The 144,179-nt window shown below is 37.6% G+C and overlaps 5 protein-coding genes and 1 long non-coding RNA gene across 10 annotated transcripts; 1 reads left to right on the forward strand and 5 right to left on the reverse strand.

The window, feature by feature from the left end:
- Positions 1-23,156: 23,156 nt before the first annotated feature.
- Positions 23,157-26,594, reverse strand: LOC107797511 (uncharacterized). 2 transcript variants are annotated; one of them, XR_012708062.1, is made up of 3 exons: positions 26,316-26,479; positions 25,185-25,445; positions 23,157-23,414 (listed from the first exon to the last, which is right to left on the reverse strand). It is a non-coding gene; the product is annotated as an uncharacterized LOC107797511 (long non-coding RNA). The 2 variants fall into 2 exon arrangements; XR_001650701.2 differs by having other exon boundaries at positions 23,157-25,445; positions 26,316-26,594.
- A 31,554-nt stretch (positions 26,595-58,148) lies between these two features.
- Positions 58,149-64,188, forward strand: LOC107761369 (uncharacterized). Of its 2 annotated transcripts, none has more exons than XM_016579596.2 (11): positions 58,149-58,377; positions 58,619-58,756; positions 58,824-58,978; positions 59,070-59,163; positions 60,157-60,227; positions 60,316-60,422; positions 61,264-61,385; positions 61,623-61,711; positions 62,412-62,471; positions 63,456-63,560; positions 63,656-64,188. In XM_016579596.2, exons 1-11 carry the CDS (start codon positions 58,218-58,220, stop codon positions 63,773-63,775), a joined length of 1,221 nt encoding a protein of 406 aa, XP_016435082.1. In that variant the 5' UTR covers positions 58,149-58,217; the 3' UTR covers positions 63,776-64,188. The 2 variants fall into 2 exon arrangements, 1 of the variants encoding a protein (XP_016435082.1); XR_012708063.1 differs by having other exon boundaries at positions 58,154-58,377; positions 62,412-62,970; positions 63,029-63,560; positions 63,656-64,161.
- Positions 64,189-64,744: 556 nt separating this feature from the next.
- On the reverse strand, positions 64,745-66,593 carry LOC107761368 (E3 ubiquitin-protein ligase ATL31-like). Its single transcript, XM_016579595.2, has one exon. The coding sequence runs from the start codon at positions 66,396-66,398 to the stop codon at positions 65,172-65,174; it is 1,227 nt and encodes a 408-aa protein (XP_016435081.2). The 5' UTR covers positions 66,399-66,593; the 3' UTR covers positions 64,745-65,171.
- Positions 66,594-68,233: 1,640 nt separating this feature from the next.
- On the reverse strand, positions 68,234-73,411 carry LOC107761366 (pre-rRNA-processing protein ESF2). The gene is made up of 8 exons (XM_016579594.2): positions 73,059-73,411; positions 70,392-70,641; positions 70,210-70,273; positions 69,997-70,064; positions 69,572-69,661; positions 69,352-69,482; positions 68,688-68,840; positions 68,234-68,561 (listed from the first exon to the last, which is right to left on the reverse strand). Exons 2-8 carry the CDS (start codon positions 70,636-70,638, stop codon positions 68,544-68,546), a joined length of 771 nt encoding a protein of 256 aa, XP_016435080.2. The 5' UTR covers positions 70,639-70,641; positions 73,059-73,411; the 3' UTR covers positions 68,234-68,543.
- Positions 73,412-80,538: 7,127 nt separating this feature from the next.
- Positions 80,539-81,458, reverse strand: LOC142178426 (putative disease resistance protein At1g59620). The gene is made up of 3 exons (XM_075247831.1): positions 81,347-81,458; positions 81,234-81,244; positions 80,539-81,147 (listed from the first exon to the last, which is right to left on the reverse strand). Exons 1-3 carry the CDS (start codon positions 81,456-81,458, stop codon positions 80,539-80,541), a joined length of 732 nt encoding a protein of 243 aa, XP_075103932.1.
- Positions 81,459-82,645: 1,187 nt separating this feature from the next.
- On the reverse strand, positions 82,646-103,393 carry LOC107761365 (mediator of RNA polymerase II transcription subunit 16). Of its 3 annotated transcripts, none has more exons than XM_075250291.1 (16): positions 102,730-103,393; positions 96,179-96,247; positions 95,864-95,952; positions 94,698-94,810; positions 94,361-94,462; positions 94,184-94,268; positions 92,281-92,877; positions 91,517-92,135; positions 91,245-91,324; positions 90,248-90,330; positions 87,942-88,178; positions 87,671-87,842; positions 87,085-87,566; positions 86,703-86,879; positions 84,551-84,928; positions 82,646-83,424 (listed from the first exon to the last, which is right to left on the reverse strand). In XM_075250291.1, exons 1-16 carry the CDS (start codon positions 103,041-103,043, stop codon positions 83,278-83,280), a joined length of 3,744 nt encoding a protein of 1,247 aa, XP_075106392.1. In that variant the 5' UTR covers positions 103,044-103,393; the 3' UTR covers positions 82,646-83,277. The 3 variants fall into 3 exon arrangements, with proteins under 3 accessions (XP_075106392.1, XP_075106393.1, XP_075106394.1); XM_075250292.1 differs by having other exon boundaries at positions 94,184-94,263; positions 102,730-103,195; XM_075250293.1 differs by having other exon boundaries at positions 94,184-94,263; positions 96,155-96,247; positions 102,730-103,110.
- Between the last annotated feature and the right edge of the window lie 40,786 nt (positions 103,394-144,179).

Genomic DNA, 144,179 nt, shown 5'->3' on the forward strand with positions numbered 1-144,179 from the left:
AATCGATGATGTGAAAAGACGTCAAATATATAGAGGTAAAATATCTATAGGTAGATCGTCGTAGCTCCAGCTCTTAGTACTCATCTAAAGGGGGGAATATGGAGTGATGTGGCATGAAGTCAGAATTTAGTGGTTATACTAATCATGGAGTAGTAGAAGAATAATGCGGTAATGTGAAAAAGGGATGAGATTGTACTTATTCAAAGCCTACAGATATGCTACGATATCAGTGCACTATACAAACACGACGTTAAGGAAAGGAAGTAAGGGTTCCTGCCCGAAATGTCATTGATAGATCAGAGGCTAGTGCATGAGGTAAGTTAAAACAAAGGAAATAACCCAAGAAAGATTACGCGGAAAATTGATGTGAGGATAGGCCAACGAGTATTTGGGATTTGGTTAAGGAAGAGCCCAGTTATGGCTAAACAGGAGGTTATAGACGAGTCAACAGATCATGCAAGATAAATGTAGTGAATCCTAATATAGTGAATTCCGTCTCGCAAATATGACGTCATAAACCTTGAGAAATGCTCAGATAAGAGTTGGGGTATTTAAAGGTATTGTATAAGTATTACGGGAATAATGGAGGGTGCCACTAAGGAGATAATCAAAATCTGATTTTACAATTAATCCTACGAGCACAACGGCATGGAGGTATGTAAGTAAGGATGTTTGTAGACGAGTAAGAATATCAAAAAATTCCTTCGAGTATACAGTATAACAAGATCACAACTTTACAAGATCCAAAAGGTCTCCTAAGTACTACCACGAAAGACTAGCTGGGGAAATAAGGAAGAAGGTTTCCACCTAAGCATAGTGACCTAAAAAGGAAATGATCTTTGATCTTGTAACAGCAGTCTCACTATAATATTGCATGCACTCCATAAGAAAGTGGCACCTATCATGGCTAATGAATAGAAAAAAAAAGGAAAGAAAAAACATCAAAGGTGATACTTGAGAGCATACGAGTTACAGGGAATTCCAGTGTTCGTGGGCACTATGATAAGCCAAGTATCCTTATAGCAAGTGGCAAAACGACCAGAAAAAGTAATTATTTACATTTAAAGAAAGCTGAGAATGCGCAAAAGGGAATCTAAGGTGCTAGCAAGTTAAAGGAAGGTTCTGAGTAGAATAAATAAATATGTTTAGGTCGCAAGCGAAAGTATAGTAGAGTGAAAAGATTTTTGGTAGATGTGAGTAAGGGTGAGAAAAGGTGAGTTAGAAGCTGATAAGAATAGGTAAGACCTCGGTATTAAGCCCATCAAACAAGAGAACTGATGATTTATATATGTTATAAAAGGCTCAGTATAGCTTGAATTAACACGGATGAGTCTAAGACTAGGAGCATTTGGAAGAGATGGAATGCTCCTCTGGTCGTAATATAAGGGTGTAATAGTGGTAAATTATAAAAGGATGATATATAGGCCTTCATTTGAGTAATGATTCAAAGAGAAGAGATTTCATGGATGGCACGAGACTAGGATACCCCCATAAGATGAATCACATTGGGATACTATGAAATACGGTTATTAAAGTATAGTATTGTCCCTATGTGGATTAGGAAAACCACTTCAAGTGTTCCCCGATGAGACGTGAGACTTGTGGCAATGTATTACGTAAGAGGTTTCAAGTTATCAGTGGTGGATTATAGATTAACATTAAGGTAAATCAATAATAGATGGATAAAGATTCCAAAGTATGAGAGGAGATTATGATGTCATTCTTTAGATGAACAGTAATAAGGATTATACATATAGGATAAGCGTGAGAGAGTAACCTGGAGTTGGGTGGCAGACCTCGGTAATAGTAAACCGAAGTAAGAGTTATTGTATAATATGACCTACCTAGTTGTACTAAAGCCATAAGCATAGATAAATGAGTCTATGAAACAAGATATAGCAAAAGTCGTAAGTTTAACAAAGTACCGAGTGAAGAACTTCACCCATAGATGCCCAGACGGACAACATATCAAGCTTTGTATATGTTTACAACGTGCTACCTAGAGATTGGTTAAAAGCTGGAGAAAAAAAAAGAGTCGCATAGGCGCACATGTAAGCACGTGATTTTTGCCCTATATGAGAATTACTCCCAAAAAATCCAAAAATAAAATGATTTTTCTTTGGTGTGCAATTTTGTGATATTTTGTGATATTTTGAATAATTATTTGTATTTGTCTGTGCGTGTTTATTTGATAAATTAATAAAAAATACAAAAATATGTCAGATTTTGCATGTAGGATTTAATTCTATAGTTGTTAGTAATTAAATTTGTTTTACAATAATTAAAAAATTACAAAAATAAGCATCGTTTGCATTTTTAGCATTTAATGTCCAAATATACAATTTTATGCTTAATTAATACTTAATTGTGCGTTAATTGTTATTGGGAGTTAATTTGCGCTTTTATAACTTAATTTAATTCTTAATAATAGTTTAAGTATTTTTATAATTTAGTTTTAGAGAAATAAAAGAAGAAAAGAAAGCAAAAATATAAAGAAAGTCGGAATTAGGCCTCTTCTTCAATTTCAAGCCACAGGCCCAAAAATTGGCCCAATCTTCCCTACGACCCAGTCCATTTCGAACTGGGTCGACCCAGTCCATAACCCAAAAGACTCAAACCCCATTTGTCTTTCATTTTTACAAAACAAAAACAAAACAAAACAAAAAAAAAATAAGAGAAGAAAACCCCTAAGTCATCCGCCCCCCCCCCCCCCACCTTTGCTTCTTCTTCTCCAAGTTTCTCCCTAGCATCAATGGCTTCCCTTCCATCCTCCTCACTGCACACACACACACACGTCGTCTCCAAGCTTCCCTCCCATGAACAACCTCAGAAACCATGAACGACCTCAAAAACCACCAACGCGACTTCATCCTTCTCGCCGTGTCGCGTCGTTTTCTTTACTGTTGCTGCACCCTTTTCTCGACACATCTGCTGCTTCAGTGATTTCCATGGCCGTGCTTCAGTTCCTGGACAACTACGCAGCCGATGCCGTGTCGCCGCTACAGCTCCGCTCGTTGCCATGGCTGCTGTCGCGACTGCGTCTTCTCTTCGTCGCCGGCTGTCGCAGCTACTTCCTCCATCGTGCTGCTGCTGGTGCTGCTGCTTCACGTTGCTTTTTCTTCAGCCATATCACCGCTGCTTCTCTTCCTCCTTCCAGCTGCATCGACCAGCTGTTGCGGCTTCATTTCTGCTTCTAATGGTGCATCATCTCCTTCCTTTCATCAAGGATTCGTTTGGTTTTTCATTTGAGTCCGTGGTGTTTGTTTCGGGTTCAAGAGGAAGGGGAGTTTATTGTTGATTCATCTCCGGTTAGTTGGTTTTGAGTTTTATTTTGTCCATATTTCGTTTTATATTTCTCGAAATAAAAATCGATAAATGTTCGATCCTTGTTTTGTTCATGTTTATCGTTTGAATTAATTTTTAGTTTGCTTCATGTGTCTTGATAATTTAATTTTCAGATTTAAATGGGAAATTAATTAGTTGTTTTTCATGTTTATTTCATTCTAATTTTATTCATTTTTTGTAAAAAAAAAAAGGAATTGTTAGTTTAATGTTTGTTATTCAAATTGAAGTTTTAAATTAATTGTTTCTTCAATTTGTTTCATGTGTTAAACGTATTTTCAGAAATTGTTAACATTGTTTAATTCATGTTCATCTTTGTTTGAAGTTTCGTTTTTTTTATTTAGTAATTTAATGTGAAGTTATGTTTTGCTTCTTAATTTTGGATCATATATCTTTGTTATAATTTTGGTTGGATTTAATTGATTAGTTGAAGATTAGTAATTTGAATGTGTTTATTTGTTCTGTTTAAGTTTAATTCGAAGTTTGAACAAAGTTTGTTTGTTATGGTTATTGAATATTTTCATTCATGTTCATACTTTGTTTGGATGATCTTGAATCCGAATTTTGTATAGTGTGATTTCTTGTTTACCATTTATGATTATTTCTTGAATTGTTCTCATAATCTTGTTTAAAGTTTAATATAAGAATTGTTTGTTGTAATGTTGTTAGAGTTGATTTTAAGTTCAATATGATTGAATTTAGAAATCTTCATACTTTGTTTGTTGTTGGTGTTGAATCCGAAAATAGGATTGTTTGTTGCTAAAATATTGTTCAATCAAATTTTAGTTGTTCTTGGTTGTTCAATTTATGTTCATGTGATTTATTGTTGAAATGTTGTTAAAATCATGTTCATGTGATATTGTTGTTATGATGTTCATCCATGTTCATATTGTTGTTTGAACATTGTTAGAAATTGATCATATTGTCTATATTTTGGTTAAGTTTGATTAATTGATGTGTTATAGCTGATGGGTAGTTTGGTAAATTTGTAATACGTTCAGGGGTAGTTTGGTAATTTCAGTAAGGTCGGAAGGGGTAGTTTAGGAATTGTACATTTTGTAATTGTTTATTTGAAGCATGGGGGACAAAATGAAATGGGGTGGGTTGTGATATTATTATTTAATATAAAGGGGGGACAAGATTTAATTTAAAGGGGAATCTTGCATTATTTTAAAAGAAGCATGGGGGACAAAATGAAATGGGGTGGTGTGATATATTTATTTAATGTAATGGGGATGAGTGGGAAGATAATGGGTTTGGTAGAGAAAAGGATTGATTTTAATTGATTAAAGGGTGGGGATTATATATATAGAGGTCTTGAAATCAGAGGACAGGAGAAATACACAGACAGGAAAAAAACGGGAGAGAGAAACAAATCTGAAAATAAGAGAGAGAAAAGGGCTGAACATTTAAGAGATAGAAAATTCCGAAAAATATTTAAGCTTTCAAATATAAAAAAAAACTAAAAAAAATATTCTGTTTTCTTTTGTTGTTTGAAATCAGAATTAATTGTTGTTTCATAAAAGCTGGAAGCTTTTGTTTTTTTTTTGGATTACTACTCCACCGGTCTGTTACTGGGTTGTTACTGTTGCTGGGCTATTGTTGCTGTGTTGTACTGATTTTACTGCTGCTGCTGATTCTCATATTCATTTTCTTTTGCTTCCAATATCAGGTACACAACTGAAAAGCTGTTTATTGTAATCCGAAATATGAAGCGTGAATACATATGAAGAATGAAAATTTGAAGTTTTAATTTCGTTTTTATTTCTTTGTTCCTTTTGTTGATTGTATTTAAGCTATCTCATGAATTACTAAATAATAACTGGAATAAGAAAATAATATCATAAGTTAGTCTGTAATAAATCAGTTCGGCAAAATAGGTTAATTCACTAGTTATGAAGGCTTCAAGATTATAGGTTGATCATGAACAAGTAGCTAAATTTAGCTAAGACACGAATTTAAATTAAGCATCGTAAATTAGGCATTAAGGCATGACTTGAGCTTAAGCAAGATTAAGAGAACGTTTAAGTCTAATAAACTTTCTAATAAGCTTTAGTAATTATGGTTAAATCTAGTTTCAAATGATTGTGAATAATTAATCTCAATAATATTTTTTTAAAAAAAATAACAATGCTGAGTTTTAATCTAGCTATATTTGTTTATTTTGAATATTAGTTGTTGAATTTTTATTTTATTTATAATTTCGAAATTAAGAGTGAAATTCCTTTTTCATCAATATTTGTATTAATCAAGCAATTAGCATGTCATGTCTTCTTAAAATAATAAAAAGCTAGTAATAAATTAGGCTTTTCTTTCTTTATTTTAGAGACTCATTTTTATAGAAAAATGTAGTTGTTTTAAGATTTGTCCAAATAAATGAGATGAGCCTCGCTTAATGAAATGTATAGATTGCGGGGCCCTCAATAAATGTACATTTAATCGCTTAGAATTAGGGAGGAGCCGTTTTAGCAAATTTCACGGCCCTACCCAAAATAATGATACGCTAGACTCTTTAGGCGCGATTTAATTAATTTTACCTTCTTAAACTCGGATGCGCATTTCATGCGACCCAAATCTAAATCCTAAAACATTGAATAAAAATGTGTTCCGGATTGCGGGTGCATTTCATGTGACGTAATCCAAAGACATGTTTTAAACGATGTTCACAATTTTTTTTTTTAAAATAATAATAATAATAATAATAATAAAGTGGTAAAGAGTTAAAATTGGCACATCGGTTCATAATTGTATTAAAATCAGATAAATAAGCCAAATATGACAGTTGAGCGACCGTGCTAGAACCACGGAACTCGGGAATGCCTAACACCTTCTCCCGGGTTAACAGAATTCCTTATCCGGATTTCTGGTACGCAGACTGTAATATGGAGTCATTCTTTTCTTCGATTCGGGATTAAATTGGTGACTTGGGACACCCTAAATCTCCCAAGTGGCGACTCTGAAATAAATAAATAAATCCCGTTTCGATTGTCCTTTAATTGGAAAAAACTCCTTGTACCCTCGCGGGGGCGGAAAAAGGAGGTGTGACAGCTCTGGCGACTCTGCTGGGGAGTTAACCCAGAACCAGTGGTTCAGGGTTAGAAATTCGAGCTCATATAAATTGTTATATTTGGTTTTATCTGATTTTTACATGTATTGAGCCTAATGTGCTAAATGCTGCTTTTACCGCTTTGATATTACGTGAACTGTGTATAAACTGTGCCGAAACCCATCTCCTCTCTGAGTCTTCTAAATCATAAAGAAGGGTGTACTTCGTACGACTTCTTTTCTGTATAGTGTCAAATCCCAATTTAGAACGAGGTTCGGACAAGTTGCTAAGCCGGTGAAGCTTCTGTATTCCCGGTACGCTACCCCCTCGGCTCGAGCTGTCCGCTCGGGTAAGCCAGGTCTAGAACAAACACCCAGGTTCTGAACCTAGTATAACAAAGCCACATGCCGGATCCCTAGTAGGAACGTTTGTTTGCATCACGTGCATCTGACTTTGGAGGCTCAACACAGGGGTTGAGTCTGTCTAGGACAGGTGCACCAAAAATGAAAATGACCATCCTGATGCATCTTACTTGTTACTACTTGCGCATTAATTTGATTCGGACTTGTGTGTTGACTGACTTGTGAATATCAAGAATAATATTTTGAAATTGAAAAAAAAAATAGCGGTTAGGGAATTGATTGTTTATTTTGAAAAGAAAACAAATACCCAAATACTGTCAAAACTCTGCCGAAATTTTGAGAAAATGAAAAAAAAAATGTCTTATTAGTTTGTTTTATTAAAAGCTAAGAAAAGAAAAAAAGAGTCGTTGTTTTGTTTTGTTTTTCAAAAAAAAAAATAGAAAAAATATATAGTTTGTCTTGCCATGAAAATGAAAATGAAAAAGAGTCTTATTTTTAAAATGGTTTTTTTTATTATTTATTTGCTTATGAAAATGCAAAAAATAAAAAATAAAAAAAAAGTCTTTCATTATATGCAAAAAAAAAAAAGGTCTTTCATTATTTGTCGCAAATATATATAAATCCGAAAAGTTTTTTTTATTTCCAAAAAATATATATATCTTTATTTGTTGCAAAGAGTATTTGTCTTGCCAAGAAAATTCAAAATAAAATTCCAAAAAAGATATGTCTTGCAAAAAATAATATAAATATCTTTATTTTCCATTGTTGATAAAACAAAAATAATAAAAATGTTTTTTTTTTAAAAAAAAAATCCGAAAATATTTTGATACTTCTTTCAAAATTGAAAAGAAAATTCAAAATTCAAAAAATATTTTTTAGAAGCATTTCTTTTATCAAAAGTAAAATTCCAAAAATATTTTTTTTCTTTAGAATAAAAAAAAAAACAAATGGAAATTCAAAAAAAAAAAAAAACTTCCTTTTACTTTCGAAATTCTCAAAGTTCAAATCAAAAGAAAAGGAATTTTTACAAGTCTTTCTTTCAAAAAGAAATCAATCAAAAAAAATATATATATACTTCCTTTCTTCTTTTGAAGCAGTTCTTTCACAGTTCCAATTAAAAAAAATATTAGTCCATTTACTTATTCGCGAGGCTCGAACTACGCGGGTTTGATTCTCACCGGATGTGAGATACGTAGGCAACCCTCATCGGGTCCAACCTCACCTTTTGCTAAAATAGCCAAAAATCAAAAATTTTAATCTTGTCATGAATAAGTCGGGTGGTGTCCAACCTCCCCTTTTGCTAAAATAGCCAAAAAAAAAACATGTCAAAATTTTAATAGAGAAGTCGGGTGACGCTGTTTTATGAAGACATAGCCGAATGTTCCCGAAAGGGACGCCGGGAGGCTGACTTTGCATAAATAGCCACCTTCGGGTCATTTTTAAGATTTTGTCCAGTTGACCCACACAGCCTTAAAAATCTTCGTCCCCGAGGCATTGAAAGGCCGTGCTTGCAATATTGACTTTTCTAATTCGAAAAATGATAAAAAGAGTCATAAATAAGTCGGGTGATGATGTTTTGTCAAAAATAGCCGAATGTTCCCGAGAGGGACGCCGGAAGGCTGACTTTGCATAAACAACCACCTTTTTGGGTCATGTTTAGGATTTTGGTCTAGTTGACCCACACAGCCCTATAAATCTTCGTCCCCGAGGCGCTGAAGGGCCGTGTTTGCAACATCAGGTTTTTAGTATAATTTGAAAAGAAAAAAAAAAGAGTCAGCGGTCAGGTGAATACCGTTTGGATTTTTTTTAGTCAAAATAACCCGAGCCAACTTCGGCCGCGTCTTGAACCGTTCTTGCCGAAATAACCTTAGAGTATCTGTCAGTTGTCGAAAGGTTATTTTCGTAAAAGAATGGACAAGTGTGTAAAGTGTCATAAAATAATCCTTCCCGGCCTCGAATTCATGTGAAATTTGGAAGGGGCCACATTTGCAAAAATAACCGTTTGGTTGCATTTGTCAAATGGGGAAAGAAACTGGCCGTTTGTAAATCTTTTAATTAGAATATGTGAGTTGTTTGATTTTCCAGCTTGTAGGTCATCTCCAAACCTTTGAAACCCAGTTTGTTTTAACATGAAAATTGAAAAAAAAATGATTAGCATTGTTTATCTTTTATTGGGTCCGAACTACGCTCGGTCTGATTCATGCGGGGTCATGATACGTAGGCAATCTCCATAAGATTCGACCACCACTAAAATAAAAAAAATATATATATAAAAAAATATAATAATAAATAAATAAAAGAGAGTGTGGAAGATTTTCAGGGGGGCACAATTGTCTAACTGCTTAGGTACATTGTATCTCTGATACATGATTGTCTGTCCAATGCCCTAACACTAACGTGATGGCTTCCCTTTGATGTGTCCATATATAGAAAGTGGTTGGTTGTGGTAACTCCTCCCTGCAAAGCAAAATCAAAGGACAATGGCTCAGAACCGCAGAACCGAGTGGATCGGTACTGATGACCGACAACAATTGGTCGAACAGAACAACAGGTTGGTAGAAGAAGTGAAAATGCTGAGACAACATGTGGCAGACATGTATCAGGCATGGATAACAAGAAAAGCACCACCCCCTCCACCGCCAAACCTCTTGAACTCGGTCATTTCCCAAGCACCCAACACCATAATGGAAGATTCTCCATACTCTCCATCCCAACCCATTTATGGCAGCTTTCCCAGCTATTCGAGTAGCTCCATCACTCTTCAATGTTTCTCCGCTCCCCAACACCACTTCTTTCCCCGTGACCTCAAAAGTCATACCTCACTTCCCAGGTACCCGACTCCACGAAATGCTTACCCACCCATACAAGCCTAGCAAAAGCCATCTGGATCAGGTTTCCGGCCCTGTCAACATGCAAGAATGAAGAGGTTGCTGAAACGAGAAAAGGCTCTCACCCCTATCGGGGTATCTTATGCCAGTCTGTTTGAAAGGCTAAGGCATGCTGGCTCGATTGAACCACTCCCCGCATGTACTCCAAATCCACTTGCAAGGAGCTTTGATCCGGCAGCACGATGCGCCTACCACTCCAATGTCATAGGGCACAACATTGAGAGCTGTCATAGTTGGAGAAGGGAAGTAGAGAAAATGATCCGAGAAGGGCGGGTTGTGATTAATAACAGTGACATGGAGCACTCGAACCCCCTCGAGAATTTGCCGACGGAGGTTGATGAGATTGAAGCTGGTAATGGTCTCGGCAGTATTGATGCAAAGCTCAGTGGCTAAAATGCCAATTTTGATAAAGTGGGAGGACGTTTCGTTCCTTGGTCAGCAAGAGAGAAGCTTGTGGTGGCTCATTTTGTTGTCATTTCTGTTGTTCGGATTATTAGGGTTATAAGTCGGATGTTGTCTTGTCCAGTTTGTTTTAGGATTTTGTTCTAGATTGTTTTGTTTGTTTTGTTATTTAAACCATTTCACCGGTAGTCTAATACAAAATCCGGTCTTTTATTATTTCCAGTCATCTTTTTGTTTAGTCCTTTTATCATTTTTGTTCAATGCCGATTCTAGGGACATGACATGCGCACCCAGTTTGGGCCTAGTCTTAAAAGTTAATCATAAAACCCTGAGAAGGTGATCAAAGCATTTAAAGGAAATAAGAACGGTTTGAGATTATTTGGAGCCCGAGTCATGTGGAACTGGGGCAAAAACAAAGAAAACAGTTAAAATCAAGATTCGGCAAATTGGCGTGAGGGTCATTCATGATAATGAGAGTGTCGCCCAATGATGTTTTAGAAATAACAAAGGGAAAAACAAATGTTTAACATAATTGTCAAGCCCAGCACCGTCGGAAGAGACTATAAATCTACTGTTTGTTGTGTTGTTTGCATTTGGCATGTTTTGAAGACTGGAATGACGAAGGCATTTTGTTCTGCTACCTAAACACTTTATCCTTCGTTACCCCTTTTTTAGCCTTACTTATTTTTCTTTCATACCCCTCGTTCGGAATCAGTAAAAACGACTAGAAAACGCGAGCATGGCATGAAAACATGAAGAAGAAAAAAAGAAAGAAAACATGAAAAAAAAAAGAAGAAAAGAAAACAACAAAACGAAAAAGAAAAGAAAAGAAAAATGGTAACAAAAAAAAACAAAAGAAAGTCAAATGAAAAAAGAGGAATTGGGAACTACGTTTGACCTGATTCCTCAAAGAGGATACGTAGGCGCTTCACGGCTCGGTCATAGTTTTGAAAAAATATAAATCAATCAAGTAAAATATCCCCAAGCAAGAAACTGGGGCAAAAGTTGCGTTTGTGGTAAATAAATCTAGTTCCGAAAGTTGTAACTAATAACCCAGAATTAATGCATTTTTGAGCCTTTAATACCCTTTTTTTTTTTCTAGCCCTATCCAAAACCCACATTACGGTCCAAAGAAAGACCTTCTGACCAGTCTTCAAAAGATGCCAAGTCAGACAAATGAGAGTCTTACCGGCGAACATAACATTCAGTTCCACAGCAGAAAGGACTCTAATCTCCAGCAGAGAGAGTCATACCGGCAACACTCCAAATCCCCAGCTGGAAAGTGATACAAATGAGAGAGTCATATCGGTGAAAACCTTCACAGGCACCATAAGGCGATGAAAGCTGAGAGAAGAACAAAAAATGAGAGAGACTTGATAGTGAAAACCCTTTGGGCACTACAAGTCGAATAAGATTAAGAATCCAATGGGGAATCGCCAATTGAAGATCTTGAAAGATGATTGACGGTAGAGGATAGGCCACATACGCATGTCATGGCCATTAGAGTCGGTATCTGCGTTTGATAGGTTTTTATTTATAGTTTCTTTTGTAAAAGAGTCATCATTTCCTTTGTCTTTTGTTTTGTATCTTTTATCTTTCTCCTTTCATAAAAAATTTTCCCCAATAGAGTCTGTCCGGTCAGAACAAGTATGAAATGACTTCAAAATATGTCATCAACTTCCCAATTATACAAAATGAGATCTGACTAGTGCATCCAAATGGTGTAGTCAGCGAGGAACAAGCGCGAGGCCAGTGTCAAGAAAATATCCCCAGCAAAAGGGAATTGACAAAAGGATTGACGAGTGTCAAAAGGGATATCCTTGCCAAAACCAAAGTTATAAACCTCAAGGCCAAAGCCAGTGGGAAAATCAAGGAGAGCAATGAACATGATTTGGGAAATTCATACTAGGACTAAAAGGTCGGGGAAATGCCAGCTTCCGAGTTATGTTACAAAAGAAGACGGATATCCCCAGCAGGAAGGGATTATCCCCAGCACATAATATCATCCCCAACAAGCTGTGGAACGCAGAGCAAGGAAGGAGAAAGGGAAAAGCCATCCCAGTAGGGGTATCACAACCAACCAACATGTTTTAAACTAACAAATTTTGTTTGATTTGAAATAGGTAAAGGAAATGGCATTGATGCCAGAAATGCATGCCGCAAGGGATATTATCAAACTGGGGCAGAAAATTTTCCTTCCGCTTAGAAAATTTTCTGGAAGTCAGATACCCATGCGGGAAAGAATAAAGATAACGCCAGTCTCAAGGGAAGTGGTCTTAGAACCAGTGTTGCCCCCAACATAATAAGTTCTATGGAGGAAGTTGTTCCCCAGCAAAGGGATGAAACTTGAGCTCAGTGAAGCACTAGTTCTGAAAGAATCAGAATCCCCCAACAGTGTTATCCTCGACAGCGTTATCCCCAGCTGATAACATTTTACCCCCCCAACAGGTAAGTAAATAATTCCCCAACAGTGTTATCCCCAGCAAGTATTCGAGGTAAGACATTTTCAAGTCTTAAGGATATTTTGGGTTCATCCGCCCTCAAATAGGATATTTTGGGTTCATCCGCCCTTGAATAGGATATTTTGGGTTCATCCGCCCTCGAATAGGATATTTTGGGTTCATCCGCCCTCGAATAGGATATTTTGGGTTCATCCGCCCTCGAATAGGATATTTTGGGTTCATCCGCCCTCGAATAGGATATTGTGGGTTCATCCGCCCTCGAATAGGATATTTTGGGTTCATCCGCCCTCGAATAGGATATTTTGGGTTCATCCACCCTCGAATAGGATATTTTGGGTTCATCCGCCCTCGAATAGGATATTTTGGGTTCATCCGCCCTCGAATAGGATATTTTGGGTTCATCCGCCCTCGAATAGGATATTTTGGGTTCATCCGCCCTCGAATAGGATATTTTGGGTTCATCCGCCCTCGAACAGGATATTTTGGGTTCATCCGCCCTCGAACAGGATATTTTGGGTTCATCCGCCCTCGAACAGGATATTTTGGGTTCATCCGCCCTCGAACAGGATATTTTGGGTTCATCCGCCCTCGAATAGGATTTTATTTTCAAAGTTGTTGTTGAAGCTAGGCGCCCACCTAAATAACGAGAGGAATACTTTTCTTGTCTGTCCATTGAATATTTTAGGCACCCACCTGTATAACAAGGGAATACATTCCACGCCTTTGCCAATAGGAGACGCACTTCCTAAGTCTAGTTCTGCCAATAGGAGACGCACTTCCTAAGTTAGTTTCACCCATAGGAGATGCATTTCCTCCTAAGTTTAGTTTTACCCATAGGAGACGCATTTCCTCCTAAGTTTAGTTTACCCATAGGAGACGCATTTCCTCCTAAGTTTAGTTTACCCATAGGAGACGCATTTCCTCCTAAGTTTAGTTTACCCATAGGAGACGCATTTCCTCCTAAATTTACTTTTACCCATAGGAAACGCATTTCCTCCTAAGTTTAGTTTACCCATAGGAGACGCATTTCCTCCTAAGTTTAGTTTACCCATAAGAGACGCATTTCCTCCTAAATTTACTTTTACCCACAGGAGACGCATTTCCTCCTAAATTTACTTTTACCCACAGGAGACGCATTTCCTCCTAAGTTTAGTTTTACCCACAGGAGACGCATTTCCTCCTAAGTTTAGTTTTACCCATAGGAGACGCATTTCCTCCTAAGTTTAGTTTACCCATAGGAGACGCATTTCCTCCTAAGTTTAGTTTACCCATAGGAGACGTATTTCCTCCTAAATTTACTTTTACCCATAGGAGACGCATTTCCTCCTAAGTTTAGTTTACCCATAGGAGACGCATTTCCTCCTAAGTTAGCATTGAAGTTGGGAGCCCGCCCATATAATAGAGGCATACATTTCTGTCCTTTTACTTTCAGTTCTAGGTCGCCCACCAGTAAAATGCGGGAATACATTTCAGTTCTAGGTCGCCCACCAGTAGAATGCGGGAATACATTTCAGTTCTAGGTCGCCCACCAGTAAAATGCGGGAATACATTTCAGTTCTAGGTCGCCCACCAGTAGAATGCGGGAATACATTTCAGTTCTAGGTCGCCCACCAGTAAAATGCGGGAATACATTTCAGTTCTAGGTCGCCCACCAGTAGAATGCGGGAATACATTTCAGTTCTAGGTCGCCCACCAGTAAAATGCGGGAATACATTTCAGTTCTAGGTCGCCCACCAGTAAAATGCGGGAATACATTTCAGTTCTAGGTCGCCCACCAGTAGAATGCGGGAATACATTTCAGTTCTAGGTCGCCCACCAGTAAAATGCGGGAATACATTTCAGTTCTAGGTCGCCCACCAGTAGAATGCGGGAATACATTTCAGCTCTAGGTCGCCCACCAGTATAATGCGGGCATACATTTCATAATTTTGCATTGAAGCAACTTTTTAGTCTTGTATTACAGAGTTTGGAATCAGTAACCCCACCAGAAGGCGGAAGGTTACAACAGGAATCCCCAGCAGTAAACAATAAAATCCCCAGCACCGGGAAGCAGAAGGTTGCAACAAGAGGTCCCAGCATAAACTCAAGTCCATGTGTCAAAAGGAAGAAAAGCATCGGAAGAAAAGCACCGGAGGAAACACAAGCCGACAAGAAAGCAAGGCAACAAGAACAAATTTTAGTCTAGCCTAGCTTCTTGTTTTCTTTTAAGCACGGTGTAACAAGGAGATCGGTAAGCAGTGATAACAGCATGCAACAGCAGTAACATCGCAGTCCCATGGTAGTCCCAGCTACCAAAAACTTCCCGAACTATATTGACCTGATTCCTGTTTAGCCCAGGATATGTAGAAAACCTTTGAAGCAAAGGTTCGGTCAAATCTTTTTCAAAAAATGCTTCACACGGAGTACTCGGATGGGCAAAAATCGCTTGCTTTATCTTTGCACGAAAACCCTTCGTGTATCCGGGCAAAGAGGGGCAGCTGTAAGCACGTGATTTTTGCCCTATATGAGAATTACTCCCAAAAAATCCAAAAATAAAATGATTTTTCTTTGGTGTGCAATTTTGTGATATTTTGTGATATTTTGAATAATTATTTGTATTTGTCTGTGCGTGTCTATTTGATAAATTAATAAAAAATACAAAAATATGTCAGATTTTGCATGTAGGATTTAATTCTATAGTTGTTAGTAATTAAATTTGTTTTACAATAATTAAAAAATTACAAAAATAAGCATCGTTTGCATTTTTAGCATTTAATGTCCAAATATACAATTTTATGCTTAATTAATACTTAATTGTGCGTTAATTGTTATTGGGAGCTAATTTGCGCTTTTATAACTTAATTTAATTCTTAATAATAGTTTAAGTATTTTTATAATTTAGTTTTAGAGAAATAAAAGAAGAAAAGAAAGCAAAAATATAAAGAAAGTCGGAATTAGGCCTCTTCTTCAATTTCAAGCCACAGGCCCAAAAATTGGCCCAATCTTCCCTACGACCCAGTCCATTTCGAACTGGGTCGACCCAGTCCATAACCCAAAAGACTCAAACCCCATTTGTCTTTCATTTTTACAAAACAAAAAAAAATAAGAAAGAAAAAACCCTAAAAGACCTAAGTCATCCGCCCCCCCCCCCCACCTTTGCTTCTTCTTCTCCAAGTTTCTCCCTAGCATCAATGGCTTCCCTTCCATCCTCCTCACTGCACACACACACACACGTCGTCTCCAAGCTTCCCTCCCATGAACAACCTCAGAAACCATGAACGACCTCAAAAACCACCAACGCGACTTCATCCTTCTCGCCGTGTCGCGTCGTTTTCTTTACTGTTGCTGCACCCTTTTCTCGACACATCTGCTGCTTCAGTGATTGCCATGGCCGTGCTTCAGTTCCTGGACAACTATGCAGCCGATGCCGTGTCGCCGCTACAGCTCTGCTCGTTGCCATGGCTGCTGTCGCGACTGCGTCTTCTCTTCGTCGCCGGCTGTCGCAGCTACTTCCTCCATCGTGCTGCTGCTGGTGCTGCTGCTTCACGTTGCTTTTTCTTTAGCCATATCACTGCTGCTTCTCTTCCTCCTTCCAGCTGCATCGACCAGCTGTTGCGGCTTCATTTCTGCTTCTAATGGTGCATCATCTCCTTCCTTTCATCAAGGATTCGTTTGGTTTTTCATTTGAGTCCGTGGTGTTTGTTTCGGGTTCAAGAGGAAGGGGAGTTTATTGTTGATTCATCTCCGGTTAGTTGGTTTTGAGTTTTATTTTGTCCATATTTCGTTTTATATTTCTCGAAATAAAAATCGATAAATGTTCGATCCTTGTTTTGTTCATGTTTATCGTTTGAATTAATTTTTAGTTTGCTTCATGTGTCTTGATAATTTAATTTTCAGATTTAAATGGGAAATTAATTAGTTGTTTTTCATGTTTATTTCATTCTAATTTTATTCATTTTTTGTAAAAAAAAAAAAGGAATTGTTAGTTTAATGTTTGTTATTCAAATTGAAGTTTTAAATTAATTGTTTCTTCAATTTGTTTCATGTGTTAAACGTATTTTCAGAAATTGTTAACATTGTTTAATTCATGTTCATCTTTGTTTGAAGTTTCGTTTTTTTTATTTAGTAATTTAATGTGAAGTTATGTTTTGCTTCTTAATTTTGGATCATATATCTTTGTTATAATTTTGGTTGGATTTAATTGATTAGTTGAAGATTAGTAATTTGAATGTGTTTATTTGTTCTGTTTAAGTTTAATTCGAAGTTTGAACAAAGTTTGTTTGTTATGGTTATTGAATATTTTCATTCATGTTCATACTTTGTTTGGATGATCTTGAATCCGAATTTTGTATAGTGTGATTTCTTGTTTACCATTTATGATTATTTCTTGAATTGTTCTCATAATCTTGTTTAAAGTTTAATATAAGAATTGTTTGTTGTAATGTTGTTAGAGTTGATTTTAAGTTCAATATGATTGAATTTAGAAATCTTCATACTTTGTTTGTTGTTGGTGTTGAATCCGAAAATAGGATTGTTTGTTGCTAAAATATTGTTCAATCAAATTTTAGTTGTTCTTGGTTGTTCAATTTATCTTCATGTGATTTATTGTTGAAATGTTGTTAAAATCATGTTCATGTGATAATGTTGTTATGATGTTCATCCATGTTCATATTGTTGTTTGAACATTGTTAGAAATTGATCATATTGTCTATATTTTGGTTAAGTTTGATTAATTGATGTGTTATAGCTGATGGGTAGTTTGGTAAATTTGTAATACGTTCAGGGGTAGTTTGGTAATTTCAGTAAGGTCGGAAGGGGTAGTTTAGGAATTGTACATTTTGTAATTGTTTATTTGAAGCATGGGGGACAAAATGAAATGGGGTGGGTTGTGATATTATTATTTAATATAAAGGGGGGACAAGATTTAATTTAAAGGGGAATCTTGCATTATTTTAAAAGAAGCATGGGGGACAAAATGAAATGGGGTGGTGTGATATATTTATTCAATGTAATGGGGATGAGTGGGAAGATAATGGGTTTGGTAGAGAAAAGGATTGATTTTAATTGATTAAAGGGTGGGGATTATATATATAGAGGTCTTGAAATCAGAGGACAGGAGAAATACACAGACAGAAAAAAAACGGGAGAGAGAAACAAATCTGAAAATAAGAGAGAGAAAAGGGCTGAACATTTAAGAGATAGAAGATTCCGAAAAATATTTAAGCTTTCAAATATAAAAAAAACTAAAAAAAAATATTCTGTTTTCTTTTGTTGTTTGAAATCAGAATTAATTGTTGTTTCATAAAAGCTGGAAGCTTTTGTTTTTTTTTGGATTACTACTCCACCGGTCTGTTACTGGGTTGTTACTGTTGCTGGGCTATTGTTGCTGTGTTGTACTGATTTTACTGCTGCTGCTGATTCTCATATTCATTTTCTTTTGCTTCCAATATCAGGTACACAACTGAAAAGCTGTTTATTGTAATCCGAAATATGAAGCGTGAATACATATGAAGAATGAAAATTTGAAGTTTTAATTTCGTTTTTATTTCTTTGTTCCTTTTGTTGATTGTATTTAAGCTATCTCATGAATTACTAAATAATAACTGGAATAAGAAAATAATATCATAAGTTAGTCTGTAATAAATCAGTTCGGCAAAATAGGTTAATTCACTAGTTATGAAGGCTTCAAGATTATAGGTTGATCATGAACAAGTAGCTAAATTTAGCTAAGACACAAATTTAAATTAAACATCGTAAATTAGGCATTAAGGCATGACTTGAGCTTAAGCAAGATTAAGAGAACGTTTAAGTCTAATAAACTTTCTAATAAGCTTTAGTAATTATGGTTAAATCTAGTTTCAAATGATTGTGAATAATTAATCTCAATAATTTTTTTAAAAAAAATAACAATGCTGAGTTTTAATCTAGCTATATTTGTTTATTTTGAATATTAGTTGTTGAATTTTTATTTTATTTATAATTTCGAAATTAAGAGTGAAATTCCTTTTTCATCAATATTTGTATTAATCAAGCAATTAGCATGTCATGTCTTCTTAAAATAATAAAAAGCTAGTAATAAATTAGGCTTTTCTTTCTTTATTTTAGAGACTCATTTTTATAGAAAAATGTAGTTGTTTTAAGATTTGTCCAAATAAATGAGATGAGCCTCGCTTAATGAAATGTATAGATTGCGGGGCCCTCAATAAATGTACATTTAATCGCTTAGAATTAGGGAGGAGCCGTTTTAGCAAATTTCACGGCCCTACCCAAAATAATGATACGCTAGACTCTTTAGGCGCGATTTAATTAATTTTACCTTCTTAAACTCGGATGCACATTTCATGCGACCCAAATCTAAATCCTAAAACATTGAATAAAAATGTGTTCCGGATTGCGGGTGCATTTCATGTGACGTAATCCAAAGACATGTTTTAAACGATGTTCACAATTTTTTATTTTTTTTAAAATAATAATAATAATAATAAAGTGGTAAAGAGTTAAAATTGGCACATCAGTTCATAATTGTATTAAAATCAGATAAATAAGCCAAATATGACAGTTGAGCGACCGTGCTAGAACCACGGAACTCGGGAATGCCTAACACCTTCTCCCGGGTTAACAGAATTCCTTATCCGGATTTCTGGTACGCAGACTGTAATATGGAGTCATTCTTTTCCTCGATTCGGGATTAAATTGGTGACTTGGGACACCCTAAATCTCCCAAGTGGCGACTCTGAAATAAATAAATAAATCCCGTTTCGATTGTCCTTTAATTGGAAAAAACTCCTTGTACCCTCGCGGGGGCGGAAAAAGGAGGTGTGACAGCACATACAAGGAAAAAGTCGTACATGTTGCATGACAAAAAGGAGCAACAGTTACTAGATTGGAAGGGGTCCGACCACAAGTCGTGGTATGAGAAGGAGGACTAAAGGGGAAATATCCTAGACTTTGGATTTATTCAAAGAATAGTTGCCTACATGGCTAGAAGAATATTAAAGTGTTCACAAGAGCTATGGGTTATGAAAATGATAAGTGGATCAGTCAACATTCGAGGACGAATGTTCCAAAGGGGGAAATGATGTTACACCCTATGTTTTCGTATGTTAGAGTATCCGTAAGTCAATTGATGTAAGCTCAGAAATGAGATCAACTTTGAAAGTAAGTAAAGTAAGTTAATCCTTTTATAATGGAGGCTGCAAATCTTTATGATCATGAATAATGAGTATCAAAAGGGTTGGAAAGCTTAGGCGCTAAATGAATTAAAGAAAATAAGTTTCGTCGAATGTCGACAAGTTTGGAATGTTATAACCTATACTTTTGGGGTGAGACAAGGGTGATTAACATGATGATGAGGTTATATTATGAGTTAGTTTAGTCGTATGATAGTCGTGTGTTATGTTTTTAAGTCAAGCAAGTTGTGGAACAAAAGTTGGAAAAGGTCATCACAAGTTACATTCAAAAATGAGTTGAAACTTAGGTTAAATGTAGCTGAGCTTTTCTCCCAACATGCTTTGAATCAAGGGATTATCTACATATGAAATTGAATATCTATGAGTCTATTTTTCAACTCATTAAAAAGTTTATTAATACGATCTCGGAGTATAGAGATATTCGCATTTTCGCGAGACCGCGCAGCTAGTAAGTGACAAGTAGGTGTGTCACCTACATGCCAAAAAGAGAGGCCTCAACTAAGTCAGCCAAGAGGGAACTTTTAAGGGATTATAAACTCAGTTATTTCACCTATCTTTCAGACCAAGAAAACCTAATTGAACCCCTGCAAATCCTCCCCAAAAATCCCACACAAACCCTAGGGTATTCCGAGTGTTACAACGCGATTCTAGTGCTGAAAAGTCCGGACAACTTGCTAGTTTCTCTTTCTCCTTCTTGTAGCCATGTTGAGGAACTTATTTTTGATGAAAAAGTACCAGGTTTCGTGGGTTATACTCAGTACAAGGTAATTTTATGCTTCTCCTTCCATTATCTATGCGTTTGCGAGTTGTAACTCGATCGTAAAGAATAGACCTAGCTAGTTTCGAAAGAATGGTATATTGTTTGTTCTTGTGTAATGGTTGGCCGGTTGTAAACTTATTTTTAAGTGGAATTCATGGCTGGTTTATTGTATAAGAGGTATAATGATGTACTTTTGGTTGTATTTCCCAATTTGAAAGAAAAGACAAGTCGAAATGTGTTTAAGTAAACTGAAAAATTATTTTTGAGTTGATGAACTTATGGGAATATTTTTGGGTTGTTTCATGTTGGTATTGGGTTGTCTCTTTTACTACTATTTTTATGGAGTTGAGAGGAGGAAGGTTGTGGAGAAACACCACATAATGGCAAGGTTGTTTATTGGTCGTTCGTCGTAACATTTTCGAGTTGGTTGACACTATTATAGTTGTCGTGTTGTGTATGAAGTGATAGGGGTATGTTGGGCTGTTTGTGATTGTTTTGACTAGTGTGAAGTCATATATATAGGGGAGGTTCTGTCCGTTTCATTGTAAAATAGGTTGTGGTCGATACATAATAGTTACGACGCTTAAACGATAACGAGAGTGTCATTTCTCTTATTGTAGACTAAGGAGCCGTGAAATTGCATAGCTTGAGGTTGGGAAGAATATACAAGGTATGTTAAGGCACTTACTTCTTTCTTTTGGCATGATCTAAAGTGACATGAACATAAACGGTACGCTAATTCATAACGGATCTACTCCTAGAAACTAAGGTTGTCCATGTTGTTCTTTCCTTATAAAGTTATTCTAAATAAGTGTGTATGATCCTTAAATCCCACTAAGGTTCATATTGATGGTAGGGATGTCCATAATGTTAATCGAAGGTACAATGACCTTACATCACTCCGAAAGGGTTAGAACATGATTCCATGAGTCGAGCATGCATTATATATATGTATCTATTTTACTCTACCGAGCCACGCTATATTCGGCCGGGTATGGCACCTATTGTGCAACCACTGATCAATTGGGTTTACCGAGCTCCACGTGGCCGGGTACGATTCTACCGAGCCTTATGATGGCCGGGTACGTTTTTACCGAGTCCTCTTTGAGGCCGGGTACGATATGATGATGATGATGCCCACAGAGGCGAATGTTTTTAAAAAGTTCATGTATATATATGTATTATGCATTTCATGTCAGTAGCCGCCAGAGGCACTCAGATGTTACAGGTTGTATCTCCTCTATCTCTCTTTACATTACTGTTCTTGTTTATGCTTTCCTGCTTTACATACTCGGTACTTTATTCGTACTAACATCACTTTTGCCTGGGATGCTACGTGTCATGCCCGCAGGTCCCGATTGATAGGTTGACGGTCCTCCTAGTAGGCTATCAGCTCAGCGAAGGTATTGGTGCACTCCACTTGCTCCGGAGTTGCCTAGTTGGTCAGTATGCTTTGGATATGTATTGATTGGTATGGCGGGGCCCTGTCCCGATCTTTATGATTTTATTTACTCTTAGAGGCTTGTAGACAGATGTCAGGTGTAGGGACACTTGTATGGCCTTGTCGGCCTATGTTTTGAGTTTACAAATGGTCATGTCGGCCTTATAGGCCCGTATGTCACATATATAAGTTTGTATATCATTTTGGGTCTTCATATGTTGAGTATTCCCTTATGTTTTATTCTTGTTATCTCATGACCGGTTTTCTGGCTCATTTACTCATGATAGTATGATAAGAAAGATATGTTACGTTAGTACTCGGTTGAGTAAAGCACCGGGTGCCCGTCGCGGCCCTCTGATTCGGGTCGTGACAATTTACAGGGTAAGTGATAATATTTACACGAACTACAATAATGAACAATTCCATAAGAACCCCCAAAACGTGGTATCACAAGTGCATGAGCATCTATTAATGAGTACAACAATGATACAACATCTATTTGAAATACAAGTTAGACAGGGAATATAAATAACTCTGATGGAGACTCTGCATACTGCAGATTGTATCAAGGAAGTGCAACTCACTGTAAAGTCTCCGCAACAATTGCACCTCTGCACCCAGGGGACAACCAAAAACATATATGTATACCTGCACAATCACTACAACAAAAAAGGGATTTAGCGGCAATAAGAAAGGCCATTAGCGGCAATAACAATTGTCGCTATATCCTTTACTGGCCATTGTTAATTAGCCGCTGATGTCGGGGTCGGTAAAGCCTTTAGCGGCGATTGTTACAAATGCTAGTAAACGGTATAAATTATTGCCGTTAAAAACTATAAGCTTTAACAGCAATTGTTTGCGGCAATTATGATGGCTGCTAAACCCAATCCAAAACGGCTAATTATACTCCTTTAGCATCAATTTATATAGCCGCTAAATTTAAAATAATTACCGCTAAAAGTTCATATGTCTAACGGCATCTGTGTTGTGGCAATTAGAATGGTTGTAGTATCCCTTCTGAAAACATCTTAGTTTTTCCTTTCAGCGTCCATTTTTGTGGCTAATATATTAAACTAAATTGCCACTAAAAGTCATATTTTTAACCATAATTATTTTTCGACAATTATAATGGCTACAATATCCCTTATGGAACTATCCTAATTTTCCCTTTTATCGTCCAATTTTATAGCCAGTATATCCAATTAAATTAGCGCAAAAATTCACAATCTATAATAGCAATAGTTTAGCCACCATTAATAATAGTTACGAAATTCGTCCAAAATATGATCCTAACAACAAAATATATTAATATTAATCCAAAAAATATAATATATCTCATTAAATCTTAACAAATAAAAGTAAGTACTAATCAAAAATATTAATGTCATAATAACTTAAAAAATCAACTAATATTGTCTAAACTATTTAGCTAATGTCATTAAAAGAAATCCTGACGAATGATAGTCTTCAAATAATTTCCACAACTTTTCATTATATTGAAATCTTCCACCCACAAAAATATCGAACATCAGACTGTATGACCTGAAATTATAAATTAACTATATCAAAAGATAAAATATAATGTGAAAAAATATCTTGAAGACTCCATCACTGTCAGATTGTTTTTCACCCAACTCACTCACCTAACATTTATAAGCAAAAACAACTAGATGGATTAGTAGGCGAGCAAAATGGATGTGCAAATAATGAAGAAAGTTTCTTTCTTTGTATGACAGAGAAGAAACAAAAAATATCAAAAGCAGAGTATTAACTTGGAGAATTAAAAAGAACTTTTATATGTTTTCTATATCTTCTTGGTACATTTTTAGTGAAATTTACATTAACTTATCGGAAAAGGATATTTACCAGCATCTAGTCTCAAGAAATGCAAATGTTTTGTGCAATTGTTGGAGGTTCAAACTTACCCAACAAAGACTCAACACACAGAAAGGTTTTATTAAATCAACTCACACATTTCATAACTCACTATGCATCTAGAAAGAAACATAAATCAGATAATCAATATTTAAACATTCTATTTAACTTTCTTAACATCTATGGAACTAAAAGAAAAGTCACAATTATCTTTATATTTATTTGAATAACTAAAATCGCCAAGGAATAGTGGCACAAGATTCAAAATAGAGTATGCAATGTTAATATAAAAATCAGAAGTTAGATACCATCTATTTATAATTCCAAAGACAGAAGATTACCAAGCAATTTACAAACCTTAGCTTGGATAGAAGCAATGGCCAAGCTGTCATAGAAAGTAACAAACCGAACCTATGTTACTGTAATGCAACACAAGACATGGCAAGAGGAAAAAACAAAGATCCTCTTAAATCACTTGAAGAGATGACATCGGCTTGCTTCTTAAAGCCATTCATCCCATCACTAACAACAGAAAGGAAAACTCGTTAGGAATTATCACTTATTAAATTTACAACTCTACGCCAACATATCAGTCATTGCAACTGTAGGTGGCTCTTGTGCAGTCGTTCCCATCTCTAGTGCTAGAGTTATGGGTGCTGCTTGTTGTAAATGGCTGAAGTTGTGATTAACTTTCAGGTTTAAGGCTATAGGTTTGTCAACCATCCGAAGAATTCAAGAAGACAAATATGAATTGATTTAAAGACATAAAATGATGTCAATTTAACAGAATAAATAAATATTTTTTCACTATGTGTACATAAGAAGGATATAATAATATTACACATAATCACAATCTGGAAAAATATTATTTTTAAAATGATTCATTACTATCACAACCTTACGACATCAACAACAGTGAAAAAAGAAAATATATAAAAGCAAGAAGCATCTAAGGTAAGCCGAAATACTAGAACAAATTAATAAAAAAAGAAAACTCAAACAGTAGCACCGAAGGATAAAGATGGGTAGTACCATGAGAAGGTTGGGTATTTTCAACAACACTAGGTATCCTTGATGTTTGTGGTACTCAATCATGTCCGTTGTTGGTGTCAGGGATCTTATAAATAAAATTGAATGATAAGGCTACATACTATTGCATTAGCTAGCTGCTTACTTATAATTGGGATGGTATGGTAAAAGATCATGTAGAACTACTTCTTCGGTGATTGATGGTCTAATTTTTTTACTGAGTAATTTCACATGCGACTTTCAACTAGTTAAAGAGAACTGTACTAAAGCAATTTCACTTGATAAAAAGATATCAGGAGAAATTTAATTTCTGAAAATATGCAATTGATATTAAGTAAACTCTTTTTTTGGGTTGTACTTTAATCTATACTATAAAAGCAACAGATCGCAATACTAAAAAAGTATTACCTAATCGTCATTATGTTGAATCTCAATGCCACCAGCAGAACTATTCGGCTCATTAGATTGATCATTATGTGCTTGGACTTCAGAGTAGTTCTGATCATCCATCAATTGCTCAATATATGGTTGGGCTCTAAAGTAGTTTTGACCATCCATCAATTACTCAATATAAGGTCGCACATCTTCATCATCATTTTGTTTAATTACCAGTCGATTGCGACCTCTAGTTTGCATAGTTCCTTTTTCTAAAATGAAGAAATTATCTAGCTGCATTAAGTTATAATAGTACCAGATTAACTCCAACAGATCAGTAGGTCACATGCAAAACAAGAGGAAGCATCACCCTCATCTCAAGCTGTGAAAAACAAACAAGTAGCAATTTGTACATACAAACAAGGCCTTGCGATATAGATAGTTCTAGAGACAAGAGGTAGTGATGCACCAAAAAAAATAATTGTCCAGTGATAATATCACCTTAGCATATTCCAATGCAAGGCCACAACCAACAAAATATAAGTAAAAAAATCACAAAGAATTCACTCAAACATCTAATGATCAACCAATACAAACATAGAAAATACATAGATGACTAACATGCATCTTCTATAAAATGACTTAAATTGAAAGAAAAATATTTATTTATTAAGATTTATTTATTAAAATTTCTGAACTATTGATCCAGAATATAGGAAAATAAAGTTAAATAACTATAAGAATAATTCCATATGAAAAAATATGTTATAAAAGTTAATAATTTGTTTAATTCAAAATCATCGCCATAGATTCGTCAATACTAAATTAGAAAATATATAAAGATTAACTCATTCGGTGAATTGAACTTTGACAAATCGAAGCCATAGACCTAACCAGTAAACAATTTTCATCAATCCAACACCCACACAATCAAATACTACATATTAGAGAGAGATACTTATTGACAGCTTGCGGTGTTGGTTGCGGATACGACTTGTATACTATGAGTTTTTTCCATTAAGTTTATTCCTAGCTTTTTTGTAGTCTTTAGGTAATTTCTAGACTCAATTAATTAGCAAATTTCAACCCAACTCCCATAAAATAAAATCAAAGATAAATAAAGACCCATACAATGAAACATCAAAGATATAGAAAGAAACTTACTTTTTTGGTTGAGAATGTGGTCGGCAATTTTGCTCTTAAATGTCTTACGAATGAGATTATATAATATGAGGGTTACTTTTTTGGTTGATAAAATGGCCGACGATTTTGCTCTTGAATGGCTTGCTCTTGAATAGCTTGCGGAGAGATTGTGTAAGGATTTTTCAATTAAAGTAAGGCAGAATGTCTAAATGGCACTTCTACTTGTCCGCCTTTGTCATTCCGGTCTCGATACTCTACAAAATTTCATCTAAACACTCGTAATTTTCAAAACACATTACTTTAAACTCCTCTGACCGTTGACCAAGCCTATGTGACAACTTCATGACTGAATTGGACACAATACGTGAATTTCACGCGCATAACGAGAGTAAACATAAAAAAATTATACTAAAAAGGATTAAAATAAGAAGAAGAAAATAAAAATAAAGGTAAAAGCAAGAGACAAAAAATATAAGAAAATTTAAAATATCTCTGTTCTTTCTTCTTCCTTCTTTCCCCCTCGGAAAAAAGGAGGTGTGACAACAACGAGCGTGAACCTAAATGATTGGCCTAATAAATGATTGAACTAAGAAGAAAAAAAATAAAAATGAAAAAAACAGTAAAATTTAAAGGAAAAACACTAACCCCCCTTCCCGTTCTTCCCCAAAACCCATCTCCCATTTCTATTTCTTTTTCTCTTTCTTCCCCTACCCGTTCTCCCCCCCCCCCCTGGGAAGTGGAATAACTGGAATTGTAACAACTATAAACATATCTTGCTTTTTCTTTTTTCATGTTTCTTTTTGTGTGTATATGTCATCAGCAGCACCGTTAGTTCATTAGAACACTACAAGACTCTTAGAATTGAATGGACACTACAAGATTTTTAATGGAGTTCTCCGGTGACCGGAGGAATTTTCCGGCGACAACAATGGAGTTGTTGGTGGTAAGGAGAAGAGATGGTGGAGTAAGGAAAAACTAAGATAAAGTCAATAGTTTAATTTCCTATGTGGCACTAGTAATGATGTGGCATCCTACGTGTAGGAGATTGTATTACACTCACAGTAGCCTCCTGTCATAAGCGTTTATTATACACGATTTGAACGAGTGTAAGTGTTCAATTGGCAAAATGTTAAGTTTGGGGACCGGGATGACAAAGCGGCACAAGTATAAGTACCATTAAGGATATTCTGCCTAAAAGTAATTCATGTCCTTTTTTTAGTCTTTAGGCTAAATTGAGAGATTTAGGCGAGAGATGATTTAACGAAAAATAAAAATTGGAGGCATTATTAAAAGTAAAAACAATAGCTTTACCGTATATTCTCTTGAATGGTCATTAAAAGTATACTAATTATCGGTTAATATTTATTGGCCGCTAATATTTGCCTCCCGTGAATAAATTGGCGGTAATTAGTTTATTGTTGCTAAATAATTGCCGCTAAATCCCTTTTTTATTGTAGTGAATAAGTGCAGCAAGTGCAGCATGAGTACGTAAATCAACGCGTACCCAATAAGTATCTAGCCTAACCTCAGAGAAGTAGTGATGAGGGGTCGACATCGACACTTATTAGTGGTCCTATAAGACAGATACAGTAAGAAATAAATAGATATGGGGGTGAGATAAACAAGTATGAATATGTGGTACAATCTTCCTCTCAATAATAAGCTCAAACTCTCGATCAGTTACCTCATCTACCGGAGTATGTAAATAAATAATGGACCTCACCAGATAGGTCATCATAATCCAAATCAGTAAAACTCCCAGATACACTAGCTTTTTGGACAAATAATAGGCACGATTCCATAGGGGTGAGATGTATCTATGATTATATACCAGTGTTTTACGGACCGAAGTGTTTTATAGACTGAATAACTGATGTATCTATGAATAATAGTATGATGATTCGTAAAATGAATTTATAGACTGAATAATAGATGTATCTATGATTAATATAGACTGAATTTATAGACTGAATGATCATACTTACATGAACTACAATGATGAACAACTTATAGGAACCCCCAAAACCTGGTGTCACAAGTGCATGAGCATTAACTAGGAACTATGATAAAATACAACAACTGTCTAGAATACAAATTAGACAGAAAAATGTAAATAACTCTAATGGAGACTCTGTGATGTGGACTCGTAACACGGGATGCAGCTCACCTAAGTCCCTGTGATAGCCGCGCCTTTGCGCCCATAAGATCACTAGACGTATAGGTACCTGCATAAAATGTGCAACAAGTGTATCATGAGTACGTAAATCAATGCATACCCACTAAGTCTCTAGTCTAAACTCGAAAAAGTAGTGACGAGAGGTCGGATTCGACACTTACTATGGCTAATAATAATGTACCAAAATTTTAGTGAAGCATGGATTATATAAATACAGCTGAAAACTCAATAACAAAAAATAAATAAACAGCTCTTTCACTGAGAGTAAATCCAAAATTTAATTTCCTTTATTTAACAAATTAATCTTTCAAGCCAAATAAACAATATCAGTTATAATTGGACTCCAATAATTTTTACGCACGAATTATGCCGAGGTCGTATGGCCCGATCCAACATACAAATATATAAATTGTTCACTACCGAGGGTCGAGCGGCACGAACCATAGATGCATCTATCTGCTACCGAGGCACTCGGCCCGCTCCACAAGAAAAAAAGATATATTAAAACAACCGATTCAAAATTATTAAGGGATAATATTCAAAGAAATACCAATTCTCATTAACGGTCAAGTGACCCGTCCAAAACTCAAGTAAATAAAGTTTAACCTTTTACAATTCCTTTATCAAGTTCCACTATAATTTAAGCAACTAAATTAACAAGTAGGGTGCAAACAACGCAAGTATAACATGATTTGGGTCCTAGACTACCCATACTTAAGCATAATTAGTAGCTACGTATGGACTCTCGTAACCTTGTGCATATCCAGCCCCCACAAATAGAAGCACGTAATTAATTGATTCGCCTATGGGGTTAATTCCCTCTTACAAGGTTAGAAAAGAGACTTACCTCGCTCTGAAGTTCCATAACCGGCTTCAAAGCTCTTCCAACAACTCAAATCGATGCTCGTCGCTCCAAAACTAGTCAATCAATGTGAAATTCCATAAATATACTCTAATACTCGTTGCAACCCAATTTATAATAATTTCCAACTCTGCCCGAAAAGTCGATAAAGTCACCATAAGGCCCACGTACCCGGATTTCGAAATTTTCCGAAGAAAGTCATTACCCATAACATTACGAACTCAAATATATAATTTATTCTCAATTTCATGCCCAAATTCGTGGTCAAAATTCAAAAATACCAATTTCTAGATTTTCTACTAAAACCCCAAATTTCTACCAATTTTCCATGAATTTCCATATTAAAATCTATATATAATCCAAATATTTAACTTGAAATTGGTGGTTACCTTGACTGTAATGACCTGACCGGTCGTTTTGAGCTCTAGCGCATCGTTCGGTGGTTTGAAGGCATGAGTAGCTTCACTTCGGGTATTCTGACTTGTACGTGTGGTCGGAATTGAATTTCGGGAAGTTCGGAATTGATTCGCTAAGAAAATTCTATTTTCAAAAGCTTTAAGTTAGAGGAATTGACTGATGTTGGACTTTTAAATAAACGATCTCGGAATTAGGATTTGAAGGTTCCAACAGGTTCGTATGATAATTTTGGACTTGGGCGTATGTTCAGATAGAATTTTGGATGACCCGGGAGCATTTCAGCACCTATTGTGGAAAGTTGGCATTTGGAAGGATTTCATAAATTTGGGGTGGAAGTGTATTTTAATGATCATTGATGTCCATTTGGGATTCCGAGTCTCGGAATAGCTCCGTATGGTAATTCTGGTATTGGGAGCGCGTTCGGATGTGGATTTGGAGGTCTATAGGTCATCTGGCGAAAGTTAGAAATTTGAAGGTTCTTGAGAAGTTTGAATGGGAGTTGACTTTTTGATATCAGGGTCGGAATCCAATTTAAGAAGTTGGAGTAGGTCTGTAATGTCGAATGTGAGATATGTGCAAAATTTGAGGTCAATCGAACGTGATTTGGTAGGTTTCAGCATCGAATGTAGAAGTTTGAAGTTTACGATTCATGATTTTGATGTTGTTTGATATGATTTGAGGCCTCAAGCAGGTCTGTGTTATGTTATGGGACTGGTTTGTGCGATTGGACGGGGTCCGCGGGGCCTTGGATATGTTAGCGGGTGGTTTCGGATCAATTGGAGTTGTTTTGGAACTGTTGTTACTAGTGTCTGGTTTCCTTATTCGCAAACGCGAAGGAAGTCCCACGTTTGCGAAGAGGAATTTTGGGGTTACTGAGATTTGGCCATCGCGAAAGTTATGGGAGAGACACGAACACGGTGAAGAACTTGAGAGACCTACGCGAACGCGAGTAGGAAGTCGCGAACGCGTAGAAGGAAGTGAGGACTGGGCTTGAGGCCGTTTGGCCTACGCGAACACGAGGCTAGGTATGCGAATGCGAAGCAGTGAGGGCAGAAGACTTTTCGAACGCGTCATGAGGAACACGAATGCGAAGAAGATTTTCTGGACCTGGGCTTGCTGAGCTTCGCGAACGCGAGGGGATTGCCGCGTTCGCGAAGAAGGGCAGTGCTAGGCAGTGTCATTTTAAAGACGGGATTTGGCCATTTTCCTTAATATTTTATTTTGGCTGGGCCATTTTTGGAGCTTTGAAAGAGTAGATTTCATCATCTATTATGAGGTAAGTGTTTCCCACCTATTGCAAGTTAAATACTTTGATTATATATGGATTTTAACATGGAAGTTCATGGGAAATTTGTAGAAATTGGGATTTTTGATAGAAGACCTAGAAATTGGTATTTTTGGATTTTGACCATGAATTTGGGCATGGAATTATGAATAAATTATATATTTGGGTTCATGAGGTTATGGACAAAGTTTATCTTCAAAAAAATTTGGAATATGGGCACGTGGGCCCGAGGGTGATTTTATCGACTTTTCGAACGGAGTTGGAAATTGTTGTAAATTGGATTATAATGAGTATTAGAGTATATATTTTATGAATTTGTTTGAAAGGCTTGGGAGCCGGTGATCGAGGCCAATCCTGCACTACTATTGAGTAGCGAGAGAGGGTCGAAACAGCTTTTACCCGATTAAGGCCAGGATCGATTTCCACAGGGAGCTAGAAGTTGGAGTCGGGTGTCTATCTAAAGTAGAGTTGTGTATGTGTTCCATATTACACTTCTAAACATTTTTGGGTTTTGATTTACTTCTAATTATATAAACTACAATGCGCAATTAAACTAGAATAAGCTAAGAGTAAACTATTGCGAGTTGTTCAAATGATTAAAAGGCACTAGGGTAGTGACTTTCGCCTAGGTGGTCAATTGACGGGTACTTGAGTCTAAGGCATGATTGATATATTTGGGGAGTATGATATAACCATTACATGATTTTACCCACTCTAAACCTCTCGGTGGTTCGAGTAATTTTGTCCGAATTGACTTTCTCAAGACCAATTGGGTATGCAAATTTGCATAAGCAATCCAGGTTCAAGTCGGGTATTACTATCTCTAGATTTAACCCTTTAATTGGGGCTATCAATCTCTTGAGTACGCCCCAATTCCTTGTTGGACCAATTTCAGAGACTTGGACTCTCTTTCTCAAGAAGAGTCAAAGTCAGCTAAACATAAAGTAGTATTTGCAACCACTAATTCAGCAAATAAACATGAAATTAGTCCAAATATCAAACACCCATAGACAATCAAGCATTAAAACACAAAACCCATCAATTACCCACACTAGGGTTGAGCCACAGCCCTAGCTTATGGGTCTAGCTACTCATAATTAGAGAAGAAAACAAAGAAATAGATGAAGAGAAACTCATATTAATTAATTGCTAAGATAAACTAGAAGATTTATGTTGAAATGAAGCTAAAATTGCCCAAAATAGCTAAAGAAACGGAAGTCACGAGCGCAACTCAGTACAAAAACTATTTGATGACCTAAAAATGGAAAAAGAAGCTATTTATACTAAGCTGAAAAATCTGGACAAAAATATCCCTGCGGGGCTAGTACGGACCGCACAAAATCACGTGCGGCCGCACTAAGGCTCTTGACTTAAAATCCAGCTCTCTGAACTCGGGCAATGCAGACCGCACAGAATCGAGTGCGGTCGCGGTGGCTTCTAGTGCAGTCCGCATGAAATGGAGCGCGGACCACATTGAGCTTTAATCTCCAAACTGGCACTTCTCTGATCCTTGGCTCTGCGGACCGCACTAAATCGAGTGCGGCCCCAATGACTCTAATACGGACTGCAGTAAATCCCATGCGGCCACATTGCCTGTTTTTCCTGAGTTGCATACTCTCTGAACCTCACTTGTGCGGACTGCACAGAATGGTATGTGGCCGCACTGGCCCTATTTTGCTTGAGCTTTGTCTTGTCTTGATACTTGTACAAGTTTCACTCCTTTTTGAGCTGATCTTTGACATCTGTTCACCTTGTTGATCAAACCTGCAATCAAGCACAACTTGTGAGCCTTTGGGACTATTTTATACACATTTCTAATCAAAACTTAAGCAAGAAGGAGTATAAAATGTATCAAAATCCCTAGTTATCAGCCGGCTATAGAACTTCGGAGCGAGGTAAGTCTCCTTTCTAACCTTGTAAGAGGAAATTAACCCCTAGGTGAATTGAATAGATATGTGCTTCTATTTGTGGGGGCTACGTACGCACGGGGTAACGAGAGTTCGTATGTAGCTACTAATTATGCCTGTGTACGGGTAGTTTTAGGTTTACACCATGCCTTGTTGATACTGTTTTTTTATTATGTTTATTATTTGCCTTGAAAAAAATTGAGATTGAGGATTTCGAGACTTGAAACTTATAATTTGAATTTCGTATTTTTGAAAAAACAAATAATTGAAGAATATTATAATAACTTAAGAAATCTATGCAACCGCGTTGCAAATTTATTCCGTGAACGGGGTAAATTTCCACTACTCTTGTGGGAGCGGGCCATTCGCCTCGGCAGGTTAATAGATGCATCTATGGTTCGTGTCGTTCGACCTTCGACAGTGTATAGTTTATATTTATATGTTGGATCGGGCCATACGACATCAGCATGAATTGTGCATGATAACTCTCTGGAACTAATAATAATTGACATTGCTTTATTGGCTTGATATATAAATTGTAAAATGATAAAAATAAATTTGGGAATTTCTATTAGTAAAAAGAAGTGTTGATTATTTCCAGTTATTGAATTTTCCGCTATATTATGTAATCTATGCTTAATTATAATATCCGTATTTTATTGTTAGCCCATAATAAGTGTCGGAGTCGACCCCTAGTCACTACTTCTTCGAGGTTAGACTGGATACTTACTGGGTACGTGTTGATTTACGTACTCATACTACACTTGCTGCACATTTTCTTGTGCATGTGTATTTATGTGTGGTGGCCCTATGGGCGCAGAGAGGCATGGTTAACGCGGGGACTTAGGTGAGTTGCATTCCATATTACGACCTGCATCCAACAAAGTCTCCTTTAGAGTATTTATATTTTTTCTGCCCAAATTTGTATTCCGGACAGATGCTGCATTTTATTTTACATTCCTAGTTGATGCTCATGCACTCGTGACACCGGATTTTGGGGTGATTATGGGTTGTTCAATATTGAAATGGTATTAAAATATTTTTTATTTACTCTGTAAATTCCATCATTTACTATTAAATTGAAGGAAATTATGATTTCAAAATACTAAAATGAGTAATTAAGTTAATCAAGTATTGCTGGCTTGCCTGACAGCGGTGTTAGATGCCATCACAACCTTTAAAGGATTTTGGGTCGTGACAACATGGTATCAGAGTACTAGGTTCACTTAGGTCTCACGAGTCTAGTAGAGTCTTGCGGATCGGTACAGAGACGTCTGTACTTATCTTCGAGAGGCTACAGGACTGTTAGGAGCACTTCCCTTCTTGATTGCTCCTCGTGCGATTTGATTCATTTGAGGCTTATGCCTTCATTTTCTTCCTATTCAATCTCATGGGATGAGAAGCGCCTGTTATAAATTTGGGATCGAGGAATTGTAATAGTACTACAGATGTGGTGCAGGATGTTTCTCCCTGCATATTTGATTGGGCTATTATTGTCGCCTTGTGGAAGGTTGTTCTATCGTTCCAGCTCAGTATCAGTGTTACCTAAGGTTTGATATTTGGCATTGATTGATATGACGATTCGTGCGTTGCTATCGCACAGTGTTTGTGTAATGGTAGGATGCTTGTCTATGCGTCGAGGCAATGAATGACTTGAAAGGAGGTTTTACTCAGTGCTTGACTCAGAGACTCAGTATTTTATTTCCGGCGAAGGAAAGGCAACCGAACTATGAGTGTTCAGGTTGGGTTGATGGAGTAACGAGACTTGGTATTTCGAGCGTAGTGGAATTTTCATCTACGATGTGGTGTCATCATCCTTGTTAAATGCGTTAAGTTCGCCGGTGTTATGGTCTTCTTCAATTCGCCTTTGGGGTAGAGTATTGCTAAATAGTACCAGGGAAGCGGCTGTCAGAGTTCGCGGTGTGCGATAGTTCAGGATTGAATCAAGGAAGATGATCTTCGGGGAGGTTTAGAGTTGGTGGCGATCTATTGGTTCAGGTGCTACAGAGATGGATTTTGATTTAAGGCAACAGCTGGGCAGCGAAGGATGAGGAAGAACATATGGGAGGTGTCTTGCGGTGGTTAAATTTCTAGAAGGCCAAGTGTGGGAAACAAAAGTCGATTAGTTGCTTAAAGGAGAGGGTTTAACCAAATTGGGAGAGTGGCAGAGTATCATATGGCTTAAGTGGTAGGATGACTACACGCATTGAGGAAGGTTTAGACTTTAGAGTGATTTGGGATTCATGGTGAACAGTGACTATGTCTACGAGGTTAATTTGGGATATTGGCCACTATACAGAGGAAGGTTGGATACGACGGAAAGGAGTTTCTTGGTATGAAGAAGGATACAACATGACTTTGGATTGAAATGTATTGCCACACCTTTAGTCGATGTCAATGAGAAGTGAACGGACTTGTACAGCTGGTGAATGAGCATAGGCTCGGGATGGTTTAAGGATTTCATAGTAAATGTACTCAGTGCAGTGAAGTTGGAAGATGTCAGCATGTAATTTCCACATGTGGGTTATCTCCTGTGAGCATGCTAGCGGTCGCATGGTGTTGACGAAGCTTCTATGAAGAATTCTACCAGTTATCCGATAAAAGGTCGAATATATAAATGTGGCTAGTGATTCAGAGTGTTCATGAAATATTAACAAAAAGATTTTGAGGAATTTGGCGGGTTGATTGTGCAAGATCATGTCAATGGGGGATAAGGAGTCTTGGTGGGTTCCAAAGTTATGCAATTGTAGCTTCAAGCTAAGTGGGGGAGCCCCACCGCCTACGATTGGATTGCATGGTTATCTACTTGTGAGGTTTTTGGTTATTGGCATATTGGTGGGTTATTATGACTAAGGAAATAGAACATTAGTGGGAATTTGAGTAAAGGATTTGAGAAATGTGTGCTATAATTGGCCTTATCGATTCATGTTCAGGCTTTGAGGAGACTTAGAGTTTATGCCTCGTGTAGATGCGATGTACAAGGAAAGTGATCCAGATGGGTGCTTCTTTGAGAGGGTGTGCATGTGCTAGTAGGGCCTTGCAGTTTGATTATATTCGGGACCAAACCAGAGTGGGTGACTCTCAACAACGGTCCTAGTGGATTCAAAAGTTAAAGTGCGGTGCCTAAGAATTTCAAGTCCGTAGTATGGTTAAGTATCGGGCTTTTGCATCAGATTAAGAAATGGGCTTGGAGTGTCCTATATTATCTTCGGTCGGAAGTGTAGCATTGGAGGAATGGGAGGAAATAACTTCGGATTCACAAAGGAATTTCCAGAATAGGTGTAATAGTTGAAGATGCGAATATGCGCACAAGGAGGGTATATGATGGTTCTTGGGTTTTGAGACAATATGGTCTTGTGAAATAAGGTCACTCAGGATGAGTGCGGATTTGGGTTCGATATGTTTCAAATGGAGCTATTATTATTCCTAAGGCAAGTCCAGAGTAAAGTAGAAGGAGTCACATCAGTTAGCAATGGTTGAATTGACATGATGGTAGTAGTGATCAATTCCTTCAGCGTGTTAAGTTATACAAGTGCTTTGTGGTGGTACGTGTGAGGCTGGTCAACCGCCGTAATTGATTTTATTTGAAGGCATTCGAGTATTATGGCATGTTATGTGTAGATGGATCCCGGAGAAGTTATGGTGGTTTAGACCACTACTTGAGGTTTGTATTTTCGGCGGTTATAGGAATTCAGTCACGTGTTGCAATAGTTCTTCTGAGATGAGCTAAGTAAAAGGTTTTTATATGATAACACATTTATTCTATTAGTGGTTCAGGAGTTATGGTGAAATTCTTGTACTATCGCGTATTGGCACGTTAGGTGTAGTGTGCGGCATGAGAATTGGAAGTTGAGGATCAAGGTTGTCGTTTGGTGCTGGCAAGAATATCACGAGCTCGGATGAGCAAGAAAGAATTCAAATGGTTAGAGTAAGCTGGTAGTGTATTTAGCGTCACCTCAGATCGGTATTCTGTGTAAGAGGCTTGGCATACTGATTGCGGATTTTTGATTGGCTTTATAACATTAGTGTGGGCGTTTGTATGGATTTGCAGACTTGTTACTTGGTATGGAAGGTTGTGGGAGCGTGTCCCATGGGAAGATTGTATAAGTGTGACATATAGTCACTTGATTGTTTGAAGATTGAAACCAAGTATGGAGATTGTGGTACTATCGCTAATTTGAGAAATTATGCCTGAAGGGCGCTCGGTTCATTTGGTTGAGGACTGTGGAAGTTTGTTTCGAATTTGATGGTTGTTCTTGCGTGTCATGGAAAAGGGGTTATTATGGATCCGTGAAAGGTTATTAGCCCAGTGCGGTACGATCAGAATTGGCTTGAGGTCCGTGGATGGATCTAAATGTGAATGTATGCTCTATGTTAGCCTGGATATGTTCATTTCAGCATAGCGTTGCTTACGGAGGAGTCTTCGGGCCTTAGATGTTATTTCTGTTGTCAGCCATTCCGTATAATCTCTATTGTGCCATGTGGGTTGTGAGACAGTTTGATTAATCGCACTTGTATTGAGATCCAGTGTAGCTTGTGGTGTTGTGAGGGCAGGATGGCTCACAAGATGCAGGTCATTTATTGCACTTTAGTTGTGCTTGAATTTTGAAGTGCATGGCACTATCCGTCTCCCCAGGATTTATATTATGCACTTCGCGTGCTTGTGGTTGACATTCGGGTATTTTGCAGGTATGAGATTCTAGCTCGATAAGTATTTCCTTATAGATTGTTATGTATGGATCGGGTGGCACACTGCCACGGGTATGTTGTGTGGACTAGGTGGTATGCCGCAATGGGTATCATGGTTGGATCAAGTTGCACGCCGCAATGGTATCATGTGTGGATCGGGTTGCATACCGTAACAGTGTGGGGTTGAGTACAATTTCCCTTATCTATTCTTGTGTGTTTGGGTGCCTCATCTCTGAGAAAGGTTCATAACATCTTTTTGGCTGTTAAATTAGTTATGTGGGTTGAGTAGTTCTTTCCAAAGTTCGTTTCCTTATGTATCAACTTCGAATTTGTAGTTGTTGGCATATTGTGGCATCATAGGGGACTTTTCGCAGTGTCTGAGGTGGCTTATTGCCTGAGTAGCTTGTACTGGGGTGAGACGAGATTATTGGATCCGGGATCAGTGCGATCGGATTTATATAAGGCATATTAAAAAGCAAATATCGTTATGTAGTTCAGAATGAGGTAATGGCTTTTGTCAAGAGGAGAGACTCAATGATTTGTTGACTCGATAGTTGATTATGAACTTCTACACACCTCTTCCATTATGGCGGTATTGCAAGAGTTGGAACAAGACTTATATGTGTCATGAGGTGTGTTGTGAGCATCAGATTCGTGAGAATTTTGGCTATTGTTATCAGAGGATGTTATTATGATCATGTGAATTATGCAATGCATAATGTGAGTTCAGCAAAGGTATGCAATCATGTATTGATGCATCGCGTAGTGATTGATACGATGTTCATATGATGGAAACAGGACTGAAAGAGAATTTTCGGATGTTGGAATTGGGCTCTAAGGCTTATTTGACTAAATAAACTGGAGAATATTAAGTTTTCCTTGAGCTAATGTGCTCAATTGGGTTGTGGTAGCACATGTAGGTGCTTAGGGGGTTAAATAGTGATTACAGACGACTCAGCAGTCCTTAGCACGTTCGAGGACGAACGTATGTTTAAGTGGGAGAGAATGTAATGACTCGACCGGTTATTTTGAGCTCTAGAGTGTCGTTCGGCAGTTTGAGGCCATGAGTAGCTTCACTTCGGGTATTTTGACTTGTACGTGTGGTTGAAATTGAATTTCGGGAAGTTCGGAGTTGATTCGGAAGAAAATTCTAATTTTTAAAGCTTTAAATATGAGGAATTGACTAATGTTGGACGTTTGAGTAAATGACCTTGGAATCGGGATTTGAAAGTTTCAACAGGTTCGTATGATGATTTTGGACTTGGGCATATGTCCGGATCGGGTTTTGGATGACCCGGGAGCGTTTCGGCACCTATTGTGGAAAGTTGGCATTTAGAAGGATTTCATAAATTTGGGGTAGAAGTGTATTTTAATGATTATCGATGTTTCTTTGGGATTCTAAGTCTCGAAATAGCTCAGTATGGTGATTCTGGTATTGGGAGCACGCCCAGATGTGGATTTGGAGGTGCATAGGTCATTTCGGGGTCATTTGGCGAAAGTTAGAAATTTGAAGGTTTTTCAAAAATTTGACCGGGAGTGGACTTTTTGATATCGGGGTCGAAATTCGATTCCAGAAGTTGAAGTAGGTCCGTAATGTTGAATGTTAATTGTGTCCAAAATTTGAGGTCAATCAGACGTGATTTGATAGGTTTCGGCATCAAATGTAGAAATTTGAAGTTCTAAAGTTCATTAAGCTTGAATTGGGGTACATTCATCATTTTGATGTTGTTTGATGTGATTTGAGGCCTCAAGCAAGTCCGTGTTATGTTATGAGACTGGTTTGTGTGCTTAGACGGGGTCCCGGAGCCCTCGGGTGTGTTTCGGGGTGGTTTCGGATCAATTAGAGTTGTTTTGGAACTGCTATTGCTGGTGTCTGGTTTCCTTCTTCGCGAACGCGAAGGAAGTCCCGCATTCGCGAAGAGGAATTTTGGGGCTACTGAGATTTGGTCTCCGCGAATGCGATGGGAGAGACGTGAACGCGGTTAAGAATTTGAGGGACCTACACGAACGCGAGTAGGAAGTCTCGAAGGTGTAGAAGGAAGTAAGGGCTGGGCCTAAGGCCGTTTGGCCTACGCGAACGCGAGGCTGGATATGCGAACGCGAAGCAGTGAGGGCGAAAGGCTTCACGAACACGTCGTGAGGAAAGCGAACGCGAAGAAGATTTTCTGGACCTAGGCTTGCTGGGCTTTGCGAATGCGAGGGGATTGTCGCGTTCGCGAAGAAGGGCAGTGCTGGCAGTGTCATTTTAAAGATGGGATTTGGCCATTTTCCTTCATATTTCATTTTGGTTAAGTGATTTTTGGAGCTGTGAAAGAGGAAATTTCATCATCTATTATGAGATAAGTGATTCCTACCTATTGCAAGTTAAATACTTGGATTATATATGGATTTTAACATGAAAATTCATGGAAAACTTGTAGAAATTGGGATTTTTGATAGAAAACATAGAAATTGGTATTTTTAGATTTTGACCATGAATTTGGGCATGGAATTGGGAATAAATTATATATTTGGGTCTGTGGGGTTATGGGTAAAGTTTATCTTCAAAAAAATTCGGAATCCGGGCACATGGGCCCGAGGGTAATTTTTATCAACTTTTCGAACGAAGTTGGAAATTGTTATAAATTGGATTATAAATGAGTATTAGAGTATATATTTATGGATTTGTACATTTATTAACTAGTTTTGGAGCGTTGGGTACCGATTTGAGTTGTTTGAAAGGATTGGGAGCCGGCTATAGAACTTCGGAGCGAAGTAAGTCTCTTTTATAACCTTGTAAGAGGGAATTAACCCCACAGGTGAATTGAATTGATATGTGCTTCTATTTGTGGGGGCTACATACACACGAGGTGACGAGAGTCCGTACGTAGCTACTAATTATTCCTATATCTGGGTAGTTTTAGATTTACACCATGTCTTGTTGATACCATTTTTATTATGTTTATTATTTGCCTTGAAAAGAATTGAGATCGAGTATGCTTATTAAATTCCTTGAAAAGAGTTGAAATTGATGATTTCGAGACTTGAAAGTTTTCATATGAATTTCGAAGAATATTATAATAACTTAAGAAATCTATGTGCAACCACGTCGCAAATATATTCCGCGATTGGGGTAAATTTTTACTACTCTCATGGGAGAGGGTCGTTCGCCTCGGCAAGTTAATAGATGCATCTATGGTTCATGCCGGTCGACCCTCGATGGTGCACAGTTTAAATATTTTTATGTTGGATCGGGCCATACGATCTCGGCATAAATTGCGCGTAATAAATCTTTGGAACCAAGTATAATTGATATTGTTTCATTTGCTTGAGATACAAATTGTTAAATGATGGAAATGAACTTGGAATTTACTATTAGCGAAAGAATTGTTTATTATTCCTGGTATTGAGTTTTCAGCTACATTTCTATAATCCATGCTTAGTTATTATTTTAATATTTTATTGTTAGCCCATAGTAAGTGTCAAAGTCGACCCCTCGTTACTACTTCTTCGAGGTTAGACTGGATACTTACTGGGTACATGTTGTTTATGTACTCACGCTACACTTCTGCACTAATGTGCAAGATCTGAGGCAGGTGCATCTGGATATCAGTCCGGCACGCATGCTTGACTACTACTACGAGACTTCACGGTGGGCTGCCTTCTGAGCCCGTTCTGCAGCAACCGGAGTCTTTCTTTTGCTTGTATTTTCTGTCTACTTCATTTCAGACAGTAACGTAGAACTCTTTTATATATTCTACTAGTTGCTCATACACTTGTGACACCAGGTCTTGGAGGCTTAAGCTAGTAGACACTTGATGGTTTTTGGGTTATTTAACTTGTCTCACTTGCTTATAAAATTTGATCTATTATGTTTATTAAAATCTTGCTTCTTATTTATGCACAACTTAAAAATCAACAACTCCAAATCATTAAAATAAGGGATTAGAGAGTTGGTTCACTGTCGGCTTGCCTAGCAATAACGTTGGGCGCCATCACGGGCCATAGGAGAAATTGAGTCGTGACAAGTGTGTACTCATATCTTACCCCTACCTTGTGAGGATAGAGGGGTTGTTTCCAACAGACCCTCGGCTCAAGAAAGCATAAACACCACATTATAAAAATATAGCCAAGAAGGGACAATACCAAAAAGCCATATAAAAGCAGAATAAAACAACAAAATAGTAAGGTGATCAACAATGAAAGAAAACAACGGTTAGTCATAAAAACCTACTACCAACAGAAAGTGAGACTGCGTGTCAATACTACTGTTATGAACATTCTAGACTACCTATTCTACTACCCTAATCCTCGACCTTCATACCTTCCTATCAAGGGTCATGTCCTCGGTCACCTAAAGTTGCGACATGTCTTTCATAATCACCTCTCCCCACCTCTTCTTTGGCCTACCTCTACCTCTCCGTAAGCCCTCCAATGTCAACCTCTCACACCTCCTCACCGGGGCGTCTGTGCTCCTCCTCCTCACATGACCAAACCACCTAAGTCACGCTTCCCGTATCTTATCCTCAATAGGGTCCACACCCACCTTGTCGCAGATAACCTTATTTCTGATCTTATCTAACCTGGTGTGCCCACACATCCATCTCAATATCCTCATCTCTGCTACCTTACTTTTCTGGACATGAGCTATCTTAACTAGCCAATACTCAGCCCTATACAACATCGTTGGTCTGGCCACCACTCTGTAGAATTTATCCTTAAGTTTCAATGGCATCATTTTGTCACACAAAACATAGAAGCAAGTCTCTATTTCATCCATCCCACCCCAATACGATGTGTAACATCTTGATCAATCTCCCCATCCCCTTGAATAATAGATGCAAGGTACCTAAAACTTCATCTCCTAGGAATTACCAGAGAGTCCAGCCTTACCTCCTCTTCCCCTCCCTGAGTCCCGCTACTGAACTTACACTAGTATTCTGTCTTGGTCCTGCTCAACTTAAAACCTTTAAATTCCAGGGTCTGCCTTCATACCTTTAATTGCGCGTTGACATTGTCCCCCGTCTCATGAATCAATATAATATCATCTACAAATAGCATGCACCATGGCACCTCCCCTTGGATGTGGCACGCCAGTATGTCCATTGTCATAGCAAACAAAAAAGGGGTTGAGTGCCGACCCCTGATGCAACCCTATCATGAATAGAAAATGGTCTGAGTCCCCACCCACCATCCTTAATCGGGTCTTTACTCCATCATACATGTCTTTAATCAACCTAACATAGGCAATAGGCACACCTCTAGCCTCCAAAAATATCCACAAAACCTCTCTCGAAACTTTATCATACGCCATTTCTAAGTCGATTAATACCATATGCAAGTCCTTTTTTCTCTCTCTATACTGCTCCATCAATATCCTAACAAAGCTTCTATTGTCGAATGCCTCGGCATAAACCCAGACTGGTTCTCGAAATTAGACACACTCCTTCTCACCCTTAGCTCTACCACTATCTCCCAGACTTTCATAGTATGACTAAGCAGCTTGATACCCCGATAGTTATTGCAATTTTGGATATCACCCTTGTTCTTGTATACAAGAACCATCGTGCTTCACCTTCACTCTTCGGGCATATTCTTCGTTCTAAAAATAACATTAAATAACCTAGTGAGCCACTCCAAGCCTGATTTGGCCGTCCTCTTCCAAAACTCCACCGGAATTTCATACGGGCAGGTCACTTTTCCCCTGCTCATCTTACTTATAACCCCCTCAACTTCATCAACTCTAGTACGCCTACAATACCCAAAGTCATAACGACCCCCGAAGAGTTCCAAATCACCCAGTACAATGCTCATGTCCCCCTCCTCGTTCAAGAGACTGTGGAAGTAGGTATGCCATCTTTGACGGATAAGCTTCTCATCCAGCAAAACTCTACCTTCTTCGTCCTTGATGCACTTCAATTGGTCCAAGTCACGCGCCTTCCTTTCTTGTGCCTTGGCTAACCTGAACAACCTCTTATCCCCACCTCGGCCCTCGAGTCCCTCATACAAATGACTAAAAGTTGTTGTCTTGGACGTTGTAACTGCTAGCTTTGCCTCTTTCTTAGCCAACTTATAATGCTCCTTATTCGCCCTATTCTCCTCCTCCTCATTTACGCTTTCCACCAACTTCAAATATGCTGTTTTCTTGGTTTTCACTTTTCATTGCACCTCTCCTTTCTACCACCAGTGTCCCTTGTGCTCACCAGCGTAACCCTTTGAGACCCCTAATACCTCTCTCACGGCTTCCCTAATGCACTGCGCAGTCGTGGTCCACATAGTGCTTGCGCCCCCACTACTCCTCCAAGCCCCTATTGTCACCAGCTTGACCCCCAACTCCTGCTCTTTAACTTCCGTCAAGGCTCCCCACTTGATCCTATGTTGGCTATATATCACCCTCTCTCTCCTTTTCCTCGTGATCTCAAGGTCCATGACCAAGAGCCTATGAAGGGTCGAGAGGTTCTCACTCGGGATGACCTTGCAATCCGTGCAAAGACTTATCGGACTTCCTGCAGATTAAATAATCAATCTGAGTCTCAGCCCTGAACTCTAGAAGGTGACCAAGTGCTCCATCTTCTTTGGGGAAACTCGAGTTTGCTATTACCAAACCAAATGCTCTAGCAAAGTTCAGCAAAGACGTTCCTCCTCTGTTTCTATCTCTAAAACCGAAGCCACCATGCATATTATCATACCCCCCAGACGTCGCTCCAATTTGGCCGTTGAAATCTCCTCCTATGAAAAGCTTCTCGGTGAGCGAGATATGCCTCACCATCTCATCCGAATCCTCCCAGAAATGCCTCTTGACTTCCTCATCCTAGCTTGCTTGGGGTGCGTACACACCGATTATGTTCCAAGTAAAACCTCCAACAACTAGCTTACTAGTCATCAACCTGCTATTCAACCTCATAACCTCTACCACTAGATCACATAGGTGTTTATCGACCAAATACCTACCATGTTCTTTCCCCCACCCTCCCAGAATACCAAAGTTTGAAACTGCTCATATCCCGCGCCTTATCTCCTGCCCACTTAGTCTCCTGTACACAAGCTATATTAATCTTCCTTTTCTAGAGAATCTTCGCTAACTCTACAGATTTTTCAATTAAAGTTCATATGTTCCAAGACCTCACTCTCAGCCTAGTAACTCCCTTAGCCATCTCACCCCTTACCCCCCCCCCCGGCACCCCCTCCCCCATGTTGACACCCCTAAGGATAGACCTTACCCTACCATCGTTTACCCAAGCTACTATAATCTAGGAGTCAGTATGTAAGTACTATCCCAAAAACAAGTGACAAAAATAAAATGAATTACCGAAATATAATCTATCACTAAAGGTCGCAAAACAGGTGAAGAAATAAAATAAAAGAACTAGCGGGAACTATAATCTACAACTAAAGGTTAGATAAATAGGTGAAGAAATAAAACAAAGGAACTGTAATCTACAACAAAAGGTCATAAAAAATGTGCAAAACTATAACAGAACTACTAGGGATATTTAATAAAGATACAAAATAAAAATGTAAACAGGTAGATTTCAATATAAACAAGTATTCAAAGCAATCACAAATGTATATAGTTTGACAATACTAAGGCAAATACTAACTTAGGATCCAAGAATAAAAATAGGCAGACAAGGAGATACAGTTACGCTAAAATGTCAAACTATTAAAATAACAAGACAAGAGAGGAATAATAGAAGCTAGATTGTAGCCTTTGAAGTTAACGAAAATCAGGCTAGCGGTGATGGATTGCGACGAGTTGGAGCAATACTCTATGTATTTCTCGTTCAAATAGAGAGAAGAAATTTCAAATATTTTGTGTTTTTTCTGGAATTTAGACCATCCAAGAAATCGGCAAGAATTGACCAGAATCTGAATTTGGTAAAACAAGGTGATCACGCCCAACTATGCCTTATAAAAAGGACTAAGCGGTCATTGCAAATATAATCCGATTTACAAGTCCGGAGTCGAATCCCACAGAGAACTAAGGCCTAGCTACAGCTGTTCACTATCACCAAGAAGACAAGCTTGAACAGTTCCTAACTTATAGATATTAAGATTATTGTGTTTAACTAATTAACTAATAAATTAAAATAGTAAATTAACAACTACAGATACTAAGGATTAGGGACAAGATTAAGGAAGTCTAGAGTTATGATTTCCCCAGTTGTCGGAATCATTCCCGCTATGTCTTCTATAATTTCGCCTAAGTATTCTCTATCGATCATGAGCGCTCTGCGTGTTGTAATTCTCTCCTAAGTAATTACGACAATTTACTAGACATACTCTCCCGAGTTACGCTAGCTGGCTATAATTATAGCTCACTTAGATCGCACCCAATGTTTCGTTATCCCTAATCCCACCTTTAAACCCTTGGTTATTGATTTCTCACATACGTCGGGAGTGATGTTGTTCAACAACTACCTAAATATGCACTCTCTCCCGAGTAATACATACTAAATAGGCACAGCTAATTGAGGGCCCTTCAATCAATCACAAGAATAATATAGTTGAACAAATAGATAAAATACTACGACTCAATTATATAAAAACATAACAAGAATTTATCCTACAAAAGATTCCATCAAAACTCTAGATAACAAATTAGTTATTCATAATAGTGTGTAAAACTACAATACTAAAAGTCATAACCAACAATGAAAAATAGAAAAAGGAAGGAAACACTCGTAGAAGAATTTTCCGCCTTGCTCCTATTGTGTCTCTGCCTCCTTAGGTCGAATATGTGTCAAAAGTATGTCCAACCCCTTAAAAATACCGTTTTTCCATGGATATATACCAAGTAGGGTCGGGACCAAACAATTATACCTTATCCTACGCGAAAAAGGACAATATTTCACGTCTGGACTGCCGTGGCCACGGCCCGACCGCGGTACAATCGCGGTATATGGCAGGTATACTGCCTCAGCCCGCCTCAGGTCCGCGGTGATGATTTCGACCGCATTTTTCACCCTGTTCCGTTTGGAATTTGGAAAAACGTAAAACATGAAAGTTGTAGACCATTGCGTTAGATTTCTAACCATATATTGTGGAGACCAAATGGAATTCTGAGCATAAGTTATGTATATTTTACTAGACAGTGCATAATATGCCTACTCGATTCTTTGTTTTGTTGCTCTATCATTCGTTGATCCCCCAATACGATCCTGGCTTAATTCTTTGGGCTTTTACTCAGACTTGAAAGCTCAAAATTACTTGAATTCATTCTATAACATCTATATAGCTTGGAATCACTCCTACAAGGCATAAAATACACCGTTAGTGCAAAACACTAGCGATTAAAGCGCAAACTCAACTAAAGTGTAGTAAATTTGAGTGTATAAGCGACTAAAATACGTAATTATAGCCTATCATCAACACCCCACATTTAAACCTTTGCTTGTCCTCGAGCAATCAAACTATACTTTTTTATAGACACGATATTTTTAATCAATTTTCCTAACTCATCACACCAAGAGTATTTAAAATAGACCAAGCACAAAAGCGTAACATCTTCACCTCAAGATTTGACTCACAAGTACCACGCATTATTCACAACTCACTCACTTACTCTAGCATAGAGGTCACTGATATTACCTTTCCTTCATGAATCAAGTGCCCTCACACAACAAAAGAGAGTAGTTCCATACAATAAAATTTAAGCACACTTAGGAACTCAAGATAGAAAGAATTCACTCACTCTCAGAAATAACAATATGCCACAAAAGATGCACCATAAGCTTGCCCATAGTGTACTACTCCACTAATCGAGCTCATTCAATCTAGGGTCAATTAGGATTTTATTTGGTTGTAATGTAGGCTACGGGACGGATAGGATACATTTAGATATAAGAGTGACTACACCTCCCTAAATACTTTAATACATATACTTTAACATTCAAACCCCATATTTATGTCAAACCAAAACTCCACCTTCACATCAATGTATATTACCTCATTCTTCTTTAAGCACAATTACAGTAAGAGTCACCACTTATTAAAGAATACTTTTTTTTCACAGCAATACAACTATATTTTTTTGGCGAAATACATACGGAGACACTTAAAGTTGGCATGATCTTTCATTTAGACACCTGAACTTAAGAGAGTTCTTATTGAGCACTTATACTACCCAAAACTTATTCCAATTGAGCACTTATTTGACAATCAGCCAAACTAACAAAGTTTGTGAAATGCACTCACTGCTGACGTGGCGAATGAAGAATAATAAAAGGACATATATTATTTTGAGTAAAAAAAAAGTAAAAACTATGTTAAATCTATTTAATAAACAAAATAATTAGTGGTCTTGGTGTTCTTCATAATTTTCATGTATGTTCTTGTTACAAGCACGATTTTAATCCAAATTTTTATGAGAAACTCCACCAAATTTGTTATAACTTCAGCTAAACATTCCCCACGACGACCCGAAGACAACCCCAATATTAATTTCCCAAACTTTCATCAAATCAAGTAACTCATTTTAAACCTTCAAGCTTTTTAAAGACCCATTAATGGTGGATTTCATTTAATTGCAGTTCTCTGCAACAAGGGGATGCGGCTGCTGCTCTTGACTTCTCCAACCTTAAATCAAATCCAGGATTTACAAGAAAAATTAAAATCCAATAATAAAAATTAAAAAATCAAAAATTGAAGAACATTGAACTCTTGTTAAGAGGGGAGCTCGTTGGAACCCAGATCGTTTTCCTAGGGTTTTAGAATCTTTTCTGTGACCAGCACGGGAGAAGAAGAGGGGAACTCGTTGGTTTTTTGGAGAGGATGAGGTCGCCGGTTTCTCTTGCCGAATTCTGGCAGTGAAGAGACGCAGATCTGTTTTGTTTTTGAGGGAGAAGATGAAGGAAATAAAAAAGAAAAAAGAAAAAATCTGTTTTTTGGGTCTTCACGTGCCTATATCGGGTGAAATTCACTTTATGTGCCAACTCAGCAAGAAATGCTCAATTGGAATAAGTTTCGGGTAGTATAAGTGCTCAATAGGAACTCTCTTAAGTTCAAGTGTCTAAATGAAAGATCGTGCCAACTTTAAGTGTCTACGTATGTATTTCGCCTATTTTTATTCCAATTCAAGTGGCTCTTACTTGTTCAAAATAGTACACCTTTCTTCTGGTTTTATTAGTTCCACTCAAAAGCCAAACCAACCACCCCACACTTTAACTTTTACATAAATCATCACAATTCAAGTGCTCATGAGAGGTTAGAAGATTCAAATAAATGGTTAATTCAAACAAATGGGTAAGGCTTGTAATGTGGTTGCCAAAGAAACAAGATTACAAGCTCAAAGGAGTTAACTACGATACATAACAATTAGGTGGATAAAATATACATATCTGGCTCAACAAAGAAATGCCTAAATCACTTCCAAGACTGAACAAAACTACTATTTCGCTTTGCAAACACACAAGGCAAGTTCTAGGCATCAAATGCAATGCACAGAATATAATAAATCCTTACACACACATGACACATAACTCACTCAGGATTGGTTTCATCAAGACACTCTAGTCAAAGCAGTTAAGCAAAGTTAAGATCATAAAATTTAAGGTACTTATACAAGAGTCGAAAACTGAGCCTAAGCGTCACAACCAAAATACTAACTATTCTCAAGGCATAACAAAGTCAAGAGATATTGCTTCAATTCAAAACACAACGCAATGGCTCCTACTCCCAAAAAAAACTAACTACACCCGATTCAAACAAAACCCTTGGAAAAGAACCGCGACACAAAGAAAAACCAAGGGGGAATTGTCACACTACCTAACAAAAGAAAATCTTTTTATTTTATTTTTTTAGACTTAAATCCCTCAAGAAATTGTCTAATAGATCCATCGTCGGGAAAAGTCCAATCTTTAAAAAAATATTATTTAATTAAAGTAACAAAACTAAAGTAGCATGAAAAGTCACTCAGATAATCTCCTCACCCCACACTTAAAATTGTGCATTGTCCTCAATGCACAACATAACCATAAGAAGGTAAGAGAAACTCTCTGGTAGGCCAAATGCCGAAGCGCTAGCAGTTCATAGGGTACTCAGACTTCTCCCAAGCTTGGTCCTTCGTGTGGGTACCTCGCACTTAGTTTCAACCATCTGCTTCGCTGTTACATCCTTCCAAGCTTTGCTTTCCATGATCCTAGAAAATTAAAAATCGGCACTACAAAACTAATACAATAAAAAAATTATCAAAAAAAAATAAAACAAAGCAGTAAAGTTGGGTTGCCTCCCAACAAGCGCTTGATTTAACGTCGCGGCACGACACAAATCATTTATTGCCTCCACTTTGAACTTATGAATTGGACCCCAAGTTTTGCTTCAAGCTTATGATTATGCTCTTGGGGCGGTACAAATTCTTGCGAGCCAAAAATTAGATAGAGTCTTATGCACTTTTTGGCTCTCAACCGAGGAGTGTCGCCTTGCCTAGATGGCCTTGAGAATTTCAAAATATAAGGCCCATCTACCTCTTCCTTGGACTCCTTTTTATGCTCGTAAAGATCCATTCCCATTTCATCGTCCGAACATAATGTAGAGAAGTGTTTGGAATGAGGTCCAACACGCTCCAATACATGAACTTCAAGATTTTCGACCTCCTCAACACCCAAAACACTAGAGTCAACTAAATTTGTATCTTCAACGTCCCTGGTTGACTCTAGTATTACTTCTTCAACATCGGCATCCTCAAATTCTAGATGGTTAGAGTTTTGGGGTTCTACTTTGGACCCCTCCATTGGAACCTCAATTTCCGTCTCTAATGCAAACTGCTCCTGGATACTATCCATAATATTGACATATTGAGCATTAAAAGCTTCAACTAGTTGACTCACTTGAGCCTCTAAGTTGTTCATAGTTTCATCTTGTCTTTCTATCTGTAGTTGTATTTTAATTTGTTGTTCTATAAGGCACTTTAACATATCTTCGATCTTTTTTAGGTCAGCTTCCTTAGGTTCTTTGTTCCTGTTATCCTCACAGGAAAACGTAGAATCATCATAATAAGGGGTTGGGGGAAGATAAGAAATATAAGCACAACCATGAAAGTGACTATCTTGACAACCACACATATCACACACATTCCACACATAAGATTGAGTTGGTGCACATAACTCGCTCTCGAAAATATTTTGATAATTTTGCCAAGGGTGATTTTCATCACAATATGCATAAGGAGGATTAAAAGTAGAATTAACAACATCAAAACTTTCATAATTCCATGATGCCATATTTTTTTTTAAAATAAACAAGTAAAACAAATAAGAAAGAAAAAAAAATACAAAAAATAAAAATAAAAGTTCAAACTTGAAACCTAGCAATATGTACACCTACAGCTACACCGTTAATTCTTCGGCAACGGCGCCAAAATTTGATCACGCCCAACTATTACTTATAAAAAGGACTAAGCGGTCGTTGCAAATATAATCCGATTTACAAGTCCGGAGTCGAATCTCAGAGAGAACTAAGACCTAGCTACACCTGTTCACTATCACCAAGAAGACAAGCTTGAACAGTTCATAACTTATATATATTAAGATTCTTGTGTTTAACTAATTAACTAACAAATTAAAATAGTAAATTAACAACTACAGATACTATGGGTTAGGGACAAGATTAAGGAAGTCTAGAGTTATGATTTCCCCAGTTGTCGGAATCCTTCCCGCTATGTCTTCTATTATTTTGCCTAAGTATTCTCTACCGATCATAAGCGCTTTGCGTGTTGTAATTCTCTCCCGAGTAATTACGACAATTTACTAGATATACTCTCCCGAGTTACACTAGCTGGCTATAATTATAGCTCACTTAGATCGCACCCAAGGTTTTGTTATCCCTAATCTCACCTTTAAACCCTTGGTTATTGATTTCTCACATACGTCGGGAGTGATGTTGTTCAACAAATACCTAAATATGCACTCTCTCCCGAGTAATACATACTAAATAGGCACAGCTAATTGAGGGCCCTTCAATCAACCACAAGAATAATATAGTTGAACAAATAGAGAAAATACTACGGCTCAATTATATAAAAACATAACAAGAATTTATCCTACAAAAGATTCCATCAAAACCCTAGATAACAAATTAGTTATTCATAATAGTGTGTAAAACTACAATACTAAAAGTCATAACCAACAATGAAAAATAGGAAAAGGAAGGAAAAACTCGTAGAAGAATTCCTCGCCTTGCTCCAATTGTGTCTCTGCCTCCTTAGATCGAATATGTGTCAAAAGTATGTCCCACCCCTTAAAAATACCGTTTTTCCATGTATATATACCAAGTAGGGTCGGGTCCAAACAATTATACCTTCTCCTACGCGAAAAAGGACAATATTTCACGTTTGGACTGCCGCGGCCACGGCCCGACCGCGCTACAAACGCGGTATATGGCAGGTATACTGCCTCAGCCCGCCTCAGGTCCGTGGTTGCGGTTTTGATCGGATTTTTCACCCTCTTCCGTTTGGAATTTGGAAAAACGTAAAACATGAAAGTTGTTTGCGTTAGGTTTCCATCCATATAATGTGGAGACCAAATGGAATTGTGAGCATAAAGTTATGTACATTTTACGAGACAGTGCACAATATGCCTACTCGATTCTTCGTTTTGCTGCTCTGTCATCCGTTGATCCCCGAATACGATCCCGGCTTAATTCCTTGGGCTTTTACTCAGACTTGAAAGCTCAAAATCATTTGAATTCATTCCATAACATCTTTATAGCTCGGAATCACTCCTACAAGGCATAAAACACACCGTTAGTGCAAAACACTAGCGATTAAAGCGCAAACTCAACTAAAGTGTAGTAAATTTGAGTGTATAAGCGACTAAAATACGTAATTATAGCCTATCATCACACCCCAAACTTAAACCTTTGATTGTGGTCGAGCAATCAAATTACACTTTTTTATAGACACGACATTTTTAAACAATTCTCCTAACTCATCACACCAAGAGTATTTAAAATAGACCAAGCACAAAATCGTAACATCTTCACCTCAAGATTTGGCTCACAAGTACCACGCATTATTCACAACTCACTCACTTACTCTAACATAGAGGTCACTGATATTACCTTTCCTTCATGAATCAAGTGCCCTCACACAACAAAAGAGAGTAGTTCCATACAATAAAATTTAAGCACACTTAGGAACTCAAGATAGAAAGAATTCACTCACTCTCAGAAATAACAATATGTCACAAAAGATGCACCATTAGCTTGCCTGTAGTGTACTACTCCACTAATCGAGCTCATTCAATCTAGGGTCAATTAGGATTTTATTTGGTTGTAATGTAGGCTACGGGACGGATAGGATACATTTAGATATAATAGTGACTACACCTCCCTAAACACTTTAATACATATACTTTAACATTCAAACCCCATATTTATGTCAAACCAAAACTCCACCTTCACATCAATGTATATTACCTCATTCTTCTTTAAGCACAATTACAGTAAGAGTCGCCACTTATTAAAGAATACTTTTTTTTTCATAGCAATACAACTATATTTTTTTTCCAATTCAAGTGGCTCTTACTTGTTCAAAACAATGCACATTTCTCTTGATTTCATTAGTTCCACTCAAAAGCCAAACCAACCACCCCATACTTTAACTTTTACATAAATCATCACAATTCAAGTGCTCATGAGAGGTTATAAGGTTCAAATAAATGGTTAATTCAAACAAATGGGTAAGGCTTGTAATGTGGTTGCCAAAGAAACAAGATTACAAGCTCAAAGGGGTTAACTACGATACATAACAATTAGGTGGTTAAAATATACATATCTGGCTCAACAAAGAAACGCCTATATCACTTCCAAGACTGAACAAAACTACTATTTCGCTTTGCAAACACACAGGGCAAGTTCTAGGCATCAAATGCAATGCACAAAATATAATAAATCCTTACACACACATGGCACATAACTCACTCAGGATTGGTTTCATCAAGACACTCTAGTCAAAGCAGTTAAGCAAAGTTAAGATCATAAAATTTAAGGTACTTATACAAGAGTCGAAAACTGAGCCTAAGCGTCACAACCAAAGTACTCACTATTCTCAAGGCATAACAAAGTAAAGAGATATTGATTCAATTCAAAACACAACACAATGGCTCCTACTCCCCAAAAAGAAACTAACTACACCCGGTTCAAACAAAACCCTTGGAAAAGAACCGCGATACAAAGAAAAACCAAGGGGGAATTGCTACACTACCTAACAAAAGAAAATCTTTTTATTTTATTTTTTTTAGACTTAAATCCCTCAAGAAATTGTCTAATAGATCCATCGTCGGGAAAAGTCCAATCTTTAAAAAAATATTATTTAATTAAAGTAACACAGCTAAAGTAGCATGAAAAGTCACTCAGACAATCTCCTCACCCCACACTTAAAATTGTGCATTGTCCTCAATGCACAACATAACCATAAAAAGGTAAGAGAAACTCCCTGATAGGCCAAAGGCCGAAGCACTAGCAGTTCATGGGGCACTCAGACTTCTCCCAAGCTTGGTCCTTCGTGTGGGTACCTCGCACTTAGTTTCAACCATCTGCTTCGCTGTTACATCCTTCCAAGCTTTGCTTTCCATGATCCTAGAAAATTTCAAATTGGCACTACAAAAATAATACAATAAAAAAATTATCAAAAAAAATAAAACAAAGCAGTAAAGTTGGGTTGCCTCCCAACAAGCGCTTGATTTAACGTCGCGGCACGACACAAATCATTTATTGCCTCCAATTTGAACTTATGAGTTGGACCCCAAGTTTTGCTTCAAGCTTATGATTATGCTCTTGGGGCGGTACAAATTCTTGCGAGCCAAAAATTAGATAGAGTCTTATGCACTTTTTGGCTCTCAACCGAGGAGTGTCGCCTTGCCTAGATGGCCTTGAGAATTTCAAAATATAAGGCCCATCTACCTCTTCCTTGGACTCCTTTTTATGCTCGTAAAGATCCATTCCCATTTCATCGTCCGAACATAATGTAGAGAAGTGTTTGGAATGAGGTCCAACACGCTCCAATACATGAACTTCAAGATTTTCGACCTCCTCAACACCCAAAACACTAGAGTCAACTAAATTTGTATCTTCAACGTCCCTGGTTGACTCTAGTATTACTTCTTCAACATCGGCATCCTCAAATTCTAGATGGTTAGAGTTTTGGGGTTCTACTTTGGACCCCTCCATTGGAACCTCAATTTCCGTCTCTAATGCAAACTGCTCCTGGATATTATCCATAATATTGACATATTGAGCATTAAAAGCTTCAAATAGTTGACTCACTTGAGCCTCTAAGTTGTTAATAGTTTCATCTTGCCTTTCTATCTGCAGTTGTATTTTACTTTGTTGTTCTATAAGGCACTTTAACATATCTTCGATCTTCTTTAGGTCAGCTTCCTTAGGTTCTTTGTTCCTGTTATCCTCACAGGAAAACGTAGAATCATCATAATAAGGGGTTGGGGGTAGATAAGAAATATAAGCACAACCATGAAAGTGACCATCTTGACCACCACACATATTACACACATTCCACATATAAGATTGAGTTGGTTCACATAACTCGCTCTCAGAAATATTTTGATAAGTTTGCCAAGGGTGATTTTCATCACAATATGCATAAGGAGGATTAAAAGTAGAATTACCAACATCAAAACTTTCATAATTCCATGATGCCATATTTTTTTTAAAATAAACAAGTAAAACAAAAAAAAAGAAAAAAAATTAAATACAAAAAATAAAAATAAAAGTTCAAACTTGAAACCTAGCAATATGTACACCTACAGCTACACCGTTAATTCTCCGGCAACGACGCCAAAATTTGATCACGCCCAACTATGCCTTATAAAAAGGACTAAGCGGTCGTTGCAATTATAACCCGGTTTACAAGTCCGGAGTCGAATCCCACAGAGAACTAAGGCCTAGCTACAATTGTTCACTATCACCAAGAAGACAAGCTTGAACAATTCCTAACTTATAGATATTAAGATTCTTGTGTTTAACTAATTAACTAACAAATTAAAATAGTAAATTAACAACTACAGATACTAAGGGTTAGGGACAAGATTAAGGAAGTCTAGAGTTATGATTTTCCCAGTTGTCGGAATTCTTCTCGCTATGTATTCTATAATTTCGCCTAAGTATTCTCTACCGATCATGAGCGCTCTGCATGTTGTAATTCTCTCCCGAGTAATTATGACAATTTACTAGACATAATCTCCCGAGTTACGCTAGCTGGCTATAATTACAACTCACTTAGATCGCACCAAGGTTTTGTTATCCCTAATCTCACCTTTAAACCCTTGGTTATTGATTTCTCACATACGTCGGGAGTGATGCTGTTCAACAATTACCTAAATATGCACTCTCTCCCGAGTAATACATACTAAATAGGCACAACTAATTGAGGGTCCTTCAATCAACCACAAGAATAATATAGTTGAACGAATAGAGAAAATACTACGGCTCAATTATATAAAAACATAACAAGAATTTATCCTACAAAAGATTCCATCAAAACCCTAGATTACAAATTAGTTATTCATAATAGTGTGTAAAACTACAATACTAAAAGTCATAACCAACAATGAAAAATAGGAAAAGGAAGGAAAAACTCGTAGAAGAATTTCCCACCTTGCACCTATTGTGTCTCTGTCTCCTTAGGTAGAATATGTGTCAAAAGTATGTCCAACCCCTTAAAAATACCGTTTTTCCATGTATATATACCAAGTAGGGTGGGGCCCAAACAATTATACTTTCTCCTACGCGAAAAAGGACAATATTTCACGTCTAGACTATCGCGGCCACGGCCCGACCGCGGTACAAACGCGGTATATGGCAGGTATACTGCCTCAACCCGCCTCAGGTCCGCGGTTGCAGTTTCGACCGCATTTTTCACCCTGTTCCGTTTGGAATTTGGAAAAACGTAAAACATTAAAGTTGTAGCCCTTTGCATTAACTTTCCAACCATATATTGTGGAGACCAAATGGAATTCTGAGCATAAAGTTATGTACATTTTACTAGACAGTGCGCAATATGCTTACTCGATTCTTCGTTTTGTTACTCTATCATCCGTTGATCCCCGAATACGATCCCGGCTTAATTCTTTGGGTTTTTACTCAGACTTCAAAGCTCCAAATCACTTGAATTCATTCCATAACATCTATATAACTCGGAATCACTCCTACAAGGCATAAAACACACCGTTAGTGCAAAACACTAGCGATTAAAACGCAAACTCAATTAAAGTGCAGTAAATTTGAGTGTATAAGCGACTAAAATACGTAATTATAACATATCTCACAAGGGCGCCACAGAGAGCGGATGATAAAGAATTTCGAATCGTAATCTTACTGATTTAGATGTTCGTTCACAGTTCTTCAAATAATTAGAAACAATTCTTACTCTAATGGCCAAGAATTGTAGTATTTTAAAAGAAAAAATAGGGGAAAAATTAAAACTTATACGTTTTTTTGCCGACCAATAAATTGTGTTAAAAACCCTAAAAGAACGTAATAAATTGTTTTAATCCATATGTTGTACACTATGTAGAATTTCAGAATCCACCAGAAATCAGAAATGGTGGAATCAAACCTGTAGAGGGAGGAGGGCGGTGACACCGTTATCGGCGGAGGAAATGAAAAACATAGATCCTGACGAAGACGATTACCAGTCCGATTATTCTACGTAGATATAGAGATAAAATTCCCTTTCTCGAAGAATTGATGAAATAGCTATTCTTCTTCTTTAGCTTTACAATATCAAATTCAACTGCTTGAATATTCTTGAACTTAGCCGCTTAATAGGACAAGAAGAATAAACTTAAATACATGTCATCCAATCGCTTAAACTAAAAATAATCGAACGATGTATAATCATATGCTACTCCTTATGTCCCAATTTATGTGATACTTCTTTCTTTTTAATCTGTCCCAAAAAAATGATACTTTTCTATATTTAGTAACAATCCAACGTTAAACTTTCTTTTTTACTTGTAGTGAAATAATTTATAGTCATACTAATTTTATGATTTATTTTAGACCACAAGTTTCAAAAGTCTCCCTTTATTTCTTAAATACGTGCCCAGTCAAATACCACCTTCATATAAATTGGAATGGAGGAAATATAGGTGTAACCATAAATAATTAATATGAAATCTATGTATACCGGTTAAAAAAATAAATATTAAATCCGACGAACTATTTCTATAAAGATCCCATAGGATAAACACATATTGGTAGAAATGACACTAGGTAGCCACTTTAAGGGATTACCATTTAGGAATTAGCCAGTGCATTCTGAATTTCAGTTTTTTAATTCAAATTTTCAAGAAAAAAATATACTTAGTTGTCCTGAAGTTAAGAATTTTAATTTAAAATATCAAGACAAAATAAGTATTGACTAATCTTTAAATAACATCCCGAAAATGACTATCTATACACTTCCCCTACTAATTGCTAGCAAAAATGGACTACCAGCCCGGCCCAACAAGGTTTTTGTGATATGGATCAGGTAATTGGACTTCCTTGTTTGGACCAGTTGATAAGTCCACACTTCAAAAATTGGGACGGTTGATCTGACGGCGTTCCCCAAAAAAATTGGGAACACCTAATTCGATTAGGCAAAGCAAAAATGCAAAGGGTTTTGAAGGCTCGCCAGCTCGTTAGGGTTTTGAGAAACTCGTCATCTCCTATTCTGCTCAACTCAGTGTCACGAATTCAATCTCATTGTACCTTTGAAGCTACTGAATCATGCCTCAATTTTTCTTCGCGGCGTGGTTACTTTACCTCTGGTACTTATTCATTTTCGATTTGAGTAAGAGGATGTTTTTTTTAATCTGGATTTTACTAGGTCAAAAATTGCGAAAATTTGATTTATAGAAATTATGATTGCTATTTGAAGATTTTTTAATTAATTTGATTTTGAACTTCGACAAGGCTATACTGGAATGCTAGTAAAGTTGCTGTGTTTTTTCCAGCTAAATGACAGTTTTGATATATCGGTATCCTAAGATAGCTATTCTGAATAAACAGGTACTGCAATTTGTGGAAGTTATATGCAAACAAAACACAATATTCGGAGAAATGTATGTCAATGTGAAAAATGCTCTATGATGCTCAAGGCATCATTTTCTACAGAAGCAGGGACAGTTGAAAGTAGTGTGGCAACAGGTGATAGTTTGTTTTCTCGTATGGTTTTGATCTTTATATTTATTTCTGAAGCGTAGTTTTATAGCAGAGTCTGTGAAGGAATTGTATGATAAGATGCTGAAATCTGTCGTGGAACAAAGATCTGCTCCGCCAAATGCTTGGTTGTGGTCCCTAATACAAAGTTGTGCGAACCGTGAAGATGTTAATCTTTTACACGACATTTTGCAGAGACTTCGGATATTTGTTAGTCTCGTTATCTCGTTGAATTAATAGGAGGTCCTTGTTAATTTGCTCGTCTAATGGTAAGTAGCATGTGGTGTATGTTTGAGTGCAGAGACTTTCAAATCTCCGTATCCATGAGAACTTCAATTGTGCCCTCTGCCAGGACATTACAAAGGCTTGTGTACATGTTGGCGCCATTGACTTGGGTAAGTTTCTGAGTTCTCTTTGCTATTCCTCAGTATTTAACCTTAGTTACTTGTTCCCATCATTTGTAGTGCAAACTTGTTAGTATCAATAAGGAAGCTAGAATTTTAGACTGAAAGCGGAAGTGCATCTCATCACGTTGCTTTGACTCCGTACACTTGTTCATCCAAGCTAAGTAAAATTATTTTTTGTAAATTCTAGTTAAAATCTCCATTGTTCTCCTGAGTGAAAAATCTCAAGTAGGAATATACTTGAAACATTTGAGGTTTTAAAGAAAATTTTGTGGTTGCAAACTTTTAGAAGGGAAAGATTGACCATCTTAGGATTGGGATTCCTGCTGGGAATGACACACAGGATATGCTTCTGGCTTTTCTGATGTGTAAGTTAAAACTTTCTAAAAGACGAATAACTTGACTTGGGTAAATTTCGGAGTTCTCTTTGCTATTCTTCAGTATTTAAGCTTAGTTGCTTGTTCCCATCATTTGTAGTGCAAACTTGTTAGTATCAATAAGGAAGCTAAACTTTTAGACTGAAAGCGGAAGTGCATCTCATCACGTTGCTTTGACTCTGTACACTTGTTCACCCAAGCTAAGTAAAATTAATTTTTGTAAAAATTCTAGTTAAAATCTCCATTATTCTTCTGAGGGAAAAATCCTAAGTAGGAATATACTTGAAATATTTGAGTTTTTAAGAAATTTTTGTGGTTACAAACTTTTAAGAGGGAAAGATTGACAATCTTAGGATTGGAATTCTTGCTGGGATGACACGCCGGATATGCTTTTGGTCTTCGTTATGGATTTTCTAATGTGTAAGTTAAAGCTTTCTAAAAGACGGATAACTTGAGTAGTCAATAAATGAGGTGAAAGAAAAATTGCAAATATCATATGCAATTGATTTCTTTCAGTGGTATCTGAATGGATTGTTAAACTGAATCTTCAAGTATTTCTGCTTACTAAGAGCTTGTTGAGAATGTTAAAGCTTCACCTTGTATACAGGTAAGAAGGTGTTGTGGAAGCATAATGTGTACGGATTGACTCCTAATATTGGATCTGCTCACCATTTACTGGTAATTTGGAGTTATACTTTGGCTTCATGATGTATGATATGTGTGTGATGACTAAGCCATGTAAAACTTTGGTGTTGTATGACTGCAGTTGTTTGCGAAACAGCATAATGATGTTAAACTGTTGGTAGAAATTATGAAACTGGTGAAGAAGAACGATTTGAACCTGCAGCCTGGAACTGCAGAAATTGTCTTCAGGTACCGATCCAGTATAAACTGTTACCCAATATCTCTTCCCTCTTTGCTTTTTATTTTTTATTTTCTGTTGTCTAACTAAATCTCTGGCGATCCTATTGTTCTTTACCAGCATGACACTTCTATATTTCTGTAATATGAGGATCATAATATCCATGAAATCGTCAGTGTTCATTTCTTTTACTGACAATAGACATAATTAATCATGCTTTGAGCACTCTTTCTGGGAAGTAGGAACCTTTAGGACGAATAGGGATTTTCTACTACTTTGGATAAGAAGATTGATAACTATTTGAGTTGGTGGGCTTTTCAAGCTTGCTTTCTCCATTCCAATGGTCTATTTGTTGAACTTTGTTGTGACTTTCATAGTTTTATACACATTAATACCTTTATTTTGAGGTCAAGCCCAATTTCGAGAATTGCACATTACGTTGCATTCTTTTCTAGCTGGATTGCACCCATTGTCACATCATGTCGCGATAAAGACAATGACCTGCTCTAGTTCAATAAAAATTATGAGAACACAATTGAGTAGTAATATGCTTTTTGAGATCAAGTTGTGTAGTCCTTCCTTAATTTTTGGATACTTCAGACTAGGGCCCTAGCTTACATCCTAGAGGTTTGTGCCGATAGGATGATAGATACTGTACTTATTTTGAAGAGGTATGTACGCAAAGTGCCACTTAGCTATGCTAGTGTTAACATAATAATATGTATCTTAATGCAAGTAACAGCAATTATCTATATTATTGTTATGTCTTGGCTGAACTATAATCTGTTGCTTCCTTATACACTTCATTCTTTCTAAAAAGATCTTTTTACTTGTTGGATTGATTTATTGCAGCATTTGCTCCCAAACTGATAACTGGGACTTGATGTGTAAGTATGGTAAAAGGTTTGTCAAAGCAGGAGTGAAGCTACGAAAGACTTCCTTGGACACTTGGATGGAGTTTGCCTCAAAAATAGGTACTTGCTCTTCCTTTTCTCCTATTTAAAACTTCAAAATATTTAGAAATTTATATCAGAATCCTCTCATTTTATGCACGAGTACGGTGGCGGTTGGTGGTTAGTTTTTAAAAGTGCAGCAAGTAATAGGGTGAATATCTTAGCGGCTTCAGTTATGGGGTTATAGTTTCCTGATGAACACTAAAGCTTACTGCTGTGGCTTTGACACTCTGCTGTTACTGCATATTTGCTCTGAAGGAGACGTGGATGCTTTGTGGAAAATTGAGAAGATACGATCAGAATCCATGAAGGAACATACTCTTGCAAGTGGACTTTCATGTGCTAAGGTAATTCATTTTCTTAGTTTTGATTTATTTTACATTTCCTTTACCTCCCTCTCTTTCTTGTTTCAGCACAGAAATGAATGACCTAAAAGGGGATCCCAATTTGTATCATATATCCAATTGGAGAAGTGTCCAAAAAAATGTTTGATTTCTCGATAGTAGACTTGTTGACACATCTTTTGGTGCTTTCTTGCATTTAACACCACTGTAACTTACCTGTCGAAAGAATGTGCATTTGGATTGCTCTGAATAGTAACACCTCCTCTTTCCCATCAGATTATATTCAACTGAAGTAGGCAGCCATAGCTATGTGACGAGTCTTATTGATATAAGGGCAAGCTATCAAGTTCAACACATGGTTGATATATAGTGCTAGGCAAGTATTTTCCCACAGAGCCCCAGTAGCTTTTGACAGCCTTAGAGTAGTCTGGATAATGGTAAAATGCAGCATCATTGTTATGAAAGCTGATTTGGAAACTCCTTTAACTTTGGTTGTGAAATTGACTAGCTGATTGGTTTCTATTTCTTGATGATGATTATGAAACTCATGTCTCCTCATCTTTCTAGTTGCTTACAAGTTGCAAGTGCACCTACTATTTAACATCATCTTTCGGCAAATGTATATCCAAGCACTGAAGAGCGGCAGATGTGGTCTCACAATTCTTTTTTTGTCGATATTAACAAATTTTGATTTCGTTTGTAGGCTTTCCTAATTGACCACAAACCTGGAGATGCTGCTGCCATCATTCAATCACTCAATCAGGTGCCTGCCAGTTTTTGCTTGTTTTGAAGTCTATTTTATTGTTCTATGGAGAGGGTGCCATCAAGCATGGCATAGCTTGTGCAATGGTAGGATATTAGGTTGGAACCGGAGCTTTGTGAATAGTCTGCTCTTAGACAACTACAATGGATGTGCTCAAAAGATTGTTCATCATATCGAATATTGGATAATGTGCGCTACTGACTTCAGCAATTTGATAAATTATTGAAAATTCATTATCATGTATACCCCCCTCCCCCCAATTTTTCTCCTTTCCTTTTGGGATAATTGATCATGTATCCCCATTGGAATAGGCTTTTTAATATCGGTGACCATCTCAATTATCGGCAGCATCAGATGTTGATTTCTTTTTTTTGTTCCTACTCAAATATTGATTTCTTGAATGTATAAATTGACCGACTGATGTCAGAGAGCAAATCATCCAATTCTATATGTTTTGTCAGATATTAAATTCTTTAAAGTTCATCCAATCTTCTTTACTGTTCTGGTCTTCCAAACGTTTGGGGGGGGGGGGGGGTTCTTGTGATCTGTGATTATAGACTGCTGTTTTTACAATGCTTGGTTCAATGAAGGGGAGGGAAAGGGAAGAAAGAGGGGTTTGAAGTTTTGAATGCTTTAGTTCTCCTTGTTGAAGGTTTATAGGTCCCAGATTTTGGTGCATTCCATCCAATTTAACGGTGCTTGAAAAACTAAGGAAGAAGGTTGACATGCATTTCCATCTTTGCTTATCCTCTTTTGTTTCTTAACTGAACAAGATAAATGAAATTACTTTATCCCTTCTGCTTGTCATTGTGATTAAGATTTTTGTGTAATAGTACTGAACAAATGACGTGGATTGTTATTTTTACCTATTATTCTCATGTTCTTGCACTTAACATATCCTGCAATATTTGGCCCTCATTGCATTTCATGCATATTTATTTTGAAACACTTAACCACACTTGAAAGTACTGATGTTCATTGCAGACAATACCCGATTCGAGAAGGCAAAATCTCATGATTGAACTTCAAAAGCTAGTCGCGGACTGGCCTTTGGAGGTGATAAAGCGTCAAAAGGATGAGAAGAGAAAGGTAAGCTGTTTATGCATTTTATTTTGAGCACATATAGGGCCACTGTATTTGTTGTGATGCTTATTCAATGTCGTCTTTGGTGTTACCTTTCCAAGGAGTTGGCTGTAACGCTACAACATGATATTCCTGCAATGCTCAGTGCATTGCCAAATATGGGCTTGAACTTGGATATAAATTTGGAAGATCTGACAAGAAAAGAAGGTGTCTTATCTTGAAATTTGGGTGAATAAAACATCGAACTTCATGTTGCCCCTTCACTGTGTATTTTGCATTACGGAGAAGCAGCCATCTCAGTTTACTACCTTCAGGAATATCTCCACATGTTTCAATCTTCGCAACTGTGATGCAACCATTAGTTGCTTGAAGGTAGTCTCAGAATACTCACCATTACTAGCTTGAGTGAGGATTCTTATGAATCCGACACATTGAATTACCCTTCTCATTAATTGACGTCCGTAATTTCTGCTGAATCATATATTGATGGGGTTTTCAGCTAGTTCAAAGTTCTTTTTCCCCATTTTAGGTGTTCTTTGATATAGATGGGGCTGACACTGCAGAAAGAGATGGTAGTGAAAATAAATAAGAAAATAAAGGTAATAAAGTCATGGCCTTAGCATCTTTTGGTGCATTCCTTCTTTTATTTCTTCATTGTAAATCAAAAGGGTAATTTTGAGACCAGTGTTGTGAAGAGCGTGAAGGGAGGAAAAGCGACAACCACCTTTTCGCTTAAAGCTAGCGAAGCGCTAGCTTTTTTGAAGTGAAGGGGAATTTTAAAAAAAAATTAAAATAAATACTGCATAGACAACACATGTAACTGAAAGCAAATGTTCAATACTTCAATGTAAAAACTAAAGGGAAAAAAAATCCGTCAGCATTTCGTTGCTATTTAGACGTTGAAACTGTGAAAGAGAGAGGAGGAGGAGGAGGAGGTACCTGGACCAAACTTGTTGCATTGTGAAAGATGAAAAGTGTAGAAAACTTGGAACCCTAGTGGAACACTAGTCGCCTTTTTCTCTTTCTTGCTGCTGGTACTTGTATGTTTTAATAAAAGACCACCTTTTTTTAATTAAATAGGCAGGCGTGGGTAAAGGGTCGCATCACCCTATCTAGTCTGACCTTACTATTTGCAGACAATAAGAAAATCAAAATCAGCACCATCATCTTGACCAAGGAAACAAAACAAGTATCAACAAGTCTATTTCCTTTCAGATTTTCTATTCTCAAAACATAATTACATCATGAAGGTGTCTTAATTACTAAAACCACCTACTAGATAAAACACACTTGAGCCCCTTCTAACCCTGAAAACCCCCTCAAGTTGAACATTATATGCTTATAAAATAATAAATTAATCAACATTTCAATGAATTTCTAGAAAGTGATATTTTTGAATTTCAACTTTTGGCATTATACTTTGCAATAAAGTCTATGCCAAAAGTTTCAAAGTTGGGGTGCCAAACTAGCATTGATCACTCTTTCTCCTCAGCAGCCAGCGCACAAAAAGATTGTCCTTTCCGCCACGCTATTGAAGTCAAGCATCAAACATGTGCCGATTAAAGGACCTAAGATATGGATTTCTTTTAACTCGAAAAGTAAACAGGCTTGAATTCTTTAAACCGGAGGCCGAGCCGAGTCATCTGCCAGCAAACCGGGTTCATCACCTTTTGGCTCTAAGCATTTGAACGACGGCATTTTGACTGCCATTTTCACACTGCGTGATGTGGAGCCCTCTTCAATATGCCTTACTTTTGGTGACTTAATCGATGGACCTCTAGTAAAGAACGGTGGTGCAATCTTGAAAACCCACCGGTCCGACTTTGCTTCCTGGTCGAACCGGTCAATTCTCCCGAAAGACCTCGCACCAATATTGCTTCCCTCTCCGGTTCTGTTCCCTGCTCTAGTGCTACCATATCTTGGTATTGTGACTGCACAACTCTTTGTCCGGTTCAGTAGTGCCCGGCTCATCACCTCTTTCCTAACATTCTCCGGTAATCTGAGAGTGTACCGGTCCAAATTCTCCCCCGGTACCACTAACGCGTGGCCGGTCGAATGTGACCTGAACTTGTTAAACATCCTTGGCCTCTTTATAGAAAAAGACGACAGTGGCGGGTTCGGCACGTTGAAACTTAAAGTTCGATTAGCTTTCGGTTTTACAGTAGAGGTCTCCTCTTGCTGGAGCATACAATTTTCATCACTCTCTACTTGTATTGAAACCTCGTTATTTTGCTGCAAATTCTCTGTCCCTACTTGATCAGGGTTTGGTACCTCAGCGGCTTGAACCGGCGGTTCATCAGGTTGAGGAGTACTAAGGTCAGCTCGGCAAACCGGGCAAGTAACATGAGACTTGAGCCAAGCATCGATACATTCAGGGTGGAAAACGTGATCACACTTTGGGATCAAACGCAGCGTTTCGTCGTCTTCAAACTCGTTCAAACACACAGCACATTCCAAAGCTCCTTTACCGATATGATGATCCTTTACTTCGGCGTAGGTAAAAGTGGGGAAAGTCTCTATGACCAAATTATCGAGTCCACGTGTGGCAGCAGCAGCACTACGGCGGCGCATGGAAAGTGTTTGACGGATGGTGTTACCGTTAGCGGCGCTGCGGTTGCGGATGTAAATTGAGAAAAATGCAATGAAAAACAGTGCAGCTATGAGAACCACTATAATAACGGCCATTGCTGGGCTGACAGTTGGATACCGGAACCGATTGTGCGGTCCAGAAGAAGAATCTGATGGCTGCGCCGCCGCATTTGGCATCATTGGACATGATAATACGAACAGGAGGATCAGGAGATGAATATTGACGAGCCCATCTTGACTTTTAAAGCTAAACATGTCTCATATAATGCAATTCAATGTAAAATTTCCTTCCCTCTGTTTTTCAGTCGGATGGAGAAGGCGATGTAATGAACTTTAGGGAGTTAATATTTTTGGGTTTATATATAAATCCACAGAGAGAGATGGAAAAAAGACTTCTAATTGATGTGGAAAAGTCAGTTGTATTATTTGAACAAGGAAAAGAAAGTTTGACTTTTACGGAGGGGATTACAAGGCAGCTTCTATGAGGAGCGCTTTATAAAGAAGTATTTTCGGTAAGAATTAATTTGTGTTTGATTAATTAATTTGAAAATTGATTCTAAATGTATTTTTCTCAAAATATTTCTTACAAAAGTGCTTTTTGGAAGCTACATTTTTTCTGCTTCCCCTCAAAAATACCTTTTTTTTTTAAAAAAACTTGGTCAAACACTTTAATATTTTGGCCAAAACCGCTTTTGGTCAAAAAAATACTTTGGCGAAACACGCTATAAATTAAACTATAGGTAGAAGAGAAGACTGGCTGCTGAGAATTGAGATGTTCTAGAACTTGCACACTCTTGGTCATAATGAGTGGCTTCCACGTGGGCTTGGAGAATTTTAATAAGGTTGGTAAAGTAGTTTATTAATTCATTGTTTGGATGAAATATATTTGCTTTAAAGTGACTTAACATTAGGGGTGAGGTTCTATTCGATAGTTTATTTTTAGAAAATGTTGTACCAAACTAATTTTTTATTATTCATGGGGTATAATGAAAAATTAATCTTTTCCAAATTATTCCAATTGTTTGATCAGTATTAATTCTAAGTGTGATTCGATTATTTATAAGTATTTTATTTTCAGAAGAAGAAATGATTTATGCACGTTCCCTATATTTTTTGTTAAATTTTAATTGACTCTGTTTAACTTTGTCCACATTAATTATGAGATGTAAGTTTTCTTTACGTGTGTCACACGTGTATTCCATGCTGTAACTATAACTTTCTTAAAATCATATAAATAATCTTAAAATAAGTGTGCGATGAGTTATACAAAATTACAGAGGAGAAAGGCCAGGCTCAAACTGAATATATCAAATATTCAACTTTAACAGTTTGATACTATTTAAAAACATATAGTTTCAATTTGAATATGAGGAATATCAACATGTCTTCATTAGGATGACTAATAGATCATTGTCGATTTCATGGTATATGCCTATAAAAAAGTACTAGTTACAAGATACTTAATAGTTACTAACATAAAAAAATTCAATTTATATGTATAAATTATAAATGCATGTAATTCCAACTTATGAGTCCTTTACAAGAATATTAGTTGATTGTATATATATACAATCAACTAGCTGAAGGTCTATCGAGAACAACATATCTGCCCTTTCAGGAGTAGGGATAAGGTTGCGTACATCTTACCTTCCCCCGACCCCACTTGTGGAAAACTACTGGGTAACAAAAATGTATCACTCTGCTATTACTTATAATTAGAATAACGTCAAAATATAAAACTGTATGAGTGGACCAATAATGCAGAGAAAATTAGGAGATTTACAAGTAGAAAAAGAAATTTTAGCATTATTCCTGACCAAAAAAGAGGAATGGCACAAGGCACCAAATTAGGTAAAGTCAAAGTCCCAGGGGCAACATTTTGCTATAGAATTAGGAAGAATATGATGGCTGTTTAATACTTTTGGATAGATTTCCACCGAATTTTGACAGCACTGTTCATTTCTCAGCCAAGTGAATGATCCACTACGTCTTGATTATGAGCATGCACCACTACTGAAAGATTCCGAACAGCTGCTATGTAATACCATGAATAAGAACAATAGTTGTTGACCAGGTAAAAGAAAAGCATAGATGAACCAAATACTTCTCTCTCAGACAACACATCGAATCAGTTGTTACCAGTTAGAGCTAACTGTAATGATTCTTACACGAAATGATCCATGAGAAATACAAGAATTGATTTTAATTAGATGAGTGGTTCTACATATATAAACAACAAATATATTTAATATGTCATCTAAAATTAACCGCACATAAAGACAAAATTCTGTTCTAGGTTCAACTATCCTTCCAACATCTAATAACAGCCTAGGTGAGATTAATGTGCCCTCGAAAAAATTAGCGAAACTTTCTGAATCTGTTTGCACGCTATCGCTCTAATCATTGACCACCAAATACCTGTAAAAGGTGAAGAGCAAATTCCATCAAAAAGTAAGCAAGTTTTCAGCAAAAGGTGATTCGGGTTTTTTTTGGGGTTAAGGTAGCAAGAGGTGATCGGGGTAGAAAGGTGGGAAGGGGACTTACTCCGGCCAAAATGTCCTTAGACAGCCTTGGCTTGATTTTCCCAGCTTCATCTGCCACAGGTTTTTTCTGTGGAAACTGCCGTATCACCTTTGGCTCAAACTGTTCACTTGGGAGATTAGAAATTTCCCCAGATTCTTGTTGGACCTTTTGCCTCTGAAAAGATGCATAGTTGAAAGTATAGGATCATATTACTCAACCATGAAAGACAAACAGCATAAGGTACATAAAACTGAGTGGTCGAATACCTATGCTAAAACAGAGCACAAGCCTATAAGTAAATTACTGAATACTATTCGGAGCGTGGAGAAGATGGTAACAGTTGCTTCTCCATTCCCTCTCTTTTTCGCCCACTAATACATATCCTTATTATCTTTTGTTTTGACAAAAGAAACTTCTAAAGACCTAGTGATATCTTAGCGATCTGCACTATAAGCTGTTGATGAAAACCTTACAGAACAAAAGGACCGAAAAAGGTATAGAAAAATGGACCCACAGCGTGATTGCCTCAAGTTCTAGCAACTATTTTAACTTTAAAGTTAAACATACAATGAAAACATTAAGAATGAAACTCAAGAGGAAGGCAGACTGAGATGATAAATACGAAATTCAATCAAGGGAGTTCAAAACCCCACTCCAAATGAATTCATTAAAATGACTCACTGACCTTCTTTATTCGTTCTTCAATAGAACTTAAAGCACGGGACTTATCAACTTGTGTAAGGTAGAAATCACGCTCCCTTGTAGCAGCAGAAAGCTCCAAAGCTAGTTTCTGCTCATGAACTGCATGCCTTTTTGCTGCAAAAATATTTGAAATACATCAGCTAAGTTGTGAAAAGAGATTAAAGGATGCAGCATTACCAAATAAATTAAAAACAGCATCATACCAATTTCATCAGTAATATCATCCCATTTGATTTTAGACAAGTACTTGATATTCCAAATGTCATAATAGAATGCTGATCTCTTCCTTCCACCTATAGGAGCAGAAAATTTGGCAGTAAAGAAAATAACATTTTATGGCCACTGAAAATACAAGAAAAGCAGAAGTTGAAAGCTGATATGAAGAACATAAACAAGGATAATGTTAAGACAAATGGAAAAAGCAGCAAATCCACATTAGTATACTTGTAATAGAAGGCAATCTTTTGGCCACCGTATGATTAATTGGTGTTTCCCCTCAGAAATGTGTAAAAAACAAGCACACGTAACGAGTCAATACTCAGAAAGAAATAATGCAAAACTTCCTCCAACATTCACGATGTTACCCTATGGACCAAACGAAAAGAATCAAGATATCGTGTTATCGTACCTATTTGTTGACCATTTAACATATTTGCAACCCCCTTGGCAACACTCTTTTTCATAAATTCAACCCACCTACATATATAGATGATAGTTTAATGACTTTCGGTAATAAATACATAATCTTGCAGATGCAAGATGCAGTATTCATCATTTTAATGAAGGATAAATAAGAGATAAGCTGATATCTTAATCAAATAAACCTCAATATGAAGAATACCCTTCTGAAAATGCTTGCCCTCGGAATCCACCTGCCCGTTTCCGATTCATTTGAGCAGCAGCAGCTGGAAGCAAGGTAAATTAATATGGACAACTAAGCAGAGGGAAGGGGAAAACTGCTGCATAATGAAGCATTTAACCAATAATGAAGATATTAGAGCATAAACAAGGAACTCAACCAACCTTCAGGTACAAGATAAATCCTCTGAATTTCTCCAAACTGAGAAAGAACCTGACGAAGTTTCACGTGGTCCATACGAGGCGGTACTCTACGCACGTGACAAACTCCACGCTTTTCACCCTTCACAGCTTCTTTAAGTGACTTTTTCTTCTTTTTAACTTTTCGTACTTCTGTTTTAGCTTCATCTTCCCTCTGATCGTCTGCACATGCTGGACTTGTTTTTTCAACCTCCAATTCTTCTTCACCCATTTACTGACAAATGACACCACGGCAGGGGGAAAATATGGTTTGAGTAACAGATAAACTTTCTGCTACATCGACAAAGCTACAAGTATAATTCCAATGTATTCAAGAGGCATACCAGCAGGTTAGTAGATTACCCCACCACCACCACCACCACCTTAAGGACAGCTACAAGAGATTGACAACCACATTCATTTAGTAATAATAGAATTCAGCAAATACTCTGTAGCTCAGAAGACAAAATGAACAACAGATTTCAAAAATAATAGGAATGTTACTCCACTAATATCTAACTATTTATGTACTTAAAAAAAAAAAGACAATATCCAACTATCATAAGTATTTTTAGGTTATCTATTGAAGCTAGGGATGAACATTCGGTTAATTTGACTCAGTTTTGAAATGTTCAGAACTGAGCCTGCTTTCGGTTTGGTAAAAATGAAAAACGAAACCAAACTGAAATTAACTCAATTCAGTTTGGTTCTATGAAATTCGGTTCAGCCGTCAAATCCCAGGGCTCAACACTGGACAAGCGGTGGAAACTGCCAAGCTGGAGTACGGTAGGGGCTGTGTTTTGGATAGCATGCGGCGACAAATAGCGACGAGAGAACGCTTCACTGAGGCGAGAGGCGTGCAGCGAAGCGCTCGCCTTTTTTATGTGAAACGACAATTTATATAAAAAAATAAAATATTATATACATATAACTAAAAACTCAATAACAGAACTATATTAATAAATATATCAATTCAAAAATTAAAGACTCAATAGATAGTCATAGCAGATTCATAAACTAAAGTCTAATAGTCTAAAACAAGCAACATCTATTCTTCTTCAAGATTTTCAAATTCTACAACTTCATGAATGTAGCATTAAATTGGCTATTATCTTCTTCATCCTCAGAGTCTTCATCAATTAGGGATCGGCTTGAACTTGCTACTCCCTTTCCCTTGTAACTTGAACTTGAAGAACTCCCCCTAAGACCATAGATATTCTCCTCAACTCCTGCCACCATAGAAACAGTACCCCAATCAAGATCATCTCCTACATACACTTGTTCATCTTCATAATTTTGGGGGGCTCCAGTTAACCATTCATTTGCCTCGCCAATGTTGTCCAACAAAATTGGATCAATGGTATCGCAAGCTTCATAACGTCGCCTCGATGTTTGATAATGAAGTTCCAAATGGACACAGGGAAAATGACCCAAACAAAGAAACGGGCCTTGTGATCTTTCTAGCAAAAGAAACTAAGGCCAGATAAGATATTTTTTAGAATGAGCCAGGTGAGACTTTTACAGAAACATGTATATTGTTAGACCAGCAATTATTACCTCTTTTGTGGCAATGTGATTGGGTGGATGGATGATATCAGTTCAGGATTTGTAACTTATAAATGTGATAGATAGAAATCAAAGAGAAAGCAAGTAAGGGTTCTTTTCTTTTTCATGGTAGAAATATCTATGGTTTCCCTGAAGACTCCACTCGGCAACACAATTTGAAAGGCCCAAAATGGAAATCCAAACCGTCAGCAACTCAGCAGCAAATGGTGGAAGACAGCCTAGCCTTGTTATTATGGATTTTGGTACTTTTGATTTTGTAGGCTGAGCAGTGACTATGACCAACGGGCTAAGGATAGTTGGGTTAACATGTAATTAGGTCATGAATGCGCTAAAGCTAAGGTTCATTGTGTAAATTCTTAATTTCAGTTTTCGGTTAACCAAAAATTTCTAGTTCGAAAAACTGAAAGGCACCCACGATTTACAACATGTTTATTTTATTACTATTTGAAATTATGGTCGAGTCAAGTGAAACGCTCACTCGAATTGGGATTTACGTATCATGACTATACCACGGGAACCACACCCATAGTCACGATGATTTATTTAAGCGCGCCTAAAGCAAGCTACGATATTCATCAATTGATTACTTTTCTAAGTTCAAGATCGTGTGTTAAAGTTGAGAGTTATGAAGCCATGTATTGGGTTGGAATAAGTGCTGGCAGCTCAATATTCATCAACTAGTAGCCTAAACTCATACCCAATTGAACCAAACACCCAGTTGTTTTTTAGTTCTCAAACTCATGTCCAAAGTACTCAAAGAAGCTTGCATTAATTACAGACCAAAGACCTCATCAATATCTGTATTTCAACACTATTTGAACATAAATCAAAGAAGAATTGATCTAATTACATGATTGTTCCCACAAAACTTAAATCACACATGGTAAACAGTGAAATAGGAGGTATTATCCTACTAACTACACAATCCGTAACAAATTGAATAGGTATATCAAATATTCAAATATGTTCAGTCCATAACTAATCAACACAGCCAAAATCTGAGTAAACAATCACAAACTCAATATGAGTAATCCAGAATTTAATCCATAGACTCAAGTAGAGAAAAATAGGTGAGAATTTACATACCTAAAAGCGGTAAAACTGCACTAAAAGACCAAGCAAGGTCTGGAAATAGAAGCCGAAATTCAAGCTTCCAGCAGAGGACAACAGCAACACGGTTTCTTCAGCAAAACTAGAAAAATCGACACCAAATGCTAGCGAAATGTGCTTCTCCGTTCTCTAAATGTGTGTGTGTTTAAAAATGTGAGTGGGGAAAGAAAGTGAAGAAGGAGAGGTGGCGGCTAAGGTTGGGTCTTCCTCAGAGCGAGGGGAACTAAGGAACGGCTGCTAAGGTTCTAAAAGGGGAGGTAGGGTTCTGTCCCTCTAGAAAAAAAAACGGGCGTTTAGGGAAATGGGGAAAGGAAAACGAAGTAGTTTTGCCACTATACTACGCGGTTTTGTTGCTCAGGCCTTATAGGCATTTCGGGGGCGTTTGCACCTATACCTATTTTTTTGTTCACGTTTTAACTTATATCTGCTTGGGAAAAAAATTACAAGCGTACCCACTTTTCGCATAATTCAAGCATATGGGCCTTAAGTAGCAAAAAAATTTACCTAAAGTGCAGCAAAACTTCAGATATTTTTGCATGAAGTTTGACCTGTCTTGCAAAGGCAATCATGCATACTTCAGTTCAATAAAACAACAGCATGTGTTGGCTGAAGTTTTTGTATGTAATTGTTGAACTTAAGCATTCTAGTAGTTGAAGCTTTGTTCTGTATTTGCTGAACTTTAGCATGTTTTAGCTGAAGCTTTTGATTGTAATTGCTGAACTTCAGCATTCCAGTAGCTGGAGTTTTATTCTGTATTTGCTGAACTTCAGCATATTTTAGTTGAAGCTTTGTTATGTTTGTGATGAACTTCAGGGCTGAAGTTTATTTTGTATTTGTTGAACTTCAGCATTCTAGGAGCTGAAGTTTTTGAATCTGGCTATTTTTGAATTTCTCCCAAATTTTTATCTTCAATGTTTACAAATTATCCATTGTTGTTAATTTTTTCTTGATTTTTTAAGAAACTATTTTTTTTTTCAAATTTTCGAGTTACGGCCATCCAACTGAATAAATAATACAATCAGCCAGAACAAAAAAAAAAAGTGTTATGAAACAATAAAAGAAGAAGAAGAGTATTGCAGAGAAAAGTAGGGAGAGAGAATTCTTATTGATTTTGGGATGAATTACAATGGAATAAAACCCTCTATTTATAGGGAAAGGGTGACTTAGCCACCAAGTAATGAACCTAGAATCTCTCTAAAAATAGACATTCACCATAAATATAACTCTATTTATAACACTCTCCCTTGAATATCTATTCAATAGATAATGTGTCTCGTTAAAATCTTAACTAAAATAAAACCCAATGGGAAAAAAATTCTAGAAAAGGAAAAAGAGTACACATATCTAACAATACGCTTTTTGGTTGCCTCGTTAAAAATCTTGCAAGGAAAACCCAGCGGGACAAAACTTTGTAAGGGAAAAAGAATACAACGCGTATTAACTCCCCCTAATGAGAGCATTAATTCACATCTTTAAGCATTTGCATTCCAATCTTGTGCACTATCTTCAAACGATCTTTGTTAGAAACTTGATAAATAAATCAGCCATATTAACTTGAATGAATATATTGCATCCTGAAACCATCATTCTTGATAGAGATGTAATGTCTTCATAAACTTTCGTAGAATGACCTTTTCAATATCTCCATAGAGGTATTCTCGCTATCACATTATCATGCTTATAGTTATAGCAAAATACATGTGTGCACAAATTACACTTATCATACGGTACTTGGGGACCAAGAATTGTATATGCTTCAAGCGATTTAAATCCTTCAAGGATTGTCATATAAGTTAAGTCATATAAGCCATATAATAGACTTTAGATGCATATCAAATTTTTATGTCATGCTAGACATATAAGATATCGAAAACTGATTGCACATACCATTGACTTTATACTTTCAAGTATTTGAACAACATAGACAAAATTATATGTCTTTCATATGGAATCAATTCTACTTGAATTATGTCTCTTCCATTTGGCCAATACTTTTGTGTCTATATTCGATAGACTTAAGATCCTCATCTATACTTAGCGCTATGATAGATGTCGTCGATAAACATTTTATGTCGGTTCCAATATGTTTCATAAAGACATAACATAGAGATCTCTTCATTCATATATTCAGGTACCTGAATCTCTCATGAGACTTTATAAAGTGTTATGTCATGTGATCTTCTAGATCACTTGCCTCCCTTATTATGATCATTTTGATCATTTGTTCATCTTCTTAATCAAGAGGTTTATTTGAAACCGATTTGTCTATATGGTTTAAGCGTACCATAGACTTTGTCCTTCTAGGACTTAATAGGAGCATTTGCAATGAGAATATAGTTACTTTCTTTGGGTCAGCAAATGCGTCTAGCATACTTTGCAATATATTGCAGATGAATTATCTTTTTATGAACTTCAAGTTTATATTATCGTATTTGAGGATCTAGATATACAAATGATAATTCATTCCACATAACTTTTTCTCAACTATTTATCGTCTCTCCCCCCTCATGTTGGAAAAACTAACTTGTTTTCCTCAACTCTGAAAATTCATCTTTGTGTGTTATGGTGCTAATCAAAATACACACTGCACATTAATAATAATACGATGAAATTATTTGGTTTCTGACCCAGAAGCACTTGTGATGGGAGAATGTAATATACTTTCGTATATAACCTATATCAAACTGATATAGATAACTTTGTTCTCATAAGCAATAGTTTAGCTATTAAGTGGAGGCACTCAATAAATTATTTTGCTAAACCAACTGTGATGTAACTCAATTTATCAAGATAAACTATCTTGGATAGAAAAGCTGGAAATTATGCTCTAAATTAAATTATTGAGCAAATTACCTTGCAAACACTAAGTTGCAGGTTAAAAATAATCGCACATGTAACCATCTCATAGATGCATCTTATGTGGTATACATGGCAGGTGAATGAGCCCATATTCACCTTTGATATTTCCAGCATTCATGGGATTCAATCCCAATTTTAGTTGGTCAATTTAATTAATGAGAACATGCAATATAAGAGAATTCGTAAAGAACTTTCTAGTTCTTTAATATTTATCCATGTGAATTCTCTTTTATTTTTGCACATCATGGCTAAATCAATTATGCCAACTGGATAAATTATCAAAATTGATAAACTTCAGGTTTACACCATGATGCGTGCAATTATCAATAAACTTCAAGTTTATTATAATATGGGTTTTTATATCAATAAACTTCTACTTTATTGTTGCATCCTTTTATTTATGCAGTACAAATTGGAGAATAAAGCGGGTAGCTCCTCACATATATATTACCCCGTTACAAGTTGTAGTAATAGAAGATATTAAATCTTTCCTTTATTTATAGTCTCAATATAATCGATCGCTTTCGCGTATACTTTGGAAACTGAATAAGTTTCTTTGAGACTTACTACAACACAATAAATTGACATGACAATCAATTGTATTCCTTCAAAATAATAATAATTGGCTCTTCCAAAACTCTCAATTAATTTGGTGCTACCACATATTCATCAACATCCCTATGGTGGATATCTCTTTTAAAGAGAAAGTTATACCATTATGGTTATGGTCAAAATTATATGCAAAATCTGTTTCTTGCATTACCGTTGTCTTTAAATAATCACATTGCCAGAATATTTTGGCGTACAGTAGGTACGTCACCAATGACCATTCCTGCCATAATAATGACATTATTTTCTTATATCATCTCAAACCTTCTTCTAGAGGTGAGTATGATATATTCACTACCACTAGCACATTCATATTCTTCCAAGAATGAATATGTATTCATAAATAAGATGTTGTCACATTCACATCATGAATGGACCATAATCATCTATATGTACTTTATAAAATCTCATGTCAAATCGATGACAAACATTACTTTCACAGAGTGAAGGATTATTTTGAGAATCCTTATTATTCTCATTACTCAATGATGACGATTATAATTTATTCGTCTATTGCTACGTCCACATCCATTGATACATTCATAATAGTAATTTTGTCTTCTTTCAGACTTATCACATATTGCTATCACATTCTCTTAAGGGAACGAGAATGGAGCAAATTCAATAGGACGGGTTTTCAATTCCTTGCCCACAATCATACATGGATTTGATCATGGCAAGGCATAGAAATTTTACCACTTTGGGTGGTTATAATTTCTTTCAAACTCCATTAGAGTTGCAATCAAACTTTATCGTTTTTGCCTGTATTTAAAATCAAATTATAGAATGTCAAGAATTTGAAATAGAAAAGTAAAATACTTGCCTTAAATTCAGGATTTAATCATGAAGGAAGTTCATAGAACAATTAACAATCATTATGCTCAATCCCAAAACTTCTACTCAATTGGTCAGAGTCTCGTGCTGATAACGTGTTATGAAACAATAAAAGAAGAAGAAGAGTATTGCAGAGAAAGTAGGGAGAGAGAATTATTATTGATTTTGGGATGAATTACAATGAAATAAAACCCTCTATTTATAGGGAGAGGGTGACTTAGCCACCAAGTAATGAATCATAGAATCTCTCTGAATATAGACATTCATCATAAATATAATTCTATTTATAACAAAAAGGATACTTTCTAGCAACAAGTGAAAAAAAAATGAATAGCATAATCCTCACATAAAACTTGCTACCACGAGAAGAACTAATTAAAAGATAGAAGAATAAAGCTAAAAAGATGATAAATAAGAACTTATTTGATAATATTAAGCAGTGGAAGCAAACAAGATGAAGAATCTTAAGAGTGGATCCAAAGCTCTAAATATGAATTCTAACTGTACGTAGCTGGATCAATCCAAGTTCCAAATATTTAGCTGTACGTAGTTATAATTTTGTTCAATAAGAATTTTATTTCTAGAGGGTAATATAATTAATTTTACATTAGACATAATTTTTATTTAATTAATTTAAAATATTTAAAATTTTATACTTAACTAAAGTTTGGACTAATATTAAGTGTTTGTTCATGTAAGAATTCTAATATTTGGGGGGCGGAGGGGAGGGGATAGGAAAAAATCGATTATCATATAGTATTAAAGTCAAATTGGAAACATGCAAACCTATAGCAATAAGGATGAACTAGTAGTGGACAAATATATTCTAAATGCAAACTTTTAGCAATAAGAATAAATTAGTAGAAGACAAATGTAATCTATATAAGTTGTCATTAATTTTTTTTTTCTTTTTCTATTCATTTTATTATAAAAGATTAACGCAACATTAGTTATTCGTATACATTATATTGTCACTTGTCAATATTTTTCTATAAGTTAAAGGGTCAATCTCTTCGTTCACAAACCTTCACAAACCAAAAGATTTAATTTTTAATTTTATTATTTTGACAAATCATTGAAGAATTATGATAAAAAGTATGTTTGTGTTACTTGTTCGTTTACCGTATTAAATTGCAAAATAACAATAATTTCATAAGATATTCACAAGCATATGAGGATTTATATGGGGTATGATTACTTCTTTTTTTTATTGACGTAGCTAAATAGATCAACATCATGACTTTCAAAAACTTACACTTTCTTATTTAATTTATTATTTTATAAAAAAACTTAAACATAGTGTTTTAATACTAATATTTATGCAAGTTTTTAAAATTATATATTTATTAAAATAGGGTATACGCTAAAACTAGTATTATTTATAACAACATAGTAATTTTTGCAAATTTAGACTTCCCAACTCAGACTTTTATACAGAAACTTGAAACTTGTTTTTAATTTATCCTTTTATTGGGAACGTGCATAGAAATAGATTTTATGTTGCAGCATGAACCTTGAAGGACTTAGAGAAAAGTTAAATGAATTTAATGTAATCATTTTAAGAAGTAACTTTTGATAGATGTCAACGAGATTAACAGTTCCGCAAATCAATTAAGAACAAAAACCATTTATCTTCTTAATATAAATACTTTTGCAGTACTTTCTTATGCGAAACTAGACGTATAATAAACCAACTCACTCCTAAGACATTGGCACTACACAGACCACGTCCCACAGCTTGGTGTTTATAAAATAGACAGATTTACAAGTGGTCATTCAAAAATAGCCACAGTTTTAAAAGTAATCGACATTTAGTCACTTTTTATGTAAAGATAAATCTGAACGTTCAAAATTATTATACTGGAGTTCCAGTATATTATGTTGGAATTCCAGTATAATATACTGGAGTTCCAATATAATATTCCGGTCCAACATAATATACTGGAACTTTCAGCGTGTTGGAGTTTCAGCATAATATGCTGGAAGTTCACACACAGGTGCATCGATCTCCAGTATATTATGCTGGAACTTTCCGTGTTGCAGCAAAATATTGGCTATTTTTCAATGACTTTGCAAACACGGGCTATTTTTGTATGACCGGTCCAAAAACTGGTTAGCTCGTGCTATTAAAGTATGACTAGCAGGTTGCAAATAAATACCATTACCTAGGTAACAATGTCAATTAATCTGGTCGAGCCGGGTACATGAGCAAATGGCCTAAATTATGGAATAACAGGCTTTGAAAGTATTAAACTTACTTTACGTTTAAGCAAATAAACAATGTTCGGTCTATCTTAAACGGTGAATTCCCTATTTAAAATCCACGCCGGAGAACAAACTCAGCAGTTGGGATATTGTAAAGTTCTTCTTCGGACATGCCCATCATGGATCTTACTGGAATGTCACTAGGTGCTTCAACTGCTGACCAACCCTTGGACTGCTCAACTAGCTCAAGAATCTTCGCCAAAAAATAACAAAGTTAATACACATGGATGACTACTTCATCAGTGACAGGTTCCTTATTCTTGTAAGCAGCTATAAGTCCAGCATAGCAGAATTTATTAAGACCAATACCAGCAGCAGTCATGTCCCTAACAATTGCAAAGTTGGAAGGGCAGCCAATCAGATGCCAGAGGAAACGAAGATTACGAATCCAACAGAAAAATAAACCACGTAACACCATGGTTTGGAAAGATTGGATGAAACTTGACACTGAAACATCAACAAGGAGAGCAGAGAAGTTTTGACGCTGCAGGAAACTTTATGGTTCTGCATCCAGTAGCTTCCTATAGCATATTTATCAAAAACTGTTTTCACTAATAAGCAGATTCTTTCAGTTAAATGAACTCTAATCGTATCAACATGTTACTATCCAGACTATACACTAATAATTTGCTGTATTCCAGACTATCCACTACATGATGGACCTAATCGTACAACTAACTAAACAGATATCAAGATATGTCCATTTTTGTCATCTGGGAAAGATCTTCTCAAATCATCCCAAGCCTCAATACTCCAAACATCATCCAAGACAACAAGAAAACGCTTAAATTTCAAGCTTTTGTACAGCTGATCGGCTAATTCATCATTGGTTTTTGTGTAGGCATCAGAGAGATCAGTGATATGGCGCAAAATGCCTAATAGCATTTCCCTAACCTGATACTGTTGGGAAGACAGTAATCCAAGCATGGATATCAAAACGATTCACCAAGCAAGGATCATTATAAGAGGCTCTGGCAAGAGCAGTTTTGCCTATTTCACCCATACCTACTATTGGGACAATATTGAGTTCAGGTGACAATCTAAAGAGTCGACATCTGATTCTTTCCAAGTGATCATTGAAGTCCCAAAATCTGTTTTCTTGATGTGAAGCTTGTTCTGATGAATTACCAAGTAAGGACTCCCCTGCTTGGAAATCTTTGGTGCCATGAGCAAACGGATTAATGGTCTTCAGTTTCTTGTTTACAGACGAAATTTCTCTGAGTAATTCTTGCAATCCATATACTGATATCATATGAGCATTTCCTTCATTCTCACCACTTCTATTAATATGACTTGTGCATAGACATAACTCAATAGCATATTCGGCTTTATAAGCCACATCTCTTATCAGCCTCTCCCAAATTCTCATCTCGGGTTTTGTTGCTGAAGGTAGTTGAATAAAAGCCTGCAAAGAACTAACCTCACTATAGAGAGCTTCAAATGTTGCTCTCTTTTCAGGAAATAGACATGAATCTTGATTCAGCAGCTTCTCCAATGTCTGCGTAACCGAATTTAGAGAAGCATAGATCATCCTTTCCTCCCCTTAATAATCCTCTGGTTAACTGGGAAATTTCCTGTTGTTACCTCAATTAGGCCTACAAATACTCAACAAGACAATAACAATCAAACGGGAACTTAAACAAAAATGAAAAGAAAAGCTGCACAAAACTATGAAAGAAATGAACATTGCAGAATACCTGGAAATGAAAAAGGGGCGATCTTGCTGGCGTTCCACAGTTCAACAAATTTCAAGGTTTTTATTCCATAGAGAACAGTTGGGGTTGGCTTTATAACAGTCAACTTGATCATTGCTATACCCACTGGGATTAAAATAAAAAGGAACTTCTTTTATCTTAATCAAACTACAACTACTCGGAAAATTATATCTTGGAATGAAGAGCTAGAGCTACTAAACTTTTAATTGGTAGCTAGGATATAAAAACAATAGTTTATTAGGACAATAGCTAGCTGAGTTGATATATATGGAGTTAATTGCAGTAGTTTATTTTTGAAGTTCATGCATGCCATCTGCTTTTGACAGCATAGGATTTTTTTTTAAAAAATAAACAAGAAAAGATTCGTGAGTGGAATTGAAAGGATTGCAGAAAATGCTGCTATGGAGAAGTATAACAGGTGAAGCCCATGAGACCCGAGAAGCAGTATTTGCATGCATGTTCAAGAAGCAGAATACACTTATACAAGAAATTTGGAAATAACAAAATTAATAATAAAAAGTTCAGCATATAGGGGGTGATTGAATAAACATGAGGAACGAGAGAAGACAGAATATGAAGCATTATCTTTTCCTCTGTTTTTTTCCCTTCAAATAATTTATTATGACATAAAGGTTATTGCACATGAAACCTGAAGTTCCTCTTGGATGGGGATGAAGATGATGACAACCAGACAAGTTTTCAATTATATGTCTCATTTCTTTTTAACTGTTCTTCAACCTTGGGAAGACATCTGGTCTAGATTATAAAATGTGTTTCCATGAAGACTTAACTGTCTTAATTATAGAAAAGAACGAAAAAGTGCAGTCACTAAATTCTGGTCGAATTGCTGCTACTACAAAAGTACAAATTCGCTGTATTCAGGAAGATTTCCTATAACTTTAACAACCAATACATGGATTTTTGTCCAAAAGAGAGAGATTAGATTTCAGCAGTAACTACCCACTTTATCCCTATTGATTGGCATATTCCTCTCAAGGCTTAACTGTGTCTTTTCCGTAGTTTTTAATTAAGGAAAACGATTAAAAAAATGAATAAACGAAAACAGCGGGAGCAAAGCGCTGAACGACAAAGTGAACTTCTGCTTCTGCGAAGAAAATTAAGCAAGCAGCCCGTGTCCAAGAAACCACAATCACAAGTTCAAACTTAAAATTGAGCGTTACTTCTTTGTTTTTGTAACCGAAAATAGTGAAGCATATGATTTCAGTTTCACTCGTCATTCATACCATATGGGGCTAAGAAACTTAACCAGAAAAAAAAAGGAATATCTAAGCTAGTTGAGACATGCCATAACCACAAAAGGAAAGCGAAACATTTGTACAGGACCACAACTATAGTCACAACCATAGTTAACTAAAGAGACGAGAGAGAGAGAGAGAGAGAGAGAGAGAGAGACGCATTTTAGTTTACAAAATTTGATTACTCGACAGCTACTCACAGCAAATGGATTGCCCCCATACAAACAACAAATGGGCTGTTATTATACATAACTACAACCCCTGAAATGCTCTGGTTTGGGAAGAGAATCTAATATATTCAACTCCCACTGGCAAAAAGACCTTTGCATACGTATGTGGGGATTCATTCTTAGTTCCAAAATTTGATGTCTTTGACTAAGGAGTATCCCCATTTTTCAGAAAACGGGGTTTAAATCACCTTGACTTCTTTCCAAAACATTTCATGGTATAACACATATAGTAAGCTCAGACCACATACCAATTACCCAACTTCAGGCTCTGCCTCACTAGTCACACTGATCTTTAAGATATAGTACATGACCATAGTGATGAATAGGCAATAAGCTGGCAGAGTCCAATGCGTTTGTATCCATGTGGTGAACCATTACCGTTCACGAAAAATGGGAGCACAATTGTTGGTGAACTACTCTCAATGCTCTATACAACTCGAACCCAAGTCCCACCACACATGGGACAGCCATATGCCCACCGGCTGATCCACCATACTTCCTTCTCATTTTGAGTGGCGGAAGGGTTGCCACCAGGTGAAGTAAAAGCTGAAGTCTGTCTCAAACATCTTATGCACTGCAAGAAACAGTCAACATCATAAACTGAGAAACTAAACTTAGACTACAATCAAATTATCTTGTTACGCTACTCATATCAATCAGGTCTCAACAAAATATATAGGAATAAGACCATGTTTTCTTACCATTTGCTACTAAATAGAAGAGAGTAAATAAATTGAAACTGATGCTAAGCGGGATTAGACTAAATCTGGATGAAAAACAGGGTTCGAATGAAGCTCGCTTTGCTTTGCTTTGCTTTCCCCAAGATATATCATTCATTGGGTAGATATTGCACAGATTTACTAACTAATGATTATAGCAGATTTCATCAGAAAACCCAAGGACTGATCAGCACGATAACGTATGATGTGGCCTACAGCCTAATTTCCATTATCTGATCAACAGTAAGTAGATTCTAAACCAACATACAAGTTGACCTCAGCAGCGTTAAGTACACTCACCTACGAAAATCTAAGACGTGACATGAGGATACTAGATTGTACACATGTGAGTGAGTCATATATGGTAGGTAAGAAACTGAATTATAACAATTATCAGTTGTTATGCAACACTCGAACATCGAAACCTTTTGATCTTAATAATTTAGCATTTCAAAATCACTTCTCGAAAAAACGATTCAGCATATAAAAAACATAATTAGAACTTTTATGCAACATAGGTAGCAAATAAAATGTCTAAGACAGAGAAATAATCCAAACACAACGCAAAATAAAAAGACAAAATTTCCCTAAACATTTTGGTGAAATTAATGTAAGTATCCGTATGAAATGGTAGTACAGGAAACTAAAATACCAAAACACCAAAACATTAAATCAACAAGACTTTTAGAAGAAGGAACTAAAGCCACATTGCAATGTTAGCGTTACCTTACAATGGATTCTTACAAGAAATTTATGTCAACTTTATCCAAGTAAATATGTCAATAATTTTAAATGCTAGCGTTGACTTTTGTTCTTCCCAAGTTAGGGACACTGGCCTAATTATCTCTCCAGTACACAATCCAACTTGGTTAATTATAACTTTATTTATGCCTTCATGCAAAGAGAAACAATAAAAAATGAACTATAACAGCAATAAATTGAAGCTAGGAATAAATAAAGATCCAAATGTTATAGACAAACCTTATACCAAACTCCTTCAAGCCCAGTCTTCCAAACAGCTGTCACAACATCTCGTCGAGACCCCATTATACCAAGATATGCACCCAGGCCCACTGAAGTATTCAACCCAAAAGCAGCGTCTCGTTCTGACATCCTACGTTTCCTTGGCCACAAACCATGAGCTCCATAAGATACATCACAGTTTTCTGATGAGCTGCACTCAGTCAAGTCCCTTGATGGGCTAAGCTTAGAATTATCGTCCACACCCCCAATATCTTCTGAATCAGACCAAGGTCCACCAAACATATTTCTCCTGTGCCATTCCTCAGCAGGTGGATGGAGCTCTAACTCACGCAATAGCAGCCCAGCAGCATCTGCACCTCTAGGGCGAGGCATATTCTGCAAGAAAAGGGAATGAGATGAGAAGAACTGTAAAAGTCTAAGAATTCTGGGGATTCCTACCCAAGCCTACATAAGTCGTTTTGTTTATGGTTGGTGTTTTTTTTCCCAATAGAGGAGGTTTGAAGTACTGCCGTGGCCCAATTGGAGTCGACAAATATAACCGGCTATCCCAGCCCATCCAACAAATATTTAAAAAACAAAATTTTCCTGTTATTTTCTTTCACGTGTTATTTTCTTGTATAAGACATAATTAAAATAGGATGACTGGAATAGAGAAGCTCTACAGAAGTGCTATGCTATAGAAAGATACCTAACAAAGTGAGAGACAAGTTCTACAGAATGATTCACTACAAATGTTACATAGGGGTGTATGTTGCCCAAGATATTTACAAAATGAATAGTATAACTCTGTAACTGGTGCGATAGATACAATGGACTTGTTTGAATCCCTAGCCTTGCAGGTCTGCCCAAGTCCAACTTATTATACTGTTCACAGTACCTTCTTGATACTCATTTGAGTAGTATTACCTAACCTTATCCCTAAAAAGAAGATGAATGCTATAAAAATCCGGACGTGAAAATGGATATATGGTTATACAAGATTAGACAAGAGTTAGAAATGATTAAAGAGGATTTGGTCAAATCAATGTAGACCTCTCTCTAGTTGCACTTGCCACTCGTGTTACTGATAAAAGGGAGAAAACTTTTCTTTAAAAAAACTTATATTTTTGCAGAATCCGTGGACTTAGTTAAGCAGAACACAACGGAAGCAAATATAATCTATAAAGACTAACAACTAGTTGGCATTAAACTAGTTATTCATACATGGTTGGGTTTAAGATTTAAAAAGAAATTGCTAATGCTTTAAAAGGCAAATTATTTAAATATTAAAATGAGATTTGGGATTGAATTGTAATTGATTGATATTTCCTCTCACATCTCGAAATCTAAGGTGCCGTTTTTTAACATTTACTATAATTAAAAAGTTAGCATGTCCCTTAGTCATTCATCCATAATAATTTTCTCATATCTGTCATCAACGTTTCTCCAGATACAGGACTAGTTTTTGTTTTTCCCACAACTCATTCATGCAGTTCTACCAGCCATCCTTTAGAAACACATGCATATTGTTAAAGTGTGTTAAAGTGTGTGACCATCTCATCTAAAAGCTTAAATAGACCACATTTTCTTTTGATTAAACTATGTCTTCAAGGAGGCCTGATTCTTTTTCATGGGCCAAGCACGTGAAAATTCTTTTGATAATGGGTGACGGTGAAACTCAAACTCACAACTTCCACCTGCTTTCGTACCATATTGAGTGTGTGACCACCTTATCTCAAACTTAAATAGTTAGAGAGAGCACACTTTTATTTCCTTATAATTCAACACATGTAAGTGATGTAACATATTATTGATGCTAAACATGTATATATATGCTTGCACTGTCAAAACTCAAAAGTAATATTCAACTATGGCATAGAGGATTGGAGCAGAACAATAATAGTATCTTTTGAAGGACTTCAAGTGGTATAGAAAGAGAATGGGACTAGAACCATAAGGAGGGATATTATTGCAACAATTTGCAATAAACTGATGAATGGGTATAAAATGTTAGGAAGGAAGCTCCAAATACATATCTAGCACCCAGAACAACAGGAATCATTACAGCTATAAATGTTGAGTTGTGTAAATAAAAAATTGCAAGACATATTCACTCCTACATGCATTGCACATGTACCTCAACAAATAGACCTAATGACGGTAGAATTACCTGCATGTGAGGTCCGAGGGAAGCTTCAACTACTTCTGGCAAAACAGTGTAGTTCCCATCAATGTAATGAAGGCGGACCTGAATGTTGCTGCTCCCAACCTGAGAAACCGGCAATGGATGCACCAAACCAGCAGTCCGACGACAAAGATCCATAAGAATAAGAAAGAGGACCCTCACCTGCATGACAGTTTCAATTTAATTAATATTTCATCCACATAGCGAATAAGTTCGCGACTTCAAACAGGGAAGAATCTTATTTGATAAGTTCAAAGAGAGAAAAAACTCAGATAGGCTTTCAATTTTGTGGGGAAGGTGTGTGTGTGTTGCCCCCCCCCCCCCCCAGGCGGGGGTGGTTGTAATCTGCTGAGAAAGAACCCCTTACCTCCTCATATGTGTATCCTTGACCAGCATTGCCAGAACCTATCCTAGACCGTTTAGATGGACCTTCTTCGGACCCCTTTGCTCCTGTCCCAACCTGACCACCTGGTGTTGGTTTTGCACCAGAGTTGGAATCTTCTGCTTTGCCTGGAATACTGGGTTGAGGCTTTTGCATTGAAGAATCCGCATTCCTTTGAGCAGCCCCCATAAAACGCGGTAATTGTGTTCCACGGAAGAAAAAACAGAAATGCAAAAGTTGACATAGCCGATGCAGAAAATGACAGTCCCCTATAAGCCTAACAGCTGGAGTTCCAGGGAAAGTGCCTGTGTTGATACTTATGGGCATAAAAGTAGAAGGACCAGTGATGGGGTTTGGGGCTGAACTAGGAACACTGTCGGCCGTACTACTAATTTTTGCAATAGCTCCTTGTACCCAAGCTTGCATCTGAGTGTTCCCAGTGGAACTTGCAGTACCACCCTGAGCACCTGAAAAGCATAGGTCCGTGGTTTAACTAAGAGAGAGGAAGTGAATTCTTGTATCCAGAAAGGTACATCCTTTAACAGCACATGATAGAGCAAATTACACTAACCCTGAGAAGTCGCAGGAGATGTAACACTTGGAGTTGGACTAGTCACCATACTCCTACTCCCACCTGTACCAGCAGTAACAGCATGACTAGCCAATGTACGGCAGAAACTTGCGTAGCGTCGTAAACGCGTGATGAAATGGGAGGCCAGATCAAGTATAGCATCTACATATGCCTGAATTAAATCATCCCAATATTTGAGAAACTCAAACACAATGAAGAAATAGAAGTATTTGGTCACAAATACAGAAAGATGACAATCACTAAGACATACCTGGATACTTGGCACCAGTGCTGGTTCAACGGCCATCGCCTCAGGATCAATGCCAAACAGTGTCTCACTGGAAGCTTGCCATGGCTCTGGAACCAATGCTGATGGGTTTGTTAAAGCTGATTCAATCCCCTTGCCAAGCATATCTAGCAACAATCTTGCTTGCATGTCAAGCACCATTGCCCGGACTTCTTGAGCATTTGTACCTTCTAGAAGCCTGCATTTTATCCTGTCTAGGCTCTGCATTATATGGACCAGATCTATCAGAACTCAGAGAAATCCAAGAATGGGTCCCTGATAGTGAACTTTGATGAAATAAACAAACAGGTTTAAAATTCAAGAACTACGTGTATGCAAGTGAGCACGGATTCACTGAAAGGAAAAGATGATCACATAATCTGACAAAAATGCACACACCACATGTATACACACTCACAATCTTCCACATGACAGACTACTAGATTAATATTAAGTTGAGAGAAATAGAAAACCAATTGCATTGCATATCGATTTTAAGGACTTCACTAGAACTACAATACTTCGTTGTGTCATCTTCAAAAGATACACATTAACAATGGCATCTAGAAATTGGGTGTAGAAAAGAAAGACTAGTTTTGTGGATTGTTGAGTTGCCCCACATCGGAGGGATTTGAGGTCCTTGGTCTCCTTATATGGCTTGGGCAATCCTCACCTCATAAGCTAGCTTTTGGGGTTGAGTTAGGCCCAAGGTCCATTCTTATCATGGTATCAGAACCAAGCCCATCCCAATTATTGTTACCGATGTTGGGCCCCCATTTATGTTGTCCACGCTCCAGAGGTCTGGGCGTGAGGGGGGGGGAGGGGTGTTGAGTTGTCCCACATCGGAGGGATTTGAGGTCCTTGGTCTCCTTATATGGCTTGGGCACTCCTCATCTCATAAGCTAGCTTTTGGGGTTGAGTTAGGCCCAAGGTCCATTCTTATCACGGATCATTTTAATACATACAATTCCATAACATTTGACTATTTCTATGCCCTTCCTCAAGAGCTGTACTAAGTTTGATGCAACATGCAATTCCTTCTATTCAAATTCATTAAGATGTTCATTTTACATTTATGGATCAAAAGCACAGAAAGAATTAGTAATTTCTCACAAGACATCTTCAGGCAGTGTCAGCCTTCTGCTAAAGGAACCATTTCCTCTCTTACTTCACATTCTCATTTCTCCATTGTTTTGACTCCTCACAATAACCTCTCTTCTCAATTGATACAATCATTATCTTAATCTCACTTCAGATTTCTGGATTTTTGTAAAGTTTCACTGTTCAGATACTGTCACATGGTGTATAAGTTTGGGGGAAAGGGTTCAGGAAGACCCCCCCCCCCCCTCTTTCTCCTTGGCACCTACATCTTTAATGATAAGTAAGACCTCTGCAGATTGATTTAATTACTTTGTATCAAGGTTTTCATTATATAAAACTGTGTCCAAGATTTTTGTCATGACAGGATTCCACAAGGAGAAACGTATAAGTAATTTGACCATGCTATTCATTTAACAAGCAAAAAACACGTCTTTTGCATATCCAAACATGATATAATATATTGTATTTTCTGATTGCATTCAAGAAAGCGCTGTAAATCATATGTTAAAATAAGCAAATAACATCAAACAGAGGTTTGCACGTTCTCATGATATAAAAAAATTATTTTTTGATAAGGATATAAAAAAATTATATACTTAATCAATACAACAACTATGCTTCAACCCCAAACAAGCTGCGGACTTGCAGTAGGCTATGTGAATCCTCACTTCTTCATTTAAGCTCAACTCATATCATCATACTAAATAAATAAAAGTGAAATAAGTTACACACACACACACGCGCGCACCGCACATATATAATAGAATTAATAATAATAATAATAATAATATTAAAAGTTTCCTACAAGCCTAAAACCTGTTTCCAACCGGAAGATACCACATATATGGATCTTTTTCTTCCATTGTGCCCTATCTTTAGCTAAGTGTAATACACTGCTCCAAAATCTTCTCTAAAGCCTAATTCACACCCCCAACGCCACTCCTTCCCAAAAAGATATGAATTCTCCATCCTGAGTAAGCGGAAGTCAGAATGATATCATGCAAGAGCAAAGCTCATACAGAGAGGCAAAGCATATAAAAGTATAAAGCAGAACGTGAAATCCAGTGTTCGATGTCTGCACTAAATTGCTCTATATTACCAGGCTCCGTCAAATTTGATACACCAGGATGATAATGTCCTCATTATGAAAATGATAGGCTTAAAGATAGATTTAAATAAAAGAAACATACCGGTCCATACTGCTGTCTATGCTGAGTTGAAGGAAGGGAATGGAAATCTGCATCCAGTACAGCAATGACACTGTTCAAAGCAACTGCAACAAAAGAACACATCATTAGTGATTGCCTGATCCTTCACGCACGCGCCTGATCCTTCCAGAATCATGTAGTCAAAATTACTCAAACAGAAAAAGGGCAAAGATCAACTGATATTTATTATCAAATCCTCAATTCAGAAAAAAGCAAGGCCAGGTGAAAGCTCAAACTCTAACTAAGGCCTGCAGCAGAACAGGTCAGACATTATATCAGGCTGAAGCAGAATCTCTTCAAACACCAATAAGAATTACTAAAGCTACTCATTTTAATAGACTTTGTGAAGATGGAGGACTTTCGGAAGACAAAACAAAAGGCACAACTGAGGATGTCATGGAAGAGGAATAGCCATCTTCAATTATTTCAGAGTCAAAGCAGAAGAAACAGAGGAAAACAGAGCATGTAAGGACCTATGGTACTCTTCAAACTACACAAGAATTTCAACAAACTAAAGATGCTATGTTTTTTCCATTTTGCAGTTCCATGAAACACAAGAAAGGATCTTCCAGCAGAATGACCATGGATTAGACAAAAGATTACTGCTATCAGCTATGCTAGGAACATGAATGCAACTTTAAAGTGAAGATATGGCATTTCAGTTCTTTAGAATACCATCTATTGCAAAAGGGTGGGGATTATGTTACTTGAACCCGGATATTAGTACAGAGAGACCTCAATAATTAAAACAGGAATGGAATTTTTAATTTCAAAGCTCTTCATGGCTTCTTATGATTTCATATTAACGCATCAAATAGAGAACAATCATAAATCCTATCATAGAGCTCCGCTGAAACCTGGTTAGATATCAGAGGTCTGAAATTCTATTTTAGCTCTTGATCACGATATCAAGTTTGAAGTACTTTCCAAATCCATTCAGCAGTTCAGTTCTAAATCTGCCAACAGATTAAGCTCTTACCAATACCATCCTCCGCAGCGCTTTGTGTGCATCCCACGGCATCCCACCAATCAACTCCAACCAAAAGACTCCACCAAAATCTTCCAATAGAAAGAAAAATATGTCATTTCTGGGAAGACGGTTTAATATCATAAACCAAATACTATCTAACTTTTTTTATAAGGTACCAATACTATTCTAACTAGATGTAATAACAGTCGGATTGAAATGTCTTAATTGAGCATATTAAAATGATTCAAAAATTTAAGTATAGTGCACAAAAGCACATGTACCTCTCAGCAATTGCACGTTCCCAATTCGCGGAGTTAGCTTTCCCCTGATTACTTGGAACAGCAGGAGGAAGAACTCGAATAATCTTCAAAATTGTACAATCTCTGCTGGTATCATGCCAAACAGAAGCTGAGCAGCAACTTGTCGAAGAGAAGGCAGGAGCAGAAATGGCAGATCCAACATCAATATGGTAGTTATCAACAGGGGTGAAGCTTGGACCTGAGAATACATGGACGCCACCTCGTAGAAAAGCGACAGCTATCTCACCACCATGAGCAGAATACACAATACGGGCAAGAGTTCTAACATCACTTGGAAGATCAAAGGGATCAAAACTGACCCTCTTTCCCATCTCCATACCAGAGTCAGCCATGTTTCTTCCATCAGAAACTGGTCCTGCTCCCACTGCTAGGGGTCTATTAAAATCATTTCCTGCTGGGATACATTTAATTACTTTACTCACCCATACTGTCTGTTTTGGCGCCTGGCCACCAAAGCTGGATGTAGGATTTCCAAATATTTGGTGGAGGACAACATCCTCCACAGATGATTCCCAACGTTGAACCCTCCATCCTGTGATTGAAGGACCTTCATCGGGATCATAAGGCGACATGTACTGACCTAAAGAAACAAAAAGAGTAAAGATTAGCTAACAAATATAAAGTTGGAAAAAGTTAGTGCCAGAAAGAAAACCAGAGAAGGGGGGAAACCATCATCACTAGAAAAAATTGAAGGGCAAAGAGGGGCATCAGGTCCATATCCGTACCCTCAACAATCACAACAGCTACAACAGAACCACCACGGGTCGGATCAAAAGCAACTGCAGTAACACCAGAACCCCATGTCGTGGTAGCTGTGGATTGAGCTGCTGCTTCAGGACTAACATATGCAGAAAAGTTGGAAACTGGTGAACAATGAAGTGCGACCATGTCATTGTAATGTTGCTCCGTTAGTTTTTTGCCTTGCTTAGCCTCTTGTAATAAACACTCCTGCCAGCTAAACAAATATGCAGCCAAAGGGGCAAATCCATCCCAAGAAGGTGGATTAAGGGACGGTGGAACGCCATTGCTCACACTTGTCTTTGGAATTGCTTGAAATCCATTACCAGGGCCAGGTGTCACCTCCCAGACAACAACAGTTGATGGATTGACAATGGGAACTCCAGCAACATGCATTGCTCCAGAGTCTGTTATGATAGCATCAGCAGCCATGATGCCACTAGGACCCGCTCCCAATAGCCCTTTGCTTGTGCAAAACCATTTTGATGGTGTACCATTCTGATTAGGTGGCCATTGAGACCAATGGAGCTGAACAGACCCTGATGAGAAGACAGAGCATACACACAGAAAATTTGGCCATCCAGCTGCAATCAAAATTAAAGTAAAATTAATTAAGGAAAAATTTCCATTAAAATTGATACTTTAAATATGAAGAACGCCAAGGGCACATGATGGCAGAAGTAGCAGGATCAGCAGCAGAACAGCAGTGTAGTGCTTATGGGATTGACTGAGGTCCAAGGTCAATTATTTTAATATGGTATTAGAGTCAGACTCATCTCTATTCTTGGTTTACCCACCGTTGGGCCCCCATGTTATGTTGTTCACATTCCAAATATCCTGTCTTGGGCGTGCAAGAGGGTATTAGAGTCCCATATTGGTTGAGAATATGAGTTGTCTCCTCGTATGGTCTTGGACAATTCTCGCCTCATGAGCAAGTATTTGGGATTGAATTAGCCCCAAAGGTCAAGTCTTAACAACCTTAAACGTTGGGGTACGCCATCTGGAGTCAAGCGTCCCCTAACACTAGTAAGGCAGTTTCATTGCGCCTTGGGTTCATTTGAGGTTGCTCAAACCTCGAAGCTAAGCGAAATATAACCATACTTCTCCTCACTTAGGTAGAGCTTCTGTCTAGGCACCAAGATGCTAAGGATGTGCCCCACACCTATGGACTACTAAAACGAGAACAATAACTATTTCACTTAATTTTATTTTATTTTTTGATTTGCACCGGGTGTCCGAGTCTCTACGAGCCCCGACTAATCCCGGGGGTGCACAGGCCCTCGGCAAGGAGTTTCCCGCAAGTGCACCACGGTTAATTCAGGTTTTACCCAGTCCGATGGCCCTCAGAAATTGTTTGCACCCAGTTACCCATCGTTGGGCCCCCATGTTATGTTGTTCACGTTCCAAATATCCTGTCTTGGGCGTGCAAGAGGGTATTAGAGTCCCATACTGATTGGGAATATGAGTTGTCTCCTCATATGGTCTTGGACAATTCTCGCCTCATGAGCAAGTATTTGGGATTGAATTAGCCCCAAAGGTCCAGTCTTAACAACCTTAAACGTTGGGTATAATTTTATCAATTCCTTTATCCACATAATTGCTGTTTGTGAATATAGTTATTATTTTTGAATTACATATATTTTTTTCTTTTACTTTTCTTCAGTTGCGCACTTTTTCATAAAGCTTGCGCTTTACTCGAGCTATATGCATTACTTGCGCTTTGTGCTTAAAGCCCACAGCAGATATCAATGCTTTTTTTTGTTTTTTGCCTATGACAACATTGCTTGTAACACGAACCATAAATGTTTTTGAATCACTTTACATATATCCCTACTAACTACTCATTTGATGGAACATATACAAAAAGAGATGGAGAAACAAGGAACCTACCTGGAGATTGTGGTTGCTGTGAAAGGAATTTCTCCTCAAACGTTGACTTAGCGGAACCACCAGTTCTTGTTGAAAGCCACCTATACTAATGTTAGGTAAAACAAAAACAAGATATGAGCCAATCGAATTATGCAAATTCTTAAATCCAAATTTCGAGATATCATAACAATTGCATACCGGAGAAACTCCTGATAACCACTTTGTAACAACTGCAATATCTTGACGCCATTCATACTCTCGCTGCCAACAACTGGCATCTCGTACCAGATTAGCTGGACCCTGAGTAACCAAGCATACATGTTAGGTAAGAATACTTTTTTGAAGCAACAATACAGAAATAATCAGGAACGTGTAGCATACGGGCAAAACCAAGACTCAATCAGGTATTGGCTACCAGGTGTGACATGGAAAAAGTGAGAAACCTTACACCAAGAACTTGCAAGTCACCGAAAATACATGCAGACAGAAAGTGAAGAGGGCGACAGAATGCACTATAATCCAGAAACCAGCTTACTTGAGAAGTCTGAGTCCAGATGGTTATTCTCCCATGAAAGTTAGCTATGAGCAGCGCACGCGGACAAGAAGTAGGAGACCATTCAATGAATTGGACAGAATCACGAGGGGAATCTGTAGAACATAAAAAGTTGTAAAATATGAAATATCAAAAACATACCACCAGCCATAAAGGAAAGGTAACCAATTCTGCACAAAAGTTAAAGGTGTGCATCTCTTTAGACAAAATTCAGTTCACTACAACAATAGCACGATGTGCCTGAATTTTTAGGGCCCATTTAGTTATGTGGAAAAAAACGCCTACCCATTTGAAATTAAAACAGCCCGAGTGCTCTCGAAAAGTCACTCGGTTGTTTCAAACAGTCAAACGTGGGCTTCAAGGGTGTTTCTTAACTACATGCAACCATTTTCTAATCCAACACAATCTTGTAAAAATCAATTAACTGCGTTTCCAATGAATAGTTCTTTATAATATGCCCACAAGGTCGAAGCTTGATTCAGGCTTTGCGTGGAAACTAGAAGGATCATTTTTGTCGAAATGCAATTGTACCAGATATTTATGATCATTAAGATAATTCAAATGTTCGGTTCAATTGGAAACTCCCAGATATTTTAGTATGAACAGTGATTAGCAATCTGGCACACTAGTCAGTAGATTTATGTCGGAAAAAAAATTGAAAAAAAAACAATCTCAAAAAAAAATGAAAAGAGCCATCAGAATTCTTCAATACTCTGAAGGTACAATATATATGTTTACTCAGAAAGTTGAAAACTTAATTAGATGCCCCTACATGAAGAGCTGTTTATCCATCACAGCTTTGCATTGCACCATCTGTTATATATTCTTCTATTCACCATTTCTAAAATATCTCTGATTTTCCTTCTATTTGCAAGAAAATAAAAAAAGGAAAAGAAAATCCCATTCATAAAAGACTGCTGACTCTAAAGCAGCGGGCCTCATTTTTGAGGTTCTAAACGCGTTCGTAAAAGGAAGACAAATCCTTGGCCATTACAAAGGTGAGTACAAATTGCAGCTATTCAATGCACATAAACAGAAAAATGAACGAGTAACAAAGTTGGCCAAAAAAATCCTCCAATTTAAGGCACTCAAGCTTCAAAACATGCAATTACCCCAGTAATCAATACCGGAAAGTTATTTTACAATACCTGCTATAACATTGAACACAGTGCACTCAGTTGGTCGTTCTGGGATGACTATATGTACAGGGATCCAGAAAGGTGGATTTGCATTTGAACTACAAAAAGTTAGAGACTAATAAGAATAAAACAATACATGCAAAGAAATAAAGTGATATCTCAAGTATTTGACCACATTGAATTTGTTGAAAATTAGCACAGCCTTCGCATCTTTTAGTGGAAACACTGAAAAAGTTCTTGATAGCCAAGCACAATAAATTACAGTGTGCTGAAATAATTTGAACAAATTATACCACTTACTATGATGGAAATCAAACCTCTAACCTTGGAATCCTTGCACATGTTTCAGAAGCACAAGCTATTGCATTTAGCTTGCCGCACCAAGCAACAGCACTGAGAAAACAATCAAACAAACAAGTCAGAAACAAAAGACAATAAATCTACCCATTTGAAATGAAAGCTTAAGCAATTACCAGAGGAACAAAGAGACTGACTGACTGACAAGCAGGGGGGAGGGGGAGACTATCTGACTGTTGGAGAATGGAAATAACATGAAAGGCATGATCTTGATAGCAAATTGAAGGATATACACATTCTTGATAGTGAATTGAAGGGCATACACATAACTTTAGATGTATGATAAATCATGAAAACCCAAGCATCAGTAGTTACAACAACAACAACCCAGTGGAATCTCACAAGTGGGGTTTGGGGAGGGTAGTGTGTATGCGGACCTTACCCCTACTTCTGGAGTAGGGAGGCTGTTTCCGATAGACCCTCGGCTAAAGAAGATGAAAAGAGACAACGGTGCAGTAATATCAGAGTAAGCAAGAAAGAAAGAGAGATAACGTCAGCAACGTAATACCAGAAAATAGAGAGAAAACAATAACAATAAGCAGTAATAATGGTACAGTACTATAGACACAAAAGAGTAATATGGATACAACAAGAGCCACTAGCACCCTAAGACACTACACTATCGGACTAGTCTCCTACGATCTAACCTGCAGTCCTAAAGAAGTAATATGGACACAATCGAAGCCACTAGCAGCCTAAGACAAACATACGCTAGCCTCCTACTTCCTAATCTACAACCTTAATACTTGCCCTCCACAACTTCCTATCAAGGGTCATGTCCTCGGCAATCTGAAATCGCACCAGGTCCTGCCTGATCACCTCTCCCTAATATTTCTTTGGTCGCCCTCTACCTTTTCTCACACCCGTCAAGGCCAGCCGTTCACACCTCCTAACTGGGGCATCCATGCTTCTCCTCCGCACGTGTTCGAACCATCTAAGCTTAGCTTCCCGCATCTTGTCTTCTATGGGAGCCACGCCCACCTTCCCCCGGATATCTTCATTCCTAATCTTATCCAGCCTAGTGTGCCCGCACATCCATCTCAACATCCTCATTTCTGCAACTTTCATCTTCTGGATATGAGAATTCTTGACTAGCCAACACTCAGCACCATACATCATGGTCGGTCTAACAACCACTCTATAGAACTTACCTTTCAGTTTCAGGGGCACCTTCCTGTCATACAAGACACTATATGCTAGCCTCCATTTCATCCAACCCACCCCTATACGGTGTGTAACATCCTCATCAATCTCCCCATCCTCCTGGATAACCAACCCCAGGTACTTGAAACTCTCTTTCTTGGTAACGACTTGAGATTCAAGCCTCACGTCCATGTCTGCTTCTCCCGAAATGCTGCTGAACTTGCACTCTACGTATTTTGTCTTAGTCCGACTCAACTTGAAACCTTTAGACTCAAGAGTCTGTCTCCAAATCTCTGACCTCTCGTAAACACCGCCTTGCATCTCATCGATCAGAACAATATCATCGGCGAATAACGTACACCATGGCACCTCCCCTTGTATATGGTGTGTCAGTGCGTCCATCGCCAGGGCAAATAAGAATGGGCTGAGCGTCGAGCCTTAGTGTAAACCCATAACAACCGGAAAATGCTTAAAGTCGCCCCCCCTGTCCTAACCCGAGTCTTAGCTCCATCATACGTGTCCTTAATCACCCTAATATAAGCAACCGGAACACCTTTCACCAACAGGCATCTCCAAAGAACTTTCCTAGGGACCTTGTCATATGCTTTTTCTAGGTCAATAAACACCATGTACAAATCCTTCTTCCTATCCCTGTATAGTTCAACCAACCTTCTTATAAGATGGATAGCTTTCGTAGTAGAACGTCCAGGCATGAATCCAAACTGTTTATCGGATATCGACACCGACCTCCTCACCCTCACTTCCACTACCCTCTCCTAAACCTTTATGGTATGACTTAGTAACTTGATACCCCTATAGTTGTTACAATTCTGGATATCGCCTTTGTTCTTGTACAACGGTATCATCATACTCCACCTCCATTCTTCTAGCATCTTTTTCGTCCTGAAAATAATATTAAACAGTCCAGTTAGCCACTCCAATCTCGCTCTACCCACCGACTTCTAGAATTCTATCGGAATCTCGTTGGGCCCAGTTGCTCTGTCGCTGCGCATCTTATGCATAGCCCCACGACCTCATCGACCTTAATGCGCCTACAGTAGCTAAAATCTCGATGACTCTCAAAGTGTTCCAATTCCCCTAGCACAATATATGTGTCCCCTTCGTCATTCAGCAATTTATGAAAGTAAGTTTGTCATCTCCGCTTGATCTGAGCATCTTCTACCAACACTCTGCCTTCCTCGTCCTTGATACACCTCACTTGGTCTAGATCACGAGCTGTCCCCTCTCTCGCCTTGGCCAGCCGAAATAACTTCTTGTCCCCGCCTTTGTCCCCCAGTTCTTTGTACGGGCGACCTAACACTGCAGTCTTGGCCTCCGTAACTGCTAACTTCGCCACCTTCCTAGATGTCTTATATCTTTCTCTGCCCATCCTCCTTTCCTCTTCGTCTATACTCTCCACTAACCTCCGGTATGCCGCTTTCTTTTCTTTCACCTTTCCCTGGACCTCGACGCTCCACCACTAGTCGCCCTTGTAACCGCCCGAGTAACCCTTCGAGACCCCTAACACCTCTCTCGCAACCTTCCTTATATAGTTCGCCGTCATTTTCCACATATCGCTCGCGTCCCCGCTACTCCTCCAAGCATCAGTAGTTGAATAGCAAAATAGACGTCATCATTTACATGTTGATACAAGATGGATTTTCAGGCTCACCTCCATCATAGCAGCATTGAAAGGAAAGAACATTCTTATAACAACAAGTATAAATGTATAATAATGTGTACAGGCACCATCTGCTATGTCAAAAATTGAATAACTAGCATGGAGACAAAGCTCCAACACCCGATGATTTGAACATGGCATAGCCTAATATTGGTCCAACATAGTTATGGCATATGTGATTTATCCAGTGAAATAAGACACATGCCCACTTTATTGCTTAATGCCTAACATTCTAGAGAGAAATAGGGCTAGTGATATTAAACATACCAGGCATATCCGACTGCAGGGACTCCCGTGAGACAATAGCCAAGCTTTTTCCTCTTATATTAAGAATAGCGCTTATGGGGATTTTATCTGGCACAAAAAAGGTATTTGTGGGACAAAACAAACTTAGATGCTACATTACAAGTTGATCTTGAGCATGCTTACAGTTACATTAATATGTCACCCTTGATATCATATGGCATCAAGGGTGGGATTAATATGTCTCCTGGAAACACTCTTAACCCCTCGGGGTAGGGGTAAGGTCTGCGTACATATTACCCTCCCAGACCTCACTTGTGGGATTATACTGGGCCGTTATTGTTGTTGTTGTGGATATCATATGGCATTTGGGAGAAGACGGATCTGATGGACTAGATGATGTATTTTCAAAATTAAATTCTCTATTCTCATCCTATCAAGTCTATTCATTTCTTGTGTGTTCTTCATCCAAGCCCCATAATACTTCTAAAGTTGTGTTTTTAAAGATGAAAATGTAAAAGAAAAAATTATCTATGGAGCTATAAACAAAAAGGCGAGAAGCAAAGTGTATGCTCTTTCGAAGTCAAACTTTGATTAATTTATTGAAGATACAGATATTAGACTTCAAAACTTGTAACATCAGATTGAATTGAACTTATTTATTTCAGCATTGATCGTACAATAGTGAGAATTTTCTTTTTATCAAGACGATAGTGACAATATTAGCACAACTTGTAGTATTAAAAATAATTAAAATGCAGTTTCAACAAGGTCATGGAAAGATAAATTCCAATTGCAAAATTTAAAATTCAATAGAAGCAACAGCTTTTTCACCACTCACTTCTTCAATCGTCCAGGAATCTTGTCTTTCACTTTCATGTTCTTTTACAATAACCTCTAAGATAAGCCATAATCACCCTTCCTATTCTTGGTTTTTCCATAACAAACTAAGGCACTGATACAAAAAGGAATCCCTATTCTCCGAGTCAAGACCAGTCTACACCATCACAACAACTAGGAAACATGGTCACAATAGTCGGAAATTTCAAAAAAAAAAAAGATCTATTGGCAGCCAATACACTCAGTTCATACAGGAGATAAAAAAAAAATTGATGAAATTGATAGGTAGCTACACAACTCAGATATGTTGGAAGGTCGTCTTCACAAAAATTATGTTCTAAGCACTTCTCAAAAAAAAAATCCTTCTAAGAAAATGTATTTTCTGGACATTACAATATGGATATGCAGAGAGATGTTAAACCAGGAACCTTCACCACTTTATGCAATGTAGCGAGATAAAGAGAGCAGCTTAAGCCTTACTCTCTCTAGTTCCTCCATTGAATAGTTAAAATAACTACTTCTCTGTCAGGAATAAATAAGAAAAAGAAAAGAGGTGCACCCAAGGGGAAGATTGGGCGTCATTTGTAGAGAATCATGTTCTGATAGAAATTCTCTACTTTTTGGTATACTTCTTGTATACGAGAGTTTTCTCCCTTTTGATTAATACAATGTACCTTATCAAAAAAAAAAGAGGTGCACCCAAGGGTGTCACCTAGAGGTCAATCAAGTGGATTGAGAAAACTGAGGTCTCAAAGTTCCAGTCCCAACGGAGACAAAAACATCTTCCCATTTGTCCAAGCCTTGGTGTATAGAGTTACCTGATACTTGTGCTGGTGGGAGGTAGCAGGTACCCCGTGGAATTAGTTGAGGTGCGCGCAAGCTGGTCCGACTACCACAATTATAATGGGGGGAGGGGGGGTTTACTTTCATCTCTTCTATATCAAGAACTCTCGTCTCTTGTTAAAAATACTTAATCTATCGTCTTACTACCCCACTGAAAAAGAAAAGATGAATACCCCATTGAGCACACAAGATGCTATAGAAGAGACCAGAGGAAATATAAAAAATTTCCACACTAGTATGTTTCAAATACTGAAACTAGGATAATTTCAAATACCAGGATAATTCTCTCTCTATCCAGAAATCACAGATGTTTTGATGAAATATCAACTGGTAACCACTCACTTGAGGCTAAATGTCTTTTACTTTTACTTGTATTTTAGTTGGCAAAATCTTTCTTGTAACTTGCCCTATAGATATTTTTTTGAGAGAGGCTAATGACTTTATTCATCGGTTTTCAATCAGCACCCAAAATAGGGTTGGTATCTAATACTTAAAAGAAGAAAACGCCTGCAATTCTTACAAGGAGTCATAAAAGTCAAGCAATGATTCTGCATCATCTACCAGCTGTTAAAATTAGAGGAAACTTGCCCTATAAGTATTCTGGACTTTATCAGCTCCCTAGCAGTTTAGGCATATGTACTGGAGCTGTTTCTTCTTTTTGAAGTCCTTATCTTTGAAACTTGCATCTCCTTGATGCCAGTCAATGAAACTATTTACTTAATCAGAAAAAATCTCTGTATCCAGAAAATGAACAGAGAGAATCAAAGAGCTCTAGGAACAATGAACACTGAAACTAAAAGAATACATCAAAGTTCCCTCTATTGTTCTTAAGACCATATTGAAAATGTAATTCTGTTTTTTTTCTCATTTCTTCCACATTCTAGTGAAGAATTTTATTCAAATAAAGCAGATTTTTGTCTAATTTTGTTATGCATAGGTGAATTACTGCATTTATGAATAAAATATACTGTGCAATTCCTTATGATATATATGGAAGTTAAACTTTTAGCTAGATGATTATGAGGAGCCAAATGTCCTAGTAGTATGGTCTAGGTAGGAGACAAATGGTCGGACTAACAAGTCAACACTTTGATTAGCCCCCTTGCTATCATTGAAGCAGTGTTCGATTCTCTGCAACTTTAGAACTCAATTGAGTGACTTTCACCACTTCAAAAGTTAAACTGGGACGTCCCAGCATGTTTTCAATATTCAGCATAACTAACCCCTTTTAACCAAGTAATCCTCAATAAATGACTAATGATAATTTTTTCTGCTTTTTCCTTCTCAAAAAAAAAAAATCTGCTTTTCTCAAATTTGGTCATTTCCTTGCTTCTTTAGCTTCATTACAAATGTTCAAGCTAAATTTGATCAAAGAGAACTACTCTAATCAAGATAAAGTTATCATTATTCTCTTCTAATTAACTTCTCCAGTATGAGCTTCACATCTTATGTAAACTCACATTGCTGGTATAAGACTAGTCAATTTAAGATGATCTATTGTTAAAGACGTGATTAACTCCATAGGAGACAATATGAGCAAAAGACAGGAATCCCTAAATCCGGCAGAAAAGAAGTAAATACAAGTGTGTTCTCGCTAAGCTTTTAGATTAGATGGTCACACATTTCAACATCTATCACAACATAGAAGATTCATGTAGCCCAGAACTGAGACCTAGTTATTGTTGTTGTTTTATTCTCAGCAAAATTACAGAAATATATGAAGAAGCTATGATAACATAAGAAAAATTCAGCAATAAAAAAGAATCACCTGAAATTGCGGCAAAGTTCAGGAACACTCATTTTATGAAGCAAATTGGACCTAGGTTGTTTAAGCCTAATGCAAAAAACGGTAGCAGGATTCACAGAATCCTCATCCATGGGATCGTCGTTGTCGACGGAAGAAACCTCCTTCTCAGTCGTCACGATTGCAGCCCCCGGGTGATCGTCTTCACCAGTATCAGGTTTGTCCTGAACCTTAATAGAAGCTTCGAGAGAGTTCGTAGTAGTAATAGCAGAAGAAGACTCCTCTTCAGAGTCTTTAACAGCAACAGGTGGAGGAGCTGGTGGTTGTTGATTATTCATTTGAATAAACCAAAAAGGTACAAAACCCTAATTAATTTATACTTATTTTTGTTGGAATTGTATACGTATATAGTGAGAGAAACAAGTTAGAGAGAGAAGTGGGTGGCCTAAAGTCTTAACAATTGAAGGCGACAGGAATCACTATAGTGTGTGAATGTGTGTGTGTGTGAGAGAGAGATATTTGAGTGCGTGGGGTTAGGGTTTGCGTTGGATCGGAGGAATTGGGGGGAATGTGAAGTCACTCACAACAAGTGACGAGATTCCAGATGGTGGAATTTTTTTAGCTTTTCTTTTAAGCTGGTGTCAGTTTTTTTTTATTACTACTGAGGCCAAACTCGCCCAATCCCTGCTTGCTTTCTGTTGTTTCTAAAATGTTTGGTTCTGTTGGCTGAGTGGGCCGTTGGTGCTGCTCTTGTGATTGGACAGGTTTCATATAATAGTGGTAACAATATGTTGCTTTGTCTCTAACTTGCACATAATTCATCCCAAATCTTTCTTTCTCCTATACATCTTCAGATTTTTATCAGATTAATTTTGTGACATAACTAAAAACAATTCTTAAATTATTTCATAAGCTACATTATTAAGTGTATCGGGAAATAAACTTTTTTTCCTTGATCTCATATTAACAAATATTTTTCTGTTATAAAATATAATTATGGTGGGTGTCCATAATCATCAAATGGGTAATACTCACAACTCTTCTCCATTATCTCCATAACTCTAATACTTATGGAGTTATGGTTATAACTCTCATACCTTCCCCTGATCTTCCACCATGATCTCAAATGCTTAATAGCATATTTATATAATTCTTTTGGTATACCTCTATGTAGTACTATAAATAGAGGATGAGAAGTCATTTTGTAATACACTTGAATACATTGAAGAAATAAGAATCTCTCCTCTCTTTCTCTCTACATTCTTGTCTATTTGTTTGTTTCATATTATTACTTTGAGCTAAGTTTCTAAACACGTTATCAGCACGAATTGCTATATTCTTCTTATATTTTCTATAAGAGATGAAAGCCTTCCATGGGAGCTACAACCTTGAATCAATTTGGTTGAGCCTGTGAAAATCTGGGCATTTCGTTGCCATATCAATGTTGTGTTTGCTTCTGTTATACAGGGAGTATCATTTTTCAGTTGCCGTGAATTCTGCAATTAACTTGTGTTAATATTTAAGACTTGGTTTAATTTGTGTTACTTAACAATTTACTTTCATTTGTGCAGATGTATACATATGGAGTACTTGCTTTAGAGTGACAAATAAGAGCATATTACGATGCCTTGACATCATCTCCCATATGTATTGTTCCGACAGTTTGCAAGCCAAGATTATGGAACTGTTAACTATTGAGAAGGTTTCTAATTAATCTTAAAAAATAATAAGAATTTAAATATATATTGTGATCAAAATAAATTTTGTATAACTAAGATAGTTGTATTCCCTTTATAGTTGATCATGTGGTTGTTCGTGAAAAAGATCAATGTGAACTTTAATTAAAGTTCGGGCAAAAATAACTTATTATTATAAAGTGGTATATTATGAAAGGCTCAAGGGTGAGTTCACTTATACTTATTATGCCATTGTATAAGGGTAAGACATCGGGTTTGAGTCATGGTGCTCCATGACGATAAGAGTTAGATTTGAGTCCCAACTCATTATGGCCTAACATGCCTTTTATAAGGATAAAGCATTGGGTTTGAGTCCCAATGCACCATATTGATGATATAATGATAACTAAAGAAAAATAATATATATTTTTCATGAAAAGGCATGAAGCACGTCCCACTTGATTTGCTCTATTTTTGAAGGGAATGTGGTAGCGGTGCATAATAAGTCTAAATAAGATAAATGATTGACCGATGAACATGGTCGTGCCAAAGATAAAAATAATAATAGCCATCATTATGGTATTTGTAAAAAGGAGAACAATAAAAGTTCTCAAAATAATCCTTCAAAAGTGAAAGAAATATGTATCAATGTGGTATGTTAATACGAGACACGCTCACATTATTATAGTCCATTATTTGAAAATGTGACTTGTGATAAGCATTGTAACTGCAGACTCATTCCTGAAAGTGAATGTGAAAATATATGCTTCATGTGATAAAGATTATGCATAATAACGTGCTTATGTATGATTGGATAAATACCACAACTCACCTCCAAGTGATGTTTAAGAGAAATAAAGATAATGAATTTTACAATATGGTTACATGACTATGTCATTGGTCGCGTATATGTGGTACGCCAAAAATATTTTGTCGTGCTTTATAAAAAGTTATTAAGGACAAAAGTAAAGCAAGAAATGATTTTGCTTATGATGATTTAGACCATGATAATTATTATGATATGATTTTCTCCGTAAAGGAGATATTCACCATATGGATGGTATGGCAAAAGATCTTGTAGTACAAAATCAGTTAAGAGCTCCGGAAAAGCTAATTTGTTACTATCTGGATGAATGAAATTATTCATGACATTGGTATTATAGTAAGTCTCAAAAGAAACTTTTTGAGTTTCAAATATTAGCCAAAGTGGTTGGCATTTGAGACTATAAATGAAAGGAAGATTGAATATCTTCATATTACTACAATCATACCGGGTAAATATGAAAGGTTACCCGATTTTTCTTCTATTTATAGTACACATGTATAAGTATGATGATGGAATCACATGTCACAAGTAAACTAGAGGCTTACCGAAATAAAGATTAGTTGGCATGACCGGATGGCCATCGCGGTTTAATTATGATGCGAAAATTACTTGAGAATTCACATTAGCATATATTGAAGAAATAGAGATTCTTCAAAAATTCTCTTGTGCTGCTTATTCTCATGATATACCAGTTAAGGTTGGGATTGAATCCCTTGATTTTTGGAACGAATAAAATGTGATATATTTATGGGCTCAGTCACCTGTCGTATAGATCGTTTACTATTATATGATTTTAATAGATGCAGTTATTGTATGGTCACATGTGCATTGGTTATCAACTTGCAATTTGGCTTTTGCAAGGTTGCTTGCTCAAATTATGAGAGCACAATTCCAGGATATAAATTGTGATGATAATGTTGGTTTAAATCCAAGTCGGTTTAATAGAAATTGTATGCCTCCAATTGTAGCTAAACCATTGGTTATGAGAATAAAACTCCAAATAGAAATTTGGTATGAAGTGTATTATTTAATATACAATAGCACTTGTACACATCTAGCCAACAAGTTATGATAAATTCTCTCCATCACAATTGGTTCAGGGCCAGGAACCAAATATTTTCATCTAGAAATATGGATGTGCTATATGATTTAATTTTTCCACCACAATGCACAAAGATGGGTCTCCAAAGAAGGTTTGAGATATGTGGTTGTGATCCCAACATTAAGGGGAGAAAATGGGCAGCTGAAAAAGTAATACATGGAATGAATTATTATGGGTACACCTAGATCCTCATACAAGAAAATGTGAACTTGAAGATCAAGTGATAATTCATTTGCAAAATAATATCAGGCGCATTTGCTAACCCAAAGCAAAATGTTTATTTCAGTTGCTAACGCTCCAAATGGAATAAAATTCATGATAGACAGACTCTGTGGCACGCATCAAGCGTAATAAACTAATCGGTTCCAAGGATAAAACTCCTTGAAGAAGAAGATGAGCAAATGTTCAAGATGGTCACAATAAGGAGGCAAGTGCTTTATAAGAGCACCATGACATAACACTTTATAAGACCTCATGGGAGAGGCTCGAGTACCTGAAAATAATGAGATCTCGATAAGTTATGTCTTTATTGATTGATGATGGAACCGACATAAAATGATCATCGACGATGTTGTTGATATAATGTGGCGCTCAATATTATTAATATTGGCGAGGATCTTGAGCTCAAATTTGTCATGAAATTTGAACAGATAAATAATTGGCCAAATGAAAAGTACGCAATGAAAATTGACTTTACATGAAAAATGTGAAGTTAGACGGATAGTCCTAAAACCTGAAAGTATAAAGACAGTGGAGGTATAAATGTGTTCTTGTGCAAAAGGTTAAATAAAAAATCAAGTCGATAGACATTAAGACGACTTGTGGCACAAGAAGATTTGTAAATATCTTGGCGTTGATTATATGGAGATATGTTCTCTTGTGGTAGATGCAGTCATTTTAGGTTTTGGTCTGATAATATATTTGATATGCGTAAAATCTTTGAAGGATTTAAATTGTTCTGAAGCATATTAAGGTTCTCAAGAAATTTATTAAATAAAGTTTCGGCAAATCCTTAGGTAGATTAGAGCGATCACGGCGTACATGATTCGTTTTTATGGCTAGTGCAATTAGTGCACTAATATATTTGGCTAGAACCATGAGTACAACAATATGCTAGCGAGATATAGTTTTATTCCTATGTGGAGATATTGGAATACAATTAGTGTTATATTTCAAAAGGAATGATGTAGATTTGTTTATTCTAACAAATATTGTCAAAATTTTGTTGGTTATGCAAATACAGGCATTTTCTTGAAGTTCGTTCTTCAAACAATCTATTTACATGTGAGAGTACTGCCATATTATCATTGTACAAGGCAATTAATTGTTGAGACTTATTCAATTCATGCCAAGATAAGCAACTGATAAAACAAGGGACTCAACACACAACAAACGTGTGACTTTTCTTTGAAAAGAAGATTCCAATAATACTGAACATAATGTTATTTGCTTATCTCAATTTGAAAAAGGATATATTGAATGCAACCAAATAAAGCACATTTCATCAAAGTTTTTTTTCCCAGACATGATCTTCGACATATTGGTGATATAGACGTTCAACAAATTTATTTGATTGATAATTTGGTGGATTTGTTTAATGGATCATTACCAACCCCAGCATTTGAGAAGCTGGTATACTGGAATGGAATGCGTCATTTCCGAAAAGTAAAGTGATGTTTTCATCAGGGGAAGTAAGATATGCACTACACTCTTTTTTCCTTAGCTGTGGTTTTATCCTATTGGATTTTTCTAGCAAGGTTTTTAACGAGGCAACAAACAATGCGTATTACAAGATATGTGTACTCTTTTTCCTTCACAAAGATTTATTCTCATGGGTTTTTTTTAGTAAGGTTTTAATGAGGCACATTATTATAGACATCCAAGGGGGAGTATTATAAAATATAATTATGGTGGATGTCCATAACCACCAAATGAGTAATACCCATAACTCTTCTCCATAACTCCCACTACTCTAATACTTATGGAGTTATGGTTATAACTCTCATACCTCCCCCATGATCTCAAATGCTTAATGGCATATTTATGTAATTCTTTTGGTATACCTCTATGTAGTACTATAAATAGAGGATGAGAAGTCATTTTGTAATACCTCTTGTCTATTTGCTTGTTTCATATTATTACTTTGAGCTAAATTTCTTAACATTTTCATAATTGTCACATTCATTTGCTAGAAATTAGATGTGATGACCCGGCTCGTTGTCACGTGAGTTACCGCCCCGTTCCCCCCATTTTATGCTTCTTCATGTTTCGTTATCGGTATTCGGTGTGTTAGAGTTAAATCGGATTGGTTTTGATAGGAAATGAGACACTTAGTCTCTTTTAAGGAGGTTTAAGTTGGAAAAGTCAACCGAACATTGACTTATGTGTTAGAGGGCTCGGATTTGAATTCCGATGATTCGGTTAGCTTCGAGGGATGATTTGTGACTTAGGAGTGTGATCGGAAGTAATTTTGGAGGTCCGGTGTAGAATTAGGCTTGAATTGGCGAAGTTAGTATTTTGGCGATTTCCGCTTGATAGGTGATATTTTGATTCGAGAGTTGGAATGGAATTCCGAGAGTTGTTATAGCTTTGTTATGTCATTTTGGATTTGTCTGAAAAATTTGAGGTCATTCGGACGTGGTTTGGTTGGGGTTTTGATCAAAAATGGAATTTGGAAGTTCTTGAGATTCATAGGCTTGAATCCGATGATGATTTGATGTTTTGATATTATTTTGGGTGTTCCGAAGGTTGGGACAAGTTTGAATGATATTGTGGGACATGTTGATATAATTGGATAAGGTCCCGAGGGCCTCGGGTGGATTTCAGAAGGTTAACGGAATGGAATTCGGACCCAAAAAGAAAAGAAAAAGCTGCTGCAATTTCTGCTGCTAAGCTATCTTTGGACAGCAAATGTGCAGTCGTGGAGCGTACTTCGGAGGCCTATATCTTTTGATATACAAAGAATTTTGAGATGATTCAAAAACAAAAGTTGTAGCCCTTCGCGTCTAGTTTCCATAAAGCTAAGAAAATCGTAATTTGGACATCTGTAGAGAAAGTTATGATCGATTGAAGATGACTAGTGAGGCAATTTCTCCAGAATTTTCTGATTTCATGGAACCGACTTTAGAAGCTCATATCTCGGGATATATAAAGAGTTATATGGTGTACAAACTATCAAATTGAAGATCTTCGAATCTAGTTTCTAAATATTCAAACCATTTATAATTTGGATATTTATACAAGACGTTATGGGTGTTTAAACAGAAGGTATTCGACAAGGAAAAATTTTAATAGGACGTACAACTTGTATAGCACAAGTGCAAGGTACAACTCGACGAAGCACGAACAGATTCTTTAAACACGGATTTGGCTTATTTCTTTCATTTCTTTCATTTGACTTGGATGATTTTGGAGAGAATTTCAAGGAGAATTTTATCAAGCATCAAAGGTGAGTTATTTCTACTTATTTCCAAGTTAAATACAAGATTATATGTGAATTAGAACATGAAAATCAGTAGAAAAGTGGGGTTTTAGGGCTTGCGCTTTTGAGATTTTCTATGGTCGATTTGAAGAGTCAAACGAGCTCCGATTGTTTTGTTCTTTATATGTACAGACTCGTGAGAGGACGAAGAACATTTTGGTATAAAAATTTCTGAGTTTTGAGACGTGGGCCCGGGGCTCGGGTTTCGCCAAATTCGTTAATTTTGATATTTTTCGAGTGTTTTCGATTGGGTATTGTCCCTTTAGCATAATGCGACATATTCGTTGTGATTTTGAGCAGATTCGTCGCACGAGGAGGCTAATTTGAGAGGCAAGGGTATAGCGAGCTAGAGCTTTGGCCGATTTGAGGTGAGTAATTGATGTAAATGATGTCCTGAGGGTTTGAAACCCCACAATTTCACATCGTAACACTATATTGAGGTGACTTGCACGCCGGATAACGGGCGTGGGGTAGAGCACCATTGGGGATTGTGACTTAGTCCGTCCCGAGAGATGTTTTTACCGTGTTTTCTACTTGAACTAAATTGAAAATCATCCTTACTTGGATTAAATTGTTACATTTGGGCTTCTTGCCAATTATTTGAATCCTTCAGGGATTGACATCACTGTTTTCGCATACATGCATATCATTTGATCTCAGTCCAAGGTTTTAAATACTGTTTTGCAAACTCAGCCATCTTTCTAAGTTTTGAAAACTTAAATGATATTTCTAAATGATATTTCGGGCTGAGAAATACTGTTTTACAAATGCCCAAGGGGCTTATTATGATTTCTGGACTGAGCATGGATCGGGCTGCGCGCCGCAGCAGTGATTTGAAACAGTGGTAACAATGACACTATATGATGTGACTTGAAACAGTGGTAACAATGGCACTGTGTGATGTAAATTGGTCAGGTAACAATGACTGGCCAGGACTTGATTGATGCCACGAGATGGCTTGTTATTGCGCTCGGGCTGTAGGAGCCCCTCCGGAGTCTGTACACACCCCCAGTGAGCGTCGTCGACGATAAATAAAATGGATGGCTCGGGCTGTACGCTGCAGCGGGTACTAGAGAGTATCATCATATGCATTGCATTGCACTCATGCATAGAGTGTACCATCATATGCATTGCATTGCACTCATGCATTTGTTTTTATCTGTTATACCTGTCTCAGTATTTGGTACTCTGATTTAATTGACTTGTTGCTCCACAATTTGTTGTTCTAAACTGCCAGTTATAGCTTACTTTGTATTTTTCCACGATTTCTTATTCTCAACCTTTATTTATGTTTATTACTCACTGGGTCGGAGTACTCACATTACTCCCTGCACCTTGTGTGCAGATCCAGGTAAACCACAAACTGAGTGAGGATTTGTTTAGCTGAGCAGCAGTATCCGGGAGTATTGAGGTAGCTGCATGGCATTCGCAGCCTTGATCTCTCCCCTCTATCTCTATCTTTTATTCCGTATTTTTCCTAGACAGACTTGTAATAGGTGGATATTCTGTATTAGAGGCTCATATTCGTGACACCGTATTCTATTGGGCTATGGTGTGGTATTTTAATTGAACTTTCGCAGATTTTATTATTGATTATACACTTGAATGAAATGACTTAGTAAATTCTATGTGATATTTATCTATAATCTGAATAAGAATTTGGGATAATGTTGTTGAATGGTCGGGCTTGCCTAGCAGTGTGTTGGGCGCCATCATGACCGGGGTTGGGGTCGTGACATTAGAATAGATGTGTATAATAGTAGCCTTGTTTACATCCAAGCTAATGTTTAATTCCAATAAGAATGTATAATCTTTAATAGTGGGATGGCAAACAGTGTGGTGTTGTGCCGTTGTGGGGAAAACCCACATAAATCCGCGAAGACTTCAACCCGCCCGCCCCGCCCTGCCCCGCATAGCATAATTTATTATTTTTAACTCGCCCCGCTCCGCATCGTATAAACTCGCACCAACCCCCACCGCTTAACTATTTTTTTTATTGTTTTCTTCCAAATATATGATATTAAATTGTGAAATTTATAAAATTATTTGTTTGAAGTACAATTCATCTGTGTACGAGATTTCTAATGCAATAATTATTACTATAATAAAAGCTATAACTCTTAGAGCAGTATTAATTAACTCTAACGCCACTCTGAACCAAAATTTGAGAGGAAAATGATTAGTAGTTGATCACGCCCAACTATGCCTTCTAAAAAAGACAAAATGGTCGTTACAAATATATTCCGGTTAACAAGTCCGGAGTCGAATCCCACAGGGAATTAACCTATTAAACACAACTATTGGACTCACACAATTCTACGTATTCAATCTTCAGAAATATTTAAGTAATAAATTGGATGTTTATTAACCAAGTATTACGTAATAAAAATGCAATAAATAAGAACTAACTACGAACGGGTTGTAGACACAAATTAGAATGATCTAAGTTTCTAATTTTCCCTATTGTCAGAATCCTTTCCGCTACGTTTCCTATAAATTTGCTTAAGCCTTTTCTATCGATCATGAGCACTCTGACTATCGTAACTCTCTCCCGAGTAATTACAACAATATACTAGACATATTCTTCTGAATTATACTAGCTAGCCTTAAGTACAACTCACTTAGATCGCACCAAGGTTTCGTTATCCCTAGTCCCACCTTTAACCCCTTCGTATTGATCCCTTATATACGTTAGAAGTGATATTGTTCAGCAACTACCTAAATATGCACTCTCTCCCGAGTAATACCTACTAAATAGGAACAGTTAATTGAGGGCCCTTCAATCAACAACAATAAGCATATAGTTGAACAAATAGAGATTACTATAGCAAATCTATATTAACGCAACAAAAAATTCATCCTTCAATAGGTTCCATCAAAACCTTAGATTAGGAGTTCAACTACTCATACTAATAGACAAGATTACAATATAAAAAGTCATAACCAACAATGGAATTAAGAAGAAGAAGAAAAACTTGTAGATGATTCTCCGTCTTGCTCCTTGTTTTTGTGTTCTTGCCTCCAAAATTCTTCTAAAAACAAGTCTCCCCTCTTTTTGGGCGAGTTAGGCTTCATATAGGTCAAGGTTAGTCGCCTTTGGAATTACAAAATTGGCCTTGGGCTATTTTTTTCTCAGAAGCCCGTGCGCGGCCGCAGCTCAACCGTGGATTGACCGCGCATTTTGCCCAGTATCCTGGAGGAGTTTCTGCCTTCATTTTTTTCCTTTCTTCTTTTGTGCGCGCTAACTTTCTATTAGCCTTCATTACTCCATATTAACTCTAAAACACTCTTTAATGTCCTCGTAGCCAGGAATTGCTCCTGCAAAGCATAAAGTTCTTAATTAGAGCAATTTGTTATCATTTAACATTAAAATACCAGTAAAGTGTAGCTAAGTTAGAGCGTAAATGGTATCTAAACTACATAACTGTAGCCTACTATCAACACCCCACACTTAAACTATTACTAGTCCCCGAGCAATCAAACCACACTCTACAAATGCCTAACTTCACTAAGCAACTTCTCTAACTCGTCATACCAAGAATATTTCACATAGACTGAGCACAGTAGTGTAACATCTACACCTCAAGAGTTGACTCTCATGGGCCACGTAATATTCCTAACTTACTCACTTACTCTAACGCAGAGGTCAAGACTTACCTTTCCTTCATGAATCAAGTGCCTGCTCACGACAAAAAAGACTCATTCCACAATCAAATAAAATTCACGCACAACGAGGAACTTCAAAATGGACAGAATTCACTCACCCTCAGAAACGATATTCTTGTGCCATAAAAGATGCTCCATAGGCTTGCCCGTAATGTACTACTCTACTAATCGAGCTTATTTAATCTAGGATCAAGTAGGACTTTATTTGGTTGTAATGTATGTTGAGGGGCGGGTAGGATACATTTAGATATAAGAGTGACTACACCTCCATAAGCATTTTAATACATACATTTTAACATTTAAGACCCTACTTATGTCAAACCAAAACTCCACCTTCACATTAATGTATATTACCCCATACTTATTTAAGGACAATTACATCAAGAACAACCACTTATCAAGGAATATTTTGTTCACAACAATGCAACTATTTTTTTTCTTTCTTTCTTTTTTTCCTTTTCCAATTCAAGTGGATCTTACTTTTTCAAAACAATGCACATTTCTCCTTATCTCATTAGTTTCACTCAAAGCCAAACCAACTACCCCACACTTTAACTTTTAGTTCATAACAATTCAAGTTCTCATGAGAGGTTAAAAGGTTCAAATAGATAGTTAATTCAAACAAATGGATAAGGTTTACAATGTGGTTGCCAAAGAAATGAGATTATAGGCTCAACGAGGTTAACTATGATACATAACAATTAGGCTGGTGGAATCTATATATGGCTCAACAAAGAAACACCTATATCACTTTCAAGACTAAACAAGGCTACTATTTCGCTTTGCAAACACACAGGGCAAGTTCTAGGCATCAAATGCAGTGCACAGAATACAACAAGCCTCACACACACATAGCATATGACTCACTCCAGATTAGATCATCAAAACACTCTAGTCAGGGTGCTTAAGCCAAATTAAGAACATACAATTTAAGGCACTCTTACAAGAATCAACAATTGAGCCTAAGCGTCACACTAAAGTACCCGCTATATTCAAGGCATAACGACATTAGGAGATCCTATTTCCATATCAGCCCATAGCCCACGAATTCCTAACTAAAATAAAATAAAAATATCTACACCCGGTTCAAAGGAAACCCTTGAAAAAGAACCGTGGCCCAAAGAAAAACCAAGAGGGAATTGATACACTACTACAAAAGAAAATCTTTTTGTGTTTATTTAATTATTTATTTATTTTTTCTTTTCTTCTTCGACTTTAATCCCTCAAGAAACCCGTCGAATGATATCCATCGTCGGGACAAATCGAAACTCTTTTGAAATTTATTTTATTTTATTTTTTAAAATTATTAACTACGAAACTACATTATTCTACATATAAGATACAAACAAGGTATCCCCCACCCCACACTTAAAATGATGGCATGTCTCCATGTCACACAAAATAAATAAATGCGAGGTAAAAGACACTTCCCTGGTACATCAATCTTGATCGAAGATAGTGCCGGGGTCGAGATGGCACGCCCTCCCCAACGCACGCAGCCAAGCCATGATTTTCTTATCCGATTTTGCATTTGGGTGGCCAGTGCATCAACTCGAGCCCCCAATTATGTGACAGAAGTGTGCAACCCTGCCATTTCATGCTCTAAGGTTGTCACCCGCGTACTCTGTCTGACCACAGATGTTCCTTCGACCTCTACAACTTGCTCATGTGTGGGTGGCTCAGCCCCAACTTCATCCTGCCTTTCATCTCCCTCCTCTGGTGCATCAGAATCATCACTATTAGCACCGCCAGGTACCACAGGGTCCTTCCCAACGGTCATTTATCCGCCCGGAACTTTATTTCTTTCTCCACTCTTCTATCCACGCTCATATTCCCCAACACCCGTGCTACCCGACATAATCTAGTGACCAGGGAATGGAAGAAGAACTCATACCTCTTCACTGGACAACTGATGAACATCTCATCGTGAATAACCTTGGCTACATCAAAATTGTGGCCATTCATGAAGCACTAGATCAATGCACCTCTGGGACCATTTCACCTCAGTGGTGTTGGAGGAAGGCATCAGGTGGCTATTGATGATATACAACTAACACTTCCCTTCAAATATGAGTGAAGCCGAATGAAACGTCTTCCCTAGCATAGTCCACACTACTTCCTTGTTGGGCACACATATTGTCCTAAAGAACAAATTCCACGAGGTTGATTATTTGTTGTAGGTGACATAGTAATCTACCACATCAAGATCTTCCCCAGACATTGGCAACCTGTAAGCTCTCCGAATGGCCTCTATGGATGCGTCCACATTTTTCTTTCGCACCGTGCAGACATGGTTCACATATTCTGGGCTGTTCGTGTGAAATTCCCTCACAACCATAAAGTTATCTTCATTCGGTTCTTCAAAAAATATATCCAGCCTGCGCCAGACCAATTCACGGCACATATTGGGGCAATCATTTTGGAGGGACCTTATATCAATTCCCCTCTCCGGTATGGGTTTCTTAGGTGCCTTTAGACCAAAACGTTCTTGAGCTGCGCTGGATACGAACTTGTTACTATCATACTGGTGAGCATTAGCCGAAGCTCGTGGCCTGGATGATCCAGCGTGACCACTGGAGGATGCACGATGGTTCTTCATTTCTTGGAGGGCGTCATACTACCTGAAACAAATATTACCATCAGCGAAAAACAAGATATGTGAACCAAGAGCGGTTACTCAGATTTCACCCGAACAATTAGTCACAAATTACATTCAAGACACACTGTGGCATTTAAACAAACACTTGATGTGCACATTCACAACACCTAATTCGACCTCAATTCCACCACAAACTTAACAATGTCCAATCCACTCAACAAAATCTACTATCCTCACATACCAACAAGTATATTAGCAACACAAAACACATATAAGAACAACAATGACTTCTATTACCATACAATTAAAAGAGAAGAAGAAAAGGAAAAAAATTGGAAAAACTAAAAAAGCTGAAGAAAAAGGGAAATAGAAGTCATGGCACTTACCTGACGATCTTGTAAGGAATAGAGATTGGAGAGTTATTGAGTAGAGAAGAGGAAGAAATAGAAGTAGGTTTTTGGTTTGGGAATTTGGGGGGAAAAGGGAACAATGTGCGTGGGGTGTTTTTGAGAGAGAGGGAATGGTTTTCTTTTTGTTGTTTTCATATTTTAGAAGGGGAGAAGGGGGGGGGGGGGTTATTAGTAGAAAAAGATAAAAAAAATAATAAACTTTAACTACACCTAAAAACGGTGCCCAGTGCTCGGTCGGTCCGCGGTCAATGCATGACCAATGCGTGGCTGCACACGTGAGGAAGTAAGGGTCTCAAAATGCGCGGTCCAAGCGCAGTTTGAGCACGGCTGTGGACATTGCAACAGTGTGGATCTCAAAATGTGCGGTCCAAGCGTGGCCGCAGACGTTTGGCCTCCAAATTTTTTTTCCGCCGCTTTTTACCTATCTCCAGGCTGATCCCATCACCTCAAGTCTTTCAGTGTCTGGTGTACTTCAGGTGATGCTTAGACACTGCTCAACTCTCCCAAACTCACCTGCAAACTTGTTAGTACCTAAAAACAAAAAGAAAAATTCTAACTACACTAAAAATCAGCTACTAATTGGGTTGCCTCCCAACGAGTGCCTTAGTTAACGTCGTGGAACGACAAATACAACAGTACAATGTGTTTCCTCCCATGAAGCGCATGATGTAACATCACAGCATGACGCAGGTAAGAGCATTTAAGGTATGCTCAACATCGGAGGCTCGATCAAATGAATCACTAACACTACCTTTGCTTCATCCATGCCTACATAATGTTTTAATTTGTGCCCATTGACTCTCAACTTGCGATACTCATTTTCCGCAGCAATCTCTACGACACCAGTGGGATGAATTTCAACTATACAAAATGACCCTGGCCATAATGACTTTAATTTACTCGGAAATAACCTCAGTCTTGAATTGTATAGCAATATCGTATCTCTGAGTTTAAAACTCCGCTCAATAATATTTTTATCATGTATCATCTTCATCCTATCCTTGTATAATCTTGTACTCTCAAAAGCGTGATATCGAAACTCATCAAGCTCGTGCAACTCCGTGACTTTACTTTTTCCCGCAGCTTCAATATCGAGATTCAACTGCCTCAATGCCCACAAAGTTCTATGCTCCAACTCCACCAGTAAGTGACACGCCTTCCCAAATACCAACTTGTATGGCGACATGCCGATCGAAGTTTTGAAAGCGGTTCGATAAGCCCAGAGTGCACCATCTAACTTTCTTGCCCAATATGTTCTAATCGCATTCACAATCTTAGTCAACATGCTCTTTATCTCTCTGTTCGAAACTTCTACTTGTCCACCTGTTTGTGGATGATAGGGGGTGGAAACCTTGTGGCATACATCATACTTCTCTAACAACTTCGCAAAGGCTCACTTTCACTGATTATTGCCCTTGGAGTGCCAAATCGGGTAAATATGTTCTTAGAAAACCAATTATCCCATTTGCATCATTTGTAGGGAACTGCAGCCTCCACCCATTTAGACATGTATTCTACAGCGACGAGTATGAACTTGTTGCCATATGAGCTGACAAAAGGCCCCATGAAATCGATTCCCTACACATCAAACACTTCTACATCCTGAATTGGGTTCATAGGCATCCCATGTCGGTGGGAAATATTCCTGATTTGTTGGCATTCATCACAACCCTTTATCCATAAATGTGCATCTTTGAACAATGTTGGCCAGTAGAAGCTTGACTCCAAGACTTTCGCAATTGTCCTTACTCCCCCAAAATGCCCACCATATGGTGACGCGTGACATGCCTGCAAAATAGAAGACTAGTCTATCTCAGGGATACATCTCCAGATCATCTTATCAATACAAATCCTAATAGATAAGGCTCATCCCAATAATACATGCGACAATCTCGAAAGAACTTTTTCTTTTGGACAGAGGAAAGGTCATAAGGAACAATACCGCTCGCCAAGTAGTTTGCAATGTTTGCATACCATGGCGCTTCCTCAAGACTCGTGGCTAATAGTTGTTCATCTGGGAAAGTTTCCAGAATCTCTTCTACCTCAACCTTCTTCTCAACTCCTTCCAGCCTAGACAAGTGATCAACTACTTGGTTCTCCATTCCCTTTTGATCACAGATTTCCAAATCAAATTCTTGCAACAGTAGCACCCATAGAATCAGGCACGGTTTTGGCTCCTTCTTCTTGATTAAGTACCCGAGAGCAGCATGGTCAGTATACACAATTACCTTCGAGCCTATCAGGTATGACCTGAATTTGTCAAATGTGAACACCACTGCCAGCATCTCCTTCTCGGTCACAGTGTAATTTAGCTGGGTTCCACTCAGCATTCTACTTGCATAGTATATTGGATGCATGACTTTATCTTTTTGCTGCCCAAAAATCGCTACCACATCATAGTCACTCGCATCACACATCAACTCAAATGGTTGCTCCTAGTCAGGGGCAACTATGATAGGTGTTGTTACCAGTCTCTTATTCAATTCCTCAAATGCTACCCTGCAGTCATCAGAAAACACAAAAGGGTGATCTTTTCAAGCAATTTACATAAGGGGTTAGCAATTTTGAAAAAATCTTTTATAAATCTCATATAGAAACCGGCGTGCCCAAGGAAACTTTTGATTGCTTTGATGGAAGTGGGTGGTGGAAGCTTTTCTATCACATCAACCTTTGCACGATCTACCTCAATGCCTTTACTCGACACTAGGTGCCCCAAGACTATACCTTCTTGTACCATGAAATGACACTTTTCCCAATTAAGTACCAGATTCGTCTCGATACACCTCTTCAATACTCTTCTCAAGTTCATAAGTCAATCATCGAATGAGTTTCCCACCACTGAAAAGTCATCCATGAAAACCTCTATTATTTCCTCTACCATATCCGTGAAGATGGCCATCATGCACCTTTGGAATGTGGCAGGTACGTTACATAGGCCAAACGACATTCTCCGTAAAGCATAGATTCCATAAGGGTAGGTGAACCATGTTTTCTCTCTGTCCTCTAGGGCAATAGAGATCTGATTATTCCCTGAGTACCCATCCAGAAAGCAGAAGTGGGACCTCTCTACCAATCTATCCAATATTTGATCAATGAGTGGCAGCGGGAAATGGTCTTTTCGGGTAGCCAAGTTCAACTTCCTGTAATCCATACAGATTTGCCAACCTGTGACTATTCATGTAAAGATCAATTCGTTCTACTCATTTTTCACTACTGTCATACCTTTCTTTTTTGGCACACATTGAATTGGGTTGACCCAGTTGCTGTCAGAGATGGGGAATATAATTTCCCCATCTAACCACTTAATCACTTCTTTCTTCACCACTTCTTTCATGTTGGGGTTCAGCCTTCTTTGATGTTCTCTGGAAGGTTTGTGCCCATCTTTCAGTAAAATCTTATGCATATAGAAGGCCAGGCTGATACCCTTAATCTCTGCAATGGTCCAACCAATTGCAGTCTTGCACTCTGTCAGTACCTGCAAAAGTTGTTCTACTTGCACATCTAACAAACTAGATGAGATAATAACATGTAAAGTTGAGTTAGGTCCTAAGAAGGCATACCTGAGATGAGGTGGTAGTGGCTTCAGTTCCAACCTTGGCGGCTCTTCTATCGATGGCTTAGCTGGAGGAGTTTTTCTTTCCTCTAAGTGCAAAGGCTCAAATTCGAGCTCCCTTCTCATAAAACCTTGGCCTTCAAGAGCAAGTACCCACTCTACCAAGTCTTCTCTATTGGCTTCATCTAAGTTCATGAGACAAGATGTTAGAGGGTCTTTAGTGTTCAATATCTCATCTTCCTTCTCCAAAATTACATTCACGACATCTATTAGAGAGAAATTCGCAAATTCACTTGGTCGTCGTATAGATTTCTGCACGTTGAATGTTATCTCTTCATCATTTAATCTCATTTTGAGCTTTCCAGTTTCACAGTCAATTAGAGCTCTCCCAGTGACCAAGAATGGTCTTCCCAAAATTATAGGAATTTCTTCGTCAACCTGACAATCAAGAATGACAAAATTTGCTGGGAACACAAACTTCCCAACCTGTACTAATACATCATCAAGAATACCAGAGGGCCTCTTTATTGTCCGGTCAGCCAGCTGTAGTAACATGGACGTGGGTCTAGCTCTTCCAATGCCCAACCTTTTGTAGATAGCCATGGGATCAGGTTTATGCTTGCCCCCAAGTCACACAGTGCCTTAGCAAACGCATAGTTGCTTATTATGCATGGGATTGTGAAACTCCTGGGCCAGACAGCTTCTCAGCTATGGGTCTCGTCACAACAACACTACATGTCTGAGTCTGTGTAACCGTGGCAAAGTATTGAAAGTCGAACTTATGAGACGTCAAGTCCTTCATCATTTTCTGCATAACCAGGCATTTCCTTTAAGGCGTCAATTAGTGGAATGTTTACCTAAATTTGCTTCAACATCTCTAAGAATTTCTTGTACTGCTCATCTTTCTGATACTTGGCCAATCTTTATGGGAATGGTGCTGGAGATCGCTTCTTCCCTGTGATTTGATTTTTTTCTTATTAAGGCACTGCTTCTACTATCGTTTCCTGTGCTACCTCAGTCTCCCTTGCAACCTCTTTTTCTTTGCTAGTGTTCTCTTATGCATTTTGTACCATCACCTTAGTTAACCTTGTTGAATCATCTATCTCAATGGGTGTTGGCACCAGTGTTTCAATAGGTCGGCTTTCACGAGCAACTTCTTGCTCCAGATCTAGGTCTCTAGCATTTCGTAGGCTCACTGCCATAAGCTGTTTCGGGCCCTGCTCCTTTGGATTGATTTGTGTCTGTAGGTAACGCCCCTTGGGGGCGATTATTTAAAGCCATCAATATCTATCCAATATTAAATTTCAATATTCTTTATCCCTAATTCATGTGAGTCTATTCTTTCAGTTATTTTACATTATCCCTTTAAGTTCAGCAAACCCATTATCATGTCTCACAATCTGTTGTTTTTGAGTTTATTGATAAGCTGCTGCTGATTTTGCTGGTTGTAACTCTGTTGTCTTTGGTAAGGCACCACCTGGCCCTGTGGTCGCATAGCCCCAAGATTGTTACTGTTATTGTGTTGCTGCTGAGCTGGTCTATATTGTTGATTCTGGTGACCCCAATTCTGACCACCTTGCCTCTGTCCCCCATAGTTGGCCATATAGTTCATATTTTCTTGATATTGCTGGTTATCACCTTCCGCACTCCACGAGCAAACATATAGTTTGTTAATGCATGGTGTACATAAGCCCCTATTAGTTGCATCAACTATGTGTACATGCTACTTCTGGCCTGATTCATCAATCTTTTTGGTGAGGATACTTATTTGTGTCACTGGATGGGTCATATTTTCAGCTATGGAGTTAGTTGAGTCTAAAGCCAATGAGTCAACTACATGAGTGATTGGAGAGTCTCTTGTCATCCATCCTAAGTTTTGGGCTATCTTGTCAAGTAGGATCTTGCTTTCTCTGAATGTTTTTATCAGAAATGCTCCACCTGCTGAAACATCAACATTGACTTTCAAGCTATCTACCAATCCCATGTAAAACCTCTGCCCAACATCTGCTCCAGAATGCCATGATGTGGATGCTTAACCAGCAGAACCTTGAACTCCTCCCACATTTCTTGTAATGTCTCTGTTGGTTTTTGTCTGAAGCTCAATATCTCATCAATTTGTTGAGCAGTCTTGTTGGGTGGGTAGAATTTGTTCACGAATTGCTTGACTAATTCCTCCCAAGTAGTGATGGAGTTTATGGGGAGTGAATTAATCCAAGTCTGAGCCGCTCCTGTCACTGATAATGGAAACAACAATAGCCTTATTGCTTCTGGTGTCACATTATGTTGCCTTTGCGGGGCACATATCGACAGGAAATTCTTTAGATCATGTTGAGGATCTTCAACGTATGACCCTGAGAACAGTCCCTTGTTCTGCAACAAATGTAGCATGTTATTTGTGATTTGAAATGATTCCGCTTGTATCTGAGGGACCGCAATTGCGGTTGCCAGATTGTTAGCGGTGGGTTGTGCCCAGTCATACAATGTTGTTTCTGGCATAAGAGGAACCACACCTTGATTGTTCTACCCGGAAAATTGTTGGGATTCATAGTCAGTCATCGAGGTGTCAAATTGGACCCGTCAAAGATCAAAGCTATCCAAGAATTGCCACCCCCATGGAATAAGACTAGGTGATGAGTCTGTTAGGGAGGTTGAACTACATCAGCAGGTTTATTGCTCAGCTTACAACAACTTGTGAGCCTATATTCAAACTACTGAAGAAGGATGTTGCGGTCAAGTGGACAGATGAATGTCAAGAAGCATTTGGTAAGATAAAGGGGTACTTATCAAACCCACCTATGTTGGTGCTACCAGAACCGGGTAGACCTTTATTCTGTATTTGACGGTCCTAGACAATTCATTTGATTGTGTGTTGGGTCAGCATGACATCGCCGGTAGGAAGGATCATGCCATCTATTATCTCAGCAAGAAGTTTACATCTTACGAGGTTAAGTATACTCACATAGAAAGGACATGTTGCGCCCTAACTTGGATGGCACAAAAGTTGAAGCATTATTTGTCATCTTACACTACTTACCTCATCTCTCATTTGGATCCATTAAAGTATATCTTTCAGAAGCCTATGCCTACAGGGAGGCTCGCAAAGTGGCAGATCTTGCTCACAGAATTTGACATCGTCTATGTGACTCGGACCGCGATGAAAGCCCAGGCATTGGCCGATCATTTGGCTGAGAACCCAGTGGATGAAGAATATGATCCTTTGAAGACTTACTTCCCTGATGAAGAGGTAATGCATATTGATGAGTTGGAACCAGTTGGAGAGCCAGGTTGGAAACTTCTCTTCGATGGAGCTGCTACCATGAAAGGCATTGGGATAGGGGCTGTACTTATTTATGAAACAGGGCATCACTACCCTATTACGGCTCAACTTCGTTTCTATTGTATTAACAACATGGATGAGTACGAGGCGTGTATTTTGGGTTTGAGGTTGGCTGCAGACATGGATGTCCAGGAAGTCTTGGTCTTGGGAGACTCGGACCTTCTGGTACACCAGATCCAAGGGGAATGGGAAACACGGGATTTAAAACTCATACCGTACCGGCAATGTTTGCATGATCTTTGCCAACGGTTTCAATTAGTAGAGTTCAGGCATATTCCAAGGATCCATAATGAGGTTGCTGATGCTTTGGCTACCTTGGCATCGATGTTACATCATCCAAATAAGGCTTATATGGACCCTTTGCATATTCAGGTCCATGATCAGCATGTTTACTGCAATGTGGTGGAAGAAGAACTTGATGGTGAGCCTTAGTTTCATGATATCAAGGAATATATCAGGATGGGGGTGTATCCAGTACAAGCCACCGATGATCAAAAGAGAATAATTCGACGGTTGGCAAGCGGATTTTTCTTCAGCGGAGGGGTTTTGTACAAAAGGACTCCGGATCTTGGATTGTTGAGATGCATAGATGCTAGACAGGCTACAACTATCATGATCGAAGTACATTTTGGAGTCTATGGACCGCATATGAGTGGGTATTTCTAGCAAAGAGGATTCTCCGAGCAGGTTATTATTGGCTCACTATGGAGCGGATTGTATCAGCTTCATGCGCAAGTGTCATTAGTGCCAAGTGCACAGAGATTTGATTCATTCTCCACCATCTGAATTGCACACAATGTCTTCACCATGGCCTTTTATTGCGTGGGGCATGGATGTCATTGGACCAATTGAGCTAGCAGCGTCCAATGGGCACAGGTTTATTCTAGTGGCCATCGATTATTTCACCAAGTGGTTTGAAGCTAAAACTTTCAAGTCTGTGACCAAGAAAGCAGTGTCGATTTGGTTCATTCAAACATCATTTGTCGGTTCGGGATCCCAAAGGTGATCATCACAGATAATGGTGCTAATCTCAACAGTCATTTGATGAAAGAGGTATGTCAATAGTTTAAGATTACACATCGCAATTCCACCCCATACCGCCCTAAGGCGAATGGAGCAGTCGGGGCAGCTAACAAGAACATAAAAAAAATACTTCGGAAAATGGTAGAAGGTTCCAGGCAATGGCATGAAGAGCTGTCTTTTGCATTGTTGGGTTATCGCACTACTGTTCGCACTTCAATAGGGGCAACTCCTTATTTGTTGGTATATGGCACCGAAGCAGTAATTCTCGTGAAAGTTGAAATCTCGTCCCTTCGGATTGTCGCTGAGGCCGAAATTGATGATGACGAGTAGGTCAAAACCTGTCTGGAGCAATTGAGTTTGATTGATGAGAAAAGATTGGCATCCGTGTGTCATGGCTAATTGTATCAAACAGAGAATGATAAGAGCATATAACAAGAAAGTGCGTCCACGGAAGTTTGAAGTGGGTCAGCTAGTATTGAAACGTATCCTTCCTCACCAAGCCGAAGCAAAAGGCAAGTTCGCCCCAAATTGGCAGAGGCCGTTCATCGTAACGAGAGTGTTGTTCAATGGTGCTTTGTATTTAATAGACATAGAAGGCAAGTGTGTAGAAATGACCATCAATTCCGATGCAGTCAAGAGATATTATGTATGATTTTCTTTGGTTAAATTGTATTTGTTTGTACTTGGCATGTTTTGACGATTGGAATGACGAAGGCATTTTGTTCTGCTATCTAAACACTTTATCATTTGTTATCCCTTTGAGCCTTGTTTATTTCCTTTCATACCCCTATTTTGGAATCAATAGCAAAGATCAGAAATGCAGGCATGAAAGATAAATAAAGGAAAATAGAGAAAAGAGAAAGAAAAAGAAGAAAAGAAAAAAAAAGAAAGAAAAAAAGAGAAAAACAAGAAGAAAAGAAGATAACAAAACAACAAGAAGAGAAAAAGAAAGCAAAAAGAGAAAGAAAAGAAAGAGAAAATCACAACAGCAAAGCAGTTTCTATGACATGAACTACGTTTGACCTGATTCCTTTTAAGGATACGTAGGCAACCTCATGGTTCGGTCCCATCAAAATAAAATCCCAAAAGTCCTCAAGTAAAGAAACTGGGGCAGAAGTTGTGTTTGTTGCAAGAAATCTGATTCTAAAAGTTGTAATTTTGAACCCATTTGAATTATTTTGAGCCTTTCATACCCTTTCTTTCTAACCCTATCTAGAAGCCCACATTACGGTCCAAAGAAAGACCTTCCGATCAGTTTTCGAGAAACACCAAGTCAAGCAAGGAGAGGTAATTCATATTAGGGGCAACACTCTGATCCAAGCAGAAAAATGTTGAAAATGAGAGAGTCTTATTGGTGAAAACCCTCACGAGCACCATAAGGCTACGGGAGCTAAGAGAAATCAAAATGAGAGAATCTTATTGGTAAAACCCCCCACGGGCACCATATAACGAAAGTGAGTTGAGAGATGAACAAATGAGAGAGGATTGTTGGTGAAAACCCTTCAGGGCACCGCAGGACGAACAAGGTCAAGGTTTTGGCGAAGAAGTCAGGTTATGGAAACTCCGGGGCAACAAAGTATGGCAATTGAAAGTTGATTGGTTGGACAGATTGGGCCGATTAATCCAAAATGCATGTCATGATCATTGGTACCAGCTGTTCCACTCAGATAAGTCCCTTTCCTTTTTCCTTTTTAGCAGGTCATCCAGTTTTGGATTTTCTGTATCCTTAACTCTCAGGGTCATTGCATTTCAGTTCTTTTGGGTTTCATTTCTCTAAGATGTTTCAATGTCAGTCTTGGTCAAGCAAATAAGAAAGGATTTCAAAGCTCACTACCAACTTCAAAAATTGCAAAGCACAGTGTGGCAAGAACATACCAAAGATATCATGATGTAAAGTGGGATATAAAGTGCCAGCGAAAGTCTCATCGGCGGAATGATTTTAATTTCATGGGAAATGTAGAGGTTCAGTTAAAGGGTTCAGAGGTGCAAATTAATGGTTCGGTATAGAACACTCGGGTCATCCGAGATCATGTGGGTTGAAAGTCAGTCAGAAAGCCAAGCGGTTCAGGGTCAGTTCGGGGAAGCCAGTTAAAACAAAGCACGACAACGGAGAGACCTTCCGCAAGAATGCCATCAACTAACCACCACATTTTAAACTGACAAGATTTTCTTTGATTGAAACAGGGGCAAAAATTTTTGTTGTTTCGAATAAACCCTCCATAAGGAAAGGCAAGCACCAGACAGGTTTGACTGTAAACTCTCAGGACCCGCCTGGATAATGGGATTTAATTTGAAATTCTCAGGACCCGCCTGGATAATGGGATTTAATTTGAAATTTTCAGGACCCTTCTGAATAATGGGACCTATTTTAAAATTCAAAACAATCATGAGTAGCAAGATCTAACATAAATGTACCTAAAAGGAACATAAGTAGGCTTCAAAGTTTGCATGTTTGAGATAGGATGCAATTAAGAGTTTTCAGGACCCTCCTGAATAATGGGACCTAGCTTTAAGATTTCCATTAGATAACAAGATTTGGCGTAAGTTCTGTTGTAGGGTGGTATAATTCAGCCGTAAAAAATTTTCACGCTTAAGATAAGACTTGATTTTGATTTTCAGGACCCTCATAGATAATGGGATGTAGTTTTAGGATTTTCTCTAATTAGCAAGATTTAACGTAAGTTCTGTTGTAAGGAAGTATAATTCAGCCTTAAAAATTGTCACTCTTAGGATAAAACTTGATTTTGATTTTCAGGACCCTCCTAGATAATGGGGTGTAGTTTTAAGACTCTCTTAGATAACAAGATTTAGTAGAAGTCACACCTCTAGAAGATATAATTCAGATTTAAAATTGTCATTTAACTAGGAGTTGTCAGGACCCTCCTGGATAACGGGATCTAGCTTTCAAATTCTTAGTAATATTTGATAACATGATTTAGTTTAACACTCAACAGATGTGCCCAGCTACCATACTGGGGCAGAAAATTTTCTTTGTTTGTCTATTTTGTTGAAATCAGGCACCCACTTGGAGAACAGGGAGAAGCAGTTCAAGTTCAGCAATCAGGCGCCCACCTGGAGAGCACGGGAATATAGTTCAAGTTCAGCAATCAGGCGCCCACCTTGAGAGCACGGGAATACAATTGAAGTTCAGCAATCAGGCGCCCACCTGGAGAGCACGGGAATACAGTTCAAATTCAGCAATCAGGCGCCCACCTAAAGAGCACGGGAATACAATTCAAGTTCAGCAATCAGGCACCCACATGGAGAGCACGGAAATACAATTCAAGTTCAGCAGTTAGGCGCCCACCTGGAGAGCACGGGAATACAATTCAAGCTCAGCAATCATGCGCCCACATGGAGAGCACGGGAATACAATTCAAGTTCAGCAATTAGGCGCCCACCTGGAGAGCACGAGAATACAGTTCAGGTTCAGCAGTCAGGCGCCCACCTGGAGAGCACGGGATTACAGTTCAAGTTTTTTGGCAATTAGGCATCCACCTGAAGGAAAGGGAAAGCATATCAGATTACAATTTCAGTCGGTAACAAAGGGACTTCACCGGGAGAATACAAGTCAACAAGGTAACAAGAACCACAAGATCAAGTTTGAAGATGTAGATAGGATTTTTGTAATGCGTAGATCATAGTCTAGTCTAGCTTCTTTTTATTTTGACATGGTGTAATAAGGAGATCAGTAAGCATTAGTAGCAGCAACAACAACAGTGAGATCACAGCTTCAAGGTAGTCCCAGCTACCGAAACATCCCGAACTACACTTACTTGATTCCTTTATAGCCAAGGATATGTAGGCAACCTCGGAAGCAGGGTGCGGTAAAATCTTTCAAAAAATGCTTCCCATGGAGTATTCAAATGGGCAAAAATCTCTCATATCCTCTCACTTTATCTTTGCACGAAAACTCTTCGTGTTTCTGAGCAAAGAGGGGCAGCTGTGAGCACGTAATTTTTACCCTATATGAATTACTCTCACAAATTCAAAACAAAATAATTTTTCCCATTATTTGTAGTTTCGTAGATTTTTGTAGCTTAATTGCTTGCATTTTGCCTGCGCATGTTAATTTTGTTTAATTAGTGAAAAATACCAACAAATATGTTGCATTTGCATTTAGGATTTTACATTTTTAGATTAATTAGCAAATTAGTTATTTTAAGAAACGGAAAAGTCACAAAAATAATTTATTTCTGCACTTTTTAATTTTAGTTTTGAATTTTGGTAGATTTTCCTTAAACTTGATTTTAACTAGTTATGATCATTAGTATTTAGGCTTGATTAGTGTTTTGATAGGTCAATTTAGTTTTAGGATTTAATTTAGGTTTTAATTTTAATTTTGAAAAAAAAAAAAGAATTTTGAAGAAAAATGAATTGAAAAGAAAAGTAAAGAATTGAAAGGATATGGATTTTTGGGCCAAAAACTCGAAATTCCCCAAGCCCAAACCAAATTCCTTTTTTACCTGACCAAACCCGACCGAACAGGCCCAAACCCGTTCCCTCACATGGTCCGCCCCCATCAATAATCCAAACGACATCGTTTGGAGTTCCCAACTCTAGCTCAATCTGAGCCTTCGATTTCCTTCCATCGAACGGCCATCAAGGCCCTTCCCCAAACACATAAAAATCCGAAATCCTCAAAGACTAGGTCAGTTCTCAAATTTCCTTTCTCACTTCGTCTTCCTCATCTCAAAGAACCCTAGCGCCGCCTCTGATCTCTCCATCGCTTTAGGGTGGCAGCGCCACCTCCAACCACCATCAAAATAACACCCCATGACCCCCTCACTCCCCTCTTTCCAAACCCCCACTTTGCACCTTTCGAATGAGGCCAGAACTCGTCGAATCTCAAAATTAGGGTTCGAGCTTTAGAAGCCAAGTCGGAGTTATGTAGGCAAGGATTTTCCTCCAACGTTTCCTTAGTGTTCAAAGTCGATTTGCTCTCAAAATGACGTTGGTCGTTTGTTCTTGGCAAAGAACAAGCGAGTGACGCCATTTGGAGATCGAATCAAGGTCTGTCGAGTTCGAGCCGAGTTAGTAAGTTTATTGTTTCCTTTTGCTTTCTTTCTTTCTCTTTTCTTCTTCTCCTGGGTTAATTCAGTCGAAAGTCGACCAAATTTCGGGCCAAGCTAAAACCCCGTCCATCTATTCTCTTTTAGTTGTTCTGTTCTAGGTTTAGTCGCTGATTGTGTTTTGTTTGTTCCCCTTTTGTTAAATGGCTTGATTCGCGGTCTTAGTTTAGCTTTTTGATTTAACTTAATTAAAGTAATGTGATAATTTAGTTTAATTCTGCATTAACGGGTAAACTAGTGTGGGTTTAAATTTTGTATGTTTTATTTTTGGGCCGTGTTGAGTTTTGTTCACATTTTTATTTGGGAGTCCAAATTATTCCTCTTATTTTCTTATTTCTCATGACTGGCAAGGTTGGACCTGGGCCTAAGGAAAGGGTTCAACGCAGGTCTTGCCAGAATTAACTTGTTTTGAGCCTTTGGGTCCAACTGGACCCATTCTGGGCTGATAGACTAAAGTAAATAATAGTAGGTAAAAGGGAAATTTGGGGTAATGAGATATGGAATCTTTTGTTAATTGAATGGGAAGCTTCCAAGAAGCTGGGTTGGGGGGTTAATAGAGAAATCTGATAATTGGTTAGGGATTCCCAAGCTAAAATGAGAATTAGAGAGGGACTAGAGTGCAAAAACTAATTCCTAGTTGTTTCCCTATTCCCTTGCCTATAAAGTCACATTTTCTTGCCATTCAAGGTAGGGCTTAAGAGATCAGATTTAGAAAAATCACAAACGACTGGGTTTTACTGTTTTATTGAGTTTCTTCAGTAATTTTTGATTTTTTTCAACTTCTGAAAACAAAGGTTTCTTATTTTGAGATTTCAAATGGATTGATATTGGGTTTTTGAAAAGTTTTCTGGTTCAAGTTTGTTAAGGGTCACTGTTCCATTGAATTGTCAAGTTGTTTTCAGTGTCTTAATTGCTGAATCTTGTTGATTTCTGTTGGTGACTTCTTGCTGATGCTCTATTGATTTCTTCCTCTTTTCTTTGCTCTTTCAAATCTCCAAGTATCTATTTCGAGCCTCAATGTTGTGAAATGAACTTGAAGAGTGAAACGAAAAGCTAAATTTGAAGCATGGCATTATTCTACTTTTAATAGCATTGCTTTGATTTTCATTTGAAATTTGTTTGTTGTCTCGATTGATTGAATTCTGGTTCAAGTAAATAAGTACTATTAGTGTATTTGGCATAGGGCTACTATGAAACTTGGGTAGCACTTTGTCCATTTGAATTAATAGTTATACTTTGGTATTGTATAACTGAACTTCAGCATGATTCTGAACTATTATGAAAGCTTGATTAACATTAGGTCTAGTCAAGTATTGGATATATTTTATATTCTCTTTATTCTGAATTTTAATTGAAGCTTCTGTCTGCACTCAATTTTAGTTATCATATCATCTTTGCTCTGAAATGTTATTGAAGTTGTTATCAGCTTGTTTCAAATGCTGAAGTTGAACTTTGTTTGAGTATAAAGGGCTGTAGGGTGAGTTAGAATATATGACAATTAAGAGATCTGATTGTTATTTACATGTCATTTCCATTTTTGATTCTGGTACTCATATTCTTAAAGAATGGGTTTAGGTTGGTTTTTAATCCAATAATCAACATGTTGTCTTTTGTGGATTGAATGGTGTTAGTGTTGAAAGGTTTTGGTTTGAGTTTCCATGAGGAATGTGCAAGTCCAGATGTATTCGAATCCAAACATAGACATTAAAAGTGGCCAGCGTTGGGCTTTTGGGCTTGTCCTTCGAGCCCAGTGACTCACTCATTGACCACTGGTTCATTTCAGTAGCCAAATCAGTCCAAATATGTGTATAATTTTGAAAGCATGAAGGTTTGATGATTAATCGGTGTTGACGTTTAAAATTAGAGTTTCAATTTACTAAATCGATCTCATTTCTTGATATCATCAGTAAGTGACATTATTTGGGTGTTCTGAATATTTGGGACATGAAAAACTGGGATTCACGCAGGCCCAGCTGCAAGGTATGTTGGATACGGACCTTTGGGTGCTTTTCTTATCAGAAAATTGGGCTTGGTTTAAGCCCAAAACCTGAAGACGCTTTTAAAGGGGTTTCGTTCTTTAGTGTTCGAAATAATTTCCTTTTGGGCTTTTAACTTTCTAATGCAATGCGTTTTAGTAATCCAGTAATGTAGAATCCTTAGCTTAAACAAGTAGAAGCTCCGCAAATTTTCCTTAGTTGATTAATTGGGTTCTTTTAAAAATAGATTGGAGGTGTGCCATATTAGGCAACTCAAATAGTTCATGGCCCTCCAAAGTTTAGTGTGAATTCCCTTTTAAAAATAATTGAGGTGCGCCGTGCCAAATAAAATCTCAAATGTTTGGCCCTCATTTAATTATTTCTTTTAAATCCTTAGAACTCGAGGCGTGCCATTTAGCAAATTCTCCATGGCCCTCGCAAAGTTAAAAACGCGTAGTTGCTTTAGGCGCGTTATTTTAATACTATTACCTTCCTAAACTTGGGTGTGCATTTCATGTGACCCAAATCCAATCTTAATAACGTTGAGTAAAATGTATTTCGGATTGCAGGTGCATTTCATGTGGCACGGTCCAAAGACATATTTTAGACGACTTTAAATCTTCTTTAAAATAAATAAAAGCAGTTTTTAAGTTAAAATGCACATAGGTTAAAAAATTTCTAAAATCAGATAATTAGGCGAATAATAATAGTTGAGCGACCGTGCTAGAACCACAGAACTCGGGACTGCCTAACACCTTCTCCCGGGTTAATAGAATTCCTTCCCCGGATTTCTGTGTTCGCGGACTGAAAAATAGAGTCAATCTTTCCTCGATGCGGGATTTAAAACCGGTGATTTGGGACACAATAAATTATCCCAAGTGGCGACTCTGAATTTTTAATAAGATAATTTCGTTTCGATTGTTACTTTAAGTTGGAAAAAACTCTCTTATATACCCCTTTACGGGGGTGTAGGAAAAAAGAGGTGTGAAAGTTCCTAAAGTTCTACTCAGCTTGTGTTGTTTATGGAAATTGATATATTCTTTCCGGAATTGTTGAGTGATATGCTCTGTTAAAATTCATGTGCATGATTCTTGATTATTTCCTTTTTACGACTTTAATTAGTCTTCTTGACTTATTTAATTGCCTGTAATATCTACTGATTCCTTGCACGATTATTTCCTTAATTAGATTCTTAATTATTCACTCTTCACCTAAGTCTGATTTGAATTTCTTTCCTTAAATATTTCCTGTCCTTATCGTTGGTTAATTGCCCTTAATTAAGGGAAGACTATGCTGATTTTTTGTGTAATTGATTTTGTGATCTTCCTTGATTAACTGAAATTGGTACTGTTACCTTATTTGCTGTACTCCTAAACTACTATATAAACTCTCTTATTTTACTTCTTAAGGGACGAACACAAGTTCAAGGAACACACACACACACACTCACACTCAAACTCTCTTTTTTTCTTTGCTACTTGTGATAATTCTTGATCTAGCCGGCTAAAAGCCAAGGCTAGATATTGGAACTACACCTGCTTTATATTCTGCACTCTTTTCTTCAACTGGTATGTCTCTAGTTAAGTTTTGAAAGCCAAACTCTGTGTGTTTCATTCCTGCATTAGTTCATTGACTATGAATGCAACCTGTCTTCTTGTTTACTTCTTTTCTTAGCATGTCTAAATTCTGCCCTGCTCCATGTATGTCTACACTTCACCTGTTTATCTGATACTTGACCAGCGTGTTTGTTGATTTCTGTTTAATCCTTTAATCATGTGATCATGTTGGTTACTGAATGCATGTGATTGACTCTAGTTGTGTGTCTGATTCTGTCAATGCTTTCAACATGGCTCTATGTCTCAATTACCTACCATCATGACTAACCTGTTAATTCTATAAATTCCTAAGTGTTCTATGCATTTTGCTGTCTATATGCCTCCCTAAGCCCTGCCATGTGTTCTCTTAATGTGAGTTCTATGTGTCTCCAATCCCTTTATCCCTGTAAGAAGTCTGTTTGTTGAGTGTTTTTCTGAATCGGGGTGTTTTATGACCAATTGATTATTTGCTGATTTCAAAGTGTTTTGGAACTCTTTTCAAACTGTTTCTCACTACCAAACTAGTTTCTCTTTCAGAAAACCTTTTTCATTCCTATAGTTGTCTCTATAATGTTTTCACTGAATCTTTCAAACTATGTCAAACACTCTCACTTTAACTCTTAGATTATTAAGTTCTTCCCCTCTGGTATGTATACTGCTTAGGGATCCTTGAGATCTCTCTGAACTTTGGCATACCATAGCTGGCTCTTCCACACTGCACATAATCAGTCCCTGTTTTGAGGAAAGTCTTGGTGTGAGCAGTGCCCGGGATCCTTGAGGTCCTTAGGGAACTCTGACACACCTGGACACAAATTGGCTATGAGATTTCTTGGCACTTGTGATTACATTGAAGGCCTGGTGCTCCCAGGTTTACTTTGAGCCTACTTCAGGCTCCCTATAGTATAAATTTACATTTAATTTATGTAATTTATGCAAACCTGGTCTGTAATATTTCTTTGTAAACAGATATTGGGGCAAATAGTAAAAAGGGAGGGGTAGCTATATGACTCTGTGGGGTGAGCTGAGTAGAAACCATGTTTTTTAGGTTTTATATTATGTTGAGTTGCTATAGAAATCATGTTCTAGGTTTGTGTGATGCATCAAATACCATGCTTTAAGATTTCTATGCTTATTCGCATTAAACCATGCTAAATTTGTGCATTAGATACCCTGTCTTAGGACAATCATATTTACTACTTCTGCATATTACATGTTATAGTTCATAACTTCACTTCTGATTCTACATAATCCGCTATCACTTAGAAATCCTGCCCTTAAGTTACTAATACTTTTTAATAAAATAACCTTCTCTATATGCATTAGAATTCCTGCCTCAGGACTCTGTTTGCATTTGCTTTAAATCATGTCCATATCGCCTCAATGAACAATTGTCTATAAAAGGGTTAAAAATAATCCAACACATAGATATCATGTCCTAATGTAAACGTGCCTAAAAAATCAGTTTCGTGATGGTCATTACTTAGATCAGCATGCCTATAGGATGAAATAATTTCAAGCTGCTTAGGTAGTTCCCTGATTATGACTGCATATAGACACGCGCCTAGGCAAGCCTTAGGCCATTAAATAACTGTAAAATCAGGTTCTGTTTATGTGTGAAATTGTCCAGGCTTAACAAGCTATAAAACCAGTAGGCAAGCTGGTTAGGATTCTGCCACTTCCCCTTAAAATAAATGCTGCCTATTCTGTCTCTGTAATGCTCATCTAGATATCATGTTCCTAGGCTTTCTGAATTTCTTTAAAATCAGTTGTTTGAGACATGCTGCTTATTTGCCTATGTATATGTGGAGGTAAACATGAGCCTTCTATCTACTTCTTATTTGACGGTCCTATGTGTTATTTGTTGTCACCTAGATTTTTTCCTTTTAAACACCTTAGGATTGTCTAGAACTGCCTAAGTCTAGAGGACCTAAACTCTTCCGGGACCACAAGGAAGGGACGGGTAACAGCACGCTTAGAGGTAGTTAATCAAACTCGCTTATATAACCACTAAGGGGAGGGTAATGGGTAGTAAAAGGATATGATTATATGAATGCTAATGTCACGTGTAGCCCCTCTACTTGGGGAGGATTACCGGACATTGTACAGATTGATCCTATAGGCTAATCAACTTAGGACTTCCCTTTCCCTATTCCCATATGTGTTTAAACTGCCTAAACTCCTTAACTTACATATGTGTTTAAACCATTTAACTTCCTTAATTTATATGTGCTTAGACTATCTAGACTGTTTTGATTGTATATGTGTTTAGGTAGTGTTAGATTACCTTTGTTTGCAAATATGTGCTGAGACCACTTACTTGTTAAATGACTAATTCACATCACTAAGTTCGGTCGGGACCCACCATTGTGGATCGCGAGAGGTGCCTAACATCTTCCCCTCAAGGTTATTTCGAGCCCTTACCCTAATCTCTGGTAATGCAATCTGGTTACACCAGTTAATTACTCTAGGTGCCCTAACTCACCTTAATCCGTTAGGTGGCGATTCTTCAAATACCCAATTCCCAAAAGGAAATGAGTTGTACCCCCATGAATGTCGAAACCCGGATTCTCGCAAAGGAAAAAGGGGTGCGACAAAGACCGGGTGGCTTGCTTCAGCTGTTAGATATTCCAGAGTGGAAGTGGGAGCGATCACCATGGATTTCATAGTTGGGCTCCCATAGACTTTGAAGAAGTTCGATGATATTTGGGTGATTGTGGATCGACTGACGAGTTCGTGCACTTCATTCTTATGTGTACTACCTATTCTTCATAGAGGTTAGATGAAATTTATATCTGAGAGATTGTTCGCTTGCATGGGGTCCCAGTTTCCATCATTTTAGATAGAGGCACTCAGTTTATGTTGCAGTTTTGGAGGGCCGTACAGAGAGAGTTAGGTACTCAGGTGTGACGACCCGGCCAGTCATCTCATGAGTTACTTCTCCATTTTCCCCATTTCTGCTTCTTTATGCTTCATTATCCGTGTTTTACGGTATCGGGTTGGTCGGATCGAGTCCGGAGTGGTTTTGATAAGGTTTGAGATACTTAGTCTCTTTTAAGAAGATTTAAGTTGGAAAAGTCAACCGGATGTTGACTTATGTATTATAGGGCTCGGATGTGAGTTCCGATGGTTCAATTAGCTTTGGGAGGTGATTTATGACTTAGGAATGTGACCGGAATGGGTTTTGGAGGTCTGGAGTAGAATTATGCTTGAATTGACGAAGTTGATATTTTGGCGATTTCCGGTTGATAGGCGAGATTTTGAAATAGGGACCGGAATGGAATTCCGATAGTTGGAGTAGCTTCGTTGTGTCATTTGGGATGTGTGTGTAAAATTTTAGGTCATTCGGACGTGGTTTGGTTGGGGTTTTGATCAAAAGCATATTTCGGAAGATTTTAGAAACTTAGGCTTGAATCCAATGTGTTTTGGGTGATTTGATGTTGTTTGAGGTGTTTTGATGATTGGAACAAGTTTTAATGAGGTTTTAGGATGTGTTGGAGCCTTTGGTTGAGGTCCCGGGGGCCTCGAGTGAGTTTCGGGTGGTCAATTGGATCATTTGAAGTTGGAAAAGATTGCAGAAAATGTTTTTCAGCTGTTGCAGGGATTTTACCCTTCACGTTCGCAAGTGGAGCCTCATGTTCGTGAAGAGGCAGTTGAGGAATGCAATAATTAAGCCTTCGCATTTGTGAGAAGGGCTTCACGTTCGCGGAGGGCTGGCAAGTGGTGCATCGCGTAGAGGAAATTGGGTCAGATGGGTTCGAGGTCCAGTGTTCATCGCGTTTATGGATGAGTGAGCGCGTTCGCGAAGGTTAAGGTGGACGAAGCATCGCATTCACGATGGTCATTACGCGTTCGCATAGAGGAAAAGTTGGTCAACGCGAGTTTGTGCTTCGCGAACGCGTGGGTTTGACCGCGTTCGCGAAGAAGGAAATATAGGCCTGGGCAGAATGTTTTTAAGTCGTCTTGTTCGCGATTTTGGGGCTTATTTCACCCATAGCTGCTCGTTTTTGGAGATTTTTGAAGGGAATTGAAGAGGTATTCAAGGGGAATCGTTGGGAGGTAAGATTCTTGGACTAAAAACTCGATTATTATGTGAATTCCACCTAGAAAATTATGAAAGCTAAGTCTAAAATTGAAGAATTAGGGCTTGAGAAATTGGACTTTTGATTAGGGATTTGGAGGACCATTTAGGGTCGGATTTGAGAACTTTTGATATGTATGAACTCGAGGGGAGATAAGGAATCTAATAATGTGAAAATTTCGGAATTTCGAGAAGCGGGACCGGGGCTCAGGTTTTGCTAATTTCGGGATTTGTGCCCTTTATTGATTGTTTTCGCTTGGGCTTAGTTCTCTTAGCATAATTTTGAATTCCTCGTTCTGATTTGGATAGATTCGACGCGCGTGGAGGCCGATTCGCGGGTCAAAGGCGTCGCGATCTAGAGATTTAGCCGATTCGAGGTGAGTAATGACTGTAAATGATGCTCTGAGGGTTTGAAACCCCGGATTGCACATCATAGTGCTATATTGAGGTGAGACACATGCTTAATGGCGGGCGTGGGATCGTGCACTATTGGGAATTGTGACTTGGTCCATCCCGGTTGATGATTTTACCGCGTATTTGACTAAAACTTATTTGCTATCATCATGATTTGGGCTGATTGCCATATTTGGGCTTTGTGCCAACTATTTGAACCTTTCGGGAATTTTTATTACTATTTCCTCACTGTTTTGACTTATTACTTGAACTCAGTCATGTTATTTTTCACTGTTTTACTACTCAACCATTTTTACTCAGTTTTGAGACTTAAATGATATTTTAAGTGATGTTTTGGGTTGAGAAATATTGTTTTACTATTGCCCGATGGGCTTGTGATAATATTTGGACTGAGTAAGGCTGAGGGCCTATTTTGTGAGGAAACATTGATACCGATTTGAGGCCGTGGGCCTGAGATATTTATATACGCCACGAGGTGACTTGATTGATATGAGGCCGAGGGCCTAGATTTGATGCCACGAGATGGCTTGTTATTGCGCTTGGGCCGTATGGGGCCCCTCCCGGAGTCTGTACACCCTCAGTGAGCGCAGGTACCCGTTGTGATGTGAGATTGAGCCCAAGAGGCTGGTACTATTCTGAGATGTTGCCCGAGGGGCGTATTTGTTGATATTGTGCCTGAGGGGCGAACTTCTATTTGTTTACTTACTTGTCAATTACTTGTTTACTTGTTGAAAAAAGATTTTACCTGACTCTTCACTGTTTTACTGTTTTTAAATGATTTTTACTGCTTCAGTATAGAATGCCTTGTGTTTTATGTATTTTCTTACTTTAAGTCGTTATTTAAATTTGTTACTCACTAAGTTTGAGTACTCACTTTACTCCCTGCACCCTGTGTGTAGATTCAGGCGTAGCTGGTACCACTCCTGAGTGCTGATTCCTCCAGTTCCAGACGGTTTTTCGGAGATTACGAGGTAGCTGTTGACGTCTGCAGCCCCGTGTCTCTACTTCTCTATCACTTCCATTTTCTTTCAAACATTTGTACTAGTTATAACTTTAGCAAACTTGTATTATGGTTTAGAGATACTTGTGACTTGTGACACCCCGGTTAGGGTTGTGTCGGGTTGGATTTTCCATATTGTTATCGATATTTTCGCTATTTAGTATTATTAAATCATGTTTAGACTATTTTTGTGTTGACTAACTGTTTTAAAAGATGAATTGGGTTAAACTGGCTGACCTTGTCTTCACAAGAGGCGCCATCATGACCGGATTCGTGGTTAGGGTCTGTCACACCTCCTTTTTCGCCCGCGCTGCCCGCGAAGGGGCACGAAAGAGAGTTTTTTCCAATTAAAGGACAATCGAATCGGGATTTATTTATTTATTTCAGAGTCGCCACTTGGGAGATTTATGGTGTCCCAAGTCACCGATTGAATCCCGAATCGAGGAAAATATTCGACTTTCCAAATGAAGTATGCGAACCAGAAATTCTAAGTAAGGAATTCTGTTGACCCGAGGGAAGGTGTTAGGCACCCCCGAATCCCGTGGTTCTAGCACGGTCGCTTAAACTGTTGTAATGGCTAGATATCTGATTTTAATACATATTATAATTTATGTGCTTTTATCAACTTTAAACCGCTTTTATTATTATTATTTTTAGAATTGCAACGTCGTGAAAATGCGTTTCAAACCACATCGCAATCAATGCACCCATGGTTGTTGAAACGTTTTGAATCCGTTGAGATTTGGATTTGGGTCGCATAAATGCGCACCCGAGTTTACGGATGTAGTATTATTAAAATCGTGTCTAAAGAATCTAACGCTTTATTACTTTGGAGAAGGCCGTGAAATTTGCTAAACGGCCCATCTCGAAATCTAAGTATTCAATTAAACATTTTTTGAGGGCCCCGCAATTTGTGCGTTTTATTGGGCGAGGCTCATCTCATTTATTTTAAAAGGACAATCCTAAAATGCCTACATTTTTCTCTATTAAATTTGTCTCTACAAAATGAAAGAGAAAAGGTCTTAATTTATTTACATTCTTGAGTTGTTATAGTTGGGTTTCGAATATGATTCATAAAATCTGAAAAATGATGCAATCAGGGCAGTCCGTTGCCAATGCGGGCCCAGGCCCAACGTGTATGACATAAAACTGGACCCGGACCATCTTATTCACATGTTACTACCTAGTTACATTATACTAGGCATGTTCACAGTTTGTCAAATTAAAAAAAAAACTTGGCAATCTAATTCTAATCCTAGACCATTTACATGCTGAAATTGATCCGGAAGTATTTACTAAACAATATTCCTACAAGTTCCGAAATGGTCTATTCGTTTAATGAACTAACTGTTGAATGTTTAAGAATAGTCTAAATCAGCTAACATGCATTTTGAAATATGATAATCATCCAACAATAACGAATTAACTAGACAGAGTTACTACACCATTTATTTATTTTTTAGGCAATACATAGATAGTTCGTCCGTTAAGCTATCGTCAGATGTTCCACTATATATATTAAACAGCTACATGATTCTGATTAGAGTAAGCTAAATAATTTATATATACAAATAAAATTCAGAATATAATTAAAATAAATTCAGAACTTCAACTCTTCATTTCGTATTCATGCTTCATGTTTCAGTTTATAGTAACCAGCGTTTCAGTTGTGTACCTGATATTGGAAGCAAAAGAAAAGGGAGATCAGCAGAAATTCAGTAGCATACAACAACAGCAACACCCAGCAACCAGTAACAACCAGCCACGAGAAACCAGTGACAGATTTTAAAATCAAGATAAAAATCCAGAAACACCGACAACGATCAACGGACATAAGCCAAGGGAATCTTTTCAGATTTTGAAAGACTAATTAATGTTTAACCCTTAATTTCTGAATCCGTATATCAGAATATTTAGATTGTATATCAGGTGTATACTACTCTCTCTTTTAATTTCCAGAATCTTTTTATTTGTATTTTTGGAAGTCTTAATATTTTCGGAATTTTTCTCTCTCTTCAATATTTAGCCCCCCCCTTTTTTTTTCTGTCCAAGTCCCCTCTATTTATTACTAACTTTCAACATTTTTAAAATTAAAACTCACTATCTTCCACTCATCCCCCTTTTAATCCAACTACCTAATGTTTTGTCCCCCACTACATTAAACAAATACATTATCCCCTCCATTATATCTTGTTCCCCATGCCTACATTAAACAATTATATTATTCTCCCACTATATTATATTTTGTCCCCCACCATGTACTATTTTAATATTATTAAAATATTATTTAATCTTAATGGACAGAGCACTCAAAATAAATAATTGTTCAGAATTTTAATTCCAAAAATACCCCTCTGACCTTACTAAAATTACCATTTTAACCCTGAAAATACTGCAATTTACTAATCTACCCCGTCAGCTATAACCAATTCACCTAATCAATTCTAACCAAAATATAGCAGCTATAACCAATTCCTAATCAGATTTTATGAACAAACTCAAACTATATGATGAACAACAAAGAAAACTGGAATTATTTTGACTGAACAATATTTTTTAACAACAAACCTATTTTCAGATTCAACAACAATAACAAACAAATATATTCAAATCATTGAGAGCTCAAATTCAAATTAAATTTAAACAAAATAAATAAACAGATTCAAATCACTAAACTTAAATAATCAATTGATCTTCAAATTAAATCCAACAACATTACAACAAAGATGCATGATTCAAAATAAATCAAAAAAATAAAAACCAACACATAAACTCACATTGAATCACTGGATTAAAACGAACTTCAAATAAAGAATGAACACGAATTAAATCTATATTAAACAACAAACATGACAGATTCAAACGATTTAAACTAACACTCTTCTATATTAAAACTAAATTCTTTTAAATTAATAAAACAAACTGAAGAAATAATTAATTGAACTTCAACTTAAAACTAACAACATTATAATTAAACTAACAATCTGTACCTAAAATAAACAAGAACAAATGAAACAGTCTTGAAGAAATAATCAAGAAACGATAAACACGAACAAAACAAGAATCAAACATCTACTGATTTAAGATATGAGAATATCAAAACAAACTACAGACAGAAATGAAACTTAAACCCACTAACCGAATCAGAACGATGATGAATTCGAACGAAAACAAATCTGCCCGGAAACAATTATCGCACCAAAATAACTCGACGCCGAAGACAACCACGAATGGACCATCGACGAAGATGGTCGTTTGGTGTCGTTTGAAAAACGAAGCAATTGCAAGGAGCCTTGGTTTTGGATCAAATGCTCGACGAGGCAGCAACAACGCAGAAGTAGCAGATGCTGGACGAAGCTGGACGAAGCAGAAGAATGGTGGTGGTTTGGGCAGTGGTGAGCGGAGGCAGCCATGAGAGCTCGAGCTCGAGCTCGACGAAGACGAAGAAGATGAAGCAGCAGCAATGTTTGGATGGTGAAGCTGTAACGATGGTGAGGCTGCAGCAATGACAACTCACCAATGGCGGACGGGACAGTGGTGAAGCAGCGAGGGGGGGTGCTGGTTCGAAGGCAGTCGCGGGGGAGGCAGCCATGAGAGCTCGAGCTCGACGAAGACGAAGAAGATGAAGCAGCAGCAGTGTTCGACGAGCAGCTCTGCTGGCTGCGTCAATGGTGGACCACAGAGGAGGGGTCGTTTGGACGTGAGGTCGTTGATGGATGGTGGTTGCAGAAACGATGGTGGTTGCTTGTTGGATTTTCCGGCGATGGAGGCGACGAGGATGGCAAAACTCAGAGACGAAGGAGGTGAAGCTGGAGGGGAAGGGGCAGCCATGGCTGCTAGGGCTTGGAGGGATATTTTTTTGGAGAAGAAGAAGAAAAAGAGAGGGGGCGGGTAGTTTAGGTGTTAGGGGTTTTTGGAGTGAAAAATAAAAAATGGGAAGATAAGGGTGGGTCTTTGGGGTTATGGACTGGGTTGACCCGGTTTGAAATGGACTGGGTCATAGGGGAAGGTTGGGCCTGTGATTTAAAATTGAAGAAAAGGCCCAATCCGGTCTTCTTCTATTTTTGTTCTCTTTTCTTTTACTTATTAATAAAACTAAAATGTTAAAATTAAATTATAAAACCAAAATTATCTTAAAATACTAATTAACTCCTAATAATAATTATCACCCAAAATTAAACATCAATAAAATAAAATCACACAATTTAGACATTAAATGCTAAAAATGCAAAAAATGCCTAATTTTTTGTAATTTTAATTCTTGTAAGACAAACTTAATTATTCACGATTGCAAACCAATCCTAAATGCAAATGCGACATATTTTTGTATTTTTTATTAATTTAGCAAATAAACATGCACAGACAAAAATGCAAACAATACAAGAAAAATAACACTAAAATTCACACAATTGCAAATAATTAAAAAAAATTATTTTATTTTTTTGGAATTTTTTTCCGGGAGTAATCATCATATAGGGCAAAAATCACATGCTTACAGGGTCGTGACATTAGGTTGAGTTGAACACGACTTTTCACCCTTAGACGGACGGGCAGTCCGAGCACACTATTCAGATATTGGAGGACATGTTGCATGATTGTGTCATTAATTTCAAGGGTTCATGGAATCAGTTTCTACCGCATGAAGAGTTTGCATATAACAATAGTTATCAGTCGAGTATTCAGATGGCTCCATATGGGAGATAGTGTAGATCTCCAGTTGGTTGGTTTGAGCTGGGTGAGGCTAGGCTTATGTGTATAGACTTGGTGCAGGATGCTTTGGACAACATGAAGGTGATTCAGGTGCGGTCATACAGCACAGTCGAGACAAAAGAGTTATGATAACAGGAAGGTTCGTGATGTGTCCTACATGATTGGGGAGAAGGTTCTATTGAAGGTTTCACCCATGAAGGATGTGATGCGATTCGTTAAGATGGGTAAATTGAGTCCTCGGTTCATTGTTCCTTTTGAGGTGCTTCGGAGGATTGGGGAGGTGGCTTATGAGCTTGCTTTGTCACCCAGCTTGTCGAGTGTGCATCCGGTATTTCATGTTTCTGTGCTCCGAAAGTATATTGGCGATCTGTCTCATGTTTTGGATTTCAGCACGGTTCAGTTAGACGGTGATTTGACTTATGATGTGGAGCTAGTGGCTATTTTGGAGCGTCAGGTTCGAAAGTTGAGATCAAAGGATATAACTTCAGTGAAAGTGCAGTGGAGAGGTCGGCCCATGGAGGACCCTACCTGGGAGACCGAGTGGGAGATGCGGAGCAGATATCCATACCTGTTTGAGGCTTCAGGTATGTTTCTTGACTTGTTCGAGGATGAACATTTGTTTAAGAGGGGGAGGATGTAACGACCCAACCAGTCATTTCATGAGTTACCGCTCTGTTTCCCCCATTTTTGCTTCTTTATGTGTCGTTCAGCTGTATTTCATCGCATCGTGTTGGTTAGTTTGGGTTCAGAGTGGTTTCGTAGAGGAATGAGACACTTAGTCTCTTAAGTTGGCCTTTTAGTTGGAAAAGACAATCGGAAGTTGACTTGAGAGTAAATGATCTTGAAATTTGGTTTTTATGGTTCGGATAGCTTCGTTAGGTGATTTGGGACTTAGAAGCGTGATCGGAATATTTTTTGGAAGTATGTGGTAGATTTAGGCTTGAATTCGCAAAATT

Source organism: Nicotiana tabacum, chromosome 3, assembly GCF_000715075.1.
Source record: "Nicotiana tabacum cultivar K326 chromosome 3, ASM71507v2, whole genome shotgun sequence".
In the NCBI taxonomy this organism is placed as follows: Eukaryota; Viridiplantae; Streptophyta; class Magnoliopsida; order Solanales; family Solanaceae; genus Nicotiana; species Nicotiana tabacum.

Excerpts from the sequence above, each read along its gene's own strand:
- LOC107761369 (XM_016579596.2), top strand. The coding sequence starts at position 58,218 with ATGCAAAGGGTTTTGAAGGCTCGCCAGCTCGTTAGGGTTTTGAGAAAC. Across the intron at positions 58,378-58,618 it reads GCGTGGTTACTTTACCTCTG|GTACTGCAATTTGTGGAAGT; the intron begins GTACTTATTCAT and ends CTGAATAAACAG. Across the intron at positions 62,472-63,455 it reads TCATTCAATCACTCAATCAG|ACAATACCCGATTCGAGAAG; the intron begins GTGCCTGCCAGT and ends TGTTCATTGCAG.
- LOC107761368 (XM_016579595.2), bottom strand. The coding sequence starts at position 66,398 with ATGTTTAGCTTTAAAAGTCAAGATGGGCTCGTCAATATTCATCTCCTG.
- LOC107761366 (XM_016579594.2), bottom strand. The coding sequence starts at position 70,638 with ATGGGTGAAGAAGAATTGGAGGTTGAAAAAACAAGTCCAGCATGTGCA. Across the intron at positions 70,065-70,209 it reads GGGCAAGCATTTTCAGAAGG|GTGGGTTGAATTTATGAAAA; the intron begins GTATTCTTCATA and ends CTATATATGTAG. Across the intron at positions 68,841-69,351 it reads TTGAAGAACGAATAAAGAAG|AGGCAAAAGGTCCAACAAGA; the intron begins GTCAGTGAGTCA and ends GCATCTTTTCAG.
- LOC142178426 (XM_075247831.1), bottom strand. The coding sequence starts at position 81,458 with ATGATCAAGTTGACTGTTATAAAGCCAACCCCAACTGTTCTCTATGGA.
- LOC107761365 (XM_075250291.1), bottom strand. The coding sequence starts at position 103,043 with ATGAATAATCAACAACCACCAGCTCCTCCACCTGTTGCTGTTAAAGAC. Across the intron at positions 94,269-94,360 it reads GGTTATCAGGAGTTTCTCCG|TATAGGTGGCTTTCAACAAG; the intron begins GTATGCAATTGT and ends ACCTAACATTAG. Across the intron at positions 90,331-91,244 it reads CGCTGCGGAGGATGGTATTG|TTGCTTTGAACAGTGTCATT; the intron begins GTAAGAGCTTAA and ends CTTTTGTTGCAG.